The sequence below is a fragment of the Pagrus pagrus genome, assembly GCF_965226575.1.
Source record: "Pagrus pagrus genome assembly, chromosome: 5".
NCBI classification, from domain to species: domain Eukaryota; kingdom Metazoa; phylum Chordata; class Actinopteri; order Spariformes; family Sparidae; genus Pagrus; species Pagrus pagrus.
The window spans coordinates 27,553,496-27,697,674 of NC_140189.1; the positions used below are offsets into that span (position 1 = coordinate 27,553,496).

Sequence of the window (144,179 nt, forward strand, 5' to 3'; positions counted from 1 at the left end):
AGAGTGTATTGCATGTAATGAGGCAAAGCCGGAGACATTATGCTGTTTTTCTGCAAAGCGAAGATTTCCTTCCTTCATTGGCTGCTGCTGCTGCTGCTGCTGCTGCTGCAGTGTCTGATGGAGGGACGATGAGCAGAGGAGGAAGAGCTGCACAGCTGACTGCTGCTATCTGCTGGCCAAGACAAGCACTGCACCCACACACAGAGAGACTGATAGTATAGACTAATAATCATGGAAAAATATTAAATTCATGCATGTGAATGGAGAAAACAGCAAACATATCTACCTAGTTTTGAGAGTGTGCTGAAATATTTTTCTTCTTTCTTAAAAAAAATGCTAATTCAAACGAAAAAACACAGAATTTGTCAGAATATTTCACAATTTCTGATATTGTAACAAAAGAAAATATGTTTTTGATTCGTGTATCTGATATCGGGATTGCTTGAGATGTACTGACGGGGTCTGGAGTACATCTTGTTATTTCATTGTGCTGCTTATCCTCTCACTCAGTTACAAATACAGGCAACTTCCCTGTCGCCCGTAGAGAATGTCCCCAGACTCCCTTTAAAAACCGCTCAATTGTGTGAGTTTTTGAGTCAGAAGAAACTTTAAAAAGTGCAGGAAACACTGTCAACAACACATTCGGAACAGTTTGGACCTTCTTCATAACTCGGCATGTTATAGGCTACATGAAGATATTTTTTTCATTTGTGTCCGTTTGTCCCGGTGATGTACATGTTTAAATGCATATGATACATAATCTGATCAGAAGTGGTCACTCCAAACGTACATTGCCAACATTTATGATTAGAATATGAAAGGATAGGTTCACATTTTCAAACTCTGACTTAAAATAATATGCACATGCATATATGAACACTGTTCGTCAATGTTTGATGAATTAATAGCTTTGAAGACATAGTTCCCTCTTTCTGTTTCCCCAGAAAGTGTCTTTACTGATCAGTGGTGAAGAACAGCAGGCTAGTACAAAGGTAGATGTTTGTACTAAACAAATATAGCTTTTAAGTTGATCTAAAACACTCTTTGCTGCTTATTCACTCATTCAGTAACAAATACAGGCAAATTCTGTCGCCCCTAGAGAACGTCCCCAGACTCCTTTTAAAAATCTCTCAATTCTGTGCGTTGCTGCAATAAGAGAAACTTTATAAACTTTAGGAAACGCTGTTTACAATACATTTTTAATCATCTGGACCTTCTTCATAATTCGGCTAATGTTATAGATGAAGAAATGTCTTTATTTGTGTTAAAAACATCTTGTCTGCATAAACCTACTGATCCGTGAAATACTGACTTTAAATTCTTTGCTGATCTGTGGTAAGGAACAGTAACACAAAGGTGGATATTTGTACCGGACAAAAATAGCTTTTCATTTTATCCAAAACACTGCTGCTCATTCAGACAACTTCATTGTCGCTCGTGGAAAAGTCCCCAGACTCCCTTTGAAAATCTCTCAATTTTGTGAGTTGTTGCAATAAGAGAAACTTTATAAACTTCAGGAAATGCTGTCTACAACGAATTCTTAATTATTTGGGTATTCTTCATAATTCGGCTAATGTTTCACATGAATATATTTCTTTTCTATGTGTAAAAAACATTATATCTGTTAGACCCAGTGATGTACGCGTTTATTTGCATATAGAGCGAGCGGGGAAGTGGTCACTTGAGACTCAAGTCGAGACGCATGTCCACTTGTGATCACTCAGACGGATGTAAATACCAGGTCTGAGTCTCTCTCAGACACCGATGGCAGCAGCTCCTGAAATGGAGTTCCCAAGGACACTTGGACAGGACAGGAGGAGTCCAACCATGTGATTAATGGAGAGCCTCCTCCACCTCCTGAGCCACAGATGGTGGAGGCATGGTCCTGATGGCAGGTGTCCAGGTTCAGCTAAACTTCAGAAGTGTTTACAGAGAGAGGACTGTGGACTTTGTCTCTCAACACTTTCATTTTAAGTTCCCATGAAATAAAAAAAGATGTTTTTTACCACACATCTTGCTCTATGTCACACCGATATATCAGGTCCAAACGGTGCCAAAAAAGTCGTTTCGTATGTGTTTCTTAAAATAAATGATATTTCAGAGTTTGTAACTTCCTCAAAAAATGGTGATGACTCATCCTGCACTCAAGGGCACATCCTAACTTTGTGACCAATAACCCCTCTCTTAATGTGTAATGCACATTTAGCACTACTGGAGGCAGCAAACGCCAATCAATATCTGTGACAAATGGCTCCCTGGCTGCCTGTTTGGACAGGAAACAGGTATTGCCGAAGCAAACAGCACTCCACTAGCCTTTCACGGGAACTTTAAATCACTTCAGAAGGATTTCATCAGTCAGTGTCTAAAGAAGGAACAATTACAGCGACAATTAAGTCTTAATGCGCATAATGGGCGGGTGAGCATTGATTTAAAACATTATACTTGGTACAGTGTCTTGTAATAGTGGGATGGATGCTGTGGGGGGCGCCACATCACACCAAATGCCAATTTCTACATAACATTGTTTTAATTATTTAGTTATTTTTAACACTTGTACTTCAGTATTTTGTTACATAAGACCAAACCATGTTTATGAGGTGTTTTTAAATCTTGATCTTGCCCGAGCTTCTGACCCGTTATCGTGACTTGGATGGCAGATCCATTGCACTTTTCCGTGTCGCAGGTTGTTTTTTTGCACCATAGCATGTACACTAATAAACAACTAAAGAAGGCTTATGTGTACCCTTATACAAAGTGTAAGATTGTTCACATTCTTGATCAAAACTCCAGTTAGTAAGATGGTTGATCTTCAAGTGTCATTCAAGCACTGACGCTTTGGATCTTAACCTTACCTACAGTCCCAAAGTATCGGTATTTGATGAGTTGGGGAACCCAAAGTGTCAGTATTACTGTCTCTAACAGGAGCTTCAGATATTTTTCCTCATTAATCAAAGAATTTATGTCACAAAATAATAGAAAAACATCAAAGGAAACATCCCAGAGTCATCTGGGATCTTCTAAATTGCTCGTTTGATCTCATCAACAGTAAAAAAACACAAAAACATCCAAAAAGTTAAACAAAAAAACAGCAAATCCTCATTTTAAAAGCTTGAATGAATGAATTGTTGGTATTTTTGCTTGACAAATGGTTGAAAAGAAACTTTTCTGTCCATTGATTAATTGTTCAGTCTGGGTTTAACAATGAGGCATTAAATATTAAGGCGTTAAACGAGACTGACCCATTTATATGCATTAAACTAACATCCACACGATTATTCCAGTTAAAGTCAATAAACAATAAAACTGAGTCGCTCATGTTCATGTGATGTTTTTGCATTAATTCATGTGCTGAGCCCTTTGGATCGCAGATTGATGAGAAGTGTGTCAAGTGTGCAAGAAACCATCTGCACAACCTGACGAAGATCCAAATTGCTTCCAGAAGTGTTAATAATAGATAATAACATCAAAGAGACTGCATGTACAAATCCTTCCAAGACAGAGCAATTACAGTTTCATTAGCTCGGCTCAGAGGAAATGAAACGCTCGGGGTCATAAATATTTCCCAAATTTGAGAAGATGTTTTTGTTGGTGAGACGAAGGTGAAGAAAAACCTCTTTAAAATCATTCTGAAACACTCAAACCAAACAATTTACACGAACAGACAGTCGCATAACAACTGTTTATTAAGATCAGACAAACGGCATTAACAGTGTTTTTGTATGAATGCATACAGTCAGTAAAAACAGGAATGAGGGTGTTGATTTTGGATGTTGCAGGTCTTTATTTCTTTTTCACCGACAAAGCTTCTGCAGCAGCTGCGGCGGCGTCGGCTTTCAACTTCTCCTCTCGCTGCTCCAGGAAGATTTTGTACTCATCAGCTGACAGACTGAAGAAGAAGAGGAAGGAGAAAGAGAAGGAAAAATTATACTCCGTTACACCAAACTGTGACGTACCGCCGCAGTAAAATCTAATTGAACAGTTCCTTACATTCCTACATCATTTAGTAGTTTGGTGAATTTAATAAAACTGGACAAATGTGGATGACAAACACGACATCATGATGTTTCAAGTGGAGATGGTGAATTTCTTCTACTCAGCTTTGTCCTTCATCTATCTGCAACATTAACCGGGAACACAGTTTTTTGGCATCAGCCCCCTCAGCAACGTCTTCTTTGTGGACTCGCCACAATGCAGCAGTGTTCAACAACCATCCGGGGAAACATCCATTGTAAAAGAAGCAGAGATACCAATTTCTCCACTGACAGTACTCTCAATAAATCATAATGCTCTGCAGCCGCAAGACATGTTAAGTTTTAAGTAAGGGGGAGAAAGGGATTCTGGGAGAAGTACAATATCATTAACTGAAGGAGAAGTAGATGCGGCGGGTGGAGGGACTGAGATCGTGCACGAATACTGAACTGAAGCAACGAATGCTGCTCACGTAATAAATGATAAATATCTGAAAGTAAACACAGGTGGATGTTAAGATGCAAAGCCCCTCGTGGGCAGGACAGTGAGTCGGTGTGAGTGTGGTGGTGTTCTGATACAAAAGACAGATGTGCAAGCTTTGTTAAGAGAGGTCAACACACTTAATTCACATGTTTTATTCAACAGGACATTACGCAACTTGTGACTTTGGGATTTCACTGCTAATTCCCCCTCCACTTAATTGATTTTAGTAGTTTATTTTTCTGTTTACTGCAGTTTTCAGAAGGCTGTTTCACCAGCCCAGTACCCAGGATCAAATGTCAGCAGTTAATGTTTCTGCCAACCACTGATGCATTCAAATATATACAGTGTGTGTCACAGGGTAAACCACTAGGGCCGTCACGATATACGATATCACGACTACGTGATTATTGTGGCTGAAGAATTCGAGTGCAGGGAGGTGAAGAGAGAGTCTGAAACCATAAATGTGCACAAAAAGAAGAATTACACTTAATTCCTTCTTCCTTCGCTGGATTATTCATGTGTATTATTAACACAATGTCAATATTTACATTTTTAATCTCACATTTATCATGAATATTGCGATATGACACAACACTCCTACTCCATTTCATATTGACATTTCTAAAAAACGTCACATCACGCTCATGTTACATGTTTATGACCTGTCGTTCATGTGTGGAGGTGGTGGAGTTACAGGGGAGAAGCTGGCGACTGCAGTCCCAGACCGTGTTTCAACATTTGTAAGTGTGACAAAGCTGGATATATTTAATGAGACCATTTCCAGACGTGTTTGTGGTGACAAAAAGCAGAAATTTTTGACATCTGCGGCCACACTGCGACCAAAACAGGTATCTCAAGCCCAAACATGATCTTTCCTAAAGCCTAACCTTTTTTTTAAATATATAATAATACACAATATAAAATAGGAAATTGAACCCAAAGAAAGTTTCTTTGGTTTGCAGAAACGTACATTGCCAACATTTATTCTGCCGACTGGGATGGCGACCATATACAATAAGATTAAACTTTATTGATCCACTGTAGGAGGAACCAAACCTGACACAGCAGCAAAAGGGAGCAAAAAGTGTGCAAACAATCCAATAAGTAGCAGCACAGGGTGGAGTTGACTAAGACCAAAATAAAAGAGAATAAAACAACATACACAAATAAATAAATAAAGGAGAGGGGAGAGGGGAGCTGCTGTGTCGAAGCTGCTGTGTCACTCCGTCGTGGCGCTGGAAGCAAAAAAAGCAGCTGTGAGCAGCTCCTCCGTTGCCTTTGTTCATTGCATTGTGGTACAGTAAACAACAGCACATTCAAAAATCAATCGTTTCTGAGTATACGTACCTACTTTTATTTATACTTAACATAATACTCAACAAACATCCACTGTGTCAGAGCTCTGTTCATTCTTTCTTTTAATTCTTGGCCTTTATTGGTTAGTTCACAATACTGGAATATGTAACTTCACTTAAATACCATGAAAAACACTGATATTCAGTATTCAATACTACGGGGCATAAAACTGTAGGTTTTTATTAAAAGATTAATTTAACAGGGCTTGTGTAGTTTGTGTTAAAGCACAGCGAGTCAGTTAATTTACTTCTGACCACAGTCAGTCTTTCCCTATCAGCAGAGATTCCTCAGGCCTGATAGCTCTGAGAGGGATTAGCTTATCAGAGAGTTACAAATGGCCGCTGGGCCGACAACAGGGCCACACACTTATCAACAACACTTTACTGGGCCGCCTTGTAAACTACTTCAGTGATGCTGAAATGGGAACTGTCTCCAAGTCCTTCATAAAAGTGTCTGCCTTCAGGTGCTTTACTAAACGTGTTTTCGCTGCTCTTGTATCATTTGCCTGAAATGTGATATATTTCTAAACTGCACTCCTTTATTTTTTGTGTCAACTAAAACCAGTCGTGGACGCTCTGCACGTGTCATCTTTAATGAGCAACAGAGAAAGCACAGCTGCCGTCTGTGTATCCGAGTACTGAAACCTTTCCAAATATTCAGAATCGGTATGTACTGATAAATCAATACTTTTGACAACAGTAGCTCACAGTCGGTCGGGATGATATGCGACAAAGGTCCCCGGCTGGAACCGAGCCAGGCACATTGTTTATCACGCAGTACACATCTCAAACCACAGGGTCCAGCATCGCTGCCAAGAGAGAGACGCTGATTCAATTTCTGGTGTTGTTGCACTGACTGCTTGTTATTGTCAGGTACTCTGTATGTTATAATTCATGTTATTTTTCTATAAGAAGAGTTGGGCTGCATAATAATAAGTGACCTCTACAACATAGTATGACTGTAACTGCAACTAAAGCCTCAACCACAGAACGACGGACAGATGAATAGAGCATCTTATAAGCAGAGCGGTGTCATTACAGCAGCCAAATCCTGTCCATCACAAAAAACAAACTAAGACCAGACATGAATCATGTGAGGTGCACTGGTAGTACAGCAGTACAGTATAATAATGTCAAGTATCAGTATGGTGAGGTACTGAACTGGAAATACAAAAGGTGTATTTTAGTTTTCAAGGCTTTATGACGTTGGACCAGCAGACCTCTGCACTCAGATTTCTTCTCTAATATAATAGCTGACTGTAGCCCAAATATAAACTGTGAAGCTGCACGACAGGAGAAATCGAACGTAAATATTACAGAGATGAATAATTCATAGGACTCCGTTTGGAATAATGTGTAAAGTTCACCCAAAAATGCAAATCCAGTAATGATGCCGATGGAAAGTCAGGAGAAGTTTCATAGTTCACAAAACATTTCTGGAGCTTCACAGCAAAACAGAGATGCAGCATTTCTCCTAAACAACTGAAGTAGATGGGGACTCGTTTTAAAAATGTAAGAAAACAACAACAACAACAACAAAAATGGCTCTGTACAGCTCGTCTTGTGTAATCCAATCCCTGGAAGCTCCTGAAATGTTTTGTGGACTTCGTAACTTCACCTGACCTTTCATCAGCATGAGGGTGAGTAGAAAATGATGGCATTTTCATATTTGGGTGGACCGTTCCTTTAAAAGGTTCCTCATCTGTGTCATTTGTTTCTTTTTGTTCTTAATGTCTTGTTTCCTTTTCAAATGTGATAATGTAAAGTGTCTTTGGGTATCATGAGAAGCTCTATATAAACAAAATGTTTTATTATTATTATTATTATACTTCAGTGGTCATTATTTGCAACACTGCGGTCACTTTACTGTTATCTTCTCTGACCTCTAGTGGGCGTTCTGCAGATGATCATTCACTTGCTGCTTCTTTGCAACTCTGCAAAAATACGCTGGACGCTTCTGACACGTCAGGTTTGTTGTACGTTGAGCACAGAATCGGGACTTACTCGCTGACGACCTTGATTCCCAGCGAACGGGCCGAGCCGACGATGCTTTTGACGATGGTTTCCATGGAGGCGTTCCTCATTTTGAAGCAGTCATCCTCGGCTTTAACCCTTGCGATCTCGTACACCGCCCGCACAGACACCATCCCTGCAGTCTCGTGACCTTCACACACACAAACAAGAATCCAGAGTTTGAATGGAGAATTAAAATAAGGTGAAAATGAAAAAAACAGTTCAAGGATAGCTTGACACAGAAGTGCGTGTGTGTGTGTGGGTGACAGCGTGGAGGAGGTATCAGAAGTCAACAGGTGAAACGAGCCTGCAGATAGCTTGAAGCGTTAAAGGTTGAAATTCATAATTCTCTTTTCCTAACACTCCACCTTTGCCACCTCCTTCCTCCGCTGCAATTCCCCCCACGTCATGAATATAACATCAATCACAGCAAAGCTCAAAACCGAGCCCGGGGAGAGACGTGTGTCCGTTACAGGATGGGCTCAGCGGGGGGAAAATTGGAGCAGTTACATCAGTGCAGCAGCACATCTCACCTGTCTTTCCGGCACCTTTCGCGATGCCCGCTGCTTGCTTGAGGAAGTAGGACACTGTGGGCTGGCCGATCTTCAGGTCGTAGGTTCTGTCGGGCTGGAGAGACAGAAGAATTAGAGTTAAAACCTGTGATCAAAGGTGTGAACATTAAAACTTTATGGGATTAAAATCTTGGCAAGGAACGGGCTGGAGACAGGATATTAAAAAGACATCAGAGGATACCCACAGTGTTCGCTGAGCCTCAACACTCTGCTTCAACTGTCAAACTTTCTACTCTTGAATAGCAGTTTTACAATTGATTGATGATTGATGTTCCTTGATTTCAGACAGAGGCAGACAAAATCATGCTCATCATTTTAGAGCCAACGACCAGCTGAAACGACAACCGTCTGTACTGTAAGCATCAAAGTCTGTATGCATCCTGATACTTTCTGCTAAGAGAGGACGTCCTGCGGCTCCTCTGTGGATGCTACAAGGGTTTCACCACCTAAGTGGTATCTTTCAGACTGCAATAAGAAAAAGATCCGGGATTATTTCTTCTAGGCTTGCCCTCCGAGGAGATGGCACTTCCCAATCATTACAACATATTATTAGACAAACGCTTCTTTCTTGCTCGCAAATATATCCTTTTAAAATGGATTAAAAATACCCCACCAACTGTGACTCTATGGTACAAGGAGATTTTTAATTTCCTTCCTCATGAGAGGTTGAGTGCGGTGCTTAATGATAATGAGGCTGACGATGGAAACTTGTCCTTGATTATTTGCCCTCAGAGATTACACAGACTCTGTTGAAAGGTCAATAACCTCCTAAGTGGATGCAAACTTTGCCCAGTTGACAGATGTGGTTTAATAGCCTGTACGTTAGTTAGACTTTGCTCTTGAAATCGCAGTTATGTGAATTGTGAAACAATCCTTCCGATACCCGTTTTATTCCTAGTAGCATTATTATATTCTGCACTACGCAGCTCGAGGTGCTTCACAGTTTCATCATTTTGCACGATGACAGTAAAGATTTTCAGGACGTCATTTATTTCCTTTTTCGTCTGTTGCTTTTTTTGAGTACTTTCACACAGAACATAAACACAACATGGTGAAAAAGCACTGCATTTTGGAGCTTTCACACCGCCATTAAGTCATCAGCCAACGCTTCACATTTTCATTTCGTTCATTCGTCATGTCCCCCATTTGTAAAAGTCTTAAACTTTAATATTCAGGACTAACGTGAGCTGGGGAAATATAACACAGTTGACGGGCTGGTTAAGCTGTTAGAAGTAAAGCCGGGTCAGGTTACCACAGTGGGTAGTAAGCCAGACACGCCAAGGATGACAGCTCATCATAGAGAAGACAAACACAATGTTTAATGATTTCCATACACTTGTGTTTTTAGTTTTGGGGAAAAAAAAAAAAAAAAGGAATAAGCCTCCAGACTCTTCCAATGCTGATTATCTTTCTTGCTACAGCTTAAAGCGTACCGCTTCATCATGCGGAGAAATCCAAAGCTCGACAGGCCTGTTGTGTTGAATTCGATAATATTACAGGCCAACATGATGGTGCGTGATGAGCTGTTTTGAAGCAGTCAACACACTGCTGGGAATAACACTGGTGTAAAAATACAATATTTCTCTATTTGCCCATAAACTCCAAAATTGAAAGTAAAAACCACCAGAACAAACCTTCAAACCCTCCATGTGTTCTGTCTGTGTAATTGTAGGATGTAAACTTTTCCTTAAGTTATTGATTACTGCAGGAAACAACTCTGGAAACATGTTCACCTCTGTCGTAGCTACAGACCAAACCACAATATATCAGTTTATGGTTCTTCATAATCACTGAAATTAATCAAACATTTTTTAATTGTGTTAAAACATGATTAAAACATGAATCTAAAAGCTCAAATATGAGTAAGACTCTTTCTGTGTTTTGAGACATTTTCTGCAGTTTCTAACTGAAATTTAATCACACTGTAGTTTGGACCTACTGTTAGAGACGGAAAATTCAAGGCACTTTGCCTCGTTAAACTTCAAGAAGTTAAAAAGCCTTTTATAAATCAAGGCGAGATGATTAAAGCTCAGACGAATGTCTATCGACCGCTCACTGGTTTCCTCTGCGTCTTCAGTCAAGCTGTACGTGTTTTTGTGGAGAAATCATTCCCTCTCATCTACAGTATTTAAGGTTCCTCATCAATTGGGAGTACCTGCGTTTTCTTTCATCCTGCTCAGATTCAAGTCTTACTTCCTTTACTTTTTGGGCCTAATTGCTTCGTGTTCAATGCAATTATTACTGTAACAGAGACAAATATTATCATATAACAACTAGTATGTCAGATATATTCTTTACAGAGCCTAGACAAAAAAGTAAATTAGCATTTTGTCTTTTACTGTGAACTGTTGTGTACGGTGGTTCTGCGGGTCAGAACTCAACAACATTTAATTAAACAACATTTCAGGTTACAGAAGAGGTGAGACAACACTTCTTGTTTGTGATTAGACGGTCCCTGGCGACAGTTCAATGTAATTTCCTGTTTCTGTTGTGTGCTAGTCTCAGCTCGTTTTTTTTTTTTTATTATTCTTTCAAGAGCACAAAGGGACAGTTTTGGTTTTTGGAGGTGGGGTTGAATGTGGTGCTTTATCCATAGTCGGGGAGTCGGCACGCACCGACCTGGAGAAACAGGTACGTTCCACATGTAACGTCTTCTCTTTTATGTGTATTTGATGTTGTTATATTTACTGTATGTATTTTTATGAAAGACACATTTCCATTATTGCCTGCATTAATGGGCAATGCTTTTGAATCTCGGATCAGTAGGCGTACCGTTGTAGGTAACCATTTAATGTTCTGCCACGGATTGGTTTAGCAGCAAAATGTATTTTAGACACCTAAAAAATTAATTTTATCACTCACTCATCAATTTCAGTTCAAGTCTGTGCTATATTTAGAATATTTTCATTGATTCACCTCGCTGTCAGACGGCCCTTTCCAGCAGGAGGCTGAACCAGTTATATCGCTTTATCCGCAGCAACCAGACTCCTTTCAAATAAACAGTGATTTAAGATGCTGGCTTGCCACCGCCTTGTTTACATGATTAGCATTGATTTTTAGTCATGTTTCTGGTCACCTGATGAATTTAAGTCCAACATTCACTCTCATTTTAGCTCCGTTTTTGGTCTCCACCAACTCCTCATGGTAATTTCTGCCAGAATAGACTCCATTAACTTTTGGTACAAATAAGTTTTATTTCACTTTCTTTAACGTGCATTATGGGGCTTTTTTCCACATTTTTGTCAGCTTCTCATAAAGCATGGATCTAAATGGAGAAGAAATCAGGTGTATTTAGATGGCTGGTATCTATGAGTGAGTACAGTTTGAGGTGTATAAAGGGCTCTGTTGGGATGTGGCGGAGCTGCCGAGGACCATTCAAGTTTTTAATCTGCTGCAGCTGGAAGCATTGCTGATGGGAGAAGAATTAAAGCGAGCCTTACAGAGGTAGCTGCCACTTCTGATAGTGTTCAAGAAGACAAAATAACATGAACGCTCATTAAAAAAGTGAGTACTCTAAGCTGTGTGCACGAGGCGTCTTCCCTCTGCATCTTCAACTGCCCTCCGGCCTCGTTCGCTCGCCCTTTCCATCCTCCCCTCAGGACTGAAAATAAAAATAATCTTTTCAGCCTCACTATGTTTTTCTGGCCCTTTTCTTTTAATTCAGATTCATTCCCTAGCCTGAGACCTTTATTTATTACACTCTGACATATCGAGCCAATCAATGAATCATCTGAGGAAAGTTTACTTTGGATTATCTGTTACCTGTCAAATAGAAAAATAAATAAATAAATAAATAAATAAAAAACACAGGGCAATAAACTGTGGGTGGAACAGAGGAGATACTATAGAGCAGGTGATTTGTCATCTGAGCCGTGTTATCCAACAGTATTGACCTTTCGACAGAGGGAACAGTATTCTTCTCCATCTATGAAAAAAGAGATCAGTTGCAAAGGTCTGATGCTCGCTGTTGTTTCCGCCGCCATTTTTATAAGACGAAACATTTGACAGGCGAGAGAGAGAAAAATACAGAGAGACAAAAAAGTGGATTGTGGTGAACAAAGAAGTAAACAACAAAATGTTTAAGGAAGGTTTTGGATTTTTATGCTCAGATATATAGACGAGAGACATTAGCTTAGCTTAGCACAAAGACTGGAAACATAGTTTAATAAATGCTTATATATATATATTTATTAAGCATTAGGTAATTAGGTTGTAAAGCACTTACAGTATGACTCCTCATATGGTGCTTATTAACATTAATAAGTGTTAATCACAGCATTTTATGTACATTTATTGTTTGACTGTAAGACATCTATAAGCACTTTACAATTTAAAGATGCTCTAGAACGTAATAAAAGCTTCATGAGTTACTTATAAATATTTATAACAGCATCACAATTAGTTTAACTTAACTATTATGTTATTTATAAACCTTTATTAAGCTTTTTTGTTGCTTTATCAGATACATAAATACTTAATCATGCATTTGTTAGCAGTTTTTTATGCACTAACGAACAGTTAAATGTGCTTTTTGCATCAACCGGACCTAAAGAGAGACAAATGTGTTATAAATGTCTTATAATCTATTATAATAAATGTGATGATTTCTTTTTAAAAACACTTAAATAGTCTTATTAATTTTAATAAGCATCTTAAAAAGACTTAAGCTTATTACAAGGCTCTTAATATAAAGTGTTACGGAGGGAAACCGTTAGCCTGCTCTGTCCAACGCACAACAAAATCTGTCTGCCTCATCAATTTATTGGCCACGTCTTGTTTGCTTGAACTGTAACCAAAACATAAATTGCTGTCTGGCAACCTGTGTGACAAGAAGACACCAGAAGGTGAATGCACCGAGCCACCGTCAGCCGAGAAGCATCTCCAGCACATAACTCCACAACTTATCATTTTTATGGATGACAGTGTCGGTCTGTCGGTCCGCAACTTTTTTTTCCTCCAGACTGAAATATCTCTGAAACTGTTGCATGGATTGATGTGAATTTTTGGTGCACATATTAATGTTCCTCTCAGGATGACTCAGAACTTGCAGGTCAAAAATGAATTTTGTTTAAAGCGGCTACAATGAACTTTTTAATAATGAGTTTTTTTATTGATTCTGCCGCCCCCTGTGGACAAAAGCTGTATGAGCAGCACCGCCTTTCCATCGTAAACATGTTGATCTGCGAGCCCCTTAGATTTGCTTTGGAAGTGAGTGAAAGAAAGGCACATTTTTCATACCAGTTTTCTTTTTTAGTCGCAGCTCTTTGCAGGACGCATGGAAATACGTTGCGGTTGAGTGAGATCAAAACTGTAATATGAAAATGGTGAAATAAAGAAAATTACATCAGACTACAGAGCAGCTTCTTTCCTCAGGCTGTGAAACTCAATTGATCCTCAGCACTCCACCGTAAAAAAAACGGTTTAAATTTTATGTCTTATCTGGCCCGGATAAGTCAGAATCCGACCCGATGACTTGACAAGAATAACTGGAGTAACTATCAGTGCTTGAAGTGGAAAAAAATAAGTGCCTACAGTCTTTTCAGAAGCACATTTCACCGCACAGGTCAATTCTGCTCCTCTGATCTTTTCTAATTACACATACATCTTCATAATAACCTCCTGACTTTATAGTGTATAGTCCTTTATGTGTTCCTGGATAAGCAGGCTGTTGCTTTACTGCCTGCAGCCTGTGTGAGTCTGCTCATATCTGAGGAATAAATATGTAAAAACACAATCAAAAAACAGCAGTGACACTATTTCTAATAGATCAGAGTATTTTCTTGCCAGATTTGCTTGTGACAGGCGGAGTAAATGTAACTGATGCCGAAGCGATCGCTTCAGATCATGAGCTCTGTCTGAAGGGTTCAATCGGTTGATAGTCGATACAACATCAGGGGAATAAAATTTCAGATTTTTGATAGAGGAAAAACATTACAAGGCCTCTGTACTGTGCGTTACTAACAACAGCATCTATGTTAATTTTGCATCTGGAGGAGGTGGGACTATGTCGGCACTAGAGTGAAGCATGTGTCAACTTGCTGTGAGAGAGGAGATTGAAAAAAAAAAAAAGCCAGTACTGGAGTAACGATACTGCAAAAAACAAGTATTGAGAATGATTAAAATATTCAGTATCGGTACTTATTGATATTTGGATTCTTTTGACAACCGTGGTGTTGCAATCAGAAACTTTTGGGGGCGGCCATCAGCCATGTTAGCACGCTGATGTTAGCATTTAGCTGAAGGCACCGCCGTGACTCAGTACTGTACAGCCTCACGGAGTCACGAGCATGTCCGTCTCTTAACCTTGTTAGATGTCTACTTGTGCATGGATTAAACTAGTTAGATACATAACGTTTAAAAAACTTTGGACAGAGCAGGCTAGCTGTTTTCCCCTGTTTCCACTCTTTATGCTAAGCTAATTGCCTGCTGGCTGAGTGCTATCGATCTTCTCATCCAACTCCCTGCAAGATAGTAAATTAGTGAATTCCCCAAAATGTCAGGCTACTCCTCTTAAGTGAGATGAGAGGCGGTGTGAGAATTACTCAAACTAGCCTGAGGCGAAGGTTGAGCTGAGAAACATCAATCTGAGGGGCTGAAACATGTTGCATGAACACGTTGACACAGTCCAGTGTGAAGAGAGCAAACACAGTCCTGAACACCGCCAGCAGATGGCAACGTTCGGCAGCAGCGAGGCCCCAGTTGTGATGGCGGAGCTGTTGGCTGAATATTGCATGTCAAAATAAATTCACGCCTTTTAAAGGATTAGGCTTCCCCCTCCTTACATCACGAACCTCATTACAGCACACATTTACTCAGCGGAAAGGACACAACAACACACAAAGCGGAGGGAGGGGAGGAGGGAGGGTGTGACGAGTCAAACAATATGTGGTTGTGTAAAATAAAAACTACAAGCTCATAACACCTCTTTTCTGAGTAATTCACATTTCCTGCGTGCACTTAATGCTTCTTGACTCCGAGTTCCTCTGGGTATTGCTTCATTAATGAATGCAAATGGAAAAGGCTTACTTCAGTGGTAGAGTATGAATAATGGAAGTGCTATGGTAATGTTATGCAGCTGGAGGAATTAACCAAAACCGTCAGAGGAAGGCATGTTAAGTGGAGAGGGTCATGAATGGGTTAGAGGGACCAACAGCGAGGACCGCAGACGCACCTTCACGTGGATCTTGATTGGGAGAGGGATTCCCTCCTTCAGCTCCTTCGTTTTCTCATTGAAGTCCTTACAGAACTGCCCGATGGGGATTCCTCTCTGGATGGGAAAAAAACAGGGATATAAACATGGAAAAATGAGCGAGGGTGGCTTTAAAATGTATAAGAAACAGTTAAACAGCGAAACAGTGTCACACTGCGCAGCCTGAATACAGATGCCCGGGCTGCTGTCAGTCAATCAGTGACAAAACTTCAGCACAGGTCTGACTATATTTGCACACACGAGTGGTTCAGGGAGCAGACGTGTCACGGTATATATGTGACAGGTGTGTGTGTTCATGTGCCGTTACATTTTTGAGACACTTCATACGAGTTATTCTTGCTATAGTCACACTGAGATGGATCTGTGTGTGTGTGTGTATGCAGCCCTCTTGTTCTTCCAGACTGTTTGTGTTTGTGTGTGTGAGTGTGTGTGTGTGTGTGTGTGTGTGTCTGTCACTCGAGTTATGACTGAATGCATGTTGGCGCCCAGAGCCAGAGAAACCCAGTGATGAATGAGCCTCCCATTTTCCAGCTCCTGCAAGGCCAACCAGAGCGAAAGCAAAATGGATGGGTGACATTAAGTCAACACCCGGCCAACGCTGCTTCTTTGCACCATTCCTCTTCGGAGCCGAATTCGGCGGCAAAGCCTAATAAAGAATCTAATTATTACTGCTGAAACTTACACTGACCTTCATCTGCCATCCTTCCCAAAGGCAACACACTGATTGAAATGTTCATTTCAGAAATGAGAGGAGGGAAAAAAAAAAAAAGTGGTTTTATACAGTTTAATGGACTCGCGAGCTTCTATTGCTCCACGACCGAGCACGGCACAGCTTTCAGATTCTAATAATGGATCTGATGAAAAGTCAGTCATCCTGAGACGTTCTCCAATGACAGCGTGCGGGAAGACATTCATTTGAACTTAACGGAGCAGAAACTTCTGTGAACATCATTCCCACTAAAGGCTTTGAAGGCACCTGATGAATGCAAATCAGACAAGGCCGTCACTTCATTAGCGTCCAAAATGCTACTCATTACTCGCAGGCGTTTCTATGCATCCGCTGACACCATAACACCAAACTGATTGAAATTTCAACACATCACGTCGTGAGTCGGAGGGAAGGTTATTGTTTCTGAGCTTATGGCTGCTATTTGAATCACAATATCCAATTAATGAAATGAAACACAGCTACGTCCCCAGAGCCCTCACTAGGCTCTACCTTCCCTCCCCTCCCGTGCTTATTAATAGTAATCCCATGTCAACCTCAATACCTTCTACCCGTGCCCCTTTCCCTCCCTCCGCGTCCCATAAAACAACATAGCAAGGGTAAACAAGTGGGGAGGGAGCAATGAAGGAAAGTCTAATTAAATATGGATTAGTATAAAGGCTGTGATGTTGGGTATGAGTCAAAGCAAACCCTCGGGCTCTGCCTCACACATTCAGCTCCCGTTCCCTTCCTTCTGTTCAGCCCGTGTCGGATAATGATCTCTCCCACCGACTCCGATGGCCCTTTCATGCCACACAATGCCATGAAAGGGCCTCCCCAACCAGCCAGAGATAATGCCTGATGCCTCTAAAATGTGCTTAAGCACGGGCAGCGGGACATTATGCAGACAGAGGAGCGACTGTTCTAAAGATAGACAGAGGCAAAGACTTCACATGGCCACCCTGACCAGACAAGTCAGCGCAGAAAAAGGGCGAGAACGAACATGAAAAAGAGGCTGAAAAGTGGCCCGTGAGAACAAAGACAATAGACAGGAGCCACTTGAGGATAGCAGGCAGTTTGCCCTGAGTTACACACACAGTTAAGTATGCACCAGAGACAGGTAATCATATTTTAATGAAGTTGTTTCTCCAGAGTCCAACCGTCTTAGATTCGGGAAACGACAGTGTGAGCAAGTTTTATTTTGGCCTCAGGCTATTTAATAGTTTAACTGCTGTAATTACAGCAAATTGAACCATGCTGGTAATTGCAATCACCGTCTTTAAATGCAGCGGAGGGCTGGTGTGCCACGAGAGCAGGTTTCAAGGTTGGCTCCTCCAACTTCACATGACATTTATCAGCGAGGGAGCCAGAGAGAGAACTGGAACAGCAACACTCGTGCCCTGGCCAAATCGCTAACCCCGCTCACTGCATCTGAGCATCTAATCATCCTCGAGTCCGAGCTGCTGGATAAATCCTCTCTCCTCCACCATGACTGATTAGAGCCGGGTGCTCTCCAGTATAAAATGGCTGCAGCCCATCACCCGAGGCGGGGCCTTCCAACGCCGGCTGCGGACGAGGACATTCAGCCGCACATCTTCAAAGACTTCTGAGATCGTGGGCACCGGGATTAGACGCTAATCTACGAAGATATTTCTCGCCGTCAAATCCGGCGGCGACAGTGGTGAGTAATTGCTATATGATCCATTCAAGATCAGCGCGGCGGAGCTTTATTACTCATAATTATGGGAGCAATTAAGCATTTGCAATTAAAATCTGAGAAGTGTCCGTTTGATTTGACCCTTCCACCATATTCTCTGCAGTCTTTTTTGACACTCCCTCCGTGTTAATGTGATTGGCCTTTCAGCTTCACTAACTCTTTTTAACAAGATGTAGCACTGGTGTGGCAGGATGGTGAGTGTGTGTGTGTGTGTGTGGATGGAAAGGAGGAGAGACAGGACTGGGAAGAAGAGAGAGACAGCTGAGGTGTATTAAAGTTGTCAGAACGTGTCCAGTGGTCGTGGTCAATATTTGAACAATGGAAAGGAGGTTTGTTTGAGCGACGGGAGGGAAGTAAAGCGAAGGCCGCGGGGGGTCCTCATGAATATGGGCGAGTGTGTGTGTGTGAGTGTGTATGTTTATGTATGAAGACTACGGCCTCATTTCAATCTGACAAGACTATCAGTGCAAGCATGGATATTTGTGCATATTAAGCTGCCAGGGAGTGCTGACGGTGAGGAAGCGCTCGCCGTGTGTGGTCGCAGGTGTCTCAGGGAGAAAAAAAAAAAAAAATGAGGAGAGAGGAAGAGAAAGGGAGTGGAGGAGGAGGAGGAAGATGGGAAACAGGGAGAGTAGGTCAAGAGAAGTACTGTGCTTAGTGGAGTGTGGCAAACATGGAGATAAAGGACACAGATACAGGATAAGGCCTTGGGGCAGGAGGCTGGAGTAATTGCCCCTGGCACGGCAAGGCCACTCGATAAATTGCCCTGGGCGGTCGACCCGGAGGAGGTCTGCGATACGGTGAGGAAGGTGTTACAGAGGAGAGAGGCTGGTGGGAGGCGAGGTTAATTAAACTCTTCGGTGTGAAACACTCTCATTCATTACCTTCATTACCTTGTTCATTTAATCTGCACCGCTGTTGGCATTTTATCACATTCAGCCTCATTGTAGCGTCATACAGCTGATTAGGTTTCATGTTGAACCCTCGGCTGCAGGCAGGGTAACGGAGAGCGTTTGGTCCAACACTCACAGCCACACACGCAGCAAGCAGCACAAAATAAATTGAGTTCACGCTGGACATGCATTTTACTTGATTTTTCACCCTGGAATCAGTGGATTAGTCTTAAAAGTGGAAAATGAAAACGATTTTCACCCCAAGTCTCCAGTGAACTGTGCTGAGGCCAATATACAGCCCCGCATAAAGGAGCAGAGGAGTGCTGCTCAAACGGCCATGAGTGCAGAGCTGACGGAGCGAACCAAATACAGGGACTCATCCTTATAACCACCAAAACAAGCCAAAACTTCTCAGCAGCGTTGCTGCCGTCTGGATCTTTGCTTAAAATAGACACAGCCTTCACACTTCCTTTTGCTACCTGGCACCAGAAGAAGAATTCGCTGTTTGAGGGCACGGCGAAAGCAAGCAAGCAAAGCGAGCAGGCAGGCAGGCGAGCGGGCGAAAGGTGGAACAAAATGGATTGCATCACGACAAAACATCCCATTTTCAACTCCATTAGGTCTCCCTCACAGTCTTGACAGTGTTGTGCTTTTTGCCACTTCACATGATTAATCACGTGTGGAGGCTGCAGCAGAAACACAGGAGCCTGAGCGGCAGGCAGCTGAGGCGCCACGCTGGTGATGACTGAACAATCACAAGATACGCTGACAAGCCGAGCAGAGACGCACAAAAAAAAGAGAGTCAGCAGTTGGAATAAAGTCTGACTTTATAGAAATGTTTCCACCAAATCTTTTGTCGAGTATTCAGAGAGAAAATGGTGAATTTTGTACACTACAGGTGTTCAGCTCAACTGATATTATACATCCAAGTCTGTTTATAGCTCTCGAGGAGATCTACTGCATATGGAAAATAAAAGTCTTTTAAGCCTTTTGTAGTTTCAGTGGGAGCCGGAGATAAACCCTCTCAAGTGATTTCACTCGAGTCTGCATCTGTTGGGGCTGAAGAGGACAAGAGGCCGCTCCTCATCTCTACTTGAAGCTTCCAGGCAACGTTAGCAAATCTCCAGATTTGAGAAAACATGTTTGTTGAGTACAGAGCCCAACAAAATGTCACATCATCATGATTAATAATCAAAATAATCTCAATATGTTTGTGGTTTTTTTGTACCATATCGTGCACGTATGTTTAGATTATGAGTTTTTAAATACACAGTATGAGCCACTAGGGGCTCTCTCACTCGTAACAAAACACAGGACATAAGCAGCATAGCATCATGGGAGTTGTTGTTTTCATTGTTAAACAACCACCACTGCTAATGAAAATCTATCCGACGTGACTTGGGCAGAAATGTTCACGGACGAGGTAACGTTTTATTCACCTTACGTTCAGCCACGTTAGCCGACTTCCTCCTCACTCTCCGACTCTCTCCTGGAAAGTTATGTCGACAGACGACCAAATAAAACGCAGTGTTAACTCGAGTAATCTTGTGGATTTCTCTGGGTTTGATTATTTTTGTAAACGTTCATAACAAAAGGTCTCAGATTTCTAGACATGCTACATATCATGTTGAAAATCTAGCATTTTTTAAAGGAGTCAGCTCATTGAATTCATATTTCCTAATCTGAAAACATTAGTAATGCATGATTAATATGGGCGCTATGTTGGGAGATTGATATTATCACTTGATCTGTGCACTCGGATACAGTCGGTGGCAGCATGCTCCTCTAAAATTGTTTGGCATTTTGTCAATAAACACAAAGAAGAAGCAGAAGACACGCAGCACGCTGCTGTCGGGCTCATGACATCAAACTGTTCCACCTGGGCAGAGCCACAGCGTGTAGACTCGAGAGCCAAACATCATCATGTCATCCATCTCTAGGAACTTTTTTGAAAATCCATCTCTTATCGTTGTCAGCCATGAGAAGCAGGTAATTATTAGTTAACTGTACCAGCTGATAAGAATCCTTATCGTGCATCCCCAAAACAGATCAGTTAAAATCAGCTGTCAAGTCTTCGTAAACCTCAGACTGAACCGTCAGTGGTCGAGTTGCATTGTGGGTAAAAGTGGGTGCCAAAATTTTGACAAGAAAGAAGATCACAAGGAATAAAACAAAGTTCTCTCCGACTCCGTTGCATCCGTTTTGTTTTACCGTGCGTCGAAACTGTGATGATGTTACAGGAAGTCGATGCTAAAATCCAGAGGAGCGCTGGCTTTAAATTCATGTCTCACACTCGGAGATGACACTGAGGGAAAGATCCAAGCGGAGGAGGTGAAGGGATTGAGTCCTCCATGTCTGGTGAGGTCAGCCTCGGGTCTGACGTGTAGCACTGCACACTGTTGACGCCTTTAGCATTCTCGGACGGTCTGTAACCCCATGTGTCCTTCCAAACTTCCCCAATCATGTCGGAAGCAAAAAGTGATGACTGCACAGTACTGTGGACAGCCTGTCCGCCTGGCTGCCCCTCGCCCTCCTCTGCTATTCTCACTGTTCTCTCTTGTCCTTTTTTCCCTGCCTCGTCTCCCCCCCCCCACCTCTCTCTTTTCTCTGAAAGTGAGCCAGTGTGCAGAGTGACCTTCAACCACACCCACAGGGAGCAGAAAAACAGGAAAAGAAAACAGGAGCATTGTATCAGAAAGGAGGAGAGAATGGGATAAACAAGAGGATAGAGGTGTGACAGTGGCGAGAAAAAAAGAGGGGTGAAGAAGATAAAAAAAGAAAAACCTCACGCTGAAGTGAGGAAAATGGAAAATCTCTCTTCTCTTGGAAGCCAGCAGAGCGCAGAGCTGAATCTGACAAGAAAGATGAGTCTCCATCCCCTTTCTCACCAGTCTGATTAAACCTCTCACTCTGAAACGAACCCACCGCACTGAGAGGAGAGGACTCGAGCCTTTGGACCTTGGACATTAAAAAAAAAATAAAAATTGCATCTGTGGTCGACAAAGGAACCCAAATTAATTTCTCCAACGAAAGACGGCGGCCAGCCTCTCTTCTGAAACTGTCTCCAAAAGATTCATTTTCGAGCAGATCTGCCTCACAAATTCCCAATCCTTCTGTTTAAGTATGCAGTAAGCCGGCTGTAATGAGTTAATCTACAACAGAGGGATGATTTCCTTGTGTGACTAAGACAGTAAGTAGACAGAAGGAGGACTAATTAAAGTTGTAACATCTGCCTTCTGAGCTCTGAATGTGTCTACAGGCTACGAGCATCTTTCGCTCCACTTCCTCCCGCTTTTATTCCAAGCGAGGAAGGGTAAATAAGGTTTCTCGCCCGCTCCCGAAACAAATGCAACTAATCTTCTGCAAGTGGCATTACCATAACCAATGAGTATACTGTAACTGGGGTTGGCTTTCAAGAATTCATTGCATCCAACTTCCACAGCTGATGGAGGAGGAGGAGGAGGAGGAGGAGGAGAAACTGGAGGAGGGTGGGAGGTCTGGACTGGAGGCACGTAACATGCTTACAAATGAACAGCACAGCCAAACTCGGACAGCGTGAGTGAGTTTCTCCCCCTCGTCTCCTGCCCTCTCTCCTCTCTCTCTCTCTCTCTCCATCTTTCTCGGCTGGATCTCTCTGCGGTCGCCACTTTAACGATTGCGCGTCGCCGCCGCTCCACTTCTGAGCGACTTCCCCCGGCCGCTCCGCTCCGCGCAGCCGGAGCCGGAGCCCGACCGAGCAGCAGCGGCAGCAGCAGCAGGAGGAGCAGGAGCAGGAGCAGCTCCCCTCCTTGCACGTCTCTCTCTCTCTCTCTCTCTCTCTCTCTCTCTCTTTTTCTGTCAGAAGATAAACCCCGACAACAGCGAGAAGCCGACACTGCGGGAGGTGACAGATCCAGACTCGAGCCTCTGCAATAAACCTCGGAGCCATCGGAGATATCGGCCACGCCAGATCCGCACGGGAAGAGGAGGGAATCTAGAGAAGTCTGTGCGATTTTTTGTTTGTTTTTCCTCTTCTGCTGTAGCGATGACTTTCCCCTCTTGCAGCCTCCTCTCCTGTGCACAAACACCCGGACTGTTGGACTAAGACTTTATCACCGTGCCCGGCTCATCAACGCCAATAAAAGCGACTTTATTGGTCACCGACAGCGCTGCTGCTGCTTCTCCTCCTCCTCCTTTCTTCTTCTTCTTCTTGGGAGGGAAAAGAGAGCAACATTACTAGCTGTAAATCAAGCCAGGAGGATCGAGCCAGAGTGCAAGACGAATGGTTTGGGTAACTAAAAAGCTTCACTTTACTACCAGCCATGCACGGATACAAAAAAAACCCCTCAGTATACCTGCTGTTAACAGGGCAGTTATGAAACAGGTGTTGCAGGGAGAGATTGTTAAATTGCCAGGAGGGATGCATGCTGGGGCAGCAAATGATAAACCTCTTTTTTTTCCTTTCCTCAAGAGAAAAACAAACGTGATAACTCTATATATATAAAAAAAACAACAACACAGGCCCTCAGGCAACACTTTGGCTGCTACCTGACAAATCAACAGATGTTTGAGTCACGTGGGTTTAAGTCTGGGGAGGGGATTTATTCAGCACACTGCCTGGCTCTCTATTAATTAATTAGTTTGCACATTATGGCAGAGATGTTGTCCTGATGCCCTTGGTGCTCCAGTGGCACATGTGAAAACTTGTGAGGGATCCTGGTCTTTGATACAATTAGGGGCTCTCTGAGGCGAGTCTGCGGAGATCAACCGAGGGTGTGGGCTAATTAATCTTTGCTTTGCCTACTTGGAAGTCGCCCAGGATTAATAGAAAAACAAATACGAGATGCAAAAACCCCCACCTGCGCAGAATTTGAGAGCTTTTTTAGACTCACAAAGATGGAGGAAGATTCCCGTGCACCAGGTGTCACACATGATTCGCTTTAAGGCAAGAAGTAAGGGAAAGCATTGAACAAATGGAGAAAAAAAAAAACGAAAATGAACTCATCTTTCACCTGCGCCATTACATGCCATTACTCATGCTTAGAGCGAAATAGGTTACCTCACCTTGTCAACAGCAAGTGTCACTTCCCAGACAGGGGAATGATGAATTTGGCCGTTATTGATGAGCTGAGTGGACACACGGGCTGTCATCCCAGTCCCTCACTCAGGGCAGAATAAATTACACAGGCGTTGACAGGGAGTCAAAACACAAACACGGCCTGACAGGGAGATATCCAGGGTGAAAATTAAGGCGCAGGTGGAATAACTTTAGAGGCACGACCTCGAAGGAAGAGCCAGCTGCAACCGTGGATGTAAACTTCTCCATCCCCTCCCCCCCCCGCGGAGTGGGCTTGTTCCCCGAGAAAGCAAAACCAAATTTAAATTCCAATATATCCTCTCAATCTGTGGCGAGATTTATTCAATTTTTCCTGGGGAATGATAATCAAGTTTGCAGTGTGTGGTGAGACAAAAGGCTTCGCAGACAATCAGATATTGCGAATGCTGGCATGATCCACGCCTGTCCTCCCACCATGCCTCCGAGCTGATTAATCAGTCGAGATCGCTCCTTTTCCTCATCTCTTTGATTCGTCTGTTTCAGAACAAACCCTTAATGTCTGTGATATTTCAATACCCCCGCTGATGAATACATTTCGATTCATCCAGGCCAGGCTGGCTCGTGAAATGCACGTCTTCACATAAGTGGGTGGAAGTCACTTTGTATCTGCATTTGAGTCTTTTCCTCTTCATCACTTTCACCCCTTCTCCCCCTGAGCTTATTTATGAACTATTACCATCATGCAGCAACACTTTATTAGGCATGTAGACAGCCAAGAGGCCTATTAATCTTTCACTTGCAGTCGTGTGCTCACTCTGCTTCTCCACGCACGCATTCACCATATCCAACCCTCTTTTTTAACCCAGTGGAGTTCCTCAGCCCTCTTCAATGATTCACCAGCACAGAGGAGATGGCAGAGCTCCTGTTAGTCTTACAGTCAGGGAAGTGATGCGTCTTCCGTCTGAAAGACATCAATACACACTTTCCACTGGCAGACTTTTCTCAGAGGCCGCAATCATGCCGACAATCCCTCGCTCGATCACGCTCAACTGTTGCCATTACGACACATCTGAGCCGGTAATGATTTTATATTATAATGTCATCGATCCAGTTGAGGGGTTGACACCCCCGAGTGCCTCTGAGCAGAAAGCAGACAGCCCGCCGGTCTGTATGTTGCTTTACAGCTAAATACGATAAAGAGATGTCGGTTCGATTACGCCGTAAAGTCAATGATCGTTCCTCACGTTATGTCAATACTGAGGTTTATACTGTCCGTGCCTGAGATATGAGCTGCAACACACAAAAAATAAACCTTCATATTCGGCCAAATTAGCATTGCCTGCATGCACTCACCCGGGCGCACACAGTGTGTACACAAAGACACGAGTCAAACACATCTCTAAACAAATAGGGAGTTATCAATATTCATCTGAAATGAGAGAGGAATTTGTGATGATTAAAGACTGCAGCGCGACATGAGAATAAACACGGCAGACTATAGAGGCAAAGAAAAGGCTTTGACAGGGCACCTAGCTGCGTCTGAACACAATTAATTAATAATGAATAAGCGGAGTACAAAAAAAGAACAGGAACCACGACAACAAACAGGGAAAAAAGTATCAGCAGAGAACTTGGGGAAGGTTTCCGAATCAAAAAGCAGCAATGTTAAGACCTTTATGGAAAATGAAGACTGCTTAATTCAAAGAGCTGCAGAGAAAAAGAAGAAAAAAAAAAACACAATTTAACAGGCTTCTCGGCTTGAGCAGCCAGGGTAGATGTAGCTCTGGCCAAAGATGAAGGGCGCTCACTGCTTACTAGGCAGCCAATGTCTTAAACCATAGCAACAAGCATAAAACTATTTTACATCTGGTTTGAATTATTGCTGCTAAAAAGAAGCATGCTCTTATCTTCACATTTCTCAGTTTCTCTGAGGACAGATGGCACCGTGAAACTCGATGTGAGCCGAGTTTGAATTTAGCCGATGCAACAGATTTACTGTGCGTGTGTGTGCGTCTCTTTCAGGCATGGTGCCCACGCCCCAGGTGTGCGTATCAACCCTGGTCACGGTGAGCACGATGGCAGTGGTCGACCTCTACCTGCTGGAGCAGAGCATGCTGGGATCGCGTGGTCTTCCAGGACCAAGTGTGTGGCAGTATGCTGCGGTGTTGCTCGGTGATGTGGGCTTCCTGCTGGCGCTGCGCTTCGTGTCGGCCGGTGTGGTGTCGGAGGCGCGGTCCCCACGTCGTGGTTTTGCCAATGCCCTCTGGTTCCTGTTCCTGTCTCTGCTCCAGCTCAAGCTCTTCTTCGTCTGCCATAACTACAGGCAGGAGCGCCGGCCGCCCGACCCACTGGCCAGAAAGACGCTGACTCTGCTGCTGTCCATCTGCCTGCCGTCCCTGTTTCTCATCCTCACGGGGGCTGACCACATGACGCCGCAGCGCAGGAAGCAGGAGGTGCGGGGGCGGCTCCTGTGGGTGGTGGTGGACCTGCTGGATGTGCTGGACCTGCAGGCAGGGCTGTGGGAAGCCCAAGGAGGTGCTGCAGCGGGGACTGGAGGGGTTGTTGAGCAGAGGCTGCCCATCTGGGCCGAGGGCCTGGTCTTCTTTTACTGCTACGCCCTCCTGCTCCTGCTGCCGTGTGTGGCCCTCACAGAGCTGGGAGCCACCGGCCTGCCAGGACAGAGGGGGCCCCGTAAGGAGGCTCTGTACCCTTGGCTCAGCTTGATCACTATCAATATCTTCACCCTGGCCCTGAGGGGCACAGGCATGCTGTGGTACAGGGACTCCCGTGTGTCCACTGTGTTCCTGGGGAAGAACCTGCTGGCTCTGGCTGTGAAGCTGAGCTCAGCCTGGGAGAAACACAAGCAGGAGCGCGCTGCTGCGGGAGCTGGAACTGTGGCTGGAGCAGAACCAGGAGACTCAGCTCTGCCAAGCCAGAGCTCGGGGCAAGGAGAGGGCCAGGCCCAGGGGAAAGCCCCTGCCTCTCATTATCACTCACTGTCTCGCTCTCAGAGCCACACTCTCTCCCACGTCAGCCTGGAGCCCACAGAGACGCCCTTAGGACCCTCTTTCATCTCCCATGAACTCTAGAGAGTCGGGCTGAACATGCACGCATGCACAAAAGCATGTGCCCACACCCAGAAGTCGGAACAGCCGAGCCAGTATCACATCCAAACAGAGAACTTGTATTGGATTTCAGTACAATGGTGACGGGTACAATGCAGAACTGTGGAAATGCATTTGGCAAGCTTGGCTTTCTGCACATTTTGTTGTGCTAAGAATAACTCAAAACGCATTACTGTGATTTGTGTGAGTGTATTTTTAAATTGAACACTGTGAACACATCTATCAGACTGTAAAGAATATTCCAGAAATGTATGTTGAAGTCTCGTAGTGCTAATTCCCTTTTTGAACTGTCAGACGTGTTGAAATCATTGAGGTTTCCTTCATATTCTGATTTTTTGCTGTTCCCACATGCTAGTGTTTGTGATTTACTCATTTAACTTTGACTCCAGTTCGTGTGGTTTGAGGACAATTTGATCAACACTCGTCTCATATTAGATGCCGAAATACAGACTGTGACCTTTAGTGTACAATTTCTCTGTCACTTTAGAAGGCGACCTTCACAGAGAAAAGTTTAATACAGAGAGGAGTGACGATTTATTTTCCCCTTCAGTACCACAGAGACTTGATTCAAAAGCCATCTACGGAGTAAAACTCACTCTGCACAGTGCTTCAGTATTTCAATAGAGTCTAACCCAGAGAATCCAAACCTCTTTGGCTTGTGGCCCTCCAAATCAAAGTCTAGTCACGATCCCAAGTGATGCTCCCTTCTTGGATTTTCTTATTTCAGAGGCCTGAAAAGGTGAAGCAACTTTTCTCCCACAGTAAAACAAGGCTGGTGAAGAGTCAGACAAACACAATAAACATAGCATTTGTAAGAGGATGTTTTCTCCTCATATCCTATCTTTCCATGTCCCGACCTCCCTGATTTATCTTGTACAAGTACTGCGGTGTCGTTTCAACCAAAAAGGGAAACACCGGCTGATAATATAATAGTGGTCTGGCAAGAAATATTCATCAGTGAAATCACTCACTGTGGCGTTTGGTTGGAGTGAAAACCTGCAGACTCATGGACCTTGTGCCCGACCATCCCTGCCAAACTGTGTTTGTCTTTTACTTGATTTAAATGCAAAATTTCAGCGAGAGATTATTTTAGAGATGTGTGCTGCACCTACACATACATACCAGCCGCTGGTGTTAAAACCAATCCGGTAGCCATTTTAGCACAACAAATTGTGCAAATGTGCAGAAAGATGCCAACTATTCATGAATAACACAGTTTCCATAAATAAAATATTTCAGTGGTAGGGCTTAAAAGATGGGCAATAAGCATCTTGCATCATCTTAATCCTATTGCAACACGAACTACAGTACAGGTCTATTTTCGTACATTGTTTACAAAGACAGAATACCAGTGTACGTAATCCTTTTACAGTCTCAGAACACATTCAAAATTGATGTTTTGCTGTCGTCTATAGTCTGTTCTCCTCTCAAAGGTCTATGTTTGTCATTTTCAAAGAGACGAAGAAAAAACAAACTGTCACCGCTGTCTGTCCAACCAAAAAATCCCTTTTTTAAAGTTTAACTTTTTCTTTCAATCACTGATTTGTTAAGATGTGGGTGTTGTAGTTCTTGGGCATCATGGGATTAAGGGTCAGTGCAGCAGGTGTAGAGGACAAAGAGTACAGTCAAGTAGAGCTGCGACGATTAATCGATTGAAAGAAAATTAATCGCCAGTTATTCTGATTATCGATTAACTGCTTCAGTCATTTTGAAAGCAAAAAATGTCAATAATTTGCTAGTTTCAGCCTCTTAAAAGGAGACAGTGTGCTCATTTTCATGTTCCTAGGTTTACATGGTTTAGTGCTCATCAAACGCATCAGTTTTCTCATACTGTCCAGTGACTTTGACCTTTTTAACTTTCAAGACCCTTTACATGCACAAAAACCTCTAAAAAAAACAAAAAACATAATAGGTCTCCTTTAAATGGAAGGATTTGTGTCATTTACGATAGCAAATGAAGAATCCTGGGGTTTTGGACTGTTGGTTGGACAAAATAAGCTATTTAAAGACGTCACTTTGAGCTCTGGGAGCATTTTTTTGACATTTTATTAACTAAATGATCGATCAAGTAATCATGAAAATAGTCAGCAATGAAAATAATCATCAGTTGCAGCCCTACAGTCAAGTGCCTTGTTTCCTCATGGAGCTACAAGCCTCTTAGTCGTCATGAGGCGTACACACATCATGTGTACCATGTGGGACTTGGACATACTACCATGTGTATATTGTGACGTTATTCCACAGCTGTTGTCAGCTACACCTCCAGGACAGAGTTCAAACTAATAAAGTGTTTCATACTCGTCTGGTGTTGACAGTTCATTGGCTATTATGTAGGAGCATTATTGGCATTCTGTCGGCCACATATAGGGGAAAAAACGGGAGGAGTCGGTCCGAAATGTTCAAAGCTAGGAGGCCTGAGGGACAAATAACTGCCTCATACTTTCAAAACCTCCATTATATTAAAGTCAATCAGGCCCCGTTCTGCAGGCGCAGAGAGAAAACTGTGTGTTTTTATGTTTTGCTCAGACTGGAGCTGGTGAAGTGGATGTAAGCCCCCCCACATATCCAAGCTAGAAAACGCGCGCTCTTTGCTTCATGGAGCGGCACCCTGACAAAAGGCCGTCATTTATCACAATTATGCCAGCGGCCCCATCAGCTCGGATCCTCTCGCAGTAATCCTTGAGTGTGCTGTCGTGTTGTCTGCCTTTAATGCTGAAAGAGAGCAAAGTCTTGACGTGATGGGGTGTGCATGTCAAGAGTTGTAGTAAGAGAGCGCGTGCGCGTGTGTGATATTTTTCAGAACCGGCTCTTTGGCTCACAGCGGCTGTGAATGCACCCGTCGGCCTCTCCTCTGAGCTTTAATGGTCCTATTAATTGAAATCGAGGCTATTTGTCAAAATGCGAGCGCTTATTCTGGCTGCTTTATGCTTGACTTACAGGCTATATTCACAGGATGCATTAAGACTAATGTACACAGTCAGCCACACAAAGAAACTCAGTTAAAGTTTCAGTGGGGGGATTTCTCTACAGCTCAGGGAGACTTTTGAGGAAAAACCACAAAGGAATAACCAGTGTAGTAGACGGCATCCGACTCTAACCTAGCCTCCGCCTTTCATCTCCTCCTCCCAGCTCACTCTACATTTCAAACACATGCATTCTAGATGCACTCCCTGTTGGGCAACTTCTCATATTTCTATTATACTAAAAGCAGTAACTGCATAGGCAGCAGCCCCTGCAAATGACTACCTCCTAGAATTTGTTACACCTGTTAAGCTCTAGATACAATGCTCAGCAGTTTCCCTCAGCTCCCTCAGACTCTCATAACCTGCTCCTGAAGAGAAGTGCACGAGCTGCTCTGCTATTTTCTTTCTTCTCTTTGCCGCTCTCCCCCACCGCCTCCCATTCTTTCCCTCCTTTCTCCTGTGCTAATTTCATTCCAGTCTGTAATTATTCTCCCGTACCAAAGCTGTCAGCTTCCCTTTCTGCGTCTCCCGTTCCTTCTTTTATTTCTCTCGTTTGTTTAAATTTGCCCCGCAGCCGACAGGCAGCCTACCTATCTGCACTTCCCCTGTCAAGGGTGGTTAGTCAGAGACGAGGGAAAAAACCGAGGAGGAGAGGCTGGCTAAGATTAAAGGGCTGGGGCCACTGCCTAAAGCGGAGCGGCTGCCGACTGCCATTTATTTACCGTTTGCTTCACACACACACAGGGTGAGCTTGATGGAGCACGAGAGTCGAGAGAGACAAACGCACACAACACGCCGCGCCGACAACAGTGACATCCAAACAGTCCAAAAAGAGGCATCTTTAGACAAACATATGGCTTTGTTCTGCCTGGTTGAACACTTGGTTACAACCCATCTCAACTCATTACTCCAGATGCAACGACAGCTACAGTATGCCTATGAGCTCCCAGCCACCTTGTCTGCCGGAGAGAGCCAAATTTAACAGACAGATGTCTAAATCATTCATCATAGCACACACCATCAGCGCCACAGCTTCTGGAGAGAACTTCAAAGTATATTCCAGGAGAAAGAAATGATGCAAAAGACCCTCTTATGATATGCAATGCAACACTGGCGACAAACGCATACTAATACTGGCCTCAGATGTCAGGGTGACTTCAGGCTAAAACAGGAGATAAACACTGGTCAGCTTTACTGATGCTGAAATAAACTGAAAATAAACATTTAGTTAATTAATCAGTTAATTGATTGATGGAAAAGTTATCTCTAACTTGATTATTAATTGTTTGTCAAACCAAAATGCTCAAACATGAGGATTTGCAGCTTTTCTCTACTTTACATCATTATAAAAATAAATATGTTCAGTAGGCGAACAGGTCTTTAAACTGAAGAGACAATACTGAATCAACATTGTCACTGACTGAGTCAGTAGCTTCCAGCAGTGGAGCTCCACTTACTGGTGACTGACAGCAGCACTGTCAGCTCAACTGTGACTTACACCACCTTACTTCCTCGTCAAAAGTCAATTAAAGCCACAAAAGCAGTCTTAAAAACTCATGTAAAACTCTTGTAGGTTGTTTTTTTTACTGAACTGGACTCGACAGTTTAAACTAGCAGCAGACTTAAGACAGCTAGAATCAGCACTGAGCTTGTCTCCATGAACAGTGAGGCGTGACCTTCTCAGTGTTTTCCACACATAACCTTTACTTTGGTGGGAGAGAGAAGAGAAATGTGAGGAAAGCCAGCGTGCGAGCATTACGGAGAACAATTAAAGCAACACCGTGATGAAGGCAAACTCTTAAAGTGATTCTGAAGTAAGATGGTCGAGTCTCATTCGCAGGTCCAATACTGACACTTTGGGTTGGCGTCAGAATTTGACGACCTGTAAATGAGACTCAACAATCAACTATGCAGATACAGACACCGTGACACACACAGTGTAGAAATACTTGTTATAAATAAATGTGGTGGGGAAAAAAGTAACATATACAGAATATAACAGCACAAAATGGATTACTTAGTGACTTAGTTACTTCAGTAAATTACTTGAATGTATTTGTTCACTTTCCATGATTAAAATGAAATGTTGTGTCTATGTTTCACCAACTTATGACACTTTATAATCATTATTTATTCACTGATTGATGAGCGAAATTGCAAAAACAGATAACTTGTTCTTAAAATAAATAAACCAACAGCAGTTTGAGTCCTTGGAGAGCACCATGAGAAAACATGATTCAGAAAAATAAATCACAAAAATGTGATATCTGTTTTTCCAAATGAACCCTTAATAGACTGCACCTACAGCTGAGCTGCATTTATGAAATGAAAAACAAGTTATAAAAACATCCAGATCATCCATCTGTAAGTCAACAAGCAACAAGGGCCGGTGTATGGCTGGATGGATGGATGGATGGATGCTAATTAAATCCATGCTCTACTTTATAACCAACACAAGCAACTAATACACTTATTTAAAACTTTACTAAAGATTACATTTAGGACATTCGGTGCCACTCGCGCTAATAAAGCAGCATCTGAACACACACTGCTGTGACGACACAGCGGGTCTCTCACTCCGCGAGCATGCGGCGGAGTTCAGTCATCGAGAAGATTAACCCGGTGGCAGCCAGTCTCTCTCGTCCCCTGGTATGCACCCTGTTTGGTTGTGTTGTACTGAGTTTGCCTTACTTAGCCTTAATTTCCCCTTAAGTTACATAAAATACACTTATTTTTAACTCATGCGTGTTCCCCCCCTCCTTTGTCGAGCCTTGAGCCGGGTTGCGACACTGAACACCAAACTCAGATCACACAGTAAAATTAGGCCGTGCAGATCAAATATGAATCAAGCTAGTGTTACTGCGTAGCGTCGCTATCCTGCATTCGTCTCTTTGAGTGTTTTTGAATCATGTCTGAGTGTACTGTTTAGCTGTAAAAATAGACGGCCGCTTTGGGTGCTTTGTAACTTTCTTGGGCGTGTTGTTGAAGTGTGAGCCGCAGGCAATTGTCTGTTCATGTTAGAGCTTTAATTCTAATGTAACGCTGAATAGTTTAATGAATAATAAATTCCTTGCATGCTATATTGTTGAACAGTGTGTTTTGCACACACAGAGACAAGGCAGTAAAGACTGCAGTGCATACTCGTTGGGAGTTAGTAAAGAAACCGCTTTTCTTACTTTGAGCTGTCACACATTTGAGCTTCTTTAAACATGATCAAACTCAAACCTCAGTATCTTTGGAAGGGTAACAGAGTTTTTTTGGGGGGAAGAACGCCTAAAAATACCACACACGACGCCCGCCGACGCTGACATAACAGCACTCATGTCACCCTGACAGGTGTTATATGAGGCAAGAGACACTGAGGAACATTCAAAAATTCACGATTGTTGTTGTTTGGAGTATTTATGTGTGCCTATTGAAAGCTGTCATTAAAAATATGCCCTCCGTCTGCCAGGTGATGCATTTCTGCCAGAGAAAAAAAACATGTTTTTGCAGCGTATGAAAATTGAGCAACAAGTCAAAGAAAAGTCAAAGAAGTATTCTCAAGTTTTGGAGGAAGGATGTGTGTAAACGTGCAGACAGAAAAACTCCACGACCTTTAGAGCCGAGAGTTGAATGATGGAGCGAGCTTCTTAAATCTCAGCTCAGAGGTCTCCAGTGTAGCTCAGGGGGAGGGAAGATTTAGCTGAGCCTTAAATATGATCAGTAAAATGTTAAAATCAATTATACATCTGACTGGTAAACAGTGCAGAGAGGGTAAAATTGGGTTATTACGGTCTCTTCACTTGGCAGCGGTTAAAATTCTGGCTGCTGTATTTTGGAGCAGGAATAAAAGAGGCTGAAATGGGATGAGATTAAAGCGTAGATCCTCTGCTTTGTTATTGGATAAAAATGTCTGGATGTTTCCCAACTGTATGAATTATTACTGTACTCACTGTATTATTCCTTCAAAAGTGACTGTCGCTGTCAAACATCAGTCCAGAGGCTGTGACCAATGTGTGCAAGACTCCTGTGAACAAGAGCTCTTAAACTTGTGTTAACATGGTGTTGAAGACAAATCAGTTAATTGATTTTTTTTCCCCCATGTGGGAGCAGCAAATACAAGCGCCGAACACACCGTCCTACACATCATGACCTTTAAAGTTAAATAAAGCAAGCTTGTTTTCAATCAGCTGCCTATTTATCAATAATTTGTAGTCCTATTTTTGCCGTCTGATGAATGTTAAGTCCAATATTCACTCTTCTTTTAGCTGTGCTTTTGGTTTCTACCCAGACAAATATCTGGTTGTTTAGCAGCTAAATGCTCCACTATGTTCACCAGCTAATTGCTCACTGTGTCTGTCTGCTGTTAGTGCTGAGCAGGTAATGTTCAGTGTTATAAGAGCTTTTTTTTTTGCTGAAATCAGCTGCCTGCTACAGCTGAGAGAAAAAACAAAACAATATAAGAGCAGAGAGAATGAAAATAAACACAATGAGTTTAAAGACACTGAGGAGAGCCGCAGAGTTGGATGATAGGTATCGGCGAGTTTATCAGCATTCGGAGGGAAAAGAAGGACTGAGCTCAAAGCTGAGCCCGAGGGCTGAAGAAGGGCGCTTAATGTTTAAAACTAGATAGAAACGAACTTTTTCAGCTATTTCATAACCTTTTGGAGTCACCACACACTAGAAAAATCCGGTTAGTGTTCACGACCCCCCGAAGCACTGAGACTTTTAACTCACAGCATCCTGAAAGCGCCAAAGAATATTTTTGTGTGTGTCCAATCTGAACTCAAGTGCAGACACACTCTGACTCTCAAAAACACACTCAACAAAATCTATTTTGAGGAAAATTATATCTCTGGCACAAGAAATGTGATGCCAGAACTATTCCCCGGTCTAATATACGGTGTCTCATTTCTCTCTCCACAAATATCTGGCAATTCTTGAACAGTAACTAGTAACCTCCAGGTCGAGGAACTGTGGTTGAGATCACTTCATTTTAAAAGATAATTCATGGCAAGTAGGTGGGAATTACAAAGTACTAATTACCAGAATAATTAGTTGAAACCGCAGCTGCAACAACTCACTTCAACAAAGAGGTCTGCTGAGGAGAAAGTGAGGAACTAGTTGGAAATTAAAACAGCATGATCATGAAAGGTTGAGCAGAAACCAGGTGCATGTTTCATGGAGGTGCAGAAAGAAATAACCAGCTGTTTATTGACAGAAAGCAGAATATTAACACATTTCATTACAACTAGAGGTAATGATTGTGGTAATTTTGGGGTAATTTCAATGAAATTTCAAATATGCTATTTAGTAATTAGCACCAACTAATTATGACATTTTCGGACCTGTAAAATGACGTGTTGATGATCTATTGGATACAGAAGTGTTTGTGACAGAACTGAAACGACTCGTAGAATAATCGGATATTGATAATCTGATAAACAACTATGTGGGCAACTTTTTTGTTTGTTTGTTGTTTTTTTAAGCAATAACACGCCAAATGTGAGATTTGCTGCTATTCCGTCTTTTACCTCATTTTCATTAAACTGAAAAAAATAAATAAATTGGGTGGTTTTCACAAAAAACAAAACAATTTGAAGACTTCACATTGGGAAATGGGGACTTTCCATTGACTGAATTAATTGATCTATAAAGAAAATAATCTGTAAATTAAAAGGATAGTATAGTGTATGATTTAGGGGGACCAATTGGCAGAAATTGAATATTATACTCAGAACTATGTTTTCTAGGGCAGCAACTAAGAATTATTTTAATTGTTTATTAATCTATTGATTATTTCTCGATCTGTTTGTTTCCACTGAATGAGACTTTTATATCTCTCGTGTTCACCTGGTCGCAATCTACGCCTCACCACAAGATGCCACTGAATCCTACATACTGAACTTTTAATCATTAAAAAAGAAAATGCTAATTGCAACCCCAGTTTGGGAATATAATAGGTGAAAATTAAGTCAAAGTTAATCAAGTAGACGAGTAGAACAAGAAACAAAACAAAACTAATGAATTGCTATAAAATTACTATTGGCTTTACAAAAGTATCTTACAGTTTCTCATAAAAATTGTAAAATTGTGTTAAATATTCATTCTTGGCATTTAAATCAGTTGGTAATAACACTAAATGCGGCTTTTTTTTTTGCTCCCATTTTATTTTTTTTGTGGGGAAATAAATGCAAAAGTAATCGATTTTTATTAACCTTTGTAAATAAACAGTAACATGCTGGCATATACTGTAAAAGTACTATAAAACAGTTACCCTACTGTAACATGCTGTAATCAATTTTACGGTGTATGTGCTGTTAAAATGATTTACAGTAGATGTGCTGTATTATAACAGTACAATGCTGCCAACTCTGCTGCGTGCACTTTACTGTTATTTCCAAGTGAAATTCTTACAGAGGTGGGTCTGAAATGACTAATATCCGAGCACTAAATCTAAGACCCACTGCATCAGGGGGTTCAGGTTTCCAGTAATGAACAGATCTTGTGTTATATAGTTTATTTTGTGCAGCTGCTGACAGCCGAGTACATCATTTTGAACACAACCATAAAGTAACCGCGCTGTTACTGTCGATGTCAGATAAGAGAAATGTGTTATTTTCACATCGTTTAACTCCTCTCTGACGTTTGCTTTCCCCTGATATTATTAATCACGAGTGGATCTTTTCTGCCAGTTTTTGTTCACTTTTCAATTCTCCTCTCTGAGCGTCGCCATTAAGTCACAGAGATGGATGAGCTGTGAGAATTGATCTGGTTTCCAAGCGAGCAACAGCATCCAAGCCTGATGAGCACTGTCCATTAAAGAGGCTAACTGGATCTCATCTGTATGGAGGGAACAAGCCGCAGGGTTGCTTTCATTTAATCCCGCACAAGAACAATCAAACTTTAAGCAGCTGAATGGCCATTAAAGTGGGAGCAGATTGTGCCTTTATGATGTACAATAAAATAAAAGTTTTACAAGAAATATTTAAAACAACACACTTGTGTCATCAGAGACAAAGACAAGGTTAATGAGCATCAGCATCGAATAGTTAAGTTACAGAAGGATGATTTTATTTTAAAGTGAGGGATAAATCAGCCTCTGTTATTTCTACCCGCTCACTCCGAACCATCTTTGTTCATTACTCAATGCTTCACGACTGCTGACTTATTTTATTATTGTACCACCAGCCAATACATCAATTCCTCTCGTTGGATTTGGCACCGGTGGTGACAAAGTTGTAGCGGTGCATCCCTGAACAATAAAACACAACACAACCTCAGCTGTCTCCCAGGAGCAGTTGAATCAGGGACAAGTATACAAGAATTTAAGACAAAACCTTCACAGGTTAAATCCCATTTCATCAGCTGGCTTGTAAAGAGTGAAGCTAATGCGTGTGGACAGTCGGTGTGGATGGAGGCGTTAGTGTCTTCGGCCTGGAAACTGCAAGAAAATAGTTGCAGACCGAGGCAGAGTGTGGCACCCACCTGCACAATGGAGCTGTGCGACTAGAATAAGAATGGGAATATGAATAGGGCTACGGGAGGAGACGGAGGTGGTGGTGTACGAAGGGGTGACTCAGGAGAGAGAGAGGCAACTATGTGATTGGCAAAGAGAAAATAGGGAAGGATCAGGTTGTCTCGCAGTTAATGAGAGCTGTGTGCAGAAGGTCAGTTGATAAAATGAAGCTCTGCTCCTGCAATTAAGTTAATACTCCTGATTACTCGGAGCAGACAGATGGAACAAGAAGAGGAAACGTAAGTACCTGTCCCAGTATGGGGCCGAGTGGGGGCCCAGGGGCAGCTTGTCCCGACCTCACTATCGCCCGGATTACATTGCCTGCATCCAATTTCTTCACAGCCTTGGCTGCCTTGGAGATCTTTGACATCCTGGTCTATCTGGAAATCCTTAAGTCTGCCTCCAAGTCAACTGAGAATCCATCCACTGAAAACGTAAGAAAAACAAACAAATTAGTCTTTCAAGAATACAAAGCCGCAACAAATCATTTACACGCCGGGCTCATTAAAACATCATACACACAAATCAATACCGATGCCCATGGGCAAAACCCGTGCCTCTCCATTCTGCAGCAGGCGAGTAATTAAAAAAATCTTTGCCTTCGATCCGCTCAGTGAGAGCCACTTTCCTGGAGGTGTTTGCAGTGTGGATCAGCGGCCGAGTGAGATGCTCGCCGTGAAGATCCCGAGGACTGGCAGGATTTAAACTTCTTTGAAAAAATCATGGCTTGCATGCCAAAACGTCTCCATCGTCTCACCTCCGTTTTAATGTCTCACCGGTGCTGGACTCCCTGTGCTGCTGCAGCAGCGCTTCCTCTGCATCAGTAGAGGTCAAGAGTCAAGGGCAAAGGAGGGGTGGGTAACAATAGTAATACATGTGGGAGGGGCGGGAGTGTCATCCTCATATATGACCTCAAAGTGGGGTCGGCTTTTTCATTCCACCTTAAAATGCATTTGCCAAATTAGGAGTCAATTAGTGGAGTGTGGAGAATGGCCTGAACTGCTGGCCTTTCTCTAGGGAGGAAGAGCACATAAAAGCATGCCTATAATCCTCCGCTGGAATAAAAGTGATACTGACACAGCTGTAAAGAAAAGAAGAAGAAAAAAAAAAAAAAGATCAATGACTGGAGCCAAGGGACAAATACAAGTTTTAAGGTTGGGGCTTGTGATTCTGGGGAACCCTGCATTCAATAAAAATAAGTACTTGAGGGGAGAGAAGAGGTCCAGCGATGATTCATTGTAGGCAACAGAGGGTATCCAATTAGATCAACAGAAGAGACAGTACCAAAAAGATATATGGGACCTCATGCTGCTTTAGAGCAACACACAGGGAGAAAGTGCTCCCAAGAAAAGTTGTGATTCTATCTGGGCTGCTGATTATCCAGCAGCCGTTAAAGTGCAACCACCATGAGGCAATATTTGTAAGAGCATTAAGGTGATACGCACGCTGCAGAAAAAGTCCCAAACAGAATCCATTAAGTTTGAATTTCTCTCAATAGCTGTCGTTAAAATGTAACTCACATACGCTGCTGCTTTTCAGGGGTCAATTTCACGCTACTCGCCTAATGTGTTCAGCTCCTTCATCGTGGAAAAATCATGTTGCAGTTCAGATCAATTTTGGAGCCGGTTAGAAAAATGCGGAGACCTCTATGCATTAAATCTAAAGTGAGAAAACCCTACTTCTGTTATCAAACAAAGACAGAAAGACTCATGAATCCTTAACTGGCAAGCTGCAGAAAAACAACTAAAACAGCAGTTTTGAGGGTGGGGGGAGAAAAAGTGCTGCACCAACCAGTACTGAACCAACAAAATGACATACTGTACCTCCACAGAGAGGAGGCTTAACTGGAGTTTGGTGACTGTGAGCGAAAAACAATTAGGGCGAGCATCAAATGTTGGGTTTAATTCCAATTTGGGGCAAAGGGAATAACCGTACTGAGGGTTGGGAAATGACAACGTCATGCTTTAATGCACCGCAACTCCAATCTCTGCTGAAGTATGAATAATAAAACCGCAGTTCCCCTTCGCAAAATGAAATCACTCATCACGAGGCCAAGCAGTTAACGCCGAAGAAGAACTGACCTACATAAGGCATCACAACCGCGCTGACAGTATGTGTCACAGCTGAATTTACATTTGATTCAAGGAATAAAGCAGAATTAGCTCTGCGGCGGCAGGAAACATGGTTCAGGGCGGCACAATAAGCCTCAATCAGAGCTCGGTTAATATTTTTGCTGTGAATAATCAAATCAAAAGCCGCTGTAATTTGAAGGAACAGACGCAATTTTGAGCTGCTCTTTAGGCCGAATATTACATTCCTACGGCAATTACTGGCAACGGTGTTGCAGATAACAAGGAGTACACAGAAAAGGCAATTTGTTTGCGCCGTGTGTAAAAACACTTTGTCAGAGCATGCTTGATAAACGACATGCCACAACACAAGCATTTAAATAACCACCTAATAAAAGTAGGCACGGTGAGCTTTAATGGAGAAAAAACAACAAATGTTAGACCCGTTATCCAATTTACTGTTGCACCCAACAATTTCAATCCTATTCCTGTCAGTTTCAGGTTAAACGATTTCTTTTGTCCTCACAATTATCTGGTTATCAATTCGAGCCATTTTGGTTAATAAATCGCCCGCCGCCACCAGAATGCAAACTCTAAATCCAGGCTGTGTTTTTTGGGCTATCTGTCGAGGATATCTGGACATTTTTTAAGCTCTCCTGCCGCCTGTCAGGGAAACTACTCGGGATAGAAACACTGTATCTCTGACAGAGGTAAACATGTCAATAAAACTGAGCACACAGGAGAATAGCAGGAAGGGAAAAATCTCACTCGTCATGATAATATGCAGGTCTATAAAAAGTGCTAAGATAATCTAAAAACTACACTCCCCATGTAAAAACTCATTACGTTTTTATCAAAGTGTGTCTGGATTTCCTGACAATTTTCACAGGCCAGTAACGGCAGCTTTCGTGGTGTGTTTCGGCATAATTAAATCTGACTGCACTTCAAGGAGACAGCTGACTTTGATTAAAGAAATTAATCAGTTTGCTATTTACAATGCGAGTTTAATTGCCGCGAGTGAAGCCCACCGCTGTTTGTTGTTTTGGCTATTAGGCTCTCTTTAGTCTTCATTAAGGGAACAAGCCAAACAGCAAGGAATCCTCTGAATCTGTGATTTGTTTACAAGTCAAGGTTACAGATATCAATCTCCCATAAAATGACATTCTTGAAAAATAGCCTCCACAAGATCGCTTTGAGCCGAGAGTCCCAGACCCTCCTCAATATAAATGACACTGACATTGTATCAGCCTGGAGGAAATCATGTCTTCCTCCTCTCCACTTTATATCCTCCGTATCTTTTTTACTGCAGTCCGATGAAATAAAAGCTGAATACTAATTGATTTCTCAGTGGGATCAGACTTTGTACCCGCGACAACACAGAATAAAATCTGGTTCAATAACCTTTGTTACACCTTATCTGCCTTCTCATCTTCATATCTCGGCTAAATTAGACGAGAACGAGTGAAGAAAATGAAGTCAAATCATTTTTCTAATAACGCAGAGTCTGTGTTGCTACAAGAACCAGAGATTATTATCTTATCACAGAAACACTGACAAAGATTCATTTGAGTGTAAATGTGTTAGCTTGTAAACTGTGCTTCAGTAAAGGCTCTTTTACTTCCTGTCAGAGCACCTTTATGTGGTTGGTTTATGCTTCTACAGCCCGTCCAGACGTCCATCCTAAACCATCTTTAGGTGTCCTCCTACAGCCAGTGTTACTGACTTGTGCTTTCCAGGGTTTAATACCAACAATAACTTTCAGTCATGTGTTATAAACATATCAAAAGTCAATTTATTGTTTATGGGGAAACTTAAATGTAAGCTTCATCACCCTCATTATAGCTATTTTGTATGTATAATATTTAGCCACACTAGCAGCATGGCCCGAGGGCTGATGATGTCGCTGCAGCACTTTGGTCCGCACCGATATGATATCTAAAGTTCATTATTATTTCAACAACTATAGGATGGATTGCCATAATATTTTGTATAGACGTTCATGATCCCCAGAGGATGAACCCCACTGACATCTCCTCCACCACCACCAAGAGCTTCACATTTGTCCTTTAAAATCCCTCGACTGATTGTTGGATTGTTTTGAAATTTCATACAGATTTAAAATGACTCTGGTGCTCTCCATGTAGCGCCACGAGCAGCTTTCACTTTCACTTACAGTATCCTCTCAAATATTTCATCATCCACTTAATGGATTAACACATAATTTTGTTCAGGTTTTCATGGTTGCTTACTGACTTCAGAGTTTCCTCTCGTGCCACCTCAAGGTTGAAATTTGCAGTTTTGAGTGAACATTGTAATAACATTCCCATCAGTGTCAGCTGTACATAGCTCTGCTAATTAGCAAATGTTAGCATGCTACCAATGCTAATCTATGATGGTGCAAAGTAGGGTTGGGCAATATGTACGATACATATCGTTACGAGGAATGAGACTGCATACCATCTGAGATTTTGGTGATATGACAAATGTTGTCTGAACTTAGCAGACCGTTCTACTTGTTGTAATTCATTAATGAAGATTATCTAGCTGATTATCTAGTTTATTTTTTGCAATAATCCAAATTCCTATTTGTGGAGGGAAAGAGGACAATGCCAACTTCTGGGTTAGCCTACAAAAATATGTCATCCCCGTGGCTCTCTATAGACAAGCTAAGTGATTCTCCAACTACTCCGGAGTCGCCTCCCATAGTCCAGTCAATGCACTGCTGTCACCTCCAGGGATTGGGCGGCCTGGGAGCCGGGCCGAGTAGAGTGGAGAGGAATAATCTGAGTCTGTGAAATGGGTGAAATATGAATTACAGACTTTTTGGCTCGTTGCCAGGGGGTTGAAAGATAATCGACGATTACTCTGAGGATGGACCAGGCCTCTTCGTTAGATTAGCACATTTTATGAATTCATTAATACTCTGCGGGCTGGATGTGGCCCATGGGGCCGCCGGTTGACGACCACTCTGTTAGACCATTATGGACAGTGCTACAAATCAAATACACAGAGAGATAAGAGGAAACAAAAGATTTCTAGAGGTATTCAGCCTTTTTTCAAAAGAGGACAGTCGGGAGGTGACAGGGAAAGAGTGCAGAGACAATGGGAATAATATACATCAAAGGTTGTTGTCACAATATAGCATCAATCCTAACCACTAAGCCACCACGACTCCCTGTGATAAAGGATTTTATCCATGGCACCCATCCCCACACCTTTCTATTTTTTTTTTTCCATTTACGTCCTACGGTCTCCTCTGTACGGTATTTACAGCTTATCTGAGAGTTCCCAGCCCTAATAAAGATGATTTCGGCTGATAAAAAAACTAACGCATCGAGCTTCTATCATAGGTTATGTTTTAAACGTGCAATCCATTACTTGATACACAATTTCTTTCCCTGAGGGTCTTTTTTTGTGATACTCTGATAAGGACTGAAGGATTCTTATTCCAGTCTCATCACTCAGTGAAACTCATTCTGTTTCTATCCCTTTAAAACAGATAAAACCTGTCAGAGTTCGTTGCCAAACAGAAACCATGATTAGTATTCTTTCAAATTAAAAGGAAAGGGACCAAATCCATTCTTATCTCTCCGCGACACTAAAACTGGCTCTGACAATTGGTTTTATTCAACTCTTAGTGTGGCAGTCCATCTAGTGGTGGCAGTCACCTTTACATTTGATGTAAGACATTTGGCTGGAAGACTCATTCACAATAAGATAGCGGTACACTTCAGTCACGTGTGTGTGACTTCAGAGATAGCCTATGTCACCACGACACATCCTTTCTGCCAAACAAATTCAAGATAAAGAGGAAAGAAAGGCCCTAGAGACAAGCTGGTATCCCTGGATACTAACAGAAAAAGAGCACAGGCATATTAAAATTATAATAGCAATTTCATGTTTTCTGCTCATCTGTGCAGAAAAGTTTGAATACCATTAGAGCTGCAATAAATGACTGGTGTCCTTGAATACATAAGATGATCAAATCTCTGTTAACAGCACAATAAAGAGCACAGGAAGGACCTTCACTGGCAGCCGGGAACGCTGGGACACTATTTGTTTAGAGGACGCCATGTTATGAATTAGGAGCTTCAGATTAACTGTAATCGATGAGGCTAATGCAATGACCGAACAGAACAAATGTCCTGGGCTGTGATCATTAGATGAGCCACACGAGACGCTCCGGATGAGATGAAGAGATAACGTCAGATATAAAGTTATACAGGGCCAGTCATATGCCAAAGCTGTTCCACCACATTAGTATTCATCCCATCAAACTCCGGCCCTGGAGCTATTGATTGCTGAATGCCAAGTCCTAAAGGCCAGTCAAATAAAACGAAGAACTCAACAAGAGTCTGAATGATCCCACAAGACTGAAAAAGGGAACTTGCATGACCTGATTTAACCGAGATCTGAACCTGCAGGTCTCATCCCAACGGGCGCAGCGCAGGAGAGAGAAAAAAAACCTCATCATTCCCCCACTTTGAGGAATAAACGAATTTTTACATCAAATAGTCTGATGTAACACGAGATCTCGTTAGTTTTTAACTACAAAATGAGCAGTAAGCGGAAAGAACAGCTTCATATCAAAATCTCATTGTGCAATTATCTTGGAAAAATATATTCTGATGAAGGCATTACCACTTTAAATTCATTTCTCACGTTTATCTGATGTTCCTGCTGCGGAGACGTACGTCTCAATTCTGCCAAAAATATTCAGCAGAAGTGGAGGGTGACTGTTTCGGCGTTCAGCATGTTTTACTATCAAAAAATATTATCGCACGATGCCTCGTTTCAATCTTACTGAACAATCAACGGACCTCTACAGTATCTGCCATCACTTCGGTCAGATGTCGTGTGGGCAAAAATTAATCGTTGACGAAAGACATGTTTCAACAGTACCTGTGAAATCTGGGACCGAAATATGTATTTAAATGTTCAAAATACCATCAGTACTCTGGCAGATAAATGGTTGCTTTAACAATATCAAATACATCTTTGGTATCTCTGCAGTGAAGTTTGTAGTTTCTCAGAAATACAGCGATATTGACTTCTGTGATAAGTTAACAACAGCCATAATATCTCAGGACCCTGGTGAGAGGAGAAGGCTTCTGACCTTAAGTTCGATTTTTTGGATCTTTACTTCGGGAAGTGAAAGAACAGCTGCTGCCGTACCCTTATTACCACCTCCGAGCTTCCCTTGAGCAAGGCCCTTAACCCTCAACCACTCAGTGTTCAACAGATCAGACTGTAGCAGCTTCCAGGTTCGTGGGTGTATAAGTGTGTGAGTGCACACAGAAGAAAAGAGATCCTGGGTCTCAGCGATACTACTCTGGTTAAAAAATGATGACTCTTTGACTACACGGCCAAAAGTAGGTAGACACCCTGTCAGTCTGCTTTTGTGTACACTTAGTTCCTATTGAACAAAATACTCGCGCTACAAAATCTCAGCAGCCACTGCTATTGTTTTCATTAGCAACTACTCTATCAACTATTTTTGGGATTTACAAATAAATCATCAAATGATAAATGTTAGAAAATAGTGAAACATGCTGGATGATGTCTTCAAAAGCTATAAAGTCAGACAAGAAGAGCAGCAAATCCTAAAATTCAAGAAGTGGGAACAATCCACTGTTTTTGCTTGAAAAATGAAGAAATATTAAAATAAATAACGATTAATTTCCAGTCAATCAGTTTTCTGTTGTGTTTTATCTGTTTCCAGCCCAAAATATGTCGTCATACAAATTCATCACTCCTATACTAAATATAAAGGCTGTAAATTGCTACATTTAGTTGTTCCTGCTAATCAGCTAGTGCCATAAGAAAATTGTAAGATTATAATTATGAGATTTGAGGCCCCCAAAAAAATCTATTTTAAAAATGTTAGTAAAAAAAAAAAGAAAAGGAAAAAAGAATCAAGATACGAAAGTGAATCGATTACTAACACTTGAATATATTCACATTAGGGATGTTAATGATTATAATAAACAATTTAGCTGATTAAAAATGTATTAACTGACGATCATAGACTGGAAAAAATACATAATAAAAGGATTTTGTTACAAATTACAAATGCTTTCTCATCAAATATATCAAATTAACATAAAATTCTGGTATGAGAACATTTATTTGATCAAAATAAAGTAATTTGTCATTTAAAAACATACAAAAACACGTTCTACACAAACTAACATTGTATTTTTTATCGTTTTATGGGTTGGATGTTGTTGGATTTTTGTTATTTCGTTAAGTAACTTGTTCTTTAGTTTATCGGTTCTTTTGACTCCTAATGCAGCCTAAACTGATTCTGCATCAAACATATCAAGTTAGTGGTTAAAACTGTTTTCTCATGGAAAAACAGACAACATATTAAACTATTAATGACTCACTGATAATCTACTGTTAAGGCAGACTACTATCAATTTAAAAAAGACCTTAAAATCTGCTTTCTTAATCCACATAATGATGTAATTTAGGCGAAGGGCTGTTTTTCCATGGTTTTAATGCGTATAGGCTTCTTATTCCCAGTTAAGAGAAATCAAGAGGCTACAATGTATACTGGTATTTGAAGCCAGTAGTGCGTTTCAAACAGTCTGGGGAAGTTCATAAAAAGGTTTTCCGACACAAAGCCCCGACTTCAAACACATTCAGCACCTCTGGTATGAAGTCCAATTCCAGCAGCCAGGTTATAAAATGTCACAGAAAAAAACCTCCCCAGCCATCTTGAGTCTCTGTATAGCGGAAATATCTGCGTTATGAATATCTCCATTTTTTTGGGAGTGAGATGTTCAGCAACCATCACATTTGTGTGTGATACGCTGGTATGTCCATCGCACATTGTATTACATCAGTTGACTTGTCTTGCTGTTGCTAAGCAGTGACCGCCAGTTAATGAGGGCAGCAGCCGTCCTCTGCTCTGTTTGAAGGCAGTTGAGTGAAAAGTTGACTACTGAAGCAGCACATACATGCCTATCACTGCAGTCTGGCTTCAAACCAGGACCTTGTACTAGAATAGTGATGACTCCGGGTCTAAACTTCCTGCATGCATTATCTCTGCTCGCCTGTATTGAAATCCCAGGGAGGCCGTTTTCTTTACTGGATCCCCTGAATTACATTTCCCTCCCTCCATCATGTTTGAATGGAAAGACAGAATGTGTTACAAACTGCCTGCACTGGGAATAAATCTAGACTAGAATAACTGTCGGTTGTACGACTCCACCAGCCAGTCAGGCTGCAGTTTACATACACGGCTGTCCACACTCAAATAATGTATGTCGTGAAGACTTTGAAGGAATTTTATATAATTTATGAAGGGAATCTTTTCGGAAAAATGAGAGTTATCACTATATTCATAATTTCCAATGAAAAACATGCTGTCGTCTTTGAGAGGATTTTTACAGGAGGAGTACAGACGACTGATAGAGCGCTTCATCAAGTGCTGCAACGACAATCACCTAAAGCCCAATATCGGCTCAACAAATACAATGCGATTCCTTGCATGTGTTCACATGTTTAGCCAATAAAGTCGATTCTCATATATACAAAGAAGCTACAACTTGCAAAATGTGGATTCTTTTCACACATCATCAACTCGGCTGCACAGAAGATCTAATCAATCACCACAGACAGCTGAAATTACTGTCACCGATTCAGTATCTGACCAAATGTGAAATATGGTCACAGTCTCCCCTTCTGTTACTAAGACTCACCATCAATTCAACAGAACATTGTGACATCACTGTGAAGTTGACCTTTGACCATTTGAACATAAAGGTGTCATCACTTCATCATGTTATCTTTCTAGACATATGTGTGAAATTTAATCATAATTAGCGCTTAAAATCTTGAGTTGCCGTTTGCGCCAGATGTAATGAAATTTCCTGCAGGGGTTCCTGAGATGCTGCGTCCAGGAGAAAGGTGCGAAAGAGAGTTCACGCAACCTTTACCTTTGGCGACCAAAATCGAATAAGTTCATCCCTCGAGTCCAAGCGGACTTTGGTGCCAAATCACACAACCACTCAAAAGTCGCCTGCCATAAAAGCTTCATTCAGTACAGTCGGATGGCTGAGAGGACTACTTTATATTTCTGAAGGGTCCTTCTTGCTTTTAGGCGGTATAAAGTCCGCTTTACAAATAGATGTTACTTTGTATGATGGGTTTGCATAATAAGAAATGTTTTGTGCAATGGTTCAACCAGACAAATTGAAAAGACAGAAAGAGACAAAGACACCTCTGAGCAACACTGAACAAAAGGATACAAGGACTCACAAGGCAGTGGTAAAAGAAATCAGGAGCTTAGCATAAAAACCTGTGCAGATTTATAAAAGAACAAATTCCTGTTCGAGTGTCAAATACATATTCATGCCTACAATAAACTGGAAAGAAGAGGTGATGCTTCAGCAGAGCGTTTCTTAAAACTTAAAAAACAAACATTTTTCTGACAAAATGGTCAGTTTAGGTTAGCTCTATTGAAATTAGACTATGGATTAGACAATCACAGTTTAAACCTATTCAACTCATCATTGAGTAGACTTCAACAGGCCCGAACAAAATCAGGTTCAGGAATATTAAGAGCCCAATTGCACCATTGTGGCGCAAATGATCTAAAAGATGGGTTACAACAGTATTCTCCCCTGTCATGCGACACTGTGGGGACATCCAATAAATAATCTTATTCTTCTTTTTCTCTCAAATGTCAATAATACATTTTGTCTCTAAATTATACTGTTTAATCTGTGTCTAAACAGCCGTGACAAAAGGAAAGAAGAAAATCAATATAACATGTGATCCCAAACGAGGAAGGCTGAAGTATGATTTATGTCTGGATCCATGATTTATACACCCAGAACAAAACAGACATTTCATTCCTCACAACATCATCAGACTTCTTTATACTAAAGATGAGATTCAGCAGCAACACTCACACAGCCAACGCGAGGGGAGGAAGAGGAAGAAAGGCAATGCTGTCACAGATTTCGATGATTACACACATCACAGCCATCTCTTGGCGACATGTGGATACACAACGCTCTGACATTATAAAAACCAAGTCCTCAGAATTGCAGTGCAGAAACTGCAAGCCAAGTGTGACTGCAGCCAGAATGTGACAGTAAACCCTCTGAACTCTGCAGCCATCTGCCCCCCCTGGGTCTGAGCTCCTGCTGCAGCTGGACCTCACAGACAGTATCGGGGAGGTATGATTAATATATAACAGTGTGGGTGTGTGGTTACTGATCCGGAGACAGGCATCAGAATTAACAGGGGTCAAACCTGAATCACTGTTGCTGCAAGGAATCCAGAAGAAGCTAAATTTACAGGCAGGACTTGATTTTGCAGAAAAAGATGTACAGCAAGAAATGACTCAGCTTTTTAAAACTCAATGATGTTCTCTCACATATTTAAACTATTCAGAAATTTCACCATTTAACACAGAAAAATGGCTCCTTTTATTAATACGTGCCATGCATTCACACTCGGCAAGTGAATTATCCTAATTAGCCAGATGGTTTGTGTCACCAAAGGGTTTGTCTCTCAAATCCATCTGGAGAGGAGTCACCAGAAACTGTTTGGAAAAGGGAAGTCACTTTGAAAAAGTACTTGGAAGGTGATAGGACGAACCATCTGTCTGACACCGTATATCACAGGCAAACGTCAACAACAGATCAACAGTAGGAGAGCGCTACCACCTGCGGAGCCAGTTGGTAACTCAAACTCCGATGGAAGCTAGTTGGGCGAAGAGGGAAAACATATTTTCAGTTGAGAAAACCCTTCAGTGCTTTTCTTTGCTCTTCTGCTAGCACCATTGTTTTCAAACTAACAGCTGCTTCTCTTGCTGTACGTCACATCTTAACCACACCTGTAGTTGCCTGTAGTTCCTCAAAGGACACCGATTGGTTCAACACCTGTGTGTTCAGCCGTAAGCCTGGCAAGGTGGATTTTTGCGAGATCACATGATCCTGCGAATCCAGCTGCCTCACAAGGTAGCATGCCAATATTAGACGTATCAGATTCACTCAGGCCATTTTGTCAATCCAATGCAATGCAACTGCGAGGATGGCAAGCACGATGGCTAGGGAAGCAGAGAAGAGCTATGGAAACTTCAATATTTGTTTATTTATTGCAAGTCAAACTGTCATCGCAATATTAAACAATGTTATCGCACATGGCAGATTTTCCTCATATTGTGCGGATCTAACATGAACCAGTGGTTTCCAACCTGCGGATCAGTACCCCCTTAGTTGGGAGATGATTACCCTGATTAAAATAAGACGGATTATCCAATCTCTTTTTTTTTCATGACTTAATGACTTAACAATGAGTTAACTGCTCTCAACTCATGGACAAACACCCTGTGATGAGAGGTCCCTAGCAAAAATAGATAAGGAACCATTGATATAACCAACAGGTGACTTTATTAGCCACATCTGTTCATTAACGCAACTGTCTAAATCAGCCAATTGTGGCAGCAACTCAATGCATTTAAGCATGTAAACATGCGTAAAACAACGTGAAAGTATGAAACCATCTTGCATTATATGAACAGTTCAGATGGGGGGATATTTTCTTGGCACACTTTGGGCCCCTTAGTATCAACTGAGCATCGCTTTAACGCCACAGTCTACCTGACTTTTGTTGCCGACTATGACAAAGGGATGTCACAAAGCTCATCCAAACCCGGTACTCGCAGGTTGCATCTAATAAAGTGGCCAGTGAGTGTTTATTATCTGAACTACTGTGCTCCAGAACAGGCTTTGTTCTTGTTAAAACTGGCCATTTTTAATACGTCTTTTCGAGCTCGTCATGGATTAAGTACAGGATATCTGACAAGTTGTGCGCTCCATGATTGCAGTGGGTGACACAAGGGCTACGAACCACCTAACACCGCTCTCATTAAAAGTCCTCTTTCCTCCTCCGCAGGAAGACAGGCGTATATAGAAACACGTAAATTAAATTTTCATGGTTCTGACTTCATCTATTTATCTCTATTTGGGTTTTTGTTGTTGTCACTGTGGTTACGAATATAATACAAAATCAGATTACACAGTTGCTGTCTTTACCTACAGTCTAATATTGCTGCATTAACTTAACTTAAACCTGCATACACACAGTGAAATACTTCATAGACGTCCAGTGAAACTGTCAGGTTACTAAAAGTTGATGCACAGCTTCTAGCCAATTAGAATTGAGGATTTTCAGTGGCCATTGTATGGATTATGTTGTTTGAGCACTAAGACACACGTTTCTTCACTCCTAAACAGTTGTTCCTCCGATGATTAGGGAAGGTAAGTTTACAGTGTGATTGACACTAGCAGTTCTCAAACTGGAGGCAACAGGGTTATTGCAGGGGGTCAAAATGTCTGCTGTGAGTCTCATTAATTCAGGATTTATTAAGAAACAACAATTACTTGATGCTTGTAGGCTATGAAGATTCAGGCTGAAGCATAAGACGCCTGTTCACTTTCAAATTATATATCAGGAGAGCCATGTTGTGCTTTCTGTGTGTGAGGGGCAAAGGCTCGACAATGTTTATCAGAAAATCTCAGATTTTCTGCTTATTTAAGACTGTGTGGTTGTGCTTTGATTTGACAACTGTCACCTGATTTTGATTCAAATGTGAAAAGTAAAAATAACAAACTTTGGCAGACAGTCTTGTGTTCATGTAGGAGCCATCTGCTCATACTGACATTATTTAGAAACACGTTTTCTCAGACTTTAAGTAGCATTTTTGTATATGGCATAACAGGAACCAATAAGAAATGTGAACAGAAACATGCTGATCATATTCAAATACAGTTGTACTTGCTCCTTTTGTTCTTCACAGCCTTAATGGGAGCTTTGACTTTGCCTCCAGTTTGAGTCTGGACACCAAGACTTCAGGCTTGTTTTACACTCGAGCCGTCTAATTCATCAAACCACGTGACGAAGAAACGATTATAAGACACATACAAATGTGTGAAAATGATACATTTATGTTTTTCAATAAGAAACAAACACAATTTCTTTCAAAAAATGATCGTGACGCACAGGAGAAACACTTTCTGTCCACAGTCACATTGAACAGCGCGAAGCTACGCGCACTTCACCTCCGTTAAGACTCCGAGGAGGCCAACAAACAGCTTAAAACCTTTCAAACAAGTCAAACAAACCCGTGTTTAACGCTAAAGACACGCCGTGTTGTCTCACCTGTCACTTGTCCTGTACCTTCACGCCGTTAGCCGCATCCTTCAGGGCGCAGACATCTTGGATTACTGAACACAGCCGCCTGTGAGCTGCTGCTAATCACAGCGCCGCCCCCTGCTGGAGAGGAGGAGCAGCTGCAGCAGCTGCAGCAGGAGGCTGTGAGCTGAGCTGACACCTCAGCAGGGAGGTGTTTGTTGACACAGCAGCTTAATTGTACATATCTTTTTTTTTTCAAATTCCCACATTGTGACTGTAGCCTGCTCATAGCTGACAAGATGTAACCACAAGGCCCATTCAACGGCAGTTTCAATGGTGTCGCCCATCTGGATCAGCATACTGAGTCGCCCAGCTGTGTAAATGTGCATTAAACAGAAATCTTCATATTTTCATTCCTTCTATTTATGTGCTCCCTCCATTTTGTCCCCATGTTTCCATCCTGGATGTGTTGTACATGTTTTATATACATTTTCTCCAAATTAAACCGTAATAGTATCTCTGAAAACAGCAGTTTATTTTTAGTTTAACATGTTGTTGCTAGTAGCAACCACCCCACAGCAGTGAGTTTATTTGTTTGTGTGTGCTGATACCAAAAAAACCCACCATTTCATCTTCATTTGTCACATTGTTACATCCTCCATGATGTGACAAAATTATGTTTTAATGTAGTTTTTCTGTGATCACTGCAACTTTTGACACAGAGTCCCAGAATGGACCTCTTGCTGCTAAACACATAATGAAGCAGTGGCAGTAGGTCTTCACTGGAAACAGTGGTGAAAATGCATCGGGCAACAATGTTAACGATAGTGATCGCAAATCAGAAAATATTTGATATCACAAACAACAGTTAGATCAAAGGTAGCCTACAGAAACAAGACACCTTAACTCAATAAAGTATATACAATACAATACAATAATACAATACAATAAATTATTGTATTGTATATACGTTTATACGTTTAAATGCCTGCAACTCTCCTCCAGTTAGCTAGAAGTGAAGAAGCCTCTTGGATGAGAGGTGAAACGTCTTCAAGAAACTGAAACAAGTCCAGCTGCCTACGATACAGCACTTGCAGTGCCAGGAGTTATTCCAGGAATAAACCATCCACGGAGAAATAAACACTCAGTTCCAATAAAAGGTACCAAAGCTGGTCTAATTTATCTGGAAAAATAAAAAAATACACATAGGCCTGAACAGGAGAGTAAAAGTGAAGAGGCTAACATGTATTATTATTAATTTATTAATTATTAATGATAAATTACTTTGATAATATTTAAATAAATACATTTATCTGAATATTGGTTGGGCTAATATAATGTAACAGCAAATTGAAATACTCAAGTAAAGTACAGGTAGGCTACTTCTTATTTAAGTACAGTATCTGAGTAAATGTACTCAATGGTTTCCATCAGTGCAGTATATAAGCAGATACCTTTACTAAAACTAATGGCCAATCATAACTTTTCCTTCTGTCACAGCGTGATGGATACAACAATGAAACAATGAAACAATGAAGATGAAATGTTGTTTCAAAGCACAGCGTGTGTCCAGCATACACAAACAGATAAACTCACTACCACGGTAACTGTGCCAGTAATAGTTGCTACTGGCAACTGAATGTTCAACTGAAATCACCTGCTGGTCAAGTGTTCACAGAAACAATTATGTAAGGCTGCAGAAAATGTGTACAAACACGCAAACAACTCATCTCGGATGGAGTGGAAAATAGAAACATGGGGACAAAATGGAGGCAAAAAAAAATCTCCATCCAGTTTTCTTGTTTTTATACCTTTTCTTCAAACTGTTGGTTGTGATATCGGACATTTTCTAATTTGTAATCACCATCATTCACATCGTTTCCAGTAGAAACCTCGACTGCCAACTGTCTTAGATATTTATCATGTCTTTGGCAGTAATTGGTCCATCTAGTAGCTATTCTGGGACTCTCAGTCACATCACGTGATCTTTATTAGCTGGGAAGACAGAGAAGGTGACCTTGTTTACTCAACTGTTGTTGAAAAGATCGAGAGTGAACCATGTTCCTCAGATTCAGAGCGTTGAACAATGTTTAGACAACCAAAACGAATGAGAACCAATGGCGGGGCGGGCACGAACTAAACACTTGTGTTAACATTTTCATCATGAGTTTGTCGTTTTGCATTTATCTTTAATAACAAGTCATCACCTCGAGCTGCTAATAGGATCAAGTTCCCTTCTGTAAATTAAAGTGTTGGGTTCAGAGTGATGTTTGTTACCTTGCTCTAGGGAACTTCAGTGAATATAAAATAAATTAATGCTGTTGCGCTGCCAGATAATCTCCCTCCTGTGACCTGGACCAGAATAATCCTGTAATTAATTCCGTTACACTTCCATAATGAGATAGCGTGAGCACCAGAGGCAGCATTTCCATTAAGGGTTATAAAAATATGGCAAAAGTTGTTTGCTTTATGTGGGCTATAAACTGTTTTCAGCTGATCAGCGAAGCATTTCAAACTGTAGGTCATTCAAATCGGAGGAATGTTTATATTCTTCAGCAAATAAATCTATTTAAATATTAATTCCAGTAGAAAAATGTGAAAGTGCATAAATACTACCAAGACATCTCAAGTCTCGTACTTTCATTTAAGTAATTATTTTGAATACATCTCACACTTCACCCACACGACTTCCCTCAGGAGGATTAACATGTTTAACTCAACTGAAACATTTTTTTACTCGAACGTTGCATCAGAGCAAATAATCAGCAACTAATTTACATTTTATATTTACTGTATGTATTCTCTACAGAGTCTAAACTCACTTAAATAGACCAAGCCAGCAACATAACATAATAAAATATTTTATTTGGAATAAATTCAAGTTATTTACATTGACACTACTTCAAGTTTCCTTTGACATTTGCAGGCCCACTGACCGCTTTGACAGATTAAGGTGATTCGTCATTGTGAAATATTCGATGATAAAAATCTTAAAGCCGAATTAACCAGTATACAAACGCTCTCACCGTACGCAAGTGCTCAAAGTGACACAAAATATTTTAGAAAATGTAAATTCAAACCGGAAATATGAAATATAATCTACTTTCTCCTCAGAGTTTTGCAATAAAAGTACAGTATGCAAAGCCGCCTCCAGACAAAGATCGTCTCTAATTTCAAATGCAGTTCAGCTATACAAAATAAAAACCAAAGGAACTTCACAAAATGTTCACAGTATGTTTGATATGTTCGAGGTAAAAAATGTCCCACATCCATACAGACATTGTCAGAAATATTTTAAGGCATTTAAGATGTTTAATAAATAATTTGATAATCTAAAGTGTTTTTTTTTTTTTAAAAAAAGTACCATTAAAAACACAATCAAGCCTTCACGGATCAGTTGTTGGCGTTGGTCACTTTCTGGAGGGCAGCGGCGCTCACATTTAAGGAATGCTCGTTGGGAAAGAATTCCCTCAACAGGAACGACAGGAGCATCTGTTGTGAAAGACATGACGGCAGAATCAGAACAAGATGTCCATGCTACATTAAATCAAACGTAGTATTTGAATAAGTATTTGTAGCGTAAATTGAAATACTCACATACACCAGCGTTTTGTTTTCTTCACTGTTCTGGAAAAGATTAAAAGCAGAGTCCATGTCCGTCTTCTTCAAGACGAGATAGTTCGAATCTACAGAGAGAACAACACTTTTTTTTAAGATATATTATCAGCAGCCAAAAACAACCGGATACTTCCTATAGTGCAGAAATATGTCGCCTACATCTGGCATTGATTAAGCTGTGCGCTCTCTCCCTGGTCTCCTTCTTCTCCTCGTCGGTGCGAGGAGGGGGAGGTGCTGCTGGTTGAAACTCTGGCCACTGCTTGTCACGCATGGTGTCAATTAACGAGGCCATCTGCACCTCTGTTGGGTTCATCTTGTTCAGGAAGGAGTTCACTTTTCTGGGGAGGAATACAACATAACCAGAAGTTATTTAAACGTTAAAAATCCAGGTAAGATCTGTAATGAAAGTCGGCACTAAACGTACTTTTTCAGGATGGGCATAACTGGCTTCAAAATGGCGTCAAATATGTTTATGAGGATGGAGTTTCCTGTCAAGACAAAAAGAGTATTAAAGTGCCGTATCAGTGTTTTTGCATGTTTTAGCCATTTTTTCAAAAAGTATTCTGTACTTGTTGCAGAGTTAGACGAGAAGGGTGAGTGTAAAGCCGAAGCTAAAACTCCTACGAAGCTCTGCAGCTGCAGATTTGAGCATAGGTATTAAATATTGCAACAAATGCAGCCCCAACATACCTCTTATGTGCAAAAAATATCCTGTGGCTGAATGTTTCTGGAAAATCTAAAAAGAGCTTTGCACAATCTCGTACACGGAAATTAAATTGGAGCCTTCCTTGTTTTTGTTGGTATTCTCGCCAGAAGGTTTTCACAGCATACTCTCGTAACAAAACTGCAGTCGCTAGCTAGAAGATGCCTTTTGTTCCAGTGGATTAAAGACAAACCTCAAACAGTAGCACAGTTGCACAGAGACTTATCCGAGGTTTTACCAATGAACAGCCTCTCTTCTACTTTAAAGGGGAACCACACGTAATTCTTAAAAATCTGGCACCCAGGAAAAAAGTTAATCTACCATATGAAATTTCAGACTTAACACAGAGCGGTGGATTAACTCTCGCAATGAATCCCACCTCATAAAAATGTAGCTGAATTGAATTAGAAGTTCATTTGCCTTTTTTTGATTGATTCATCGTCTTTCTCTGAAAACTAGTAACCCAATACCAAGTTAGAATTAGAGTTGTTACACGTCTGCCATTCCTGATTAGGAGCCGTCATCGTTTTTATTAAAATTTTGAAACTTTGTGTGTTTTCTAAACCTCATAATCAAATTATTTCCTGGTGAGGCTTCTCTGAAACATTACCTTTGCTTGAGCATTTAGAGATTTAGTCGAGGCGTCTTCCTAGACAAACCTCTCAGTGCATGAAGTTACCAAATTACCCAAATCCCTTTCATCACATCAATGTCTTATTATCCGTCTTCAAGTTTTCCTTTTTTGGCAGCACTCGTGAATACAATGCTCTTTAGCTGTCGACTGTCAAACCGGGACTGTCGGAGCTTGTCAAAAGCTCGTGAGTGCACCATTCGAGCATGACTTATCAAAACAGCACATACTTTCACCTCAAAATACCACATGATGATTAATAAAACAGACTAAATGTTCACTGGGATTAGCTTTGTCAGGCGAGTGTCAAGTCTCTACAGGTTGTTTTTCTTTTATAGCACTGAAATAAACTAAAACAACTGGCTGTCGAGATTTACATTAAGCTTTAAAAATGCTGTCAGTGAAGTAGACACGATAACAAAAACACTGGCACGATCCTGAAGCTTCTACTCTTGTGAGTTTGAACAAACCGGATATTTCCTTCAGCAGGTCAAATATGGCTTTGGTTCCCTCCAGCTGCTCCCAGTTAACTTGGCTCTTCTGACACTGGGCGTCCTCCCCTCGTGTCAGAGTGCCCTGGTCCTTCCCTTTAGCCTTGTTCGCTCCACCCGACATCTTGAAACATATTTTCTCCTTTTTAAGTGACCTCGTGCTGAAATGAAGCCATGACGGGCCTTCTGCGCTGTCCCCCTGCAAGCCTCCGTTCTGGCTGCAGTGTGGCGTGGAGTCTGGATCAGGCGGGTCTTCCTCTCCGTTGGTTTTTGTCGAGGCCAGTGACTCCTGCGACCTGGATCGGGTCAGTCCTTTGAAAATCATTTTGAAGTGAGAGGTTAAGGGATTATCAGAGTCCTCTGTTTTGTCCAGGGAGCAGTTTGCTGGCTCAGGCTCCTTCTCAGTTTCCGCTTCCTCGGGCCGTTCTGAAGAAGGGTCGCACTGGGAAATCACAATAGACGGGACTGCAGCACCTGGAACATCACCGCCCGTCTCAGTAGAGGCACCGGGGTTTTGTAAAGGCAGAGGTGTGGATTCTAGATGTAAAGATCGTGATACGATCTCTTTCGGGGCTTCTGTCTGAGGGCTGGAGCTCTGCAAAGGAAAAACAATCAGGTTGTGACAGCTGATCCTGAGGCAGTGGTCCTTTTAATACAGAGTGACAGACACCGGCAACTGAACTAATCCATGTACAGAATATCAGTTCAGGAAGTGTCAGTTTAATCCTTAAAAGGAGCACTATAAGGCACATGAACGTAGTATCATGTCTTTTATGCCAGATTGTTTTGATGTTTTCCAGCCAAATACTTAAAATAAAATTATTCACTGGTATTTCACAGTTTTATGGTTCATCACAATTCTTTCAATAAGCCTAATAATAAAACAATGAGGGATGTTGCCAGCAAGAATTTAACCGATTAAATATGTATCAAGTAGCCCACTGTGATCAAACATCAAACATTGATTTTGTCAGTGGTTACAACAGTTATCTAATGGAAAAACCTTCTCATTAATAACAGATTTCTTTTTTTAAATGAATAATTAACCGATAATTGATTGTTAAGGCTGCCAACTATCAATTAAAGAAATCCTTCAAATTTGCATTAAAAAAAACCCCCAACAATTTGCACTGGAATGGTGACAGGAGGCTACATCGTACAACGCAACTATAAAACTGTTTTCCTTTTCAGCACTCTGCCTTAAAAAGGACGGTTCAAATAACAAAAATAAACAGTTTTATCTATCTCGGTACACTGCAACACCTCTTGACAGTGTGCGAACTGAAAGTGGGCCTCCCACAAACATGCGTGAAGAGAGAGAAGAAGAAAAAAGAGAGGAAGAAGCAACATGCATTCCTCTGCTATCATAAAATGGAAGATGGCCAAGTTTGGCAACAACGTCTGAGGCTTGAATATTCAGCTTGAATATTCACTGTTTTAACAGAAAGTCTGTTACAAACCGGTGATATGTGCATTTATCATGCCGGCAGGGGTCTAATGAAATACTATCAAGTTGCATTATGGGAAATGTATGACCTATGCCTTTTGGAGCTTGACTTGCGTCTTATTGTATTTCCATAGTTGTGGCTGAGTGTTTAATTGGTTAGAATAAAGTTAGCACTGTAAATCACTATAAATATTAAACCATCCATAATTACTTAACCATCATTTAAGCTCATTCAAGTTCATCCGGACCTGCACCAGAAGTTAACAGGGTCCATTCTGGGCCAAGACCATCCTCCATCCAAGTTTTGTGGAAATCCATTAAGTAGTTTTTGTGTAATCCTGCTGACAAACCAGCCAACCAACAAACAAGCAGACACGGTTGAAAACATAACCTAATTGGCAGAGGTTACAACATTAATCCAACAACGTCCAACAGGGTGAGGACACGATCAGACAAATGCAAACCGACATTTTTGGGACGTAAAACCAAAAAAACCCCAAAACCAAAAGTGAAGGCTAGCGATCTGTAATAACCCCTTACAGCACAGGAGCACTGTCTGCGTGCACGACCATGATAAGTGGGCCAAAGTTGAACCAGAGTCTGTAAAAAGCAACGGATGTTTACGCTGGACAGTTTGAAAAACAGCTTCACCATCCGTCTTTGTTCTCTTAAAAAATAAATCTGTTCATCTGATCATCTCACTGGGCTCTTTTACCACATCAAACAACTTTTCAACTCGGGTTACCTCTTCCTCCTCTTGACCTGGAGTCAGGAAGTAAGCCAAACCGCTCAGAATTCCCCACACGCCTCCGTAATGTTCCTCCTCGTTCAGCAGTTTGTCAAGAGGGCAGAGAAACTGAAACACCGGCTGAGTGTGGCCGATGATAGTATCGGAAACCAATTCCTGAAACAGAAAATAACAAAATGTTCAGTCATTGATGTCGAAGTGTTTATCTGTCGACACATGCACGTTCCTCTGGTGTCTTTCACCTGTAGGAAGTTCTCCACCGATACTCTGGCTTCTTCTTTGACCTCACCGTTGATCTCCGACTCCTCCAGCACCAGGATCGTGGGCAGGCTGGTCGACTCCTGAAAGAGAGGCAATCAGACATCAGCATCAAACAGGACTACCAACGAGGCATTTCAGGAGCAGTGTTTTCTTGTAGGAGAGAGGAGCTTCTGTTTGTGCGGACGTTGACCTTTTTAACTTTCAAGATCTTTTACATGCACAAGAACACAAACAACACACTGAAGGAAAGGAAAAAAAATAAAAAAGCATAATACTGCTGCTCCAGAGCTGGAGATGTTGATGGAAAAAACTCGTATTTGTCGTAATTTGTTGACAAGATTGTCCATATTATATTTAAACACCAAACATCTTTTTCAATATACAGAAATGGGACTAACATTCCTAAGCTCTGTCGGGAAAGGATTGTTTAAGCTGTTTTTCTCTCCGTTATGGATTATGGTGATGTGATATATAGGCATGCCTCTGCCTCTACTCTAAAGCCCTCAGCTGCTGTTTATTATTCTGCTCTTTGCTTTATAACTGGTGATGCTTGTAGCGCTCATCATAGCAGCTTGTACAAAAAAGCTGGGTGTTTTTCCGTCTGCGAGACGTGCGAGACATTTGTATTAGTCCACGTAAAAGGCTCTCGTTGGGGTTGCATCACACGGTTCTGTTTACTTTGCTAGTTTGGTCCACTGGGTCATATAAACTTGGTCTTTCACTGCAGATCCCTCGAGTTTGTAATGAACTTGGAGTATCTGCTTTTAGTTAGCATGCACCAACAACCACAAAGCACCTTAAAATTAACACTTTGATACCACTTGTTAAATTTAAACCCATGTTAAAAAACCATTCAGCTGCTATTTGTATCTGTTTTAATCTGTTTTATTGTCTTGTATCTTTTAATATTCTGTATCTTAAATGCAATTTTAAACTGTTACTCGACATCACTGTAAAAACTCCCTCAATGATCTTTGAGTTTAAATAAATATAATACAAAAAAAAACATTGATTTTGACTTGTGGCAAATGTTTTCTGCATCGCATATGACAATAATTAAATCCTGTGGTTCACATAAGTTGAATTCCTGACTTGTGGAGAAAAAAAAAGAAGAAGTTGTGGTTTGTTTTCACAACATTGCTATTCCCCCTCTGGCTCATGCTGAATAGACAATAAGCGGTACACATAACTCTTTTCCTCTGAAGTGAAAAGGAAAAAAATCCTGACAACCAACAAGCTCTTCTTTCAGTCAACCTTCATGAAGGTTATGATATTAAAGACGACCTATTATGCTCATGAAAAGCTCCTCCACTGAACGCCCAGAACAAAAATACAGAGCTGGAAATGACTCACTGTTCAAAAGATTTCTTAGCCTATTCATCTTAAACTGGCCCTTTGTGCTGCCCCTCACTTCACCCTCTGAAACACTCCACTTTAGCTCCTTCTAACTGGACAAGCTTCCAAAAGCCAGCTGATGGGCGGCGCCCACGATTGGATAGCGACGTGAGCGGCGACTCCTCTTGCCTCTCAAAAAATTAAAGTGCTGTGACTGCACTCTATCTGCTAACTGTGAGCAGCATATATGGACATTTTTATTACAATGAGATATTTCTCAGCTTTTCGCTGATGGTTAGAATAAGTCGCCAAATTTGTAGCTAGTCACATTTAAGAAAGTTGTGAAGAGGGTCTGAGAAGTTGCTAAATCTAGCAAAACAAAGTCGCCAAGTCGGCACATCTGGTAAACGTTCAGCTGGAGGACCGCTTACTGCACAGCTAACTGAGCTAACTAGCGAACGGGCAGGTACCGTTACAGTTAGCAGCAGTTATCAGTTACTTTCAGCAACAAGTAAAGCCAACTATCCATCAGGAAACTCTGTAAATCACAAAGAGTTGAGGCAAAGCAGTCGGAGGACATCAGACGGAAAACTACAATATATTTTTCTTCATAAAATATGATCCAGATCAGAGTCCTGGCTGGAGCCACTGATAATTATATCGGTATAAACTGAAAGACTGAGTGAGTGGATTGGCCTGTCCCTGTACTTCGAGGGCATGTTGTGCCTGAAGCTGATGACCGATAAACAAGCTGACGAAGAACCGCCATCAGGTTGTTGTGAAAGTAGAATTAAATGTTTATTTGCTCACAGGAATTACTTTTATATACATGTACCTGTTTATGGAAACTTAGGCCACGTCTATTAAATATCCAACATTGTAAGATAATACATATGACAGACAATGAGGAAAAATATAACCATGCCTGAGGCGTCCTACCTGCCATCTGTTGCGGAAGTATATAACATCCATGTAGGACTTCCTGATGTCCCACTGCAGGTTCTCTGGGCTGTCCTTCTCCTCCAGGTGAACGGTGAAGATCAGCTCCTCTTCCTCACAGTCGGCCTACAACGCAGTGAACACCCACTCAAACTCCGGCTCAAACATTAACATACCACTGAAGGACAAGCTCTTACAGAGCCTCAGCAGACAGATAACAAGTCTCCTCCACATTCCACGCTGCCACTGATATTTATAACTCACATGAGGGATGCTGACAGCCCAGCGACCGACGCACCACATCTCATACGACAGCTTGAATTGCATCATGTCCTCCTGGACGCTTGTCAGGTAGTTCTCCAGATCGCTATCCTCCTGAGGGCCAAAAATAGGGGAAATGAATCTGTCACGTTTTCACGTATTTTCCTCGAGTTTAATACGTTTAGTTATCTGCAGCAGACTCACCCTGTCAGAGTCCTGCTGGCTGTGAATGGAGCCCTCCCTGCTGCTGACGTCCTCGCCGTTGGCCGCGTCTTCCTGGATCGTCAAGGCCCTCAACACCAGCTCGTGCTCCATCTGCTTGATCTTCTTCATCTTCTTCTTCTTGGCCTTCTTGGGCTTCATCTTGTCCACAAACTTTGACCATCCTTCTTTTAGCTTGTTCCCTGACACATAAATAAAAAACAGAGAAAATTCAGCATTTAGAAGACAAATCAGTATTTTTATTCATGGAGAGAATAGCAATACAGTCCACCTTGACTTGATCTTCACCTTAACAGCAATTTGCATTTGTTTTTCTGCATCATGAGGAAGCATAACAACTTCAGGGCATGTACGGCCTGTAACCAGAGGTGTCAAAAGTACACACGTTCTTTTCTCAAGTAGGAGTACAGATACTTAACTCAAATTATAAGTAAGTAAAAAGCAAAGCTAAGTGAACCTCATGTTATAATAATAAAACTCAATGACTATTAAACCCAATCAAGTCTCTCTCTGTTTCCATCTTGTTACATCAGTTTGTCTTGGGAAGGTGGCGTGCAAAATAAACTTTAATTCCCCTCAATGCTTTACAAGGAGACATATTATGCTAATTTTCAGCTTCATAATTTTATTTTGCGGTAGAAAAGATGCTTTAACGCTCAAAAATCACATCAGTTTTCTCATTCCCCCTCCGTCTATCTCGTTAAGGCCCCCCCTCCCAAAAATGTATCTGACTGGTCAGCTTACACACGCCTGAGCCAGTATCACTAACAACAACAACAGAGCAGCTGATCTTATCCAATTCTTATGTACCAAACTAGCCGCTAGGCAAAAACTATGCAAATGTGTGACATGGTGACGTAGCGTGATGTCAGAAAGTCACAGAATTAAAGGCGAGACTACTGATGAGGTGTTTCAGGAGCAGTGTTTTCTGTGGGAGAGAGGAGCTTCTGTTGTCGCAGACTTTGGCCTTTTTAACTTTCAAGATGTTTTACAAGCACAAGAACCTATAAAACGCTGAAGAAAAGGGAAAAAAACACAAAAAAAGCACACCAGGTCTCCTTTAAAACTAAAGTAACAAGCCTGTTTTGAAAATATATGGCAGAGAAAAAGCAAGTAAAGCAAAAAGTTGTCAGAAAAATAAATACTCAGGTAAAGTACCGATACTTGAAGTACAGGAATGAACCACACAGCCTCACAATTAATAATTATCCCATCAACCTTAGATTATTCTTACAGATTGTGACAAATTGTGCCATTTTTCAGGATTTACGATGCAATTAGTACAGAGAATAAACATATTTATCATGTCAGGGTTCATTATTGTGGCATAATGAATTCTTATTAAGTCATCAAACTGTTGGATTGTTCGCAATATAAAGAGATAGAAGCAGGACTGATTTGCCATTCAGCTTGGGTTTGTGTAATTAGCTGCCTGGACCAACAAACAAAAGAAACAGGGGATTAATGACGTGCCAAAAGGAAGGCTGGTAAAGAAAATTATAATATTTGAAGCCGACAACACACTGCTATTTTTTAAACTGTTGTACAAGACGTTACGTAAGCCCTGTCCTTTTTTTTCTTCACACCCACAAACCTCTCCATCTGCCACTCTCAAGTCTCCATCGTCCGCTTCACAAATGTTTTCACGCTCTGAGCTGAAAACCAGGTAACATTCACATGTACAGCTTACAGCCTTTTAATTTCAACCATCACAAAACACACCTTTCCTTTTGGCCTTGGTCCTGGTGCGGGTTGATATCCCTGCTCCCTCCAAGCTCCTAAGGGAAAAAAGTCAAAATCAGGTCAGTTCCAATTTCAAAACACAGAAGGCGGCTCTTGCAGTCATTGCTTTTTATTGCTTTCAGGCTCACTGTGCCGCGGTCAAGCCAGTGGGGTGCAAGAGTTGACAGTCACTCACGCTTCACTGCCCTCGCATTGGCCCTCCTGCGAAGCGAGAGAGGTTTGATCCAGGTCTGATTCACTCAGCTCCTCCATAGAGCCTTTAGGGGACACGCTGTCAAGCTGGCTCACCACCAGCTGGTTCAGGTTGTCGGGGTCAGACAGCCATGTCACCAACAGGCCCAAACCTGAGGAAAACACAGCAGCAGCGTAAGCCTACAACTGCTGTTCATCACAACACAAACACAGTAAAATCAGGAGGCACAATGTTCTCATTTGATCATATCAATGGATTGTGAAGAGTCATGTTTTTTTTTTTGTTCACTTAATATAGAAGCTGCAGCTAACAGCTATCTTATCTTATCTTATCAAAGGGAACAAAATCTACCTACTAACACCTCTAAAGCTCTCTAATTTCCATGTTATATCTCGTTTGTTTAATCCGTACAAGAAATCAAATGTGTGCCCATTTTCCAAAATGTTAAACAACTACTTAAAACAGCAACAAGGAAGCGGTGAAGTTGTGTCTTTCACTGATGATGTGTTTGTTTTGAGTGGTGGTCAAAAGAGCGGCAGTACTATCGAAGCATAGCCACAAACAAAGCACCACTATGTTTAGTGATTTCATTTCCTATAAATTCTTCCCATTAATAAAAGGTCCCCTGTTATTTAGTTATTTAAAACATCTTATGATAGAGCAGCAGAATCAGGAAATGTTGGCTTTTTTTTCTGCTGGAAACGAACGTCATGAAACAGTGAGATAAAGCAGATATCTGAAAGCTCAAAAGGGATTCGGGAGGGAAACTAAACTTCAAACCACAGAGATTCAGTCAGAAGCTACAAAATTACTGGGAGCCGAGCACACAGAGACTTTGAGTTAAATATTGCAACACAGGCTTGTTTGAGGGAGCGATGGGGGTCAGCAGGGGTTGACGAGACGCCACTGAAGTCGGATTTCTCGAAAAGTCGTATTCACCTCACCGACCCCGAGAAAGGGGTTGGTGAGATGAAGTAAACTTTGTTTTAGAGTCGTTCAGACAAATGGATTACATGAAGCTACAGCTAATTTTGTTTATAACGCTGAAGTTATTATGCCAACAGCAAGATACAGCTCGCAAGCAAGGCCAACATAAATATGATATAAGCCAGTTGTTCTGCTGCTGTACCACCAGACTACAGAGCAGCTTCTCGCCTCAATTCATCCTCAACTCTGCAACTTTTAATTCTCAGAATCCAACCCGGCTCAGGAGGAGGTCATATAGAGGCCTCACAATTAAACTGACTGCTTCATAATCAGTTAAAAGTTCCTTGTAGCATGTTTAAATCTGTCAAATATTCCCTTTTGAAACATTTCTTTTGAGGTCTTCTCCAACTGATCAGAGCAATCACAATATTAGGCATAATTATGATAATCGTTTTCACTGTAAAATCAAAGCTCTACATAATTTACCAACTGTTCCCAATTACTGCAAACAATTAAGTATCTACGAATGACAGAAATGAGTTTGCACGCAGCTGCCAAGATGAAAAGAAATCTGGACATGCATATCACTTTTAACTACAGCTGTAAAAATCACTTATTGTAACTGAGCTAGACACTTGATTGCAGGAACCTCCTGCTCAGCAAGACTCCCGCCAGATAAAACATTTTATCTGCAACTAAAAATGACAAAACCCTGAAGGGAATTGGCAGATCAGTGAGAATATTCACATCCTAAACTCAGCGCCTCTGACAATTAGGGATTACACACAATTCACACTTGTAGAGGAAGTCACGGCAGGCTTACGCCTTATGTAAGAGAGAAATCTTAAGGCTTTCTTACCCTTTAAGGCAATGATCTCATTTAAGGCACAGCGGTTGACTTCTTGGCCCCAGAGAGATTCGGGAAAAAGGTTACGTACCAGAGCGCCGGAAAACTCTCGGAGGACTGCCATCTCCTCTGCTCTGGAAGTGAACAAGAGCTCTCTGAAACAGGAAGCACAACAGAAGTGATTAATGGATCATAGATGCTAATCACCACATATCTGATAATCGCTTCATCTAAATCTTATATCTGAGGGGATTTACTGCTCTTGAAACACCATTTAGGACAAGAACAATCGTTAGGATGTCACGATCTTGTAAAACTTAGGTAACTTATTCACAGGTGATAAAGAAATATGGAGGTTTTTATAGGAGCTCAGACACATAACTGAGAGCGCAGAGTAGCTGAAGCAGCATGAATCTCATTTAAAGAGAAAGTAGGTGTAAAGTCTCACCTGTCACACTGCTTTGCATTATGTAGGTGCTGGGTCAGAATCCGAATGGAGCCCACAACCGCCTGGCAGACATCAAAGTATTTGGCTCTCTCAATGATCCGGTCGATTATATAGTCGACTTCCCTGCTGAGCACCTGGTGCAGAGGCTGGTGCTCACAAGGCTCGGGAACGGCGTACCAAGGCAGGACCAGCTGAGCGTAGGCACACTCAAACACTGAGGGGAGCAGTCACAAAGGAAATTCACATTAACACCGAGCGCCCACGCTCACCTCCTGAACATCAAACTCCAAGACTGCGGCGACTTCACTGAAAATCAGACTCGCTTTTTAAAACTCCTGTCCAAATTATTCCTCTCAGAAGTGAGCACACATATATCCATATCCACGACAGAAGCTGCTGCGAGCTGGAGACAGGATTATTAATCGATGAACACACTGAGCATGTTTTATTTACAGCAACGTAACTTTATTTATATATCAGGCAGAGACAAGCTGATTGATGTCTGAGGACCATAAAACATTTCTTTGGAAGAAGTTTTTTTTAAACAAAACTGAATTATTAAAGATCCCTTCCACATGTTTTAGTGCATACATAACTAGAGTTACTGGCAGGCAGTTTTATGCCTCCACGCACCAGTCAAGTTGTTGCTCTTGAGCTATGGCGCCGAATAACAGCATCATTAATGCAGATTATTATGGCTATATCTCGATATTGTTAAATCTCCTCAGAAGACAGAGACAGAAAACCCCTCTGTTGTGACAAACAGTGGTGACAATTGGTTCTTTCGCAAAATATTAATGCAATGACATTTTCGATAACCATCAATAATGTAGATATGAAGACTAAAGTAGGTCAAAACAAGTATTAGAACGAGTAGAATAGTCTGGTAAGTTCAGAAAATTACATCACTTCACTGAAATGCAGCCTTTAAAACCAGGAATAAAACACCAATAATGCTATATCACGACTTAACAATACCCAAAATCTAAGACAACATAGTCTTGAATCACGATAACGATATAATATCTTCTTTTCAAAAAGTGTAGTTACAGAAGTAGCCGTTGTAAGAGTTAAACGTTGCTTCGTGGTATTTGTTTCCACCACTACAGCAACCCGCTTGAATGTTTGGTTGACGCCGTAGCTGTCCCTCCACCATCGCTGCCCAAAGTCCCTAATGCCTCCACGCCGGCGACGGTGGCGGTCGGAGCCATTATGTTTTCGGATGTGTGTCTGACATGTTCCCCCAGAATGATGGTATAATTAGCATATTAACATGTTTAATTGCTGAACACAAGACGTCTCCTTCCTCACTGTAAAGTCCATTCTCAGTGTTTGTGCACTGGAGGCTTCAAGTTTTTCACGTCACACTTGTGTTTGCCATGTCATCAGTCATGCCCGTAGCCTTGCCTCTTATAATCAGATTTGCATTGAGCACAGAGAAAATTTATACTCATCATTCTACACAGTGAAGCTCGAACATTCAAGTGTAGGAACAAAAGAGGAAGAACACACGTTTTTGACTGCAGGCTGACTTTAAGTAGAAAGTCCCCCGGCATGCCTAAATGGTTTTGTTGGCTGTCTTTGCAACAGCAGCGTTTTCCTCAGAGTCTAAACTACCAACGCAGGACAAAATGTGAGTTTATCATTCATTTAGCCAATAATGGAGATGTGACAGCAGATAGAAACGATGCCAGGCTGTCAGCCTGATTGCATCGGCAGTCAGTCTTTATTTCCCCGGGAGATTGCGTTCGCAGTTGCCGACACGAGCTGCAGAGTGAAAGCGAGATCTGTCTAAACACAGATGGTGTCATTATTCTATAGCCATTACATTTAGCAATCAATATTTACTTTATAACAATACTGACTGCCAGTTTAATTAGTTTCAGTGATTTAGGCATACATAGACTCAACGAAAAGGCACAGACACAAGTTGGAATAAAGTCACTTAACATGTAAGCAGACTGTGTATTTTCTGTGTATTTGTGCGTATAAATAGTGAAACAGTATTTTTACAACATAAAACTGTTCTTTGTTGATATTTTATGTGACTGTGTCCACACATTCCTAAAAGGCACCCGTGTTATCTTTCATGTATTTTTGGGGTTCCTGCTTCGTTAATCTAACGACCGTTTTCGTTTGACGATTACTCGATTATTTGTCCATTAATCAATTAGTTGTTTGGTCGATAAAATGTCAGAATATGGAGAAAAATGTTGACCAATACTGTTGAGTCTAAGATGATGATTTTAAATGTCTTGTTTTTTTCACAGCAAAGATATTCAATTTACATAAACAAACCAGAAAATATTCACAAAGAGCTGGTCTGAAAAAAAAATCTCTCAAACTGCTGAGTTGATTTTCAAAATAGTTGGCAATAAATTTAACGGTTGACATCTCATCGATTAATTGTTGCAGCTCTAAAATAATTCGACCTGAACTCAACCTGAACTACAGAGATTGATCAGCTTGTGCATATTCAGGAGTGAAGATAGTAAGTGCAGTCAAGGACTCATTACTGCAAAAAAAAAAAAGAAGCTTGATCTACATTTCTCAGTTTCACAAACGTGTCAGTGGTTTTTTTCGAGGTTGGAGTTGAGCCTTGATAAAATTGAACGTAGATAGCACAAAATACGTGTCTCCAGCCAAGAAACGGAGCCAATTCAGAGCTGTGATATCAATCTTCTAGCCAAATGCAGGCCAATTTAATAAACACTGCAAAGCAAACACGACTGATAATGAAGTGTGAGAAACAGATATCTCATTTCCATTACGACCCAGCTTTTCAGAGGGTGTGTTTTTCATCTTTTCTCTTCCTTCCTTGAAGCCCCTCCTATAGCTTCATGTAACATGAGCTCCAGCTGCAGCTGCGTCTATGCAAAACTGTCCTTTCCAACTGTGTGTCGGGTCATAACAGCTAAATCCGCTGACAAAACACCCTGAAGTCAAGAAGCCGAGCAGAGCCTGCGGTGCGTTTGCAGGAGAGATAAATGTGTTTACACCAGTTCAAAAAAAAACAAGCTTCACCTTTCTGTAGAGACCTCTTTACATGTGGACACTGAGACTCCAGGGGTTCAGCCTGCTCCCGGCTTCCTCCATCAATCGAGACGCAATCAAACAAGCTTTCCTCCACAGTTTCCTGGAAAAAACACAAAACAGAAGCTTGAAAACACGGTGAAGAAAGAGTCCACCCACACCGAGAGCTGAACTCTGGAGGACAGTGAGTTGTGTGATGAGTGGAAACAAGTTGTTCAGGCCAAAAAAAGCCCCGCAGGCTACAAGAGATAGGCTCTCACTTAAATATTTGACTTGTACTGATGTCACAGCTCAGGTATTAATGATACCTGGCAGACAAGTTAAGATTACTGACTTTTACTTTGAAAAATTATCTTCGAGACATAAAAAAAATATGTTTTATTTAAAATATAATCATGTTTATCTCACTTATTCACGCATATAATGGAGAAAGGTTGTTGCACATGAGCTTCAGCTGCATCACAAGCTGATATTTTTGGTATCTAACTCATTAAAACATGACTCAGTGTTGATAGTGCTCCGTGAAGGCAACACTTAACCCCCACCACCCACAATAACGCAACATGTAGCCCGTCTAACAGCCTACCTGGAGCTGGTCTTCCTTCGTCTCCTCATCAGTCTGGGTGCTGCTCTCTCGCCCACTTTTCCCGAGGAAAAGCGGAGTGTAAAAACAAAAGAGGAAACACAAAAAGTACTGAGTCACAGAGCGGCCGCAGTCTGACAAATACCACACCAAGCCGAGCGTTATGGCGATGGAGAACCGCCATAGATACATCTTCCTTCTTCTCCTCCTCCTCCTCCTCCTCACCACCACTACAGGCTCTCTCTGCTCGTGTGTCTCGCCCTGAGCCGACGTGTGCTGCTCATGGTCAGGGATGTGTGTTTGTTCGCCCACATCTTCAGCTCCAGCAACGAGAAGAAGAGAGACGCTGTTTCCTCATAACACGAAGGCAAGACGGCGGAAAGGAGCCAACTTGAACCGTGAAGCTGCTGAAAGAGGAGCCGTGATTGGCTGCGGGCATCCGGCGCGTGTCTGCCGTTGATTATGACAGGATGCCATCTACAGGTACCAGCTGTATGTGACAGCAGGTAGACCTGTCTGTCCGTCTATCTGTCTGTCTGCCTGTAATAATGTGAAAATACTCTATAGAGTAAAAGTACTGGTTTTTAAGTAAAATGTCCCCTGAGTTAATATTATATTAACAACTAGTTGTCTCATTCATATTAAGTGCAAAAAAAAAAAATATTTAAAAATGAGAAAACCATGTCAGCTTTCTTGTAAAGGAAACTGATAACCACAATTTTGTAGGATCATTGCAACAACTATGTAATGTATATATATATTGACGGATATACAGAATATATACATCTCTATCAGAAAATTTGACTCCATTATATGGTTATAATTATCGTTATCATTATCGCTATTGTCATATTTATCAGTATCATTATGCGTATCAGCCCCAATAATCGAACATCAGTCGGCTTCTACTCACCTCATCTCCCCAAACTGTGTATGAATACTTGAGAAAAATAAGGCGAGTGCTGGACTGAGTCAGGTGTAAAAATGGAGTGATGTGTCAGGTGCTCTTCGAGAATGAGTACAAAGGTCAGGTGCAAATAAAAAAATGAAAAAACAGTGAATGTACAGAGAGAAAGTCCATGGTTCATGTAGGCACTGCCTCGGATCGTCTTGCAGTGCCTGTAAAAAAACCAACAATATTTCCCTCTGAAATGTTTAGTAGATATTTATAGAATTATAAAGTAGCAGAAAATGAAAATACCCAAGTGAAGTACAGGTACCTCATAGTTGTATTTAAGTAAAATATTTGCGTATGTACTCAGTTACTTTCCACCAATGTCGATTACAAGGATGTACAAAAAACACAGTGTGAGTGAAAGTAAAGATATCGTGTGAAAATATTACTCTGGCGAAGACAAAAAGTATCTGATATTAAATGAATCAATAATTGTTTTAATTGCAGATTAAATAAATTGATTACAAATGCACTACTTCAGGTCTGATGCAGTATCCAATCTGCAAAGTAACTAGTAACTAAAGTCGTCAAATAAGTACACATAAATATGACTCCAAAATGGAGTGGAAGTATAAAGTAGCAGAAAATGGAAATACTCAAGTAAAACTGCAAAAACATCCTATCATCAGCCAACTAAAACCATCATTTAAATCAACAGGAAACAGGAAACATTAATAAGAAATTGGATATTGATAAGAGAAACATTTATTATCTTAAAGTTAGACTGAGAACATGTTTGGAAAAAAATTAAAAGTTCATGAAGGGGAGAGTCATCATCGCACTAATCCACTGGACAGATCATTAAACTTAATAAATAAATAAAGAAACAAATGAAAAATGCTTTGGTTCATTCAATCAGTTTTAATGACATTTAGTTTTCTACCCTCTAAATTGCACAAACTCAGTGATGATAAATCTCAAATCCAAAGTGCTGCTGAAGCTATAAAATATGCTCCAAGGACGTTATGTTACATCGATATGCTCTAAATCATCGAACAGTTAAGTTCTGAATTTAAGGGGGCAGTAACCAGTTAAATACCACAGGGGGGCGATAACACTGCTCTTTATCCACACACAGATCAGAACTGAAGGACACCCTCTGATATGTACAAGGATTATAATATTAAATATAATTTGTCCTGTACTATTAATCAGAACACAATAATATATGATGTTTACTGTTGAGCGTAATTTAACAGCACAGCAAAGCTCACTGTCATAAATGTACATATGATAATGAGGAAATGATGAATAAATAAGCAGTAAATAAACTCAAGAAGTGGACAAACAACTACTATGATATTCAAGCACTGAGGCTAAAAACCTTCAAACTACAGTCTATTCTTCTTTAGTGCCATAAAAGATACAACTATGACAAGACCACACTGCCTTTAAACTGCACTGTTTATTTATTTATTTGTTTATCAGTCATCTCTTTGTGTGGTTTTTGCTCATGAGTGGAAACAGCGAGGTCACGACCCGCTAACGTCATTCAGTCTAACAGCTGATATTACGCAACAGGCTGCCTGACAGACGGCTTTTAGTGCGACGGGACGCTTCAGTGATCCGTAGACTCAGACACACACACACACACACACACACACACACACACACACACACACACACACTCCACTCTTTTAAGGGTAAGCCACAGCATTTACTCTACATTGGTTGAAGTACTTGTACTTGAGTATTTTCTCTCTCTGCTACTTTATACTGCTAATTAAGTACAAATCATAGATAAATATTGTACTTTTTAAGAGATACGTCGAGTTGTTATAGATTCAATTTACAAACAGTCCATATAGTTGTTAAAACTAGCCCCAACATGAACAATTTAAACTGCAAAATACTACATACACACAAGTAAGATGAATCTCATAATATAACTTTGTCACTGATGTGGTGTTTTGTTCTGCTCTGAATATTTTCACTACACTTCACTAATAATACTTGATGTATAATTGAATATTTCTACAGTGTAGTATCACAACTTTTACTGCAGTAACTGGGGAGGCTACTTCCCGTAAGAAGGTATGTAGCTTGGTTATCTGATCTTCTGTTGTGTAATGACAAATTCATTTTGTATCTTTGTATCTTCAACCTTAAAGTTACAGCAGCCGTTTCTAGCTGGGACATCTAATGATGAGAAGTACTTGCAACAGGAGGGCTGAAATATTTACCAAAATTAGTTTTGTATGTGCTGTGATTTAAATGAAGAAAAAAAACATTTAATTTTACATAATGTGTTAAGAAATTAAATCAGAATATATTATTGGATACAGCTGAATTATGTGCTGGTGTGCAACCAGTGTTACAAGTGTTTCTGTTGCAAGACGGCTGAAAATTTTGCATAAACAGAAGAAGTTTTAAGGCGCTATTGTCCCTAAATACTGAGCAATATTGATGAATTCACACATTGCAGGATCATACTGTACTCTGTCAGGCTGACAGCATGCAGACTACACTTGTCTGACTTGCTCCCTGTGTGACCTCGAGGAGGACGCAGACTGTGTGTGAACCTCTGATTCTTTAATCCCTGTTGTAAGTTGTAATGGAGCAGCTTGCCGGATGAAGGATTAACCATATACACCTGCTGAGAGGGGCTTCTGGGGATGGAGCGGTCAAAACAGTTTGAAAACTGATTTTCTTAGGTCGACGGTTGCACCCGAGACTTTCCGAATCACTGGAAGGAGATTAGACTGCGTCCAGCCGAGTAAATCATGTAATCTGATAGTGTTGCTAAAGTGAGGCTACGTCCTCCATTCAAGATCCGTCTGGGCTCAGTGTCCAACACACAGCGATTTGTGTCTACACACAAGCAGAGTGCTTTTAAAAGTACGCAGCATGACCACATTCATAAAAAAATATATCAGCTTCAGACCTGCAAATTGTCTGTAGCTGCTTCATTTCACCAAACTCTGTAGAGTTCATTGTGTAGTTAATCATTCTTGATGCTTCATCCATAATTGAAGAATCACGTCAGGGAAATACTCGATAGAGACATCTCTGCTGACAGAATTAAACTTCCGATGAACTGTGAGAGTGAGTAACGGTTCAGCAATTTTAAAATAACTTAATTCTCATAGACTCAAATGATGTAGTCACACTTTCAGTAAGAGTAATTACAGCTGTAGACTTTCTGTGATGTTCAAATCAAACAGAGAATTTGACTCTGCCTTTTGTTCGAGTCACTGCTAATAAGAATTTCAGGCTGCACACTTCAAATAGCCTCCTAATTGAAACAGAGAAATGGATAATGTTCATAATAAAAATGTCTGAAGGCTGATCAAAGCTGCCAAGTGGCCATGTGACCTCACAGTCAGCGTGCAGTCCATAATACAAAGTGACAGTGTACTGCTGGAGTATCAGGGTGCAGATAATAGCTACTGCAAACACTTCAGACGTCAAATGTCAGAAATCCTTAGCGTGGAGAGTTGTTTGGAAACAATGGCCGCCCCAGTGTTGGAGGAAGTATTCAGATGCTTCACTTACATAAAAGTACTAATACCACACTGTAAAAAGTAAGTAAGTATGTACATAAAATCATAAAATGTTCTTAAAGTATTGAAAGTAAATGCATTTTAGTTCTTGAGCATGGATGTTAAAGCAGGATTTTACTGTTGTGGTTGGTTGAGGTGGAGCACGTTTCAAACTATTTTGTAAAGGACCACAACCAGTAATTATTCTCATTATGGCTTGATCTGCTGATTATTTACTACATTAAATCGATTGATTGGTTTGTAAAAATTCTGTAAATAGCAAGAAATGCTGTCACAATCACCCAAAGTCCCCCGATGATTGTTTTGTCCATTGAATAAAACAAAATAAAAAATATAATAATATACTGAATATCTTTGAGTTGTGGACAAAACAAGAAATTTGATTTTCGGGCTTTGGGAAACACTGATCAACACTTTCTACCATTTTATAGAAGAAAAAAAACCAATCGATTTGTCAAGACAATAACGGACTGATTGATCGTTATTTACAGCAAAACTTAAAATAATTAAAAGGAAAAAGCTGCAAAACTTAAAATAATTAAAAGGGAAAAAGCTGCAAATCTTTCCATTTTTGAAGCTGGAACAATGAAATGTTTGACTTTCACAGAATAAAAAAAGTTGCTTATCAATTTTCTGTCAATTCAATTATAAGTCAATTGTAACAATTATAACAAAACATCATATTTTTAAAATCTTTGCATGTATTGGATGCAAAAATCTTAATTTGTAAAGTGAGGTAAAAAGAATAGTGAAATAGACTTGAGACAGAGAAAGATTCGAACTTGAGTATCTGTTTTACAGTTGCGTTCCACCACTGGACAGCATTAGGACAAAGATTAAGATCTGATTTTGGAGAAAGATCAGTACACACCCTGGTTAGACGCCAAGAAGTGCAACATGTCTCGTCCTGATAGGGTTACAATCATGTGCTTCTTTTAAAGGTGGCCAGATCAAGTATCAGGAGGAATTCAATTCATGACGCCCCTTAAAATACAAATGAACATCCTAAATCCTGCCTAAATCCCTATGAACCCGTCTGGGTGCCTTTCGCTTTTCTGATAATAAATAGCAAGCATATGGAATAAAATTTTAAACACACTTTAATTGGCAGAGATCTGGAGATCACTTGACTGTGGTAGTAAATACGTGGAACAGGTTTGTCACTCTGATGAGTGGTCAGACACTCACTCCAATTGCAGTCAGATGAGACTTGGCAGGAGATAAAAAGTAAATTTAGCAGGTGGGACTAATCTACCTCCCTAAAGGTAACTCTGGTTGTTTCTCTGCAGGAAATCACTTGTGAAAATGTTCTGCTGAACTATCAATTAATGTTAAATGACACCGGTAAAGCTCCCGACTTCACGTCTATCACTTTTCAGCAAGCGTGCCTCGCTTGAATTATTGTCAGGAGGTCAACTTTCTCAGCTGATTTTGGCTCGACCCCAATTACAACCTGGGAGATGTCTGCAGGTCTAAGCTTACATTGGACACAAGAGGCTGCCAAATAGCTTCCTTAAGCAAAGCGACTGAGGACATGAGCTGCCAGGACGCTCTGTAACGTCACCCGTCATAAATGAGATTACATTTCAAAACCAGACAGGAGATTCACTCAGTAGGTTTGTGTTTATTTCTCTTTTTCCCGATAAGGTTCCTGTGTTCAGGGAATGACATTCTGGTGAGGGGCCAAAACAAAAGCAGACAAAGCATGGGCCAAGTGAAGAGTGCATAACAGTTTCCGCCCGTACAACTAGTACAAAATACTAGTTGGTCCCTATAAATATAGTGCAGCATTTAAGTCCTTCCAAATGTACAAGATATGTTACAATTAAACTTCACAACATGAACAGTGGACATACAAAAACAGCTTAGATGACTTTCTTGAGCTCATCGTACAAGACGAGCACGAAGGCGCCACCCATGCCTCTGAGCACGTTAGACCAGGCTCCCTTGAAGAAGGCCTTGGAGCCCTCGTCACGCACGATCTTCCTCCAGCAGTCAAGGGTGCCGCTGTACATGATGTCGGCTGAGGGGATGAACAGAATTACAAAAAGGAGTCACAACTTTATTCTGCTAACACAGCAGCAAAAACAGGACGTTATGCTTTGTTGTGTTGTCTTTATTACCTCCTTTGCGTCCAGACTGCATCATCATGCGACGACGGACGGTGTCGAAGGGGTAGGAAACAAGACCAGCGACAGCAGTGACGGACTGAGCAATCATCCAGCTGACAAAAATGTGTGTGTTCTTGGGGTCTGGAAGCATGCCTGAAAGAGAAATGTCAATCAAGAAGGTTAATTTAACTCTCAAAAGGTGAATAAAAGCGACTAAGACTGCCTGTTAATTAAAACTCACCCTTTGCTGTGTCGTAGACACCAAAGTAAGCAGCTCTGTAGATGATGATGCCCTGTACTGAGACGCTGAAGCCCTGGTACAGACCCTTGATGCCATCAGACCTGGAGATCTTCGCCAAACAGTCTCCCAGGCCTTTGAACTCACGCTCCGCACCAGCTTTGCCGACATCAGCGGCCAGACGTGTTCTGGCGAAGTCGAGGGGGTAGACGAAACACAGCGACGTGGCTCCGGCGGCGCCGCCAGACGCCAAGTTACCCGCAAAGTATCTCCAGAACTGTTTGTGCTTGTCCACGCCGTCGAGGAAAATCTTCTTGTACTTGTCCTTGAAAGCAAAGTTGAGGGCCTGAGTGGGGAAGTATCGGATGACGTTGGCTAGGTTCCCTCTCCAGAACGAGAGGAAGCCCTGCTCTTTGGGGATACGGACGACACAGTCGATGATGCCCTTGTACTGCTGGTCAACCGCGATCTGCTTGCTGGCATGTTGAACCTGTAATTAAAGCAGAGATGAGGACAGGATGAAGGCAGGAGAGCAGATAAAGTTCAACATGGCCTCATTCTGAGCATCCACCTTTCACCTGTTAACCTAACCTATGTTTGCTTGGTGAGGACACACTCATGCGTCTGTGTGACAGACACATTTGTAGCCATGTGCCAGAGTACTACTCTGATGGCATCCATTCAACAATTCACAGCCCCACCTCCTCCTCCACCTCCTGCTCCTGCTGCTGAGCCCAGGCCCAATGCAGCAGAGGAAAGCCATGTCGCAAACCTTGCTCTGACCTTGCCTGTTTGTTGTGAAGCCAAACTACAGACCTGTCATGCAAGATGAGCACTTTTTTTAAACACCATAGTCACAGTGGACTGTCATGTCTGCCTTTTAATAACACACTTCATTTAAGCTGGGGTGAGACTGCAGCCTGCTGGCCGCTGGATTACGTAACAGGTCTGATGCACCTCGATTATGCACATTCATGTGAGCCTGCAGCAAATCTCAGACAGAGCTGATTCACCATGTTTGGACTCACTGTTTTCCACTCACAAACAACGCAGCATCTCTACAGTCACTTTTTTTTCCTATCGCGATATCTCTTTAAACTCACTCTCCATCACTTAGAAACTTCTAGAAACATCAGCAAGGAGAGGCTTTCAAACTGCGGCAACTCCAGCTTGTGTCGCAGATACGAGAACTAGCATCTTATCACCGGCTGTGACTGATGAAGTGTCATCAGACATGAGGTCCACACTCACCTGGAGGAGAAGCTTCACCCTCTCGATGGGGGCTACAGCGGTTTTGGAGATGGCAGCGGCGATACCACCCGCCAAGAAGTCCTTGGCGAAGGAAATAGCTGTCTCACTCATCGTCGGATGTTGTCAACTGCCGTCCCGCGCACTTCAAGTCGGTGGGGTTTGCCCGTGGAGTTGAAATGGCCGACTCCAATCCAACGGAGAGGGGATTTAAGGAGGCTGACCGCGAGAGAAGCCGTGAACTTCGACTCTCGCGTCTCATTGGTTGGCTGCTGGAGTAGTGGGCGGGGCGAACGGGGTGTCCGGAGTCCGATTGGATGCTCTCCATCGTCGCTCATGGCAACGCCAACTGTTAACTCTCCAACAAGAGAAAGTTGGTAAATAAGTTGTTTAGATGTTCTGGTTGAATCACATCTCTACATACACTCATTGTTTACTCTTGTGCTGTACCGTTTGGACCGGGTGGCACTCAAGGTCGTGTCAGATGTCACCTTTGAAGCAGCTGTGGCCTGAAGGATATGGTGGATAAAGGTCAACCCATCTGTTGATGTCCTTTGGCTGTCACATAGTTTCCCACTGTATGGAGAAGTTCATGATTCAATCAACCGACTGATCCCATGCAACCTTCTGTGTCAGCAAACTTATCAGACCAAATATTAAGTCAGCCTGATTGAAATTTGGCAGATACACTTTTAGTAGACATTAAGTGGCATTAAGAGGAGTCATGCACTAAATTAAATGTCCGAAGTGAAGAGAAATAACACTTGTTGTAACACACTAAACCAAGACAGAAGAAATTGAGGAGGTAGTACTCCAGCTGTCTGAGGGGCAGGTGGCGGAGAAAACTAAAAAGGGCACCAGCTGCATGCAGTGGTGCCCCAGGTCCAAAAGCCTTGTTAAACTCAGATTTAAAATATAACTACTACAACTTTGTAATTAAAGTTAACAGAGAACTACTAACTTTTGAATTACTGAGGCTGGAGATATACTGTTTTTTAGAGTACGTGTTCGCATAGACAACCGGCTATGTCTTCAACATAATTGTTCAGAAATGGGTGAGGTGAGGGTGGCAGGGATTTGCATTTCGTTTAAAACAGGGCTAACAACTTGAAGGTGGGTCTTGAATTGATGAGGCACTGTAAATACTCTTCCTACTTTGTACACTCAGTATTATTGAAGAAAAAACGCTGACAGGGCTTTTTGTTTTCAGAAAAACTTTCCACCATTTTCGCTCCAACATTTGTACTGACTCCTGACTCCAAAGAGGGAAACTTTTTTTTTCAAACATGGAGGCACTGGTGGGAAAAATCAATGCATTTATGGTGAAACAGACCCAAACCCTCGTTAAGATCAAAACTGTTTCATCATGTGACTCAGATTTGAAATATAACTATTAAAACTCTGTCATTAAAATCCACAGGGAACTATTAACTTTTGAACCTGTAAGGCTTGAGATATACTCACTTTTTAACTACATATTCCTGTAGACAACCGGCTATGTGTTGAACGTACTTGTTCATAAATGGGGCTTTTCCATCTACATGTGCCGCCTTTGCTTGACTCGCACGTCAGCCCCGGGATGAGGTGAGGGTGGCAGGGATTTGCATTTCGATTCAAACAGGGCTTGGGCTGATGATGTGCTTCTTTCGACCAGTGGTCAAAGGACCAGCTGTAAATACTCTTCCTACTCGGTATACGTACTCAGTATTATTGAAGAAACACCGCTGACAAAGCTCAGCTAATTTGGTGATAAACACGTTTCATCTCCTTTCAATTCTTCACAATAAAAGTTCCCCAATATAAGTTATAAAAGCTTGTATTATGAAGCACCAAAAACAGGAAATGTGGGATTTTCACTTTCAGTAACTTACCGCCCGTGCTCTGTGGCCCCACACAAAAGCTCAGGCGTCTGATGACTGGTGGACAAAAATCACCATGGGCACCGTTCCCCACATCATTTTACGTGTTATTTTTACATGTTTTAGCTTGTCTTAAAAAAAAAAACTGCTCGCTGTTACATTCCTACTCACTTCTGACTCCCAAGAGGGAAACTTGAAAAGCACTGGTGAGAATAATCAAGGACTACAAATACAACAGAACACGTGTCAGTGAAAATTTAATGTCGTAAGCACAGTCCTTGCATCACGCTGTTAGCACCTGTACATGATTGCGCTTAACTTAATCGAACTTATGAAACATTAAAATCTGACATTCATTATACATAAAAAATACAATCTATCATACAAGTGGAGTAAAACAGCATCTCAGTCAATGTGAATAAACTCTGGCACAATCTGATGTAAGCCTCAAAATAAATAGTTAACGCTCAAAGGCACATGACATTTGGTTAAAAACAGTCACGGAAACAAGTTATGGATGAGTGAACCATTCATAAACAGTTAATACTGTAAAGTTAGAATATTCTGAAAGAGGTAGACCTTTACTGACAGAACATGATGTAAATGTAAAAGTATACCTGATATGAATACATGAAACCGGAAACACAATGTTATGTAATTATTACAGACACAAGCCTCTGAAGTATTTCAGTCCAACAAATATCTCGTTTTGCTCTTCAAGTGAGGGTCATCAGTCAGTATTTGTCCTCAAGACATCATGTGCACTGTCACCATTGGTTTCCAAAAGACGACGCCCCTGACCCAAAGTTCCTGTTTTTCAAGTAGCGCTTCACCTCTTGCAGCTCGTTCGGCCCGAGGCTCTGGTCGACCCCTGGTGCAAGCTTGTAGCTCAGTGGTGAGACGATGTACCCGTTGCGGTAAAGGCAAACCTGCTTACACATCTCGAAGCAGGTGTAAAGAAGGCCGAAGTAGGGAACAATCTGTGAAGGAAGACAGGAGATGGAGATGAGTGCGGGGCTCAAGACAAACTGATTACACTGGTGCGCCTAACTTTTTCATTTAGGGGCACCAGCACAATAATACATTTTAATTCAATTTCTTCGCAGGAATAAAAGGTGCAGATACAAATCACAGCACACTCAACAAGAAATGGTGATAACCTCAATTGTTTCAACGATAACATGAAAATTTTAGGCGCGCCAGTGCCACGATCAATATTTTTAGTTGCACGTGGCAGATTTTTGGGTGCATACGCGACCAAAATAGTTGCACCCTAGTGTATTTCAGTGTGATGCCTCAATCGCTGAATTAAAACTGCCAAATTTTCAGGCCAACCGGTGCAACCAATCAACATGTTTAGTTGCACTTGATTTTTGGGTGCATGTGCGATAGTCGCACCCTGTATCCCTTGATTGTATTTCAGCGTAATGCCTCACTTTAGGGATTAAAAGCCCAGAAGATCCACACAGAGAGGGTTGTAGTCTGGTTTTAGTATCACTAAAAGTATCTTTAAAGGGTAACTCCACCGATTTTAAACATTAAAGTGCGTTTAGAGATCTTGGGGAGTCCTACTGCATAAGTGAAAAAAGTAGTATAATGCCTTTTGTGGCTCCAGAGGATGCTGCATGCAAGATGAGAAATTGCCTCCAGTGATGTCACCCAGTTGCATTGTGGGTAATGTAGGCACCAGAGTTTGAAAATGAAGAAGAATGTGTGGAATGAAAAAGGTGATATCTCTGGTTCTGCTGTTTCGATATAGATCTTTTTTTTTCTTCTTTTTTTAAACATTGCCCACAATGCAACCACAGACTGACATCACCGGAGGCAATTTATCAGATTGCATGCAGCTTCCTCTGAAGCAACAAAAGACTTTATACTTCCTTTTCAGATGTGCAGTAGGACTTCCCAAGATCTCTAAACGCACTTTAATGTTTTCTTTTTTTAAAAAGTTTGTAAATTAATGTTTCTACAACTTTCTAAATTGCTTTATTTTAATTCAGCTCCTCATTACATTTGTAAATTAATGTACAACTATCATGACGTTTGCAGCTGAAATAGGAGAGTGGAGCATGCTGTTCCAGAGACAGACTCTGCTCACCTTGCTCGTGATATTCATGCTATGAATTACGCACTGAACATTGCTTTCCATTCCCCACCCCCCCCTCCTCACTCTCCCTTTCGAGTAGGCCATGGGTTACATTTCTGTCACTCATGTTCCTAAGCACGTGAGCTTATCTGTGACAGCAGTAGACCAGTACTCTATCTGTATGATTGATGGAGAGTACAGTTTTACGAGTTATTACAAATAGATATATCAGTGAAGTCGTACCTTTATTGTGTTGGCTGCGAGGCCGTTCCACAGTGAGAGGACACCCTTGTTTCTCACAACTTGTATGAAACAGTCTATCATTCCACTGAAATGGACGTCTACTCCACCTAGATGGGGAAGACGGGCACTCTGCGCCTGAGGAGGGATTGAAAGTGAAAAGGAACGACAGTGAATCAGCAAAGTTTCTGATTGTGTCTTTAAATTCATAAACATAAAAGGTCAAAAAACAAAGAACTGCAATTTTGAGGAAGTGTTTTGCTTATAAGACACAGTGAAGAGAGGGTGACACTGCTGCTCTATTCAGTGATCAGCAGGGTGTTATTAACTCTGATACGTGTCAGACCTACTGATTTAATCAGCTTCTGTTATAGAAATGAAACTGCGCAGTTCGGTATAAAGTACAATAAGCAACACAACATTACAAATAAGCATATATACACAATAAAAACAATGTTGTGCTATAGATGAGAACTTAACTTAACCAGTTAACAGTGTCATATAATGATGATGGTTAACTGCATATTAAAACTCACGAGGCTCGTCCTGTATGAGACATTAACATTGTGTCCTGACAACTCTACAGGCTGACAGTCATGTGACGGAGGAAAAGTATCTTTAGAAGTTTCAAGGTTCCCAGAGGAACACACAGCCAGAAGGGTGTTGGACTATTCAAACAGCTTAATTTGTAAAGGAAACATTGAACTACCAGTGGGTTAAACAATACTTAGCTTAAATCATTACCCTAAGCTTCTGCAAACACCCTTTGCTGTTTTACGGTCATCCATTCTCCGCCTGACTTTTAATGTTTAACTCTGAGGCGCAGAAACGAGCTGAATCCCTAAATTAAATAATTATGTAACATAGTTCCTCACGGTAAGGTGACATAGCTGTGGACATACACATTACTCTCAGCTCGCCTACTGTCTGATAGTTACCGACTATCTTTAGAGAGCTTATCTATAGCTTCTGCAGACCTGGGACACATTCACATTCCCAGCTGCTGTCGAATCTTGTGGTAGCTAATAATAGGATGATTTTACCGGATGTAGTATTCTGTCCTTAGCAGCACCATTGTTACCCATGTGTCATCTAAGGTGAACGTAGTGCAGACTAATGTGTTTTCCTGTATCCTGACTTTATAAATACAGATGATATGGAGGTCAATGAGAAAAACGTAGGACTGAGAATATTTAGATTTCAGAATTTAAACTGTCCATGTTCCCAAACATTGAGAGACTAATAATTAAAGAAGTAATTTAGGTACACTTCTACTGCCCTCTTATGGACTAAAGGTGGTAAAACAGTGAGCAGACAGAACCTACTACAGTCAACTTGTTTTGTTTAGTTATTTTGAAATATATTGGGTAAAATAATGACTAATAATGTATAATAAATATGAGTAAAGTAGATTAATCATTATTTCTTCAGTTTTATCCTTATTCGGGTTGCAGCTATATACCGTTTTAACAGTATGAAAATTGATTTGCTTATATATGGTATTGAATTTATTAGTGTTATTAAAAACTGACTAATTTTAAAAATTGCTTAGCTGACCTATTATTAGACAGATGGATTAAAACAGGAAACCTTGATAAAAAAATATATATATTCTGTATTTGTCTCCATGTCACTTTTTCGGTGTCACTTCTCCTCGAAACAATAACCTACATGCAGAAGTCTTCTTGTGGGAAATTACCTGCATCTTCCGCTTTACAGTTTCAAAAGGGTAGGAGAGGGTTTGGGCCACTCCCGCTGCCAAACAGCCATTAATGAAGTTCTGGAGGGGAGTGAAGCGAAAAGGAGGCTCCTGCCAGATCTTGTCCACGTTCATGTGGACCACATAGCACCCGACAGAAAAGGGGAAAGCACCTGTGGACAAATGAAAGGAAAGTTAAAGCCAAATCTATCGTTGATGAAGTGTGTAAGGCCCACTATTTCTTTGAATCAATCAGCTCGTATAAATACCGACTTCCACATTTTAATAAATGAAGAGCAGAGCCATTATAGTGGAATTAATATCTTGTATCTTAAGCCCGCCCTTAGGAAATGAAATAATTTGCATGCATAAGCAAACACACCCAATAAAGTGAGAGAGAAGCCCCTGTAGAGAGCGAGCAGCCCTTCGCTCCCGTAGATCTTTGACAGTGTGTGAACTACACCGATGTACGTGGGCTGTCTGCAGTTCTGGACGATGAGCCTGGTTTCTGCCACCTCCAGAGGGTACGTGACCAATGCAGCAGCAACGCCAGCCAGTCCACCGGCCAGTATGGCTCTCCACTGAGAGATGAAGCCCAATTCATCCATGTGAAGGTGGACTATCCTGGACACAGAGGAAGGCAAAATGAATAAGACTGAATTGTTGTCAGTGTTTTTTTTTACAAACCAACTGTGCACCTGACTGTCCTGTAAGCAGAAAATCTCTTTGTTGAGTCAATAAGTCGACAAATTTGGGGCTTAATTATATTTGATATCAACAGAATTTGGGAAGGAAAAAAACCCCCATCATCCCTTAATCTATTGATGATTTTTAAGATTGGTTGATTGGTCAAAGAGATGTCAAAAATAGCAAAACGATGACACACTGACATCTTCAAATAATTTGTTTTATCTCACCAGCAGTCCAAAACCAACAATGATCCAATTCACAATGATATAAAACAGAGTAAAGTAGCAAATCCTAGCATTTTGGGGAAGAATAGTTACATTTTTTTCTCCCTAATAAACAACTTAAATGCTTAATTAATCATCAAATCAAGTTGACAATTGATTTCCTGTCTAATGACTAATCATTTCAACCCTAAATTGAATATCTTTTTTGAGGATTGTTTGTTGGACTAAAAAAAAAATTTTTAGATGTCACTTTGGGATCAGGAAGATTATGATGAAGATTTATTTCCATTTTCAAGCATTTTATAGACTATGATTAATCAGTTATTCAAAAAAATATATTCATCACCAACGAACACATTAGCCGATTGTTAAAAATAACTGTTAGCTGTAATCCTACTTCAAGATAAGCACTTTATGGTACGGTCGCCTTCATAGTGTCTATGTTTTCTTTTTAGTGTTTTGATGTTTTATATGCGCAGATTCATAAACATTAACTCTATCAAAACATTTTAAAGGTCAAGAGCCAATAAATAACTCAGGTCACGTGTGTGTGAATAAAGGAAGTGCTTTCTTTTCCTGGAACACGGTGTACATTACAGGACAGAGGTCTGCATGCTCAGGATCCTGCAGTGTTTACAACACACACACACACACACGTGTCCTGAGGCATCACAGTGAGAGTGAACCTACTGACTGCAGCAGCTTTACTACAGACAGCAGATTACTGCCCCTGGATTACTGCAGTCAGGTGAGGCTCCTTGCTGCCCTGTGTGTTTATGTATGGGTCATTCTTCAGTACATTTTAACCTGCAGTAACCCAGCAGGCTGTGTGAAAGGGATGTGTTTGACCTGAGTTAAGCCTCTCAGGCAATGCTTCCTCTCATGAGTGCAAATGTTATAGGTCCACTAGCTGCACGGCTAACAGCAGCTTCATGTAGCAGTCATTAGCGGTTATTCTGGTGATATGGTACCCACTTTCTGTTTGGAGTATGAACAATTGTTACATACTGCACCTTTAAGTAAATAATACAAACTCTAAACTCATTAGTGGCATTTGATTTATTTCCCCAGGTCCCCAGGACACTGTTTGAAGCTACAAAAGTGGCAACCTAGAAGGGTCCTGCTCATATAAACAAGATAAAACAGTATGAAATTGTGTTGTTGTTTGAGGACAGTTTCTTTATGAAACTCAATCAATGAAGATTTTTCTCCCTTCTGATCAATATGTATTCCTCAAAACTACATATTTGCACCTTTAACGACTAATCATTTGATTAGATTTATCACAGAATTAAATGCCAATGACAGTAATCTATCTAAGATTATTATTAGTGATTAATTTGATCTCAGGTGACTAATCCTATCAGCTAATGCTCAGATTGTTGAGTAGGCTCTCTGTACACAGGCGACCTGTGAGACAACACTCAGGGCACCACCTGCCCACACACGTCACACATCGACCGAGCCAAATACTGCCTCCTGATTGGCTGAAACCGGAAGGTGCGCCTCGTGCGGTTAAACAGGAAGTACCTCTTTAGCTGAAGTAAACAGACAACTGAAACTAATACTTTCTGTTGATTTAAGCCGCCAAACAATAAAAAGTAAACACGATAATCACGTTTTCGTCAGACGAAGTCCATATGTGTCATCTCATCTACTCTTTTTTACAATTCTCAACACGCTAATTAGCTAAATACACGTCAGCTGACCGAGTTGGCTAACAGGCTAATTAAATCAAACTAGCATAAACACAGAGAAAACAGCACACGAGATGTTTTAAAGTCAGCACAGTGTGTGACAAAACAACAACGTCCACATTTAGATGAATCCTTACTCACTTCTTGTATGTTGTGAGGTGAACTGCGGTGTAGGGGAACAACCGAAGACAAGAAGCGAGGTTTCCTTTCCAAAACGCCCGAAGTCCCTCATTCTGGTAGACGAGGAGGAAACTTTGCCAGAAACCTCTCTTGGAGTGAAAAGTGCCCACCTGACTCTTAATTTTGACCACCTCCAGGGGCGACGTGACGGTTTTACTGAAAAATCCGGCGAAACCGACACACATGAAGCTCTGAGACCTCGTCAGTCTGTCGTCTTTCTTCACTGAGGCCATCACTGATCGGCCCTGCTGTGAACCGTCCGCTTCCTCCTGCGATGACTCCTGTTTTCTTCGAGCAGGACTGGATTTGTTTACGCAGGTTAGACATCTAAATATAGAGGCCCAGGAGGTGTCAGTCTCCTGTCCTGTCCAGCGGTGTTATGTGACAGAGCTGGAGGTGAGCTGGAGGGACACCTCAGGAGGACTAGAGGGCGCTGTTTGACCTGGTGTAAAGCTCAGCCACACCTTTAAATACATGATAACATAGTACAGTGCAGTGTGTTGGGTGTGTTTGGAAAAGTTGTGTTACTACATTTCACCTGACCATGCATTATATTTTGTATCTCAAACTATATAATAATTTCCTAGATGTAATATTTCTTGCTGACTTTTCGGCTACTACAAATCACCACTTCATCCGAGACTGTACCGCATCGCCAACACAACTACCTGCCGCCTACATTACCCACAATGCAACGTAGCCACTGAGTGACATCACTGGGAGCAATTGATCAGATTACATCCAGCTTCCTCTGGAGCCACAAAAGGCTTTATAGTACTTTTTTCACATATGCAGTTGTACTTCACAAGACCTGAAAATACACTCTAATGTGTAAAATCGGTAAAGAGTTACCCTTTAAGTACAACACTGTTGATACACTGTACATAAACTGCTTGCCTGGTATTTTTTAGATGAATTGTACTTGTATAGTTTCTATTTTTATTTTTATTCCTTCTTTATTTGACTTAAATTTCTCTATCTGTAATTATTTCTGTTCTTGTGCTGTTACAACACCTGCAGTTTCTCTCTGGGGATCAAAAGTTTAATCTTGTCTTATGTTATCGTATTACTACAATATAGAAGTATTCCCTCACAGGTAAAATACCTACATCAAAGTCTTAAATTGCTTACTTTATTTATTGCTGTTAATCCATGAACGTTGCATCATATTATCATATTGTGTCATCTGCAAAGTAAAAAGTAACTTTAGCTGTTAAATAAATGTTGTGTTGTCAAAGTACAGGTGACATAAAAATGGAAATAGTCAAGTAAATTACAATAGCCTCAAATTGTGCTTGAGTACAGTACTAAGGGAAATGTTCTTGATTATTTTAATTCACATAAAACATAAACACACGAGAACCTGATGTATGAATGTGTATGACAACTTTAAACATTTCAAACCATATCTATCAGTATTTCCTGTGCACAAATAATCGCAATTAACTCAGATTAATGTTGAACAGTTTCACTTTATTTTTAACGTGATTTAAAGAAAATATGGCACTTTTTACTTTAATATGTTCATAAATCAGATGGCGTTGACGTTGTTACACCAGAAAAAAAAAGAAAAAAAACACACCAGAAAGATTTCTTAAATTGGAGGTCAGTCATAACTGCATCAATTTATTTGCCATTTGGATTCAGAGATAACAGGAGGAGGAAGTGAAACTTGCAGTCAAAGCTGCATTTGTTTATCTTTTTTGTCACTGACCTTACTTCCTGTAGATAAGAATCAGTGAAGTCGATGAACAACAGCTGTAAGAGAACAGTCTTCATATTTTCAGCTGAACACTAGAGGGACCTCTTGAGGACCACTTTTCTGAGAACCAAGATTTTTAGGGAGCGTTTGAATCACTTTGACCCAACAGGTGGCGCAATACTCCAACTTTTCATTTGTCTTCATGGCAACTAGGGGTGAACGAACAATTAGAGAATCCTACTCAAACAGGATTTTGGCCTTAAACTGCTCAATTAAAGTTACAAAAGTATGTTTGAGGTTACTGTAAATAACAGAACTTTACAGTTAAAAGCCCATTTTTTATTCTATATTTTTTTGCATTAATATATTTTTCATGCTCCTTTGAGAGAAAGTATCTGTCCTTTATAATGAGAGTCTTGATACAAATTTGCATGGCATGACTTTACTTCATTTGGGAGAACACCTTAAATGAATCTCATGTTCAGTGAGTGAAAAGAGGGGAGAGGTTTTAGAGGTTTGGTTCAAAACAAACAATAATGTAATATCCCCTTTTTCCTCCTTTGTTTTTGTCTCAACTCTTTCTTTTTATAGTATTCATCAGGTCTAATTCACTGTACCACTGTATTCATCAGGAGGGATTTGTTGTCGCTGTCTTGTTTTCTCCTTGTCTTGGCCTGCCAGGAGCGCCTCCCTCCCCTGCCGGGCTGACAACCTCAGATGCATGTGAGGAGCCCGTGAATCTGTCTGCGGCTGGACCACTTGGCTCCTTCACAAAAGCTTTGTGGAATAACAGAGGCAACCAGAGGAAATGACAGCCTGGTCACAAGAGGTGCTCTGGCTGCGTACTCAGAGGTGAAAGCACATTTAGATGCAGTGGAGGTCAATGGAGGTTACTTATTAATGTGCAGCCTCTGAAGTGAGAGGTCATATTAACTACTCGGCAACCAGGCTGCTATTTTAAAGTTCAGGGATATTTGAATCAAATCAGTACAACTTTCTTTGATCTCACTGTCATGTGTGTGGTTTGAAATGCACAAGATACTGTGACGTCTCTCTTTAAAGATAAGTGGTGTGATGCTGTATCTTATCAATTAATGCTTCAGCAGTCACTGCCACCCTGTCTCCTCTGTGTCCTTCCTCTTGCCCTCACACTGCCTCTACCCACCACTATTTGTATAGAATACACATAGAGCACTGCCCTCTTCCTTTATGTATGTCCCCCTCCTGAATGAGCACTTCCTCCACGCAGCAGAGCAGTGCGGGAGCAGCCCTGCGTGCCTTTGTGTCTCTGGGACTGGCACGTAGCAGTAGGTGTAGGCTGGCTGAGGCATTGTCATTCTCTGGATGTCATGCGCAAGTCAACCCTTGATCTCCCACTTTGAAGTGCATTGCTGGAGGACCCGAGAGAGCGTGAGCGAGTCAGCAGAGGGCGCCCGACAACCAGAGGCCTGGGCCGCTGTCATCCCCTCACAGACTGGTGCAATAAAATTCTCACCTCATTATCTGAGACAGTCACATCACAGGCTTGTGTTGGCCGGGGAGGGGAAAGGGAAGAAAGGGGTGGAGGTGGAGGTGGAGTGGGGGTGGGCGACACCAAAGTCTGTCTGTATGTGAGTGTGTCTTTTTTTTTTAAAGGCGGGGGGTGCACTGGTGAGAAAAATCAGGCATAAGTACATTTCACTGTGGCACCATGTTCACACCTCTGCCGACCAGGCTCAGGCCAAACTGCCGCACTCCCCGGCTCACTTCACAGGAACAAGAGACTTGTTATGCATAGGAGGCTATTTTGAATTAATGGTTTCTGTGATGGGTTAAACTGTGAAAGGTTGTCAAGGTTTGTTAGGAATAGTAAATGCAATTTTGCACCTCATTACTGAAAACAGTCTGTATTACAACAAACACTAAAAGTAGTGTTATCTCAGCCCTGCAGACCAGTAAATGTGCTCAAACACAGAGTATTAAGTGTAAAATCTGCTATGAATGTGCAGCCTTAAGGGGTGAATTTGTGTAATGATGCATCCATAAATTCTTGGATTTATTTTACCCTATGTGGAGTGACATTTTCAGTTAAAAAGAACAGCTGTGGGCGTTACCAAAAATGCCTTCTGTGACTGTGTGTAGGCATGGGATGATATGATATGATTATCCTTTGCAGTTCACGATATTATCCCAACAATCATCGTAATATTCCCAAAACTTAAAAGGGGCACTGGGGTCCGCCACATATAAACAAAGTGAAACAGTATTAAATTGTGTTGTCCTTTAAGGTCAGTGTGTTTATTCAGTTTATTCATTCATGAAAACAAAGAGTTTCTTTATTTAATTTAAAATGCTTTAAAAACATCAGAGATCACTTAAATGCTACATTTGAGGAAACAAATATTTTTACCGCATCACAGACAGGAAAAAACATCTTTTTTTTGTGAAAAACAATCAAAGAATTTTAAATAAGTCATCACAAATCAGAAGGTCTTCCTGCTCCTATGATGAATAAATAAATGCTGTAATGTAACCTCATCGTCGTTTTTCAGTTTGGACTCTGTAGTATTTAAACACATCTGATTTAACTTGTTTTGTTGGGGATACAATGTGCAAGCCATGCCATGCAATTTAAAATAAATCATGAAACCAATATACAATAGAGCTGTACATCAGTGGGCTACACAGCTTTTTCAAATAATTCATGACAGGAAATTCAAGTTTATCTCAATAAACAATTATTCCAATTAATGAAAATTCCCCACGATCAGCTTCTTCTGAGTTTTTAAAAAAAATGTATTTAACTGTGAGTGAAAATCAGTGATTTTTAAAGATAATTTAATTTGTGCAAAAATGTCATATTGTTTTGCCTGATTTCTATTCGCCGTGTTAAATCCTAACAAGGAATGATGCATCACCTATTTAGTCAGGATGTGGATGACCAGGAGGCCCCATTGTCTGTGAGGATGCAGAGGAGAACTTCTGGCAGCTGGTGTCCCCTTATCTTCCCATGTACAGCCAATAAATCAATATCAAATCTAAGGAACAGGAAGCCAGATGGCCTTCCCACCACAACCCACGAGGGCCAGGGCGCTCTCAGGGCCTCCTCGGCTACTGTACCGCCGGTGCATGCAGCAGCCCTTTGAAGACATACACATTCAACAAGCGGCTCAATGAATGACTAAAGGGAACAAATAAGCTGTTACGACTCTGCTCAAATCAGTGTTTGTGTTTCCATCCACATCAAAGGCCCCAGTCTGTTTGATATGCGGCCCCCACACCTTGATCCGAGCCATGTACAGGTAGAGGGGAGGAGCAGCCCATTGAGAGGAGAGAGGGTCATGTGGCTGCCTCTCTCAGCCCTGGCTCGAGGGGAGTTGACCCAGACGAAGGGTCTGGTGCTGTCTCTTGTTCCCCAGGGAGCTATTGCTTCTTGCAGCCATCACTAGACACATTATTTATTGGGTGGCCTATTGATTACGTGCTTTTAAGGAATATTCACAGGAATATGGAGCAGCAGTTAGAAAATAGGAAACATAGTGCGCTTACAGATGACAATTTTCACTGAAGTAGAAGAAGCAGCCAGACAGAGTTGTGTGTGATTAAGGCCAGTGAGGTCAGTTACCTAAATACATCCCGCCAGACTCATCTTGATTTCTGTGCAGGCCAGGGGTCAGGTTAAACAGTAGTTTGATTGAATGGCTGTTCACAGGCCAGTGTGAAATGCCAGCTCTATTGCAATGTGAGAGCGAGAGGAGGGGGTTTCACTGGCCTTTGTGTGGCCCGCGGTCTTAGAGCACGGACCCCATTGTTAGAGGCTGACCAGCCAGCCCCTCAGACTCTCCTTTGGCCTGCTTTGTCTCGAGCAGCGTGACCATTTCCTTCATCCAGGTCAGGGCAGGGTCGTGACTTTGGACACCAGTCTTCCCTGCCTGTCTGCTCGGTCTGAATGCATACTCATAAATGCATGCAACGCGCAGACAGATGCACTGTTGTCACGTGTCAGGGTTAAAAATGTGGCTGTGTCGGAGCAGGTTTCAGCCTTTTTGGACAAAGAGGATGACGGCAAAAAGATCAGGTGTAGTCCTGATTGAAAACCTACAACATTAAAAATAAAATAACGAGGTGAAGACCGATATGGATCTTTTGTCTGTGGCATTTTAATTGATCTACACATTTATGATCTGTATAATTTGCATGGTGAGAGATGTTTCACTTGTGTCTTTTTTGCACAGAGCTGAGATAACCTCTTTACTGCCCTGAAGTGTCCGAGTTATGCAACCGTGGAGGTTTAGAAGAGTGGACAGCTCCCTCCTTCTGTCCTGAGGCCGGACCTGCCTTATCATGGCCTGGCCATCACGGTGATAAGAAGAGGAAAGGCCAAAGGGCCATAAGGAACAGTGTGCATGGCTCAGGTCAACAGTGTGAGGAGGCTGGACTCAAAGGGGAGGGAAGGCGGACAAGAATATTATCTGATAAGAATCACCGAGGTCTTTTGATCTCAGAGGGGCTGATCCTGGGCAACAGGGTGTCATGCTGGGTGGACGAGCAGAACGACACGGCAGGTACAAACAAGCGGGCCCTTGAAGATCATCTGGGGCTAAGCATATTTACACAGGGGACACTGGAAAGACTCTGCCGATGCACACACACAAACACACAGGCTTGTTGTCCTCAGGATTTCACACTAGAGTAGCACTGTTAACATGTTTTTTAACCAGAAATCACAAAAAATGCCTTTTTCTGATTTCAGCGATCAGCCAAATCATTGTTATTGTGACAATAATATAAAAGAAAGACAAGTTTGTTTAATGACGCAGCACATCTAAAGCCATGACCTGCCAATACATCCACAGCGAGTCCAGTGAGGAGAAGCTTGAATGTGACAGTGTGGTCTGGTAGGTTTTGTCCCATAAGTCACTGATTAAAAGCCGTCATGTGGAGGCCAGACAGGACCTGGGGCTGCAGTGCAAGCTGTGGCCCGAACCAAATGCCTCGCTGTCTCGCCCAGGGCAGGATGGAGGAGGGACTGTATTGGCCGGAGGGGGCCAGAGGGGGGGGTTAGCAAGCTGCTGCAAAGTTAAAGTGTCCTTGGTTTCCCCATAGCAACAGTTAGAAACAAAAAGATACACAAGTCCTTGTAACTAGAGCATCTATCTTTGTAGGACTTGACAGTTAAAGGATAACTTATATATATTTATAATTGCCGACAAATTCCATAAAAAGACCAAAACTAACAAACATTGTCTGTGCAGCAAATGATGGCAAATTCATCTGTGCAGTGGACCTTTATTACTGTGCCAAAACCTAAAGAAAAAACATGATTTATATGGAGAAAAACATGTATTTGCACCTTTTCTCCTGTTGACAATCATTTCCAAGAAACTAAATCAAAATGTATTATTGGGTGCACCTAAATGAAAAAGTTACACTAGTACAACCAGTTTGAGCCCTGGTATATATTCATGACCAGTTTAAAAGTTTTATTTGATCATTAGAAATGAATGGGCTTCAGGCTGGTTCAGACAGTACTGAGTGATCATATTGGTTGATATTATATTTAATGGGGTTATATTCAGACCAAGCCACTGAGCTCTGCTTTGCTTTAACACAAGCTACACTTGACCAACTTGACAAATAATGATCATGATTTCTTTTATATTTGCCCCTTAGTTCACATCAAGCCAAGACAGAGACAGCAAGGTATCAGCAACCTGTTACATCCACGCTCCAATTAAAAGAATTAAGATGTAAGGGGCCTTCATTATCAGCTCTCTCTGAAGGACTTCAAAGGCGGCGGCGGAGTGAGAGTGCAGCTGCCCTGACGGTGTGAGTTTCTCCTCTCTCACTCCAGAGGAACTTGTTTGTGTTGAGGATGTTTACTGATCCCAGGAAAGACAAACAGCCTCTTTCTTGTTTGGAGGTACCACAGCTCAAACACAGAGCTGTGGGCCGGTTCTGTGTGTGTATGTGCGAGAGCGGGACAGGGCTTCAGGATGTATTGTATTGTTAGGTCAGTGTTTATCTTCGTCTCTGCGTTTTCACCCCACCTCCAAGTTTCCCATCAGGAGTGGACCAGAGTCAGCGCCGTGAAAAACAATTTGCCAAAAGGCCGCCAGATGTCTACACAAAATCTTAAATCGGCACAGTTGTTATTTCTGATCACTTCAGTTTAATTCATTACTATGCCAGCTAGTAGAGCGCATACCTCCACCAAGGCCCCTTTAATTCAATCAAGCCTAATCCAATACCAAACAGAACATATTTACAGTAAATCCGCTAGATCTGGATTTTTATTTGGATTCACATTAAACTGTACTCACTCACAGATATCACCAACCTAAACAGGCCTGATTTTTTTCATCATCTCCATGCATTATTTCCTGGATCTAAACCAAAAGTTAATGGGGGTATATTCACAGCCAAAGACCCATCCTCCATCCAAGTTTTGTAGAAATCTGTTCAATAATTTTTGTGTAATCCTGCTGACAAACCAACAAACAAACTAAAGGACAAGGGTGGAAACATGACCACCTTGGTAACAAACAGCCACGAAACTCTACATTTCTGAGAAATTTCAAGCACCTCAGTTATGATACCTCGTCCAAACACATGGTGTCACTCTCATCTATGCTGACAAACACTGGAGGAAGTCTTCGAACCTCTCTCCAACTGTTCGTTGCTCAGTCCAAATTTAACACTTGATCAGCTGTCGAGTTGTTTTAAGCAATGTTTCTGGTACGCTGAGTCTGACTGTCACCATGCCACGTAAGCACTTCAAGAGATTTGTTTGTACTTAAAAGTCAAAGATCTCTTTGTTGGTCTATATTTAGTTTTTAGAATTGACCCAGTTTAAAATGGTTCGACAAACAGTATCAGAACGAGGTGCATTGTGTAGAGTTTTTCCTGAATCTGAAGACAAGTGAGGCAAATTTATGACTTTAAGCTTTTTGAATAAAACATTACAGATTATCCTGTTGTGAAAAAAAAGCCACACTTTTGGTTAATTTGTAGGTAAGCGTTTGGTGTATTATGCCCAAAAAATAGAGTATATATATTACTTTTTTCTTTTAGACGAGACAGTGGGTTAAGATTAATCCATGTTGCAATGCTCAGTCAATTAGTTGTCAGCTATTAATTAAATCACCAACTATTTTGAAGATCCATTAATCTGTGAATTTTTAAGAAAAAAAGGCACGATTCACTGATTCAAGCATCTAAAACATGATTTTTTTACTCTTGTGACGGAAAGCTGAATATATTTGGGTTGTGGACAAATCAAGACATTTGAATACGTCATGAAGTCACTTTTCAATAGATATGATGAGACTTTCTGTTAATCCTGTAATTCAGTAAATACTAATCCCTAAATTTAGCTTCCTGTGTGTCTTATAAAATATAGCGCAATTGACATCTGTATTGCCACAATGGAGTGTCTCACTCTGTGAGCTTGTATCAGCAAATGTCACTTTGTATTGAGGTTTCCTACCGCGGCTATAAATCCTGGGGGAAACAGGCTTTCACAGGGACGTTTTATGGCACAGAGACTTCCCTTCCTTTCTGCAGGGGGTATGGTGCTTAACACCGTGCCCTCATGTGTCACAGTCCTTTTAACTGGCACGGTCCCAGAACTAGTTGTGTTTTTCTATCAGCATCATCCAGGTGTTCACTTACAGATGTTTTGATAAGACAGGAAGTTTGGAAATGTAGGCAAGTAGAAGTAAGCGAAGAGTGACGATATCTTTAATGCTGCAGTTAATATAGGGCCGTTTCTAATTACTTTATAAAGCCTACTACTGGGTTACTTAAAGGAACGGTTCACCTAAAAATTCAGTTATTATCTTCTCACCCTCATGCTGAACTTCATAGTCCACAAAACATTTCTGGAGCTTCACAGCAAAACAGCGTTCTCTTGAACAGCTGAATTAGATGGGTACTTGTTTTAAAACGTATGAAAACCAACAAATAAATGAAATGTGTCCATACAACTTCGTCCAGCATAATCCAGTCTGTTTCCACCCTCAGTGCGTGGTCGAGCTCGTGCTCCCACTTCAGACAGGGTACGTGCTAATGCTTTAAGCTTAACAGCTACAATTACACCGGACGTGCTTGTATTTGATGTTTAACATTTTATTTTTTTATTTTTTTAAAGATCAGTTTTTGCAGAAGCGGCGTTATGAACCCCAGAGTGTCACCATGTGTCACCACTATGTCACCATGTGATCTATATTGTGAACTGAACGACGAGCTTAAGTTTGAAAGGTATCATCTTCGTGAGAGCAGGCGGTACACCCAGGCTATTTATAATCTCAGAGTTTCTAAAAACAGACTTCCTAAAATAACAGGAAGATACAAAGGTCTGGAAAGAAATGAAAGATGTTGTACTTTATGTGATGATAAATGTCTGGGGACTGAATATCATGTTTTGTTTGAGTGTAAAAATACAAATATCGTTGATAATAGAAAGAAATATGTTTAAACTTATACTGTTATTGCAGACTGATAAGCCAAAGATTGTATGTAAAGTAGGAGCATTTGTGAGTAATGTTTCACCTCTCTTTAAATAACTATTCTGGTTGTTTACTGTATCATTGTTTTGTTTTATGTTTGTACTTCACACCACGATGTAGTGGTCAAGAGTAAATAAGACACCTGAATCTGAAGTAAAAATGTCAGCTGTCCAGTTTTCATTACTGCCATCTATCAATAATTCTAATATTATAGTATTTAATCTGTATGTTAGATGTTTACATGCCTTAAATTACTGTTTTAAAGGGGCACTGCGTAGTTTTGTAGAAGAAATTCAAACAGAATTTGAATTAATGAGGTAATAATACAAACTCAGAAATGTTTTCCATAATTGAATAAACAAGCTGTTCTCAAAGGAAAATAAGGTCCCCAGAACACTGTTTGAAGCTAGAAAGGTGGCAGGGTCCACCACATATAAACACATTTCTTTTTATGCTTAATGAAATAAACAAACTCTTTTTTTTCATGACTGAATAAATAAAACTGACCTTAAAGTACAACTCAATTTCATACTGTTATACTTTGTTTATATGTGGCGGACCCTGCCACCTTTCTAGCAGTGTTTTGGGGACCTAATTTTCCTTTGAGAACAGCTTGTTTATTCAGTTATGGAAAAAATACATATTTCTGAGTTTGTATTACCTCATTAATATTGTACATATTAAAATTCTGAGTTTGAATTTCTTGTCCAAAATGACACAGTGCCCCTTTAATGTCAGTTTGTTTATTCAGTTGTGAAAACAAAGAGCATCTCATTAGACATAAAATCAGTCAATATTTCTCTACAGATTAAAATTTCTACATAGTGCACCTTTAAAATAAAAACTAAAAATGGCTTTAAACGTACTGACGTCACTTTAACGCTACATTTGTGTGGGAACACATATTTTTTTGTCGCATCACAGACAGAAAAAAAACAATCAAAAAATCTTAAATCAGTCATCCTAACTTATAAAGTCTTCCTGCTCAAATAAAGTCTGTTCGGACATCTTTCCCTTGTCTTCTCCAGAACCTGCATAGTGCACCTTTAATAATAATAATGGTTATTTAATTGCAGTCTTGCAGTCAGACAGGGAGAGAGGGGAGGTAAAGGTAACACTGCAGCTGCACGAGCCACAGGAGCAGACCGGTGTTGTGTCTGTGCACACCTGCCTGGACTTCTTCTTCTTCTTCTCCTTCTCCTCCTTCCTGACTGTGCAGCTTGAACGTCTCTTGGCTCAAGTGTGTTTGCTCGAAACTGGGAAAGTCGCCCAGCCTCCGCCTGTAGGTTGAACCACACCTGGGACGGAGGGCTGTGCTAATTCAGCGACAGCAATGCGGTAAAAAAAAAAAAAGAAAGAAAGAAAGAAAGAGAAGAGAAACAGGAGGAAACCCTCGGCGGTGTGTGGTGTGTGCTGTCCGGTGTTTTGTGCCGTTTGTTTTAAAAAGTCGTTACCTTCAGACTTCACACTGGTGTCTTTGTTTTAGCTAGCCCCCGCACGTTAGCTGCTTCCGGAAAACAACCTTCACACAGGTAAGACGAGTTTCGGTCTCGACTTGAGCCAAATCTCCTCTTTCGCGTTAATAACCCTCAAACAAAGCTGTCCCAGACTTTTAAGTGGGCGCACAGCCTGTGTTTAATAGTGAAATGTGTGTGTTTTAGAGGGGAAAAAAGTGAGTTTCCGTCCTCAAGGTGTGTAGCAGTTAGCGCTGTTGTCAGCAGGTTTGTGAAGGTGAAGCCATGTCGTGGTGGCGAGCTGCTGTGTTCACCGCGGTACCGTCGATGTGACTGAAAACTATGAAGGCTAACTTTTTATTACCTCCTCTGTCATCTGGATCTGTCACGTTGTTGTGGTGATTAGGGGCAAACCGACAGCCATGAGCTGACAGGGAAGAGGGGCAGTGAGTTATTTATGGTCCCAGTGACAACAACACACATCCAGGCAGGAGAGTGATTACAAAATGTCCCTCTGACTGTCACTGAGCGGCTTGTTCACCTGTGATTTCTACCTGTGTGTGTGTTGGAAAGACACTAAGCACGTGTACATATGGGTACAGTTGTGTGTTTATATTTAACTTGAGTATTTCACACTTGAGGGGGAAATACTATACTTTTTTTTTTGCTCCACTACAGTTATACAGTTAAAATATATGATTAGTTGATACATATAATGCATTACTACCCAACAGTATCTGTAGGAGCTGCCTTTTCATGACAGGTAACAACTTAACATGCATCAGCACTTCATCAATATTGTTATAACTTATGAGAAATGCCATCATTTAGGGCTGCAACTAACAAGGATTTTCGCTGTCAGGTGTGCATGAGATGGATATGAAAATTTCATGTCATGATTACCCTGTCTAACATAATTGGGATTCACGATATTATCCCGATAATCATCAAAAATATCCTTTAAAACTATTAAAATTGCACTAAAACATACTGGAATCACTTGAACCTCACCTAACCTTTAAGTGTTTTTATTGCATCGCAGATAGGACACCCAGCTTTTTCTTTTTCGTGAAACAATCAAAGAATCTAAAATAAGTAAACACAAATCATGAAGAGGATAAACGCGTGGTGGTAACCTCATCTCCCTGTCGTTCTTAGTTGGGAATCTGTAGTAATTACACCTGATTTAACCTGTTTTTGTACAAGCCATGCCTTCCGCCGATGACGGGCTCAGGTGACACAAAACAAATCAGGGACCTAATATAGGACGGTACGTCAGTGATCGACTTATTGTGAGTGTTTTTTGTATCATGATCCCTGATGAAAATCTTTTATCGTCCCAGCCATACAGTCGGATCATGTTCTCAGTTCATCGGTGCGTTGTTTGATCTGGAAGATATCAGAAAACGGTGAAAAGTCCCCAAATGTCTTGTTTTGCCTACAAACACAAAAATATCCATTTTGCTGTTACAGAGAGTAAAGAAACCAGAAAACATCCACATTTAAGGAGCTTGACTCAGAGATGTTTGACTTGTTTTTTTTCCTTGAAAAGTTACTCAAGCTGATTAATCAGTTATCAAAATAGTTGACAAATAATCAGTGAAGTTACAATTGTGATCCCAACTACACATATCTATTTTGAGTAAAATCACTCATCAGCTGAGTATTACCGCTCATTTGTGCTTTAACTGGTTGATTCAGTGAGTGACTTCCTCTGTAGGAAATTAGAAATCTTTTGTTTATGAAACTGTCACCTTCTGCCAATCATGCTGTCATCATCCTCGGCTGATGATAAGTGAAGGCCGTGGGTGGTGTTTGTTTGGTATGTGTGGTAAGGCTGTTGTACAGTGGGCGGCTCAGAGGCCCTGCGAATACTAGCTTAACCTCAGTGTGTGATTTGTAGGCGAGACACTGGTACCACACCACGTGTGCGTCTCTGCAGTGAGGCTGAGAATCCAGCTGGTTCGCGTGTATGAATGTACAACGTGGGGAGAGGTTGGAGTGGAAACACTTCGGAGAATGACAGGTTAAATGTCCCTCAGATGGTTTGTTTGGCGTGGATATGAAATGCAAATATTGGTCATTGTAATCAAAGCAGAAGACTTTGCATGTTGTTGCTATAGCAGTTACATAATATTCAAACAGCGCCCAAAATAGATGCCGTTTTATTTCGATTACAAAGGAAACAGTGCTCTAGATTTGAGACAGGCACTGATCACAGGAAATATTCTTGTAGCTCTAATGATAGGTGTTGTGCAATTGGTGCAGCCATAAAAGTGTAATCTCAGACACGTTAGAGCTTAGCACCTGATTATGTCATACTGAGACACGGATGATTAAGAATCATTCACTTCTGTAGTAATTCGATTAATTTTCCATTTTCTATACTGTATTTACGTATGTGTCACGTTTTTTTATTGTTCATAGAGGTAGACATGACACACATCCTGTCTCATGAGCTCTCATGTAGACATCGTTAATCTAACGTGCCTCACCTGTGTTCAACGAGGGTGTGTCGGCACATGTGACTCATTCATATCAACCATGAAAGCGAGTGATTCGGCTCAGCTTTGAAGGAACGCCAACACGGGTAATCCTCTGGGAGACCGGAGGACACCGGAGGGCCACAGACATTTCCCTCCAAAGCTTAGACTGTCACATGATTACAAGGCATTTGGTTTGGATAAGGCGTTCCCTCACTAAGGCTAGTTGTACTGATGCTTTGGTTGGCTCTGAACCTGTGGAAACATATTTCACCCCATCGATTTCAAAACTGTCTTGTGGTGCTCGATTACTTGTGGTGTTTTATTATCACTTTATTTTGTTTGACTAATTAGTAGGCCTTTCATGATAATTATATTGATTTATTGTATATATCCTATTGACTGCACAGCGGCGCAGTGACGGCTGATGTGCTCCTCCCCAGTAATGTAACTGCACATCGCAGCGACGCAGACTGCAACGACTGTGATTGTTCCACTTGGTAGCATCGCTACTGGCTGGCATCGTACCAGCTTCTCCTCTGGTGCTAAGCCGTGGTGCTAATACAGGAGATTGAGACATGTTGTTTCCCCAGTAAACAAAACAACCTCTTCGGCTGTTGCAATCTCTCCTGACTGGCCAGCTGTTGCTCTTTTTCGGTTATAATACTTTTCCGCTGCTGGAGTGTCTCTGGGCTAGAGAGAGTGGACAGGCTGGATGTGTGAAGTACAGGCTGCACCTTCACCAGCAGCGCAATGGCAAACACTGCCTTACCTAAACGAAGTCCTGCATCCAAACTCCCTGCAGACACTCGTACTGTCCACCAAATGCTCACATCAGTGTAGGCCTCTTGCATAGATTATGGTGTAGGCTCTGTTTAGAGCCTCTGTGAAACCATAAATCAGCCTTAAGATGTCTGACCAACAGTCTGAAACCCTAAGTTAGCTTCAGTCGAGCAGCAAAGCTCACATTTTAAAAAGCTGTCGACTAATTGATTAATTGACTAATCAGTCAATCTACTAATTGTTTCTGCCCTTCACTTTTTTAACATTATGCTTTTGCATTTTGACAAGTCTCCACTTCACACGGAGGATCCCGAGAAAGACGAGTCCCTTTATTGATGTATTGCTGCCTGCATCCTTGAGAAACATGGAGATATACTGCTGCGTCAGTGGTGTTAGTGTGGAGTGATGGATCGTTACAGAGCCAACGGCCACCTTCAGTCACAGTAATCAGGAGGGTTTACATGGCCACTGCATGTCTTCCTGGTAAGTTAACCACAGCTCTACTGAAGACATGCTGCATCCTCTCTCAACTCTCTTTAGCCAGCTGTGTCTCCCGGCTAGTTAACGTTGTCGCTTAATCACAAAGCAAATAATACACCTTGATAGGAATGAATGCTTTCTTGATAAGTAAACTGACTGTACCTTTCGCAGTAGGGCAGCACATTGTATTTAATGTAAGTACATTGTATGTTTATGTGTTGTTTCACATTCTTGCTCCGGGTTATGTGATTTTCCAAATAAATGGAGCACAGCCTGGTTTCTACTGCACCTCCCTCTGTGTGCTACAGGATCCATGACCCCCTATCCATTACAGGACGAGGTATCACTTGTACAAAGTGAAGACAAAGGGAGAAAGAAGGCCTGCGTGACCTCAGCCGGTGTGCACTTATGTGGAGAGGCGTGTGTGCGCACACATATTTGTAATCGCTCCTGTGTGTTTGCAGTCATTCAGCCACTGAGAGTACTTTACCTGCAGTTGTGCAACATCAGCAGTCTGAGTCCCCAACCCCCCAAACACACACACACACACACATCCACACACACACACATTCACGAGCAATGACAGATGCTGAAGGAACACTTCTGCTTTACGCTCACTCTGCCTAGTTACACCAATTCCCCTCTGCATTCCTCACACCGGTGCAGTCAGACCTCATACACATCCATTCCCATACACACAAATATGTGCCCACACAAACACACACACACACACCAGACATTATTCTGACGGTGTGCTGCTGGAGAGGCAGGGCTCTGGTTTCATTCAGGCTTCAGGCAGCTGCTAGGCTAGAGTCTCGTTTGCGTGCAGTCGCTACTGGGCGCTTGACAACAGAGATATCATCTCGGGTGAGTCGCTCCAAGGCAGTAACTCTGAAGATAAAGAAGTCTTTTTGTGGCCGAAATCTTGACTGGGGTTTACACAGGGAAGGGAACCGGAGGTAATGAGTTCATTGTGGTGGCTTATTTTTGTCTTTTCCGTGTGCAAGAGAACAATTTTTCTTTGTTCCTTCGTGTTTTTAGGTGATGTTTTGTACACTTCTGGGCTACTTCAGTCCCTCAGACAGATACGATAAATAGATGTCTTTTGAAGGTGTTCGTTGCAAAACTACTTTCTTATATTGTACAAAAGAAATTACTTCAACCTAATGGCACTTTTTGCACCTTAACATAATGAGCAGACAGTAAAAATATCCAATAAAACATTACAGATGTTTTATTGGATGCAATTTATCTAAGCTATATAAAGCCACTACAAGCTACTTTTATTGTTGATTCCACTTTAGACACGAGATGACAAGGTTGAAATTAAATAAAGTTTGTTCTAGTGCCATTCTCTACCACCAGACTATGGAGCAGCTTCTTTCCTCAGACTGTGAAACTCAATTTGTTCGCAGCGCTTTGCCATTAAAAATCGGTTTTCATTTTATGATTTATGAAATCTAGATAAGTTGGAATCCAGCCTGGTGAGAAATAGCCGATCTTCTCGCTTATGTGGGTCGTATCGAGCCTTCAGAATTAAATTGAGCTGTTTCATAGCCAGTGAAAATTGTATTAAGTTTAACTGTATGTATTTGGTGTAATTATATGTGAGGTTATTAAATATATTTGGTGTGGCCAAAAGTTTCTCAGAGGAATGCATTCCTCATCAGCAGTCCCCTTATGAGAAGGAATTAAAGGAGATTAGGAGCTGCACAAAGGGATGGAGACCACTGCCGATTGGGTGCAAGGGGTCATTGGTGATGGGGGTTGTATTTCTGCCCAGTTCATTCAAAATTCTTACTCTCGTGTAGCGCCATGCCTTTGTTCCTTGCCATTAGCAGGGGTTTGACTCTAGTCTGGTTTTCTCTTGCCTCATTTCACAGAGTTTAGCCCTTTGAGAGTGGAGCACGGCGACTTTTTAGCTGAGATGAGAATTCCTTTTGTCCCTCAGGAAACTAGCTGAGAGGAAGCAGCTGCAGCTCGGTGCCATATTGCTGCTGCTCTGTGGATTTGTCATTTCCTGTGGAGCTGGTCGGTATGAGTAGAAATAGTCCAACTTCTGCAGTGGAGCTTAACTGTGTTTCTCTCTCAACAGAAAATCAAGATGAAGACATGGAGATAACATTTTTGACTCTGGATCATTGTTTCGCTGTCGGAATGGATTTTAGCTTTGGACACGCAGACACAGACTCATGAAGTCTATCAAACAAGGTTTTTAAGGAGATAAGAGGACGCACATTTTCCCCAGAGGCAAACAAGTTTGGACTGATTTCAGTCAGCTGATGGCTACAACAGAAACCAAAGCTGCCGGCAGCACTCCGGGTCTGTCGTGGGCGCGGGTCTGTAAGGAGTGCGGCCAGCAGCACGATGGCCTGGAAAGCCACCTGTACGAGTACCAGGACGATGTGGACGATGAACTGGTTTGCCACATCTGTCTGCAGCCCCTCATCAGACCTATGGACACCCCTTGTGGCCACACATATTGCTTTCACTGTCTGAGTAACTTCTTGAAAGAGCAGGACTTCTGCCCCGTGGACCGCCAGCGGCTGCAGCTGCACCAGTGCCGTCCCTCCAGCCTGCTGGTCAGGAACTTGCTGGACAAGCTGACAGTGATGTGCCCCCACAATACAGAGTGTCAGCTGCAGATGCAGCGCTGTGAACTGCAGCCTCACCTGCACAACAGGTAAGAATGAGGATTGTATGCAGACAGCAGGTTCAGGGGATATTGTTTGACCTTTACCTGGCTAAAATTATTGGCCACAGTGTGTGTTTAAAAAATATGTTCACTGTCTTTATCAAATACTAAGGGTTGTTCAGTGTTTACCTAAAGGGATGCACCGATATATCAGCCAATGTTCGCCTTGTTTCACTGCTATCAGAAAATCAGTAAATAAGATAATATTAACTGATGGCAGAGGCTGATGTTTATCTGTCTGTCACATCAATTTTGCCCTGACACGTTCCTGAGCTACTGCCTCATGACATCCCTGCCATGCTCTTTCAAGGATATCATCATGAAGGGTTTAATGGCTTTAAAACGTTGCGTTTTTTTGTTTAAAATGAAGAATTCTTTGTTTGAATGACACAAAAGGAAAAAAAACACCAAAAAAATCATTATCGGTATCGGCTGAATTGTTATTTTGAACATCAGCCCAGAATATTATAATCTGCGTATCCCTATTCACAACATCACGAGCAGCCGTTTTGTATATGTAATGTAATCCTGCACATTTGTTTTTGCATAAACATCTTTTTGACCCTTCAGTCACCTCTAGTCTGCTGTAGAAAAGTCAAATCAAAGAGGCTGAGGCTGACCTTGCCTCGAGCAGAACATTCTTGTTTATTATGCTGCAGCTGGAGAAACAAACAACACACAACAGACTGTTTCACACACAATACAAAGGCAACACATGGATGATGTAAGAAATGGGGAGACATGACATCAGTAGACTGAAGTTTTGTCATGAGACAGTGGGGGGGGGGCTTTTAGCAGGGATTCGAGGCATGGATTCAAATAGAGACAAAGGTGTATAAGGAACATCAGGGAGAGTACATCTGAAGGGTTGTACATCACAGTGAGTAATATATTATAGTACAAGACGGTTGGCATATTAATAGGAAGAGAGCATAGGATATGTGTTCATAACAAGAGAACCTTGTACAGAGAAAATATGACGCTTACAAATTTCTTTCAGTGTTTAATGACTTTTTACTCCATGCAAATCAGGGGTGTTTCAATATTGAGGTATTCACAATAATTCTGATATTTTAAAATGAAATATTGCAATCCTGTTGATAATACACATGATAATGTCATGTGAATTATCCCACAAAGATGTTAAGCCTTGTCCGTCTTTATGAATTTATCTGCTTGCTTTTTCACTATTTAGTGAGTGTAATTGTTCTTTCTGTACACTTATTTTTTTACACAGTCATGGTTACAGTTACAGACTCTTTCCACCACCACCTCCTAGATATCACAATAATATCGTCATCATGAATTTGTTTGGGCACGATAATCGTGTAGTGAAAATCTGATAGCCCTAACGCAAATCAGGCAAAAGTCGTAATTAAACATTTAGAAAAGTTCAGCACTGCAAGGCCCACCCCTAAAGTTTTACTACCCCCCAAACAGGGACTGTATGGGAGGTAAAATAATGTCCCTGTCCCTTGATTTGGACACTGGTCCCTGCAGTTTAAACACACCGAGATCCACCAGAGATTGTCTCTGGTGCTCTTAGGTTTTGATCTTAGGCTTCCTACTATCCACTAAAAAACAAACCCCACAAAAGGAATAGTTTGATATTTCTGGCAGTGTGCTTTCTGTTTAAGAGTTAGATAAGGAGGTTGATATCATTCTCATATTTGTCTGTCAAATATGAAGCTACAGCCAGAAGTGGGTTAGCTTAGCACAAAGACTGAACGCATGGGGAAACAGCCACCATTGTTGGGCTTAGTCTAACAACATCCACCTGACGGCACCTGAAGTTCACTGTTTTAAGTCATGACTAAAGAATTCTGTCTCCTCAAGAATGTAAAATAACTGTAATCAAAATTGTTTGTTTCTCCTCTTCATGCCCTATTTCAGACTGTGTTTTTCCCTCTTTGAAACTGTGCTATTTATTCCTCTTTGCTCAGTTCCTCTATGAACACACAAACTAGTAATTATTGAGCTGGAGGCAAGCTGCAGGTCAGCAGTCGTGTTGTTCACATGGCCAGTGTGGTGCTTATCATCCTGGTGGCCAGCCGTGACGCAGTCAGCTGTGGGTGGCAGATTGCTCTGCTGCAGCCTCTCTGTGCAAACAGTGTGGAGACAAAGTTCAGGCATGAGGAACAAGCAGCAGTCCCAGCACTCCGACTGACTTAATCAGACTCAACCTGTCTCACCAGACACCCTGCAATGCAGTAAAACTGTCTATTCATCTGCATAGTGCTCCTCTACTGAATACTGTGTATATATTCACATTTTTTCTTTTTGTCTCCTCTTGTCTGCATTTATGTGTTCATCCATTCCTGACATTTAAGAACATCCCTTTCCATTTTACCATAAAGTGTTTCTAAAAGAGTTAAACCTCTGCTCAGTCATCAGCCACAGTTCCTCCATGTTCCTGTCTCTCCTCAGATGTCCTGTTTTTAGAAGACTGAGGGAGGAAGCAGAGAAAAGGAAGAGGCCCTCGTGGAACGAGCTAAAGGGACGTAAGAGTGACGGGGAGTTGTCTGGTGACGCTAAACATTCAGCGACTCTGTCCCGAAATCCCACCAGAGATCAGCCTGAGCCTGGACTGATTAATCCTGCCTATGAAGAGAGTGAGGATGGTATGGAGTCATTTTTATCACACTTAAAATAAATGAGATACAACAGCTTTCTTTTCTTTCTACCCACATAGACACAAACACAACAATCGGTTTTGGTAATGCTTGTTGTCAGTGACAAAGTCCTGTCAAATCAAATTAAAGAAAAGGTTTGTTGACTTCGGAAGGAAGTACGTGCTTCTCAGCATGTTAATAAAATCTGCCATGTGTCCCGAGATTTCCGTTTAAAGAAAATACTGTTGTTTTTTTTAGTTTTTCTTTTATCACTCACAGACGATCTCTGCTTCCCTCCGACATACCTCCCACATAAGTAATGCGACGTCGCGACATAACTCCCATGCCAACAGCACTTGAACAAATACAAGTTTGATCTCTAAGGTTTGAATAATTTTTCTTGGTAACACTATAGAGACGCACCAAACCAGTTGAAACTGTCTTAAATCTCCGCTCACATCAGTGCAACAACAGGATTGGCTGATATGCTTCCCGGTTATCTTATCACGTCTCTGGGGACACTGAATAATATTTATAGAAGCTTCTAGCCTGAACGGAAACAGTCTGGGTATGATTGCAGAAAACCTAAATCCTCTTTCCCGTCCCCTTCGGTGGGGGTGGTTGTCAAAACACACAGACGGGAATCGCTGATGTTTTTAGCCTTGAGGCTTTGAGTCTGTCGCAGGTGAATCATCAGCCAAGTTGTAGGAACTTGCACCGGCTCACAGATGTTTTAACCAGACAGTGTCATGCCGGGGGAAAACCCTAAAAGCACCCTACAAACCACCACCAAAGACCAAAGTCCATTAGACATAGTTTCCAACTGGTAATCAGTGTCTACAGAGAAGTTTGCATTGTTGTCATTTAATCGCTATTTTAATCAAATGACTGTTTTATGCTCTTACAATCTGTACAGAACGAAGCGAAAGATAATTAACTTACACTTTTAAATGTACAGTTAAGTTTTATATTTATTAATTGTTGTAATAATGTTTTTAAAAGTCAGCATGTTGACTCATCCAGGTCAGACAGAAGGATAGAAATGCTTTGGAGTTTTCTGTAGCATGTAAATACTTGTACAGATTAATCTTAAAGCTGAGATACTGTTCTTGTGCAGTTTATCACAAGTTCCACCTTGTTTCTCATCTATTTTACTGTGAACTGTGTGCTGTTAAAACAAACGTCAAAACAAAAGCTGCCTCTGTAAAGGTTGTCTCCAGATTTTGTTTTCTTGCTGTTTTTCTTTGAGCTTTGAGGAGAAGATCAGCATCTATCTCTGTGCTTTCAGTCAGGAGACTGGTACAAGATATGCTCAGTTTATCTCTTATCACAAACAACGCATCAGAAAATGTCAGCGTATTCCTTTTACTTAGTGTACTGTACTGTGACAGATATAATTAAGAGACCCTTTTCACTTATTGCATAATAATCACTCAGTGGTATGCTGTAAATGGTGCTGTTTTAAAGGATAATTACAGGTAGTTCCAACATGGGCCGTATTTTCATCGTTCTAGCTGTCGTTCACATACTTAACGGCTTCCTATGCAGGATTTGTCTGTTGTTGTCTGTAAACACACCAGGTACAGTATGGGATTCTGGAGTAAGATAGGTGGTTGTTAAGTGTCATTTACAGGTCATCAATAACCGATGCTTTTGGGTTGGTGAGCCACCCAAACAAGTGTCAATATTTGACGACCTGGGAAAGATCATCAGCTGTCTTTCTCCAAGTCGCTGACGTCTGAAAATGTCCCAAACATTGCAAAATAATACGAAAATACAGGCAAAATACTCCAAAATACTCTTGGGTCAAGGTGATAACCGATAGGGATTATTTTTATGAGTCTACACATTGTTTTTTAGGAAAGTCCTGCATAGTCGACCTTCAGTAATTGGTCAGATCTGGGACATGTCTGGTGACGTCACTACAAAGAAATCAGATGGTGCAGATGGTCCAGGCAAATGATTCAAAACCACTTTATTTGGCTGGCGAGAGTAAAAGTGACACGTGAAATACAATGATCCCTCACTACATAATAACACTGTGTGCATGTAATACCATGTTTGGACAAATTTGAACCAGGAAGTTGGTCTGTAAACTGAGCTAACCTGGGATCTGTTAAAACCTGTGTGGTTTGACGTTGTTGCATTCCCAGATAAACTGTCATAACCTCTGATCGGAATGACGGCTAGGTCATTTATATTGAAACTGTATTATAGTTATTAGTTAGTTAGTTATTATATTTTACAATGATAATGATAGTAATAATAAGCTTTATTGACATAGCACTTTTCAAAAACAAGTTTACAAAGTGCCGCACGGACATAAAAATGGAAAACACACAGCGCAGTTACAGCATTAAATGCTGCCAGGGGGAATATAAATATAGATAAAAGAAAATCCTGAGAATAAATATATGAATAAGGGCATAAACAAGAAAATACTCTAGTTTTTAAAAGATTTTTAAAGGGAGCTGAGGTAGCAGGAGTGTAAGAGGTGAAAAGGTCATTAATATCAGAAGGGGCAGGGTCGATCAGTGATTTAAAAACAAGGTAACCAGCGCAGTGAGGCTAGGAAAATAGGAGGCATGCGTCAATTTCCTCATTCTTGTAAGAACCCTGACCCCAGTAAGTTCAGGGCAGTTGATCGATTCTTGTGGCTGGATTTGTTTCATAAACAGGCGATGCAGTCATATTTATCCCACCTTGTTCTCTCTTCCTCCTCTCTCCAGACAACACCCCCCTGCGGTCCAGTCTGGTGGCCGAGGCCAACGTGGTGGAGCTGTTCAGAGAGGAGCCGGAGGAGGAGCTGGGCCTCCGCATCGTGGGGGGCAAAGACACACCGCTGGGGAACATAGTCATCCAGGAGATTGTCAGGGACTCGCTGGCAGCTCGTGATGGCAGACTGGCCCCAGGGGACCACATCTTAGAGGTGAGAGAGGGACGTAGTATTAAGTATTCACCTCTTCTTCAGTATGGGAATTCAGAAGGGATCGTGGTGGCAAAGCGTGACACAGTTCAACATGTTTTTGCATCAACACTTTGTCACTGTGTTTTTGTGGTAGCGTAAACAAAGTGCTTTGAAGCGGGAACGTAGATTTTCAAGATAAACAAGTTTTAGCTCCATGGCAACAAGGCGTGGACAGGACAGCCGAGCCAAACACGACGAGTCAGTGGAAACAAATGCACCTGGCTGCTGTCACGGACTGACATCTGTTTGAGAGGGTGTGCTAAAATGTTGTTTTTGATTTATTATGAAACACTAATGTGCATCTAATGTCTATTTCCATTATGGGTTAATCTGCTGTTTATTTTCTCAACTAATGGATTAATCTTTTGGTCTATAAAACATCAGAAAACAGTTTAAACTGCATAACATTACAATATTATGGCGTTATTACATGTCTTGTTTTGTCTGAGCAGCAGTTCAAACCCCCAAATCCTCCTGGAGTCATCAAATGTTTGAAAAAAATTACTTTTATTGAAAATAATAAATTTTTTAAACAGTTGCAGTTTTCCAGTAAGCAACTTAGCGATTAATTGACTAATTGTTGCATCTTTAGTGCCACTACAGCATTTTAACATTTTATTTTCTAAGTATTAGAGGTCAGTGTCGATACTCATAAATGCTATAAGAATGTATGAAATAATTTTGAGCTTGGTTTCATGTTTTATTTGCGGTAACGGTTGTGTTACCCACAGAGGACAAGTTGGCCTGCAGAATATGAATCACTTTGAGATTTTAATAAGTTGTGGTTTCCCCTCTTCCAACAATGTCCTCCTCCTTGGATTTCTACCCTCCGGTTCTCCTGGAACGTGGTACGGCTGTAAACCGATCTCAGAGACTATTTCAGCCTTGACGCTGGCACCTCTGCTTCAGTGTGTCCTCCAAAATCTTCTAAAGCTAACAAATCCCAAACCTAGAAATGAAAACAAAACCCCGCCGGGCAACAAGCCGCCTTCAGGATGTGAAATATTAGCTGCTGTTTTTGGCTCTTGTGGGAAAGCTGGTGGATGTAAAGAGATACGGTGAAGACGAGAGAAGATTGCATCATTAAGCTCTTGAAACTCAATCTTTCTCTTCCCCTCGAATTGATGCATTGATTTTTTTTTTTTTTTAAAGCAATTATCATTTTTGACAGGGTCTCATAGAGGCACATATTATGGATCTGATCATTGTAATACAGGATAAAGGAAAGGAAAGTCAGATATGTACAATTATAGTGCAGGAAAAGTAAGGTTATAAGTTGATCTGTCTCTCCTCATAACTTTTAATAGTTGCGGTATACATGTACAGCGTGTACTGCCATGTTTCCGTCAGGCTGATCCACCACTGACCCTGTTGTTTCTCCTCTCCCTGGTGTTGTGTTTCCAGGTGAATGACGTCAGTTTGGCATCAGTCCCCCACGCCCGGGCCATGGCAGTGCTACGGATGCCCTCCCTCCTCAAGCTCACCGTCATGCAGGAGAAAGGTTTCAAAACGAGGGATCCACGGTCTGATCATCACCCTTCCTCTTCCACCGCCCCGCAGCCCTCTCACAGTCCCCATGGCAACACTACCTCCAATCACAACCCTGGCACGGTCCTGCAGGTGACGTTAATGAAGAGTCAGCGCAGCGAACCGCTTGGCATCAAACTCATCCGCAAGTCGGACGAGAGTGGCGTTTTCATCCTGGACTTGCTGTCTGGTGGTTTGGCAGCCAAAGACGGAAAACTGAGGAACAATGACAAGGTGTTGGCCATCAATGGACACGACCTGAGGCATGGTACACCTGAGAGCGCTGCCCAGATCATACAGGTATATTCAAGAGTAGAGATAGAATTTTGTACATTTTAACCTGTTAACTACAAATGAGATACACTCGAGATTGATTTCTGCTCTTGGTTTGAGATCATTTCTGTATGTTGAACTTAATTAAGTTAATGTTCTGTCATTTTTAGCATGAACTAGTTCAAACTCATCTGTGTTGACACATTTATGGAATTACAGGCAGATTTTGGAGGATGTTTGCCAAAAAGTATACACAAATGAACCAATTTTTTAAAAAATCAATGCAAACATGAACAGGATATTATGACTAATGTTGTTCACTCATAAAAAGGCTGGTGTTCAGCCATCAGTTTCCACAAGGAAGATTTTCACAACAGCCACTGCTTTCAATCACTTTACAGTGATGCAACATTAACAAAACAAGCCTGAAAGCATTGTGCCTTGTGGCTTAGCAGTTGCAGCATTCATTACACTGCACAATGAGACTAATAAGAGCAAACAGGATCATGACGATAGAGTCTTAGAAGTCTGGACACCAATTTGGCTCATGCACAACCGAAAAGCTCTCCCTCAAGGGCATGAATTTACCTGGCAAATCTGATAGCAATCTGGCAATGATGATATGCCCATAAATTAGATCTATTTGGCCTGATAGTGGCCACAAAGGCAAAGGTCAAGGGATCTCTAAAATTCACAAAATATATCCTCTAGGGACCATGAATATCAATACAAAATGTCATGGCTGAAAAATGATAGATGGGCCAAAACTGCCATAGACCCCAGGGTGAAACAATGAAGGAAAAAGTGTGTCACATGTGATAGACTGTAGCAAATCAATCTGAAAACTCAATAATTATGGCACAAAACATGTTTAACTACCAGGGGAGCGAGGTGCGTGTGAACTTCGTGGTGATGAGACCTGCAGAGACTCAGGAGGAAGGAGGAAGCAGCAGAGAGGGGAGAGCCAGGAGGCCTGAGCCGCAGTACTTCAAGCGTCGGTCCACCTTCATGAAGGTAAAACTGATCATTTCCTCACAGACTAACATTGAAATTACTTTTAAATAGAGTATTTTATATCCACATCTGTTTGGGCTCTTGCCAGCTGTTGGCTGCTGGAATCTTAGCTTCCTGTTACATCATTAACCTCAGTGTCGGTCGCAGTATCTTACAAACTTTACATGTTTCTGTTTACTCAGTGTAATTGTGACGATCGCTCCTTTGTCAGTGACACTCAGTTGTACCATACACTGTCACTGCAAAGAATAGCAACCCCCCAGTTGGGGGTGAGAAGCTTTGAGAGCAGACACCTGCGTCGGTGAGCGGAGATGAAAGCCCTTCTCCGGGGCCTCCCTCTGTCCTGATCAAAAGGCCCGGGGTGCTGCTCACTCTGCTGCTACGGGGCCACTGTCTTGTTGTTTTTTGGCTGTTTCTTTGCGTGGCAGAGGATCAAAGCTGGTAACAGTTAGCTTTCGCCTGCAGAGTCGAGCCTTTTCGTCTTGCTGGGGGGGATGGGTTCCCTGCTGGGGGGAGGAAGAACCCCCACCTCCCCCTAAACTTCCCTTCTCATGGTTTACAGACTCCAGAGGGAAACAAGGAGGATGGCTGAAGTTGTCATTTTCCACACATCTTTTCCACTACGAGAGCTTAGTGTTGATCCTCACACGTTCCCTCTACTCTTACCTCTCAGCTCCTTCTCAAATGTTTCACATTTGTTTCTACGAGTGGTTTTGTAAGAGGAGTCAATTGAGTCAAAGCGTCCTGGAGAGGCTGAAGCTAAGTGGAAGCACAGACTTCATGTAAGAATAAGAATAAGAAAAAACAGTGATTGAAATTAGTGAACAAGGCCAGCACTGTTTTAAAAATTATTTTGGTGATGTTGATCAATATTTTAGGTATTGCTTGGTTTGATTTGTCTCCTCGTTCATACAGGATCCTCCAGGTGGGTTTTCCAGCCAGGAGAAGACTGTGAGCCTCAAGAAGGAGCCTCGGCTCTCACTGGGCATCACCATCGCTGGGGGGAGGGACTGTCGCAGCCGCCTGCCCGTTTACATCACGAGTGTGCAGCCTGTCGGCTGTCTGCACCGAGATGGCACCATCAAAAGAGGTATAAGGCAGCACCTAGTCATCTGTGACTTTCTTTGAGGTGTTATTTTTGTGGCCAGTGCTGCAACTACCCACCAACCGTACACAATCCCCAAAAAAAGTTAGAGAAAGCAACCGTCTGTCGTCTCCAACTTCTTCTGTGATCATGAATTCTACACAGTGATGTGGCCGATTATTCAGCACGGCTGTCGTCATTAATCGTAATTCTTTTGATTTTGTCAGACACATCTCGACAGTTAAATACTTATGTGGTCAGCCGGCTGTCTCTCTCGCATCTCATCAGTTTTTGGCTGCAGTTTTGTTGTTTTTTGATCCTAAAAAGGGTGAAGAAGAAAAGATTGAAATGTTTTTCATAATGTACAGATGTTACACTGTTGACAGATTGACAGACATCTTGAAACACTAACGGAGATGCAAATCGTCTATTAAAATGAATCCATCTGGTTTAATTGACAGAAAATAAAGTTCACCCGAGTAAGAAAATGAAAAATTGTTTCTCATGTTGACCGCAGAGCTCATCTTAACTGTCAATGTCCACAACATCATCTGTGTTTCTTCAGGTGACGTCCTGCTGAGCATCAACGGTGTCGATCTGACCCAGCTGACCTACAGCGAGGCCGTCTCTGTGCTGAAGGCTCAGACAGCTCAGTCCCAGGTGGTGCTCCGTGTCATCCAGACTCTCTCTGAGGACTCCGAGGAGGACATTGAGGCTGCCAACAAGGACGACCTGGACCCCTTAGAGGAGCTACGAGACGACACCCTCAACTGGACGCCGCTGTGGACTCGTTGGCTGGGGTTACCGAGGTAGAGCCAGTTCATTCCCACCTGAAAACTGTTCCTCTACTTCAAGTGTATTCTGTGTATTTTCATGTGGAAGACGCACTCTGACTCTGCCCTTTTGTTGTTTCAGTCACATGCACTGGTGCCGGGACATCGTCCTGCAGAAGACCAACAACGAGAGCTGGGGCTTCAGTATCGTCGGGGGCTATGAGGAGAGCCACGGCCAGCAGCCTTTCTTCATCAAAACCATTGTGCCTGGTACGCCTGCTCACTTTGACGGACGCCTCAAGTAAGTTTCACCCCCCATGTGATGTAATCAGCTCCTGTATCCTGTCATCACTCAGACTCCCGTGTTAATGATCTGCGGTTCTCTGCAGGTGTGGTGATGAGATCGTGGCGGTGAACGGAGCCACAACCGTGGGGATGAACAACTCGTCACTCATCCCCATGCTCAAACTGCAGAAGAATAAAGTCACGCTGACTGTGGTGTCCTGGCCCGGGAGTCTCGTGTAGCACAACACACTTTTACTTACCACACCATCACCCTCTTAGTTGTTCACATGCACACACAGATCGGTGCCCTGTTCTGCTGCATTCTTGACTCTCCGTCCGCTCCATATGTAACTCATTGTTTGGTTACGTTCTTGTTCCACCCTTCGATTGGTTATGTAACACAGGACTCTTGTGTACTTAAGAGCCATCATGTGCACAATGTAAATGACTTTCCCAGGCAGAGCCTCAGCAGGTAGCTGTTAGTTTCCCTCTCACACTGAAAGGGCAGATGATTGCACAAAATGGGTTTAATCAGGGTGCAAAAATGATGACAATCAGTGAATTATATCTGTAGGGCAAACTGGAAGGAGAATCGGTGTTTGTAACATAATTTTGATCCTTTTGTGAATACTTAAAAGTACTTTTGCTTTCCTGTTGAATAATGTTATCATTTTGTAGCCATGACTTGATTCAAGTGATTCACATAAACGGCATTCAAAGACGTAATGTAGCGCTTTAAATACATCTACACAGCTGTGATTTAAGAATTATAGACGCCAAAGACAGAAAGATCATCCTGTCCTGCACTTTTTGTCCCACCAGTGTGATTGAATCAACTTTATTTACATTGCACTTTCAAAACATGCAACAAAGTAACATTGTAGAAGTTCACCCAAAAATGAAAATTCAGTTATTATCTTCTCACCGTCATGCCAAAAAACAAATACAAAAACACGCCAGCCACAAAACATTTCTGGAGTTTCACGGCAAAAGAGCGTTGCAGCATTTTCCTAAACAACTGAAGTAGTTATAAGTTTTAAAACGTAGAAAATAATTGAACAAAAATCATATAATGGCTCCATACAGCTCGTCTGGTGTAATCCAAGTCTCCAGAAGCTCCAAGCTCACAAACTGATTTGAAAAGACGTTATTTACACCCTTGACACTGATCAAGCTCAGCACTTTATACAGGGTGCACGTCCCATCTACTTCAGTTGTTCAGGAGAACGCTGCGATGCTGTTTTGCTGTGAAGATCAAGAAATGTTTTGTACACTATGAAACTTTCCATCCACATAAGATAGGTAGATAATGACTCAATTTTCATTTTAAGGTGAACTTACCCTTTAAAGAATAAAATTAACGGCTACATCGTGTTTATAAAAAGACAGGAAGGTTGTTTAAAAAGTCACCTTTGGTTCAATTTAAAGTGGCCTAAAGAATCTGAAACATCTGAGGTGAAGTCCTTTCAAAGCCATGAAGGTAATCAATAAAATCTGACACACTCCTCAACTTAACAGGAAACCTGCGTGGACCGTTTAATCAGTTACGTTGGGAGGAAACCGCTCGGGGTCGAGGTTTCCAACAGGAAATAAACTTGGACACATTTATCTGTTTTAATGAAAAGTGTTGTTAATGTTATAGATAACACATTCAGCAGTCTGATTTAATGATTGACACATTTGCATTGATTTGTGCTCTGTATTTATTTGTTTTAAATGATATAGTGGCTCATACTGAATGACTTTGACGAGCGTGTGGACATTGAAGGACAAACCAGAATGTAAACCTGCCTTAAATTGCCACTGTACCACATGTTTCTCCTCTCATTATACACAGTTTATAGGAAAAGTTTAATGGCCTTGTTCAGACACTTTTGTGTTACCTCGTTTAATTTTGTTGTGTCAACACATTCCAGGTGGCCTTCCTTGTGTCTTTTCTGATACGAGACTTATTGAGTAACACAGACAGTATATATAAACAGTAGGTAGTGTGCATATTAGCCTGTCCACTGTTTCATTATGTTCAATAAAATCATAACAAGTCACGTGTTTTATAATGGCTTCTAACTGCTCTACTTTTAGGGACGTTAATCAGCTTGGCAAAGACGAGAGACAAAAGTGAAGGAGTTTAAAGCAAAGAGGATTCACACATTTATCTAATACACACTCAAGTTAATTTTCATAAAACTAGACATATTAATAACCTTTTCCTACCAATGTACTCTACGTCTGAACGACAGTATTTGAGTATGAAGTTATAACAAGTAGCTGATTCGTTGTCATTTTCTACAAACAGAATAAGAGTCAAGTGCTTTGGTGTCAAAAAGATAATTACCATTATTATCGTCTATCGTCTCTTTTCTGGCGTTATTTATTTCTGCATTCTGTATAAAAATAAGATTAGTACATGAAATGACACTGACCAGTCTTTTAAGTGTTTTTAACACTGCGATGCTTTCTTCAGTCAGCAGTTAATCATAACCAGGGGTGGAAGTGACTAATGACAACTACTCAAATTACTGTAATTAAGTAATTATTTTTGGGTACTTTTACCAAGTCTGTCATTTTACTCGTCCTTAAGTACACATTACACCATGTAATCTATTTTAAGATCACAATTGAGTACTGAGAGAAAACTAATCGATTGTCTGCTACTTATAATGCATTAAACGTCCACGATTAACTAATACTGAGTAGTTTAATAAGAATTTTTGTACTTTTACTTTAGTATTATTTTAATACCAGTAGTTTTACTTGTAATTGAGTACTGTTTCATTAACGTAACTGTACTTGTACACATTTTCAGTACTCTTTCCACTACTGATCATAACTGACAATATGATAAGGCATGTAGAGGTCATGTATGTTTATTGATATTTTAATTTGCATTGCTATTTTTAATGTATAGATACAGATGTTTTTTCCAATTATTGTCTGAGGTGAGAATTTCTCTGCCTTATTTTACTTAATAACTTTTCTTGTTTTAGTTAAAAAAAATACTGAACTAAACTAAGTTTCAGGAAAATGTTTTTTTTTTTTTTAAATCACTGCAACTTGTTTGTTAACATGAATATACTGTATATGTTACTGGATATTACTCATAAGCTGCTAGTGGTTCTCACCTCATAATGTTCAGGGAGGTCTGAGGGTTTTTTGTGGTTGTTCCACATTCATCTCAGTGAACTACAGCATGAGTGCAGATGATTTAAATACTCTACCCTGAGTCAGAAATGTCCAACAAACTGTACAGTCTGTTCATGGCTCAGTCTGACCCCTAGTGGACAGAAACTGTACTGAATTAAAAAATAACCCAGGTTCCCTGTTTATGTTTGGGTTGAAATGAATGATTTCAGCCTCTCTAGAATTATAAAATGTTTTTTTGTAATAAATGAAATCTTTTTCTCAGCAGCTATGATATTTACGTGCAACATTTAAAGATGACCAAACATGTTTTTTAGAAAGTTTGAACATAAGTACACTTCTTGATTAAATAAGACATTGTTTGTTCAGAGTGCACCTTTCAAGTTTGAGAACATGTGCATGTGCAAACAAAGACACACATGTGGAGTGACGCACAGACACATTTGTGTTTGTGCAGCAGGACCAGTACGACTTGCTTCAGATGCACACAAACACTCAACATAATGTCACGAACAGTGTGAGGTGTCATTGGTGGAAGGAGTCGTCAGATCCTTTAACAAAGTAAGATACAAATACACAGTGGTGATAAGAGTACAGTTACTGAAATATTACTCAATTACAAGTAAAACTACTGGTACTACAAAAATGCAGATGAAAGGTTTAGAGATGAATTATACTCAGTACTCTTAATTATGATTGTAAAAGTAACTAAGTACAAGTAAAATTACAGACTTGGAAAAAATGTAGTTAGTAGTACCCTTAAGAGTTAATTCCAGTAATTTCAGTAGATGTAATTAGTTACCTCCACCCCTGCCAAGACCATAAGGTGCAAATACCCCATTACAAGTTAGTCCTGCGTTCAGATGTAAAAGTATAGCAATACCACATTGTTAACACAATAACAGCACAAATACTCTGTTACATTATCAGTACAGTACAGTAGACTGCTTCGTGATGACCAGTGGGAGAACACGATGTATGATTTATTTCCATTCAAGTCAAATGCATTTTATTTGCTGTATACAAATGTTAGTTTAAATAAATCTTTATTTCACAACTAATCTTACAAATCAAATGAATTTCTTTGGGATCTCCATTAAACAAATTTTGCAAGGCAGCTCTCAGAGTGACTTTGTGTTCACAAGTTTCTTGAAAAAGAAAAAAATGATATTTTTTCAGATATAGGTAGTTTTTTTTCTTCTTTTAGATGAAAGTGTAAAATAATTTAAGTAATAAACTGCTGAGCTGAACCTTGAGGCTTCTTACAGTATAAACTTTCGAGCCGATAATAGTTATTTTCCACATTAACTAAATTGGGTGGTGGTGGTGGCAGCGACTTGGAGCCGTAAAAGGTTCCTGAACCCTTCTGTCTAAACAGGGACAGACTGTGAATGTGAAAACAAAAAAACAAAGGACCATAAAAGCAGCCACACTGAAGTGAAGCCCACCACCTCGGTGTTCGGGGGTTGTGGTGAGATACAGCACAAACCCGGTGCAGTTTTCCTCTGACCGCTGGTCCATGACGTTAGAAAGTAGCAGCATGTTATGGTGACATCATTCCTGAGTTTTACAAATGTGTGACTAATTGCAGTCCGTCTTGTTAAAGTTGACGATTCAACACCTTGTTAAACATGACAAATAGACACATTTCTGCAGCAGGCGTCAGGTAAAGTGTGTTGGCTGAATAATGATCTTAAGTAATTAAGTAATTCTTGCTGTTGCTCACCATTGACAAATGATCATGATAGTATGACTTGATTAGCTCACATTTTATAATGAATGAAGCAATTCATTAATTTGGTAACGCTTTAAATTAACCAATATTAATAAATGGTAAATTTATAGTTAATTGAACTTAAATTCATAGTTATTTTTGCCTTTAACCTAGCAGTTACAGAAAAGATTCATAAAAAGGGTGAATAAAGTCTCAGGGCTTCTAGAGACTTAGATTACGCTGGACGAGCGTTTGTTTGGGAGAACGCTGCAACTCTGTTTTGCTGTGAAGCTCTAGAAATGTTTTGTGGACTACGAAACTTCAACCAACTTTCCATCGACATGAGGGTGAGTAGATAATGACAAAATTTAAATTTTTGGGTGAACTTTTCCTTTAAATCATCATGAGTTATGCATTAGTTGAGCACCAAGTATATGACGATGATCTGTTTTTACCGAGATGACACATCATTCATTATCTGACCGTTTCGAATGAAAAAAAAAACGAAGCAGCTGCAAAGTAAAATCAAAATCAACAATTTATTTCTCTGTCCGTAGGGATTAGGTCATCATGACAAACATTTACAAGAGTTGTAACGGGGACAATACTGGGAGGAGGATTTAAAATCTCCTTTGTACAAGAGAACAGATTTCAACCTGTACGTCTCTGTGGTTCACCGACTACTCCAGAGGCACTCTAATAATACGACGCGATGCAGCAATCTCATGACTAAGATTCAGGAAAGTAATACAAACACAAGACGTGATGGCTGAGACAAAAAGAACCATCTGATCAATACGCCATGAAATATGTGCTTCCTAACACATCGGGAGGACCAAACACAGCACGGGGAGGAGTACAAAGCTATAAAAAATTAATGCAAAGTTGGGTTAAAATGATTAATAGATGGGTGGAAGAGCAGAGTTCAAATCACTATCTTCCAACTGCACATCAGAGATGAAATAATCTCCATTTTAAACGGCTGACGAGTCATCGTTATTGGCAAAAAAAAAACGCACAGTGACATGCGCTGGATTAATCTTTATCATCTGACTTTTCTACTGGGCTCGAGTGCAATATTCAGTCCTAACTCTGGCATCATGTACATTGCAACTATATGGCTTACAAGGTAAACAGGTCCATATAAACTAGAAAGGTACATAGACATCTTTCATTAATCAAAACTATGGTACAGCAATATATTGGCAAAAAAACTAAAGAGCTAAGTAACTTTATGTAAACAATGGTATACCACTGTACAGCTTATCCTAACATGGTATTTACAGGTCAAGTTCTTTTACTAGCTAGTTCCCATGTACAGAGGGTTAATGTAAAGAAATAACACAGGGTGGTGACGTACACTGTACGTTAGGCAATTTCAACCATCCCATCTACTTGCAAAGAATTCAAAGAGCGGAAACCCAACAAACAGCATTTAAATCTTCAGACTTGTTGAATTATCCAATGCCTTCCTCTTCCTGTTACATGTAGAGTTATTTTTTTTCTTTTTAAAAAAATCATACATAAGGCAAGGATAGTTAAGGAAGGTGGAGGCATCACATTCTTTGCAAGGGATTACGGATATAATAGATGGGATACAGGTTGACGGTTCTTTGGGGTAAATGCACTTTTCGAGAGTTTCACTTGTTCGTCACATGTAACAAAAACAACACATCCGAGTGCAACAGAGGGGACATGTCTAGTTCTGTCGGGAAAAATGTGCAAAATCTGCTCTAAAGCAAAGTGACAGTGTTGCAAATTTCTAATGTACAAGGTACTGGGAGATGTTCGGGGTCGTCACGAGAGACACCGGTGCAGACCCTTATTCCAACATACTGTATATACAAGGCACTAAGGATAAGATTCAAGGGCCACACGTCCAGTCCTTCAACAGCCTCCTCAGTCCGGTCGAAATATAGGATATTTGGGTAAGAATTCTATAAGAATCACCTGCAGAGAGAAAAAGACAAAACTCATTATCATTTATGACAACTGCAAGATGTTTAAACGTAATGTTCTAACTACAGATGAAATTATTAATCAATCTGACGGAGAAATGATTGGTAAAACTCTCTTTTCAGACTCTGACAAACAGATTTATTGTGTTTTCTTCCCCAGACAATTTATGGCTACTTTCACAAATGTGAGGATTTGTTTCTTTTCTTTGTGTTTTGGATGAAGCAAGACTTTAAAAGATGTTACGTCAGGCTCATGGCAATATTTACTATTTTCCTGATATTTTTAGAAAATAATCTGCTTATTCACGGCTAATGTGAATAATCATTATGTTATGTAATTATCCAGTAATTTATAGTTTCTGCTGTGACAGCCTACTTACGTATTCCATCATATTACTGCTTTCACATTTTCTTTTGCTGAGTTTCCAGTGCAGCCCCAGCTGATGAGAGAAGAAAAGACACAGACACAATGAATGAATCTCTCTCTCACACATTTAAACAGACACAAAGACACACACACAAACACACACACACAAAGAAAAATCTGTCTGAAATCTCCTCTTCAGTGTCGAGGGAATTTGGGAGCAGGGCTGTCTGGTCTCGCCGGGGTCAAACTGTGGCCAGACACCCTGAAGAGCTTCCTTTATGCCTTTGCGCAGCTACTAGCTGTAATTTGTTGCTGCGAGACAAAACAAAATTAACACGGCATTTTACTGCTGACCTCACGGTCCTCTCAGACCCCGTGCACCAGATCTGACTCAAACTGCTTTGAGGGCTTAGAGTTTACAAAACAGATTAATGATCATTATCCATCACGATGATACTCCACTGAACACTGAGCACTGACACACACAATTAAGCACTTTCACACAGGTGCTAATGTGCAATTTGTCTTCTTTCTTACCTTGTGGTATAGCCGGTTATTTTCCCACTCTAACAACTTATGAATAGACCGTCTTGTCTGTTGGAATAGAAAACAAATGCACGTACATTAACGATCATTACTCCATCTTAACACTTTAACAGGTAACAGTAAACGGCCGCAGTTTAGGATTTATGGACTGGACTCCTACTAATTTACCAGCTAGTAATCTCCACTTCGCTGCCATTAATTCTGAGTGGTAACACCACCTTTAAATGACACACCCTTGAGCTGGGCAGGACAGGAGCTGAGCAGCGCAATGCGTCATTTCTACACAGAGCCACTAATTGAACACGAGCCGTTATTACCCTCTACACTTAGACCAATGCGCCTGAATTGCTATAACAGCCCCTGAGTAATCAGGCGCTGATGTAAGGGAGAGTTAAACTGTCCAACTCGTGTCACAGGAGGTCCGGGACTTACTCTCTTGTTGAGGCAGATTACAGGCCATAGACTGCAGCCTACTGTACAGCAACAACACAGGCAGCCGCAAAGAAGCCACTTCACATTCACAGGCAAGTTCTTCTTCAGACAAGCGTTCACCCTGCTGATGCTGGTTTTGAATTCCTCTGGTGCTACCTAGAAAAAAAAAGGAGAAATGATGGATGTGTGTGCGTATACCTAAATAAACAGTTCCTACAGATGCAGTGGGGGAGATTCGGGGGGAAAATTGAAGCAAATTGCTAAGAGCGAGAGACAACTCAAGTGCTTGGAGGTGGTGCTGACATGAAAGATTCCTAATTGCTCAGAAGAAAACCTGAGCACAAAGATCAAAGAGCTTTAGAAAACCAACAGGTAGATATTTGCAGATGTTGTCCAGAGATGAGATGAGATCTCTAAATACTCTGCCTCTGACTTGCTAACCGAGCTCTAGACTGTTCAAGGCAAGGAGGGACTCAAAGGAGAGATAAGCTCAGTGCCTGTGGCTGCGCCGGCCAAACAACTTGAATGGATGCTCATTCCTCGCTGAGTCTGTACGCCATAAAACTGGGGTCGTAATCTTTTATGACAGGATGCAAAGGTCTCTTTGCAAACAGCCAAAGACCTCAGAATAAAGCCCAGCAGGGCCTGATCTGCACCCTTCAATCATCATAATTGTGACCTCATCCATCACATGTCACCCTGGGTCACAATACTGAAGATACTTTTTATTGCCCCACACTTCCCTCGGCCTGCTCTTACCCCTACAGCCTTTTTGTGTTTCTGCGTCCGACCCAGGAAGCTTTCCTTTCTTGTCTGCGGCAGAGTCTTCATTTCATTATTTTATCACCTGGAGCTGGACCCTCAAAAACACTGGGGTCCCCGCCAACCGAGCCCCATAGACGGCTTACTCATTTACAGAGCTGGACAGCAGCACATTCAGGCTCTTTTCTATGCGCTGTGGTGCGTTAGTTGAAATGCATCTCCGTCAGATCAAAACCACTTGGAGAGGTTTGAATGGGCCGGTTTGGGGAAGTTGGGGCTGTTAAAGGCCCAAAAAGAACAATAGCATCACTGTGGCTTTTAATTGCTTAATTCTCCCGACTTGGAAGTGAACAGAAAGCAGCCGGCAACACTGAAGGGCAAGAAAACTGAAAGGCAACTGTACCTTTCCCGTGAGGATAGAGGGGAACTCTGTGTCAAATCTGTTGCTCAGTCCAAACCTGAAAAATACAACAAACAAAATGTGAGAATAGTGAAATAAAGATGTATCTTACACTGAGTACAAAATATGCCATTATTATGGACATGACAACTAATCTACTAATTGTTGTTGCTCTCTAGGGGGAAAAAAATTTGTACAATAAAGACATTTCTATTGTAGTTCTTGATGTAAAGAGAGTAAAGATGGAGGAGTGAAGGTATTTAAGTGGCATCATATTAGTAACAAACCAATACAGTAATACTTAAATTATCATCAGTAAAATCAGCATCCAAAGAAATAAATTCCAGGATTTACCAACAAATCATAACCACGAAAATAAGCTTATACCTCCAAGCTTCACTAAGCCATTAGTATTTTATTTTATTTCCTGTGTAATTCACATGGGAACTGTGTGATCATTCCCCGGAAGTGACTAAGATAACATTAGCAATGTGGGTCTGCCGTCAGCTGTTGATGGAGCAGCTTAAAATCAGGGTTCCTACATGTTTTCCAGAGTCAAATTCAAGCACTTTTCAAGTATTTTCAAGGTGTATTTTCAAGCTTTTCCAGCAACTCACGTCCAGGGATGGAACAATAAAAGTTTCACCGTATTGTCTAATCAGAATCAGGCTAAAGAAGTCTCAGCATATATTAGTCAGATTAAAGGGGCACTATGTAGTTTTGGAGAAGAAATTCAAACTCAGAATTTTAATATTTACAATAATACAAATTCAGAAATATCAGTTTTCCCATAACTGAATAAAGAAGCTGTTCTCAGAGGAAAATAAGAACCAGAATACTGTTTGGAGATTGAAAGGTGGCAGGGTCCGCCACATGTAAACAAAGTAAAACAGTATGAAACTCTGTTGTCCTTTAAGGTCAGTTTGTCTGTCCAGTTTATTCAGTCATGAGGTTGTTTGTTTAGTTTGTTTATGCATAAATAAAAAACAGCCAGTGAAGATATTTCTCTTCTGATTGAAATCTCTTCCCATAAACTACATACTGCACCTTTAATGTTGTTGTGAAGGTGATTATGATGACACCTATGAACCATTTCAACTTTTGTAGTTCACCCTGAATATCGCTGAACTACGACATGACGTCATGTTGAGGGGGGGCTGAATGACGTCCTTTAAGCTTTATGGTTATCACCCTGAAAAAAATGGCTGCTGAGGAGCTGCCACCCCCATTTAAAGAGTGATGAAACTTGTCTCAGACGTTCATTAAGGTGATGACAACGAGCTGACATGGTCGATAACTCCCTAACGTCCGTGTTCACAACACGAGACGGGTGAAGATGTGTTAGCCTGCTCGATAATAACGTCACAGTCGCACACTTTTAGCTAACGACACATCACATGTAAACTCTCCTGCTAATCATTATCAGGTGCCAAGTCTACCGCGTTCATGGCCGTCACTGTGAAATACAACTCGCAACGCTCGTTTACGTCGTTGTAACGTCGGACAGACCAACTAACCCCCCTCACAAAACACACGGCTAACTGTTGGTTGTTGTGTTTGGCGTTAGCTAGCAGGCTAGCAGCAGCTAGCCAGGCTAAGGATGAAGACAGCCGCACAACAAAGCGACGGGCGGGCGGACGGGAGCGACAAACGCGGCTCTGCTTACACTGTGATGTGGCCGGCCCCTCGCATAATCACGGGCTCCGGGCAGTATCTGGGCAAGTGCTCCTCGCTCACTACGTGCTCATCCTCCTCGTCTTCCAACTCATAAATGGTATCAAAGTCCGCCATGTTGGGTAGTAAGACGCTCATGACGTCTCCTGCGGGGGCGCGCACGGACGCACGAGCGGGAGCGCGGAGCTGGAGTTTTATGGAGAGGGATCATCTGCAGACATGAACATCATCAGCATCATCATGTCATCATCACTGAGACATGATGGAAACAGATCAGTCTGCTAGCCTCCTCTGTTGTTTCCCCTCTGCTGTGACTCTCGAGCAGCTGTAACAAGAAGGATTTCACAGCTGAGGGATCAATAAAGTCTCATCTCAGAACCAGATCATATGAAGTGTTTCTGTCATGTTTCATCCCATAAATCCTGCAGTTTACACCAGAGACGATTAGCCTATTTAATTAACTTCTTCAGACATGCACACAGGTCAACGTGGAGGCCAATTCCTGCCAATCAAAACAAAAACAAAAGAAGATATTATGAAAACTTGGTCTTGATATGAAAAAGAAAAAAACAACAACATGGTTAAGTCACAATTGAATTGAAATTATGAGGGAAAAATAATAATCATGAGATGAAAAGTCAAAGTCATGGCAGACAGTAAAGATAATGAAGGAAATTATGAGTAAAATATTGACTTTTTTTTTTATCATTATACGTTTTGTATTTTACAATTTTGACTTATCTCGTATTTTCGACTTTTTAAAGACTTTTTATGTCATAAATGACTTGATATTTCTTCCATCAAGCTCAGTGTTCATCTTTTTTTTTGTCTTTTCTGGCAGAAATGGTCTTCCATACAGTCAAAGACAGGAAAAGTCCTCCTCCCAAAAATAGTCCGTCTGGCCACCTGACAATTAACGTGTCACTTGAACTAAATACACATGAACCTTCACGAGCCTGAACCCTCCTTGTTAAAATGCTTTGAACCTCATAGAGACTGAACCAAGAACAAGTTACTGTGAGAGTCAAATCTATTAGATGCACATTCACTGACACTGAATGTTAATGAAGGTGCACCTGAACACAACTGAACACTTCATGTCCTCTATGTTTTGGAGGAAAATATTGTGGCCTTATTTTAACTCCACTGTATCTATTTGATAAGTTTAGTTACCAGATGTTCAGATTATCCTGCATCAGAGCCAAAGTGGCAAGTTTTGTATTAATTATTTCAGTGATTGGATTGAAAAAAAAAAAAAGATTTCAACAACAAAGAAAATGCTGCTAATCAATCCACCCACATGTAAATATATGTAGGCTCTGACTTTTAACTTCACTTTTGATACTTAAGTACATTTATTGCAAGAAAATCACTTTTGATTCACAATATCAGATACTTTTTCTCAAGTAGCTCTTCAATGAGTAGTTTATCACCATTTCTATGATACTTTTACTGAACATTTCTATTTAATAAGTTAGATAAAGATGGTAAAGCAGCAGTTGATTTTAATGAGGAGGCCAGTAGCTGAGGGTTTGGAGATGATGAGCCCTGCCCGTGATGACTGGCTCCACACTGGAAGTCATTTCTCAGTGGTAGTTCCTTCTTTCTGCCTGACTGTGTAACTTATAATAATGTATTTGTATCCTGTCTGCCAATAATAGTGTTGAAAGCATTTCAAGTATAAGACGCGTAATGTTTCACCCAGAACTCGGTAAATAAGAGAAATGACAGGTGTACTGCAAAAGAAAAACATTTTATTTACATTTGGAGCGTTGCCATCATCATTCAAATTGTGCTGAAAAACGAGTGTAAATGATTTGTCAAGTCAAAGCAGTTCGTCCAGTGTGACATGAGCTACACACAACTTCATCAACAACGTCCCTGAGTTCTCATCTTTATTCACATACACGTCATCACATACAAAAAAACAAAGGATATTTATATCTTATTAACTCACAAACAAATTTAAAGCTTTTAAGTTTGAAACACGTCGATTTTTTCTTTTTTTTCCTCTCTTTAAATCCCCACGTTATTAGATCTATTCTATAAAAAGCAATATTTGAAGAGCCTCCAGCATTTCGTTGCTATAAATGACATCTTTATCCACAAGCTCGGTGCTGCAGGACGACAGTTCAGATCCGCTGCTGCCTGTCAGGTGTCCTGTCAGCAGGTCGGAGTGCTCAGTTATTATGTTCGGTGGTCCAGAGCGTGAGCTGCTTCACTGAGTCACTGTCACTTGCTGTATATTCCTGATAGATGGCAAGGTGTTCATTCCCTGAGGAGGGTACAGAGAGCCGTGGATGTCTGTGGGGCTGAGAGAGCCCGGCACCGGCAGAGGGCTCACTGATCCCGGGTCACTGTGCACAGAGCCGCCGCTGCCGTCAGACTGACCCAGCTTCTTCTTGATCAGCTTCCTCTCCTTGGCTCTGCGGTTCTGGAACCAGATTTTCACCTGCAAGCGCCAAGAAAAGGGACATTTAATACATGTTCATGTGTAACCTGCATGTTGTTCCATAATACGTAATAAATACGATTAAATAGAAAAAGAAAAGATACAGTTAGGTAGCGAAGAAAAGGAAACACACACACACACACACACACACACACACACACACACACACACACACACACACACATATATATAGGGTGTAAACTACCTTATTCTCATGACCAGCCCTTTAGGATTATGATAACAAAAATGTAAAAGAAAAAGAAAAGAAAGAAAGAAAAGAAAAGAAAAGAAAAGAAAAGGAAAATATTCGCCTAGATAACCAATAAAAATTAATGTTCTTCGGAATATTGAACGTTAAATATATATTTATAAACTACTTTAATCTCCTAAAGCTAAAATCTTAAAATAAGATAAAATACAGTTTAAAAAAATAAGCTAAAAATATCAATAAATAATAACAATAAACACTATTTGGGTGTGAGCTGCTTTGTTTTATCTCCATGTCATTTAATTATAAATATAATAATAAAATAAATTAACATAATTAGCACAAGATGCCAGTTTACACATTAGACGTTTCAAATAATACAAAAAAACAAAATAAATTTCTTATTGTTTTCTGCTGTCATTTCTATTTAATATGAAATATAAAAACCTGTGTTTGCACCAAATATCAGGACATTATTTATAAAATAAAATGTTTGTATTTTAAGATTTATTTCTCAAAAATGAAATAATTAATTAGCAGAACAAGCTAAAGACAAAATATATCAGGGTTATAGTGATTTAATATGAATATATAAATATAAAAGTCTCCAGAGTAAATACATTTCTGTCTTGACTGTAAACATTCAGACAGCTGACTCAACACTCAGATGTTAATATCGACACTTTGTCAGCTGCACGTGCAGAAACAAGGCTATTTCTATGTGGTGTCTGTGGCTGCTCATACGCAGCGTTCACTGTGTGCTCATTTCATATTATTAAATCATGTATTTCGTCTTCCTGCCATGAAAACAAACCACACTGAAGTATTTCACTGATTATAAACGTACCTGTCTTTCCGACAGGCCGAGGTTGACCGCCAGCTCAGACTTCCTCCTGATGGTGATGTATCTGTTGAAATGAAACTCCTTCTCCAGCTCCAGCCTCTGGTGGTCTGTGTAAACTACCCTGTATTTCTCCTTCGTTCTTGTTTTACCTGAGAAGACGACAAAAAAAAAAGCAAAAACACACAGTTAAGATCGTGCTTTTCTTTTCCCCCCCCTCTTTTTCTTTTAGCAGCCAGGTGGTCGAACTGGAAGATTTACGCAGCGCAGGCTGCATGCCAGGACCGGCCTATCTGCACATAGCATCTTTATTAGCTGCTCCTCAAATCCACATCTCTGTGCTCCGGCTACAGATACGCAAATTGAGCTTGTTTTGTGTCGCTTTGATGGTAGTTGTAGTACAGTGAATTTCAAACAACCGACGACATGTTAAAAAGAAACGCACAGCAGAAGTAAGAGATAAGAGAAACGTGTGCAGGCCAACAAACTGTCGCGTTATTGTGCGTAAAACACCTCCAGACAACACGAGGGTTCATGTGGAAGTGTTGGATCTGTTTTACGATTTTACAGGATTGTTAAAGGAGTGCATGTTAACTTTTGATGTGAGTTTGGAAACAAATGGCTGACGATGACAAATCTGATCTAAAGTTTTTAAAAAAACGTGACGGACAGCCGCATTTCTACACTAAACGACCAGCTGAATCCATTAAACCAACGTAACTTCGCGTACAACAGTGGGTCAGTTTCATTCTAGGCCCTCATAATAATAAATATTCGATGTGGAAGTGTAATCCAGGCTACTGTAAAGGCCTTACAGTTTGTACCACCTCACGTTTGAGTCATTGGCTGTGAAAAACGTCACTCTTTCCGGCAATATAACTCTGTGAGAGGAAGGGAAGCTTGGTGCATATCAAAGTGAGGAGGTGTCGAAAGCAAAGGCCACCGCCTGGATATGACGGATAACACTCAAAACACCAAACAATGTGACAGGGAAGTCGAGCTCACATCTCCAGGATTCATGACATTAACATCACAATTGGGCCTGGCGCCAATTCCTCACACCTTTCTTTCTTTTTCTTTTTTATTTTCCAGCAGCTCAGGAGAGAATACAGTACACCGAGCTGTCTGCCCTCAGACCAGTTTCACAGCAAAATTATGAGATATGGAAATGAGTTTTGGACACGTTTCTGCAGCCAGTCTGATGCAATTCATTATTATTAATTTATATAGTTCTGCTTTTAATGCATAGCCTTTAAACATGCTCATTCCGTTAACACGTAGACTGTTATTAACCTAAATGTGAGCAATGGGCAGAAGACAAGTGTCAAGAGGAAATAAAAAGGAGTTTCCTTCTGTTTTTTTCAATTTCTATTGACTTCTTGTGCGCTTTCTATTTTTTGGCAACACAACGTCTAACCAATTGTTTTTATTCAAACAAATTCGATTGGAAATTTTACTTTAAACGACCTGAACTAAACTTTGAGGAAAAATATTTTAGATGTCTGCGTTAAATCCTCACGGAACCACAAATTCTTGTGTGCGCAAAAACCTAAACATTTTTGCTGCAAGAAAAGGCAACGAAAACAGAATCGAATGACCATTTTTGGGCACAAGGCTGATAAACTCACCTGTGGAAGATGATTGCGCAGTTTTACTCATCCACTGGAATGAATTGCGTCTTTCTCTGTCAGGAGAAAGTTGTCCAACATTAACGCTCTCCGGCGGCGGCTGTAACACCGCAGCTCCCGGAGGATGCATGTGACTGTACTCAGACGAGCAGTAAGGAACCTGTCCTGGAGACGAGTTGTTCATGGGTGTAGGAATAGTATTGGGTGGTCCCAGACTGTATGCGCCCCAGTCCTCCCGTGGGGCTCCATATGAAGGTCCCCAACTCCCCGAAGACTGTGCGTGCGTATCCATGTTTGGCACATGATGGTATCCGGTAAAGTCGGGGTACTGTGGTGTAGAAACAAAGTTCTGTGGGGGCAGATTGATGCTCGATCTTCTCACTGGCCCTTGGTGATACATGCCGCTTTCTTTATCCAGAAGATATCCCACATACATGATTTGTACAAAAAACAATTGAATATGATAAAAACAGCAAAAGGGGAGGATGTTGCGGCCTGTTTTAAGGCGACATTGCGGCCCTGAAACTGTTTAAAAGAAGAAAAAAAAAAACAATCCTTCTGCTGTTTGTGTAGTCCAAATGGGTTCCCAGTGTAAAATGCGACGTAGTTCCTGTCTGTCTCCAGTCTCACATGATGTGGCTCTGTTGACAAGATGGTAAAGGTATACTAAGGCCTGCCTGACGTCAGCCAACTCCTCAACTCTTGAAGATTTGCATTCAAATGAGAGTGACCGACGCTGGCGGCCCCAGCTGTCCCCTCGCGCCTGTCCCGTAGCGCGTCATCACCTGACAGCGGGCCTATCCTGAACACGAGCTCTCCCCTCCATGAATAAATTAACACCGCGGCCTATCAGCTGCACAGGCTGCAATAAACCAAGTCCTCAAACGCATCAAGGAAAAAAGGCCTGTGCGTAATTGCGCGCAGATGTGTTTTATCTTATAGAAGGATTCACTTTCTGGTGACGATTTACTGAGTTAGAGTCTAAATCACCAAGACAGATTGTAGATAGCCACTTATTTGTGTGTGTTAGTCGCAGAGTTCTCATCTTCCCAAACCAAATCCAGAGCATCCAACACGTTTTATAAAAGCTGTCATCATGGGAAAGTTTCCAAACACGCTTCACGCGTAATTCCCGTTTTATTTGTTAAGATATTCACTTGCAAACGAGGTGCAAAGTACGAGAGACTTTCTCTTGAAGCAAGCCGGACCTTTCGTATTCCGTGTTCACACCTCAAGGTCGCACTTCACAGCTAATTCCGGTTACAAGGAAACTCCAACAACCCCCTCTGTGACAAACAGCGGCCCTCCACACATCAGTCACTGCTGTCCCATGAAATCACTGTGAATTGATTTGTCTGCGATCACACTTGGACACAGTCACTCTTCAGAAATGTGCACAATGCGTCCTGCTCTGCTGCAAACGTACACATCCACGGGTTCATTTAGTTAATGAAACTCACTGAGCATAAATCTGACAATATCACGTTGAAGGATGATTTTTAAAGGCCCAATCTAAGCTGCGCTCTTGTGCGTCTGTACTGAGAAACAAAGCTGGATAACATGAACCAGCACACTCGACTTCTTATTGTCATCTTTTAGGTATTTCTCTGATCAATTTGTCAGGTGTCTCGCGGCCTATTTAGCAGAGCTGACTAATTGGCTTGTATAAAAGTCCAGCTCAAACTCATAAATGCTGATGGATGCCACTGAAGCATCTGTTCATTGGCCACAAAATATTTATGAGACTAGTCTAATCGACCCTGACAGTCCAAGGCCAGTCCGCTGCTCATTCAGCCTCCTGGCTTCAGCAGAGACTTTCAGCTGCAGCACATCAGAGCTACATAAATAAATATACAGATTGTGTCTATTTTTAGGCCTCTGCTTTGACAGGAGTCTACATATTTTAAATGTTTTCTTCTCGGGGTGATGTAAACCACCAGGCCTTAGAGAAGAATTTGGCTATTTTACATTATTTATTCTGATTTTAAGACTAAATCCAGCAGCTGAACGAGTTTTCTTTATTCAGTCATTCCTCATCTACTTTAGACTGAGTCACATCACAACAGCTTACTGTGTTTGCACTGAGGTTTCTCCTTTCTGTCCTGTAGTTTCCACAGTGGTTACTTCAACGCCAATTAACCCTCAGTGGCTTCAAACTGGATAGTTCCGACTCACTGCTGCCCTCTTGTGGGTTTATTCAGAACTACAGCTGCTGTAATTAAGCTGCTGACTGATGATCCATCTGGACAGTAAACCCTGCTTACTCAAGCACTGCACTAAATTAGGTTTTCAGTTTAGTTTGGTTAAATTAAGTTTAGTTTAGTTTAGTTTAGTGGCACTTTTCTTTCACAAAAACAAGAAAAGAGTGAAATAAAAAGTATGATACTCGTGCAGACGAGGTAGAAACCCAGTGTAGGCTTATCAAAAAAAAACCTCATCTAAGAGAAAGAGAGAGAAAGAAAAGAAACATACATATTTATAAATTAAAGATAAAAATACAAAATAAAATATCAATAAACATGCATAACTCTTACATACCTAATCACTACACAGGTTTGATTAGCTGTGGTTGAAAACACAACAAGATCAGATCACATCACATGATTGGATATCTTAGTGAGTACTGTCCTGGATGTGTACGGTACATTGGGAGGTAAAGGTTGTTTATCTGTCTAGTTTTATGAAAATTAACTTGAGAATTACACATCAAGAACAAATTGAAACTTTGTGGCCGGTCTGTCCTCACTTTAAAAGTAAAGGTTCGTATTTGAAGAATGTCAAAGAAAACATTAGATTTCACGAAAAGTGGAAAATAAAATTGCACTTCACTTGAGTATTTACATTTTTTGTCTACTTCATGTTTCTCTGTGACAATTCTGAGGCAAATATTGTACTTTTTACTCCACTACATTTATCTCATAATGTTGGTTGCAGACTATGATCAGCACATGAAATATTGTGCATTTTTATATATTTATATAAGATGAAGGAGGATTCACAATGCAGCAGGGTATAAAGTTGCAGTAGTTGCCCCACCTTCACCTGCTGCAATATTTCAGTGATGTATCAGTCAGGGGCCAACAGGGCAAATTGGGGCCCCAATGGTCACCCATACTGACACATTTTAATTGTTCTGGTTATTTATATTCGCCATGGAGCTGGCCCACATAAATGGAACGCAGCCGTCATTTTAATTTTTATTATTTCCACCTGTGCTTTTCCTGTGAAATGTGTCCATTATAATCCCTGAAATGGGATGCGTAACATAGTTTTACTTTTACTGACTAAAGTAAGATTTTGAATGCAGAACCTTTGTTTGAAACAACGTAATCCTACAATATTTTAGAGTATTGAAGTATTTCTCTTTTGTACTTAAGTAAAAGGTCTGAGCACCACTGCTGAACCTCTCACTGGACCATTTACCACAAGAGGGCAGCCTCCCCCAACACAGAGCATTTAAAGACCTCCACCATGTTGAACACCTCAGCCAGTGTCACAAACTGCATCATACAGCTCAGTATAATTCAGATGGCAGGTAGTTACTGTAAAAACCCCATGAAGTGTAAGTTCAAAGGTTTAAAAGTTTAAAAGCTGCAGTTCCACTGATTGTAGGTAATAAATTGCAAACATATAACTGTTGTCCTGAGCCCCCTGTCGTAAGATAATACCTTCTTTTGTTGCAATATGTTATTTCTGCTGCGAGCATTGTTTGAAGTATTTGGGAAAACACAAATCAACAGAATATACAACAATGGTTCAGTTGTTTTTAGACATTTTAAGGTGTAAATGTAACATATTATATCTTTAACTCCTGTCATTAGGAAACATCCTCTTTATATATGTGTTTTATCCTCAGGCGCTCAACTTAACATGAACAAAGGCAGCACAGAAATGAAAACAAAGTGTTTGGAGTATCAGTGAGTATCAGTGACTCAACTGTCGCAGTGGCAGTTGTTTAAATGACATGAAAATATGAGAAGAAGAGTGATGGACTGGATAATACTTTCTGTTCTTTTGCACTTTGGCTGACCAAATGTTTTATTTTGGCATGTTCATCTCACAAGCTTCACTTCCTCATGTTGTCCTCCCCTTTCTCTGAATTTGACTATTTCAGACATTTTCTTGGAAAACCCTTGTGAGTAACATCACAAGAGGAAGTTTGAGGAGAATCTGTCATTTATGTAACTCTGTACTTGTAGTAATGACACATGTAACCGGATGACGCTTGTTAAATGAGTCTATCAGACCGTTTGTCTGAGTATCACATCCACAAGATGCCAGTCTGCACATCACTGTGATTCAGGAGACATGTTCATGTTTCATCGTGGTCGCAGACGTTTAGTGACGTAGTTGTACTTTCAGATTAACTGTCGTCTGATGTTTTAAACAAGAACAGACTTGTTAAAAGTTACGAATTCAAGTGATTCAAGCACTCAGATCTGCTTAAGTAACAGTAGAGACACCACACTGTGGAAATACTCTGTCACACAGGGCCGTTTCTAGCTGTTTGAGGGCCCTGTGGGAACTATGGTGGGGGATTATAAACCCTCTAAGGCATGCAATTAATATTTAAATGCATTAATCTGACACATTACAAGAGGAAAAGAGGATTTTTTAAATATCTCAAATTCAGGTCCTACGTCTCAAGTTTACCCCAACAATGTAAACACTAACAATTTAAACCTACAGGAAATAATAATAAAAGGGACATTGGAGTCCTGCTACAACAAGAAACTTGATTTACAGAAGCTGCAATATATCATCTGCCAAATACACATTTATGAGACAGATGATGTACTTTGCTTGAAATTTATAATCTACAGAAGAAATTTGCTGAGGAATAAAATAAATAGCCAACTAAACATAAAATATGGCTCTCCAACAACAACAAAAAAACAACAATAAACAAAATATAAATGTTACACATCAGCATAATCTGCAAGAAACAGGCTTATTGTTAAAAAATAGTCATAATTAAACTTAAAAAGGTGATTTTTGAGTCAAATAATGAGGCTTTGGGACGTCCTACAATCCCAAAGCTTCATTATTTGACCTTGATTATTTAACTTTTCTTACAAATAGCACCTTTCTAAGTAAAAGCAGTGATGGAATGTAACTAAATACATTTACTCAAGTTCTGTACTTAAGTACATTTTTGAAGTACTTGAGTATTTTCATTTTCTGCTTCTTTATACCTCCACTCTACTACATTTGTTTGATAATTTCAGTAACTAGTTACTTTGCAGATGCTGCATCAGAGCCAAAGTAGATAATAATAGTAAGTTAATGATTTTAATCAGTAATCTGAAAAAACAACAACAACACAGATTCTGATAATCAGAAAAATGCTCAATATCAGATCTGAAATGAGTCGACCCATAGTACACAGTCTGTTAATACAGTGTAGTATATACTGAGTAATACTTAAGTACATTTCATTGAGTAAAATGGAGTAAAATGTAAATTGTGTGTTCATCAGTGTTGAATCAGTGTTTAAATTCATTGTGTTTTCCTCTTGGCTGAAGCACATTACAGTTGATACCTTTTATGTGCATGTGTTTTCACTAGATGGCGCAATTTAGTTAGTTTTGCTGTGTCTGCTGATCTTTTCAGGGATGTGCAGGAGTTGATGATTGAAAGACAGAATACAGCAAATGAGAGCAAACCTCCACATGGATTTAACATCCAAACATCTAAGTGTGAGGATCTTTTACAGTGATTCTGTGTATAGATACATCAGGATATCTGTCTGACTGAAGAACACAACATACCCAGGGATAATTAATATAAGTGCATGGACTCAGTATTAATTCACTGCTTTGTGGTGTCACATACACTAAACTTGACTTGAGCTCCGATGAAGCTTCGTCTTAGCCTACAGCCTCTTTATCACACACACTGGCTGCAACTTGTGTTCATGTCTGTCATCACTCCAGTCTAAAACAACCAGTAACCGAGCCGGACAGAAGAACAGTTCTGGAGTTAAAATGTTTAAAGGAAAGATAAAACTATGACTCACTAAATGCACAGATGTACACCTCAATATGAAAGTTATGAAGCTCCATCGCAAAGCCGACTGTGATTGTGTCCAGGATGTTTCGTAAAAGGGTCGTGCAGAGTTTTCTGGCTCAGACCCGACTGCACTGATTTGACTGGGAAAACTTTAGAGGGATTGTATAAGCCTTGAAACAGCACGAGCCTGACATTCCCTCCTGTCAGCGGAGGAGAGGATTTACAATCACGCTGATATCACTGTGGTGGACTTTGCCCAGTTGTTGTGTCATTGTTGATGTTCAGATCACCATTCCTTAATGCGGGACTTTGCATCCTTTTTTGTCCTTAAAGCCGCAGGTCAAGGAGATTAATGTGAGCAATCAGTTTTACGTTCACTCTTGAAGCCCTCTCAACATCTCTGTTGACACAAAAACTGGACCCTGCAAAAGTCCCTTCTTTCCCTGAGCTCAGCACAGCGTGTACGATGCAGATCGGTGACAGTCAGTGGTGAAACAGCCCAAGAATTCAGTTTGTTGCATAACTTCACTGATGTTATTGAAGTGGCCACAGTGTTTCTCTGCGGGAGGAGAGGTAAAACAAGACCATCTGCTACTATTTTTAGAGAAACTGCCTGCACGGCTGACACACACACAGGCAGCGATCCTTCATTTGTCGTGTTTTGTAATGTGAAACACATGTAAAGCAGGATGCTGCAAACACGAGTCATGTTGGAGTATTTTGAATCTTTTTTCTTCAGGATGTGACAGAAATAGATGTTGGCAAGATCGCGGAAAACCGTTTCAGTTTACGAGCAAAAAGAGAACATTTTCTACATCTTTGCGGCGTTGCAGGTTTTTAGGAGGGACGAGTTTTATGTTTTTAGTTTCATTTTGACTTTATTCTTTGAACCACACAACAGACATTTGCACATGAAGTTCACGAAGCCATACAGAGTCAAGTAGGCACTGATTTTTTCTTCGTCTTCTCAGTAATACATGGTGTGCGGCACAGATAAGGAAAGATACGACACCCTTACGGAGAAGTCGTGGGATCACCAAAGTCTGGAGGTCGGCACCAAACTTCACAACAATCCATCTGAAACTTGTTGCGATATTTCAGTCTGGACCAAAACGATGCACCAACCAATCAGTGGACCTACTGCTATTCAGTGCCTTAAAGGGATAGTTCACCTCAAAATCAAAAATACATATTTTCCCGTTTAACTGTAGTGCTATTTGTCCATCTAGATTGCTTTGGTGTGGGTGGCAGAGTTTTGGCAATATCAGCCGTACAGATATCCGTCTTCCCTCTGATATGATGGAACGAGATGACACTTGGCTCGTTGGCTTGCTTCAAAATACATTAGAAAAACTCAACAGCGATGTCTCTTTTCAGAAATCATGAGCTATTTTCTCTCTTGCCGAACTACAGCAATGTGCAGCAGAAGGCGTGCATCCACTCATGCTCGCGTCACAGAGGGATTTAAACACTGATGGCATCTAGGGACGGGTGGATCGATGCTGCGGCACTATTTCAACACTCACAAGCTTCTCATTTGGCATCAGTTCCTTTAAAAACCATTGATAATCAAATATAAACACAAAACGTGCGCTGCTGCATCACTTTCAACAGTTTACAGAACTTCAAACAGCCCTGACATAATCAGCTGGCCTGTGCTACGTGATACAGGAAACCTATGAGACATGAGAAAGGAGCACCTGATGCACAGACAAGAGAATGATGCACGGGCAGAAAGAAAATGTAGCGCAGTGTGTTTCTACTTTCATCTGTCAGTAACACTAAAAAAATGTGTGATAAGTGCCACACAGCAGCAACACAACAACACACCCTGAAAGCTGTAAGGAGGCTAAATAAAAACTGGAAGAAGCTCAACCATCCAAGTCTTCTGCGCCACCTGCTGTCCGATAAAAGGGGAGTTTTCAAAAGGGAAGTCATATCCAGCTTTAAGGCCTGACGCCAGAGGTGACCTGTGTGTTTGACAAAAAACACTCCCGGTTCATTACCTACAACCATTATTTTTTGGCGTTAGTTTTCTGAAAATCCATCTTTTATTTTGAAGACAAATTAGAGTCAGTTGTCTGAAATCACATTCCCATTTAAAGGTGCACTATGTAGTTTTGGGGAAGAAACTTTAATCGGAGCAGACAAAATTGAAGTTGCATGAAATCCTAATATGTCTACGTCAGCACTTGAGTAAATATACTTACATTTCACCACTTGGTAAGAGCCTTATACTGTGTTTTGTGTGTGTTTGTTTTCAGAATGAGGGAGAGAGACAACGTGAAAAAGGGACAGGAAGAGAGGGACAAAAGGTAAAACAAATAATACATGTGTATTCTGTTAAAATGTATGTATCTGTATAATTGACCTGTTGTTTTGTGTGTTGTCTTCTCATTTCAGAGGGCCCCATGCCTGCCTTTGCCTTGGGCCCCAAATTTCTTAAATCCGCCACTGAATAAACATACTGACCTTAAAGGACAACGCAATTTCATACTGTTTTACTTTGTTTAAATATGGCGGACCCTGCCACCTTTCAATCTTCAAACAGTGTTCTGGACCTTAATTTCCTCTGAGAACAGCTCGTCTATTCAGAAATTCAGACTTTGTATTATTACCTCATAAATAATGTACATTTTAAAATTCAGATTTTTAATTTCTTCTAAAGTGCCCCTTTAAGAAATGATCAGTCTCGGTATCGTCTACGCCTAATGAGCTGTAATCTTAGCTAGCGTAGTTAGCTTAGTTAGCTAGTCTCTCGTCCATGAGCACATAAAGAAGATAGTTGTGACATGAAACTACTCAACACAACAAGGTGTGTAGATTCTCTTGAGTAACCAGGTCATGATTTCTGGAAATGGACACTGCTGTTGAGTTTTTCAAATGTATTTATTTATTTATTTATTTTTTGGCCCTTTGAGCACCACAAGCCACCAGCGTGCCATCTACTTCCATTATATTCAAGAGAAAGCAAACATCCCTACAGCGGAAATCTCCAGAAGTCTGCAGCTCACATCAAAACAATCTAGATGGATAAATAGCACTAAGAGGACAAATATGGATTTAATTCTGGGGTGAACTGTCCCTTTAAAAACAAAAAAATAATTACAAGAAATAAAGACTTCTTAGAAATCTGGTTAACACAGCAAACAATTGAATTCCAAGAAAAAAAACTGCTCATTTTCTTTAGTGCACGATGTGTTGAAAGCTAAACCACAACACACAACAGAGATGAGACGAGGCCGGAGCGCCAGCCACCGCACATTTGCAGACGGGAGGTTCTGACGTCCCACATGTGGACCCATCGGAGGGGATTTCAGTCCACGAGAAGCAGCAGGGTGGTCGCACAGAAGCCCGGCAGCACCAGAACCGGACAGAAAGGGATTAACACCAGTTCCAAAATAACATGTTTACATTCATCACGCCGCTGTGGACAGCATTTTTTCCCAGGCCCTCCTGTGGTACGAGCACTTACACACCCCTTACCCCCCGCCAGAGAGGTAAACAATGCTGGCGAGCTGGTTTTCCTGCACTTTTGGCTTTGAATGGGCATCGATGCGTCTGGAGGCTCCTGAGGGTTCAGGGCTGACGTGGTTTTGCTCCAGTTCTCTGGAATCAATTTGAAGTCAGACATTTCCTCCGAAATACCGTGTGCAGCTCGTGTTAGCGCTGAAACAACCAGAGGCAGGAGGTGATCACATGCACCACTCTTATCTTACATTAAGTCTTCTTTCTGTATGTCATCAGCAAACAAACAGAGCAAAGACACAGAGGAGGACACATGCTACGAATAAAGTAAACACTGTGCAATACTTCTTTTTTTTTTTTACTCCACTGGCATGCGAGCATTTCAGATTTAAATTCAGACCAACAATACAAGCTCTCTGATGTTTTTCATATAAAGCGTTTTAAAGAGATCCATAAAAAAAACAAAAAAACTAAGTAAGAATTTTGTTTGATTCTTCGGACTAATCCACAACACATGACTGACGCTGCCAGAATAAAATGCCACTCTGCTTTTGTCCGTTTCCCTGAAGTGACTTTAAAGTTTGTGAAACTTCAGCTACATCACAAAAATATGAACTAAAAAACAAATACACAGGTGGTGTAAATAAATGTTCCCAGCAGCATGTCTCAAGGGACAGCAGTGTCATATCATATGTTAAATATTAAATAGACTTCCATGAAACCTTCCCCAGAGGATGAATGTTACTCACTTTGGTGATCCTCTAACCTTTCCTCCAGCTGCCAGTACACCGCCGTAAGTGACTTTTGCGGTTCTGAGGAAAATGTTGAAAGGATTTCCGTGAAAACTGGCGCACACATCATGTCCGTTCACACTGAAATATGATGTCCTTTTACTTCTGGTTATGACTCAAAGCTGGAAGCGAGTTTGCATTTTTGCACTTCCAGTTCCCTCATTTCGAAGTCGGTGGGTTTTTGGAATTGGTTTTTGGTTTGATACCTAAAATAAAGTCTGCTGTTAACACAAGTTTAAGAGGCTTTCATGTTTTATTGTATTGTACAAAATATGGCAGTAATGAGGGTCCAGGGACAGAGGATGTCGTTTGTAAAGCACGCTGACTTGAATGACACTACAGAGGTTGTCTGGGACATTAAACGTACTTACGCTGTCCACGGAGACTCGTATACTCACTATGTAGTTGCAAACTATTCCAACTCTAACTTTACAACTTGTCGGTCAGTGTACGGTAAAGTGTGTGCAGCAGGAAGCTTATTGGTGGTGGCCTTTAAGTCATGCCTCAGCACTGTAGTCTGTTTATAGGCTAACATTAGCGTTACAAGTGGTGTTCATCTGTGATGATCATCTTGCTTAACTAAACTTGTAAGAGTGTTTTTGGCAGGCTCTTTGCAGAGGGAACCAGGGCGATGCCATCTTCCAGCCCAGTCACGAGGCTACACTGTTAGCAGTTAGCGTTTCTGCAAACCACGGACATTTGTACCGAACATGGTGTCTCACATTTCACATTTTATGCTTATTTGCGGGCTTTCACATCAGGAGGCGGAGGGGACGGGGGCGGTGTTATTACGAGCCACAAGGCTGCCGAGAGGATGACCGCACTTTGACTCTGTGGGGAGATTTCCAGACGTTTTTGTGGCGACCAAAACAAGTAGGCTGTTTTAAGCCAAACCATGATGTTTTTTAAACCCTAACCAAGTGTTTTTTGTAACTAAACCTAAGCAGAGTGTAAACACAGTGTTGTGACAAGAGAGAAAGAGAAAATTAAACCAAAACAACGTACTTCTCTAACGTTTACTCCGCCGATTGGGTTGTAACTTCTGGGTTAGCCTGCAGAAATACATCATCACCTGCCAGACTATGACATTCCCATCAGCCCCAGCTGTTCTTTCTGTTTATGGGCAATTAGCATTGTTAGCATGCTGCTGTACACTTGTGATAAACATTATGTGATAGTGACACTGACAGTGTGGACACGGGCAGAAAACACGGAGAGAAAGTGGATTAACAACATGCAACAAAGGCCCCGAGTCAGAACCAACCGACGTCTCAACCACTGGCCTGCTGGAAAAACGCCAATAATATCTGAGTGACCAAAACACAGCGTGTTGATTCTGTTTGTTGCCTTTATTCTACACATGACAATATATCATGTTGCTGATCTGATGTTTGTTTTTCGCCCTTTGAACCACAGCGCTGCTGAAGCCCGTTTCAGGAGCGTCTTTATTTAGCTGTTTGTGTTGTTGGCCCGGTCTTTTATTTTGCTTGTTAAAGGTGGACAGTATCCGGCTCATTGTTGTACATTTAGGTGAGAGGCGCGGATGTGGCCGACCCTCCATTCACCTTCTTGGGCAGGGGTCTGGGAATAGCATTGTATGGTCACTTAGAGGGGGGGGGACCTTTGTACTGCTCGTTCAACGGCCCCAGCTCAGAGTATGATCGGGTTTCAAGCTGCACAGATTCAGCTGGATGTTTTTTTTGTCGTCGACTCAGAGGTTTCCTGAATTCATTAATGCCTCTTTTTCGGTGATTGATTGCGTGATGTGCAGCTCTGTTTGCTTTGGGAAGGAGCCGTGGAAGCATTGAAGGAGGAGAGAGGTCATTTTCATAAATGTGATTGTTAAATGAGGGAAACAACACAGACACAGACTGAATGGGTGTGGTGCTCGATACAAACAGAACATTTTGGGGTTATTATCCCATATATCTACCTCTGTTGCTCCTCCTGACGTTTCTCAGTTTTTTTTGTAGTTTTTTTCCTCATTGAAACTGAGAGTCGGAGGATAGAGGGTCCCATATGTTGTGCAGATCATGGTACATTTTGAATATGGCCGATATAATTCAACACAGACTTCACTAAAGTCTTAGGATCTCAGTTTAAGCCAAAACACAATATTTGTCTCATTCCATCTCGACTCATATCCTGCGCCAACTCTCCTGGTGACAGATTTATATCCTCACATGTTTCATTAGTAAGACTTCTGATCAAAGGACAATAATAATGAGCAGTTATC

At 41.2% G+C, this 144,179-nt stretch overlaps 8 protein-coding genes across 9 annotated transcripts; 2 read left to right on the top strand and 6 right to left on the bottom strand.

Moving 5' to 3' along the window:
* Positions 1 to 3,660: 3,660 nt before the first annotated feature.
* mrpl11 (mitochondrial ribosomal protein L11) lies at positions 3,661 to 51,902 on the bottom strand. The gene is made up of 6 exons (XM_084352392.1): positions 51,795 to 51,902; positions 37,790 to 37,968; positions 15,564 to 15,659; positions 8,354 to 8,447; positions 7,812 to 7,971; positions 3,661 to 3,886 (listed from the first exon to the last, which is right to left on the bottom strand). Exons 2-6 carry the CDS (start codon positions 37,910 to 37,912, stop codon positions 3,781 to 3,783), a joined length of 579 nt encoding a protein of 192 aa, XP_084208518.1. The 5' UTR covers positions 37,913 to 37,968; positions 51,795 to 51,902; the 3' UTR covers positions 3,661 to 3,780.
* Positions 22,422 to 30,583, top strand: tmem265 (transmembrane protein 265). The gene is made up of 2 exons (XM_084353807.1): positions 22,422 to 23,188; positions 25,976 to 30,583. The coding sequence occupies exon 2, from the start codon at positions 25,978 to 25,980 to the stop codon at positions 27,040 to 27,042; it is 1,065 nt and encodes a 354-aa protein (XP_084209933.1). The 5' UTR covers positions 22,422 to 23,188; positions 25,976 to 25,977; the 3' UTR covers positions 27,043 to 30,583.
* A 2,710-nt stretch (positions 51,903 to 54,612) lies between the features above and the next one.
* LOC311257549 (uncharacterized protein) lies at positions 54,613 to 70,642 on the bottom strand. The gene is made up of 16 exons (XM_084353227.1): positions 70,201 to 70,642; positions 69,606 to 69,717; positions 66,582 to 66,795; positions 66,146 to 66,288; positions 64,342 to 64,510; positions 64,146 to 64,201; positions 62,406 to 62,605; positions 62,205 to 62,315; positions 61,941 to 62,066; positions 59,648 to 59,746; positions 59,403 to 59,561; positions 57,190 to 57,805; positions 55,810 to 55,873; positions 55,545 to 55,723; positions 55,365 to 55,453; positions 54,613 to 55,259 (listed from the first exon to the last, which is right to left on the bottom strand). Exons 1-16 carry the CDS (start codon positions 70,387 to 70,389, stop codon positions 55,161 to 55,163), a joined length of 2,625 nt encoding a protein of 874 aa, XP_084209353.1. The 5' UTR covers positions 70,390 to 70,642; the 3' UTR covers positions 54,613 to 55,160.
* Positions 70,643 to 76,259: 5,617 nt separating this feature from the next.
* slc25a5 (solute carrier family 25 member 5) lies at positions 76,260 to 78,498 on the bottom strand. Its single transcript, XM_084353693.1, has 4 exons — positions 78,256 to 78,498; positions 77,008 to 77,494; positions 76,779 to 76,919; positions 76,260 to 76,678 (listed from the first exon to the last, which is right to left on the bottom strand). The coding sequence occupies exons 1-4, from the start codon at positions 78,364 to 78,366 to the stop codon at positions 76,521 to 76,523; spliced, it is 897 nt and encodes a 298-aa protein (XP_084209819.1). The 5' UTR covers positions 78,367 to 78,498; the 3' UTR covers positions 76,260 to 76,520.
* A 1,853-nt stretch (positions 78,499 to 80,351) lies between these two features.
* Positions 80,352 to 87,378, bottom strand: slc25a43 (solute carrier family 25 member 43). Its single transcript, XM_084352800.1, has 5 exons — positions 86,889 to 87,378; positions 84,519 to 84,760; positions 84,137 to 84,309; positions 82,441 to 82,575; positions 80,352 to 81,091 (listed from the first exon to the last, which is right to left on the bottom strand). The coding sequence occupies exons 1-5, from the start codon at positions 87,158 to 87,160 to the stop codon at positions 80,879 to 80,881; spliced, it is 1,035 nt and encodes a 344-aa protein (XP_084208926.1). The 5' UTR covers positions 87,161 to 87,378; the 3' UTR covers positions 80,352 to 80,878.
* Positions 87,379 to 98,269: 10,891 nt separating this feature from the next.
* Positions 98,270 to 117,594, top strand: lnx2b (ligand of numb-protein X 2b). 2 transcript variants are annotated; one of them, XM_084353690.1, is made up of 10 exons: positions 98,270 to 98,650; positions 104,414 to 105,001; positions 107,441 to 107,634; positions 110,355 to 110,554; positions 111,998 to 112,420; positions 113,276 to 113,407; positions 114,323 to 114,497; positions 115,057 to 115,300; positions 115,407 to 115,565; positions 115,654 to 117,594. In XM_084353690.1, the coding sequence occupies exons 2-10, from the start codon at positions 104,601 to 104,603 to the stop codon at positions 115,787 to 115,789; spliced, it is 2,064 nt and encodes a 687-aa protein (XP_084209816.1). In that variant the 5' UTR covers positions 98,270 to 98,650; positions 104,414 to 104,600; the 3' UTR covers positions 115,790 to 117,594. The 2 variants fall into 2 exon arrangements, with proteins under 2 accessions (XP_084209816.1, XP_084209817.1); XM_084353691.1 differs by lacking the exon at positions 98,270 to 98,650 and adding an exon at positions 103,190 to 103,277.
* A 3,330-nt stretch (positions 117,595 to 120,924) lies between these two features.
* chic1 (cysteine-rich hydrophobic domain 1) lies at positions 120,925 to 126,837 on the bottom strand. The gene is made up of 6 exons (XM_084352774.1): positions 126,536 to 126,837; positions 124,873 to 124,927; positions 123,708 to 123,863; positions 123,267 to 123,323; positions 122,743 to 122,802; positions 120,925 to 122,354 (listed from the first exon to the last, which is right to left on the bottom strand). The coding sequence occupies exons 1-6, from the start codon at positions 126,679 to 126,681 to the stop codon at positions 122,304 to 122,306; spliced, it is 525 nt and encodes a 174-aa protein (XP_084208900.1). The 5' UTR covers positions 126,682 to 126,837; the 3' UTR covers positions 120,925 to 122,303.
* Positions 126,838 to 128,277: 1,440 nt separating this feature from the next.
* On the bottom strand, positions 128,278 to 132,217 carry cdx4 (caudal type homeobox 4). The gene is made up of 3 exons (XM_084352817.1): positions 131,673 to 132,217; positions 130,051 to 130,196; positions 128,278 to 128,995 (listed from the first exon to the last, which is right to left on the bottom strand). The coding sequence occupies exons 1-3, from the start codon at positions 132,106 to 132,108 to the stop codon at positions 128,762 to 128,764; spliced, it is 816 nt and encodes a 271-aa protein (XP_084208943.1). The 5' UTR covers positions 132,109 to 132,217; the 3' UTR covers positions 128,278 to 128,761.
* Between the last annotated feature and the right edge of the window lie 11,962 nt (positions 132,218 to 144,179).

Coding starts and splice junctions, on each gene's coding strand:
- slc25a43 (XM_084352800.1), bottom strand. CDS start 87,160: ATGGCCTCAGTGAAGAAAGACGACAGACTGACGAGGTCTCAGAGCTTC. Junction 84,761..86,888: donor CACCTCACAACATACAAGAA/GTGAGTAAGGAT, acceptor CTCTGTGTCCAG/GATAGTCCACCTTCACATGG. Junction 84,310..84,518: donor CTTCTCTCTCACTTTATTGG/GTGTGTTTGCTT, acceptor ATTTGTCCACAG/GTGCTTTCCCCTTTTCTGTC.
- chic1 (XM_084352774.1), bottom strand. CDS start 126,681: ATGAGCGTCTTACTACCCAACATGGCGGACTTTGATACCATTTATGAG. Junction 123,864..124,872: donor CCTCTATCCTCACGGGAAAG/GTACAGTTGCCT, acceptor TTTTTTTTCTAG/GTAGCACCAGAGGAATTCAA. Junction 122,355..122,742: donor GCAGTAATATGATGGAATAC/GTAAGTAGGCTG, acceptor TTCTCTCTGCAG/GTGATTCTTATAGAATTCTT.
- slc25a5 (XM_084353693.1), bottom strand. CDS start 78,366: ATGAGTGAGACAGCTATTTCCTTCGCCAAGGACTTCTTGGCGGGTGGT. Junction 76,920..77,007: donor TGTCTACGACACAGCAAAGG/GTGAGTTTTAAT, acceptor TTTCTCTTTCAG/GCATGCTTCCAGACCCCAAG. Junction 76,679..76,778: donor GCAGTCTGGACGCAAAGGAG/GTAATAAAGACA, acceptor TCATCCCCTCAG/CCGACATCATGTACAGCGGC.
- cdx4 (XM_084352817.1), bottom strand. CDS start 132,108: ATGTATGTGGGATATCTTCTGGATAAAGAAAGCGGCATGTATCACCAA. Junction 130,197..131,672: donor TGCGCAATCATCTTCCACAG/GTGAGTTTATCA, acceptor TCGTCTTCTCAG/GTAAAACAAGAACGAAGGAG. Junction 128,996..130,050: donor TCGGCCTGTCGGAAAGACAG/GTACGTTTATAA, acceptor TGGCGCTTGCAG/GTGAAAATCTGGTTCCAGAA.
- tmem265 (XM_084353807.1), top strand. CDS start 25,978: ATGGTGCCCACGCCCCAGGTGTGCGTATCAACCCTGGTCACGGTGAGC.
- lnx2b (XM_084353690.1), top strand. CDS start 104,601: ATGGCTACAACAGAAACCAAAGCTGCCGGCAGCACTCCGGGTCTGTCG. Junction 114,498..115,056: donor AGATGGCACCATCAAAAGAG/GTATAAGGCAGC, acceptor GTGTTTCTTCAG/GTGACGTCCTGCTGAGCATC. Junction 115,301..115,406: donor CGTTGGCTGGGGTTACCGAG/GTAGAGCCAGTT, acceptor TTGTTGTTTCAG/TCACATGCACTGGTGCCGGG.
- mrpl11 (XM_084352392.1), bottom strand. CDS start 37,912: ATGTCAAAGATCTCCAAGGCAGCCAAGGCTGTGAAGAAATTGGATGCA. Junction 15,660..37,789: donor TCGGCCCCATACTGGGACAG/GTACTTACGTTT, acceptor TTTCCCATCCAG/AGAGGAATCCCCATCGGGCA. Junction 8,448..15,563: donor CAATCAAGATCCACGTGAAG/GTGCGTCTGCGG, acceptor CTGTCTCTCCAG/CCCGACAGAACCTACGACCT.
- LOC311257549 (XM_084353227.1), bottom strand. CDS start 70,389: ATGTATCTATGGCGGTTCTCCATCGCCATAACGCTCGGCTTGGTGTGG. Junction 64,202..64,341: donor CAATGCGAGGGCAGTGAAGC/GTGAGTGACTGT, acceptor TTTTTCCCTTAG/GAGCTTGGAGGGAGCAGGGA. Junction 55,260..55,364: donor AAAACAAAACGCTGGTGTAT/GTGAGTATTTCA, acceptor CTTTCACAACAG/ATGCTCCTGTCGTTCCTGTT.